This window comes from Ipomoea nil, unplaced genomic scaffold (genome assembly GCF_001879475.1).
Source record: "Ipomoea nil cultivar Tokyo-kokei standard unplaced genomic scaffold, Asagao_1.1 scaffold1043, whole genome shotgun sequence".
Taxonomy (NCBI): Eukaryota; Viridiplantae; Streptophyta; class Magnoliopsida; order Solanales; family Convolvulaceae; genus Ipomoea; species Ipomoea nil.
The window spans coordinates 12611818-12740677 of NW_017617471.1; the positions used below are offsets into that span (position 1 = coordinate 12611818).

At 35.7% G+C, this 128860-nt stretch overlaps 6 protein-coding genes, 2 long non-coding RNA genes and 7 other non-coding genes across 22 annotated transcripts; 8 read left to right on the forward strand and 7 right to left on the reverse strand.

Annotated features, from left to right (window-relative positions):
* Positions 1-7383: 7383 nt before the first annotated feature.
* LOC109181289 (methyl-CpG-binding domain-containing protein 7-like) lies at positions 7384-7972 on the reverse strand. The gene is made up of 2 exons (XM_019331040.1): positions 7739-7972; positions 7384-7623 (listed from the first exon to the last, which is right to left on the reverse strand). The coding sequence occupies exons 1-2, from the start codon at positions 7874-7876 to the stop codon at positions 7384-7386; spliced, it is 378 nt and encodes a 125-aa protein (XP_019186585.1). The 5' UTR covers positions 7877-7972.
* A 4921-nt stretch (positions 7973-12893) lies between these two features.
* LOC109181088 lies at positions 12894-13666 on the forward strand. Its single transcript, XR_002054169.1, has 2 exons — positions 12894-12992; positions 13545-13666. It is a non-coding gene; the product is annotated as an uncharacterized LOC109181088 (long non-coding RNA).
* Positions 13667-25924: 12258 nt separating this feature from the next.
* On the forward strand, positions 25925-28871 carry LOC109181062 (iron-sulfur assembly protein IscA-like 2, mitochondrial). Its single transcript, XM_019330819.1, has 4 exons — positions 25925-26289; positions 27678-27802; positions 28074-28182; positions 28593-28871. The coding sequence occupies exons 1-4, from the start codon at positions 26107-26109 to the stop codon at positions 28656-28658; spliced, it is 483 nt and encodes a 160-aa protein (XP_019186364.1). The 5' UTR covers positions 25925-26106; the 3' UTR covers positions 28659-28871.
* Positions 28872-41032: 12161 nt separating this feature from the next.
* Positions 41033-45964, reverse strand: LOC109180894 (pentatricopeptide repeat-containing protein At1g09820). Of its 8 annotated transcripts, XM_019330603.1 has the most exons (4): positions 43926-45964; positions 43166-43218; positions 41740-42350; positions 41033-41624 (listed from the first exon to the last, which is right to left on the reverse strand). In XM_019330603.1, the coding sequence occupies exon 1, from the start codon at positions 45931-45933 to the stop codon at positions 44086-44088; it is 1848 nt and encodes a 615-aa protein (XP_019186148.1). In that variant the 5' UTR covers positions 45934-45964; the 3' UTR covers positions 41033-41624; positions 41740-42350; positions 43166-43218; positions 43926-44085. The 8 variants fall into 8 exon arrangements, with proteins under 8 accessions (XP_019186148.1, XP_019186147.1, XP_019186146.1 ...); XM_019330602.1 differs by lacking the exon at positions 41740-42350 and having other exon boundaries at positions 43171-43218; XM_019330601.1 differs by having other exon boundaries at positions 41033-41869; positions 43171-43218.
* Positions 45965-49832: 3868 nt separating this feature from the next.
* On the forward strand, positions 49833-49917 carry TRNAY-GUA. Its single transcript is given in 2 exon segments — positions 49833-49869; positions 49882-49917. It is a non-coding gene; the product is annotated as a tRNA-Tyr (tRNA).
* A 53-nt stretch (positions 49918-49970) lies between these two features.
* TRNAD-GUC lies at positions 49971-50042 on the reverse strand. The gene has a single exon. It is a non-coding gene; the product is annotated as a tRNA-Asp (tRNA).
* A 16875-nt stretch (positions 50043-66917) lies between these two features.
* LOC109181056 (zinc finger BED domain-containing protein DAYSLEEPER-like) lies at positions 66918-68660 on the forward strand. Its single transcript, XM_019330813.1, has 2 exons — positions 66918-67236; positions 68437-68660. Exons 1-2 carry the CDS (start codon positions 66934-66936, stop codon positions 68602-68604), a joined length of 471 nt encoding a protein of 156 aa, XP_019186358.1. The 5' UTR covers positions 66918-66933; the 3' UTR covers positions 68605-68660.
* Positions 68661-71025: 2365 nt separating this feature from the next.
* LOC109181057 lies at positions 71026-73019 on the forward strand. Its single transcript, XR_002054158.1, has 2 exons — positions 71026-71446; positions 72810-73019. It is a non-coding gene; the product is annotated as an uncharacterized LOC109181057 (long non-coding RNA).
* Positions 73020-81117: 8098 nt separating this feature from the next.
* TRNAD-GUC lies at positions 81118-81189 on the forward strand. Its single transcript has one exon. It is a non-coding gene; the product is annotated as a tRNA-Asp (tRNA).
* A 52-nt stretch (positions 81190-81241) lies between these two features.
* On the reverse strand, positions 81242-81326 carry TRNAY-GUA. The gene is given in 2 exon segments: positions 81242-81277; positions 81290-81326. It is a non-coding gene; the product is annotated as a tRNA-Tyr (tRNA).
* A 1517-nt stretch (positions 81327-82843) lies between these two features.
* Positions 82844-85785, forward strand: LOC109181338. Its single transcript, XM_019331089.1, has 2 exons — positions 82844-83149; positions 85090-85785. Exons 1-2 carry the CDS (start codon positions 83083-83085, stop codon positions 85677-85679), a joined length of 657 nt encoding a protein of 218 aa, XP_019186634.1. The 5' UTR covers positions 82844-83082; the 3' UTR covers positions 85680-85785.
* A 735-nt stretch (positions 85786-86520) lies between these two features.
* Positions 86521-87285, reverse strand: LOC109181291. Its single transcript, XM_019331042.1, has one exon. The coding sequence runs from the start codon at positions 87283-87285 to the stop codon at positions 86521-86523; it is 765 nt and encodes a 254-aa protein (XP_019186587.1).
* Positions 87286-91181: 3896 nt separating this feature from the next.
* On the reverse strand, positions 91182-91266 carry TRNAY-GUA. Its single transcript is given in 2 exon segments — positions 91182-91217; positions 91230-91266. It is a non-coding gene; the product is annotated as a tRNA-Tyr (tRNA).
* A 4123-nt stretch (positions 91267-95389) lies between these two features.
* Positions 95390-95461, forward strand: TRNAD-GUC. Its single transcript has one exon. It is a non-coding gene; the product is annotated as a tRNA-Asp (tRNA).
* A 49-nt stretch (positions 95462-95510) lies between these two features.
* Positions 95511-95595, reverse strand: TRNAY-GUA. The gene is given in 2 exon segments: positions 95511-95546; positions 95559-95595. It is a non-coding gene; the product is annotated as a tRNA-Tyr (tRNA).
* Positions 95596-128860: the final 33265 nt, after the last annotated feature.

Sequence of the window (128860 nt, forward strand, 5' to 3'; positions counted from 1 at the left end):
ATGTGAGATACCCTCCAATTTCTTAGGTAATTTCACATTCCCTTGTCTTATTACTAATGTTGGATTTTGTATTTTTTAATCAATTTATCCCATTATCGTTGTCTTATTTACATATCTTAATTTTAAACCAAACACAGGAATCTAACATTCCCAGTAATCTAACATTCCCTAAGGTAATCTAACATTCCGTGAACCAAACGTACCCTAAGGATATTAATCATGAGGAAATATTCATATACGTTTTTTTTTTTCATTTGGAGGATTAATTAAAAATAATAATTTTTAGTAGTATTCAATTATTTTAATTATCATCTATCTATTATTAAAAAAAATCACACCCAACAGGAAAAAATTTTCCCGTCCAAGTATAAATGCATTTTGATAGATTTGTAAAATTATTACGGCAAATGAGATTAGCAAAGTATGAATGCATTTATTGCAACAAACAAAGCATGCTTGCAAATTCCAATAAACACATGTTTTGAATTGCAAATTACTTTTACAATCTCCAAGACTAACATTAATTGATTTGAGATGAATTTAAAATTCAATATCCGTATTTACTATTTACACCTGCTTCAACAGTATAAATAAGTCATCATCCACAACCAATACTACAAAATTTGTTCCTGCTACAAAATGGTTTAGATTGGGTTCCTTCAAAGTGGTTTTTTTTTAACAGAGAGCTCCCTTCTTTCAATTATCCAGGGTTTGATTTCACCATGCCCAACAATTCAGCAAGTCGAGATGTGTATAGCGTGATAAATAGTTTGTTCGAAGTAAATTATAAATGCAAAACGTAACGTATTGCTTTTGAACTGTTAACCATGAGAAATGATGACAAAACTAAGGATGAGATATGTACCTAAAAAAAGGAATAAAAATGGATGTTAAAATATAATCGAGCAAGTGGGGGTGTGTATAGCGTGACAGACTATTGCAGTAAGAGCATCCGTAGTATTAGTTTTTCAGTGGTTTTTATCAGTCCATGTAAGAAAGAGAATGAGGAGGAGAGAGAGGGAGCAAAGAAAAAAAAAAAAGAAGCTAAGTGTTCATAAAAAAAATAAAAATTTAAACACAGTACATTTACGTGCCTAGCGGCGCGTGCATTGCACGTGCCAACTAGGCGCGCACCAGGTGCAAATGCACGCGCCTAGCATCAATAATGGGGCTCACAAAAATACAATATTTGCAGGATTTAAAAACTAACTAAAAAAAAAAAAAAAAAAAACACCCCTCCCACACCGGTTGAAAACCTAACCATGGTTTTTTGATCTGCAAAATTCAAATAAAATGCACTGATGTGCTTGCTATAAATTACTAAAGCAAAACGTAACGTACTATTTTTGAACTGTTGATCACAGGCAATGATGATATGCTAGTTTCTTGGTGCGAGAAGAACGCCTTCTTAGTCCTCCCTCTTCCTCCTCCTCTTGCCTTTGCTGAATGTTTTCCTCCGCCGCTTCTGCTTGCGGCGGCTGTTACTGGATTGCCCTAACAGCAGAGCTCTCTTCTGCATCGTTAATGGCCGACACAAATCTTTCTCCATTCTTGCTTTACGGCATCGGAGATCAATGTATCACCAATGGAAGGATTCCAGGCATCCCCTTGAGGATTAGCAATTACCCAATTCACTTTCAATGGAGGAGGGCTAGTCACCAACCACTCTTCTTCTCTAGATGTCAAAATCGCCCCACCGGGACGATTATTGGGTGCAATGACTTCACTGGATTTGCGTCTGCGAGAAACCCTTTCTCCGTTCAGGTGCCTCTCCACTCCTCTCAATTATTTGAACCTTCTTCGAGTCCTTGATTCTAAGTAATACTGCATCGAGATCGATTTCAAACTGTAAAATTGTACTCTCAAAAGTTTTCAGCTTGATAGGTAAGGAGGAGTTGAATAAGGATGGAGAAGAAAAACAAATTGATTTAACCTTGTCGGATTTGGAGCCATCGGACCGAGCGACTTCATCAACACCCCAATCAGCGGGTAGATTGAATGGTGGCGTTTGGAGAGGCAGCCGTGGTGGTAGTCGTGAGCTTGATGGTTTGAGAGAGGAAGAGCTTGATTTCTCCATGCCCAACAATTCAGCAAGCGGGGGTGTGTATAGCTAGCGTGACAGACTGTTGAAGTAATAGCATCCATAGTAGTATTAATTTTTTGGTGATTTTTATCTATCCATGTAGGAAAGAGGGTGAGGAGGAGAGAGGAAGTAAAGAAAAAAAAAAAAAAAATTACGTGCCTAGCGGCGCGTGCATTGCACGTGCCAACTAGGCGCTTTCCAGGTGCATGTTTTATCTCTTCATTTCACTGTCTTCTAGCCATGATGGGACCCACAAAAATATAATATTTGCCAGAGTTAAAAACTAACTACAAAATAAATCCCTCCCACACTCGTTGAATACCCACCCTTGATTTTTTGATCTGCAAAATTCAAATAAAATGCACTGATGTGCATGCTCTAAATTACAAAAGCTTGTCCTTTCAAAGACAAATTGTTTAATGCTTTTATTTGATAAATTCTTTAAAATAGATGTTTGGTAAATAGATATTATTTCCTTTCAAAGACAAATTGTTCGCCTTCCCATATTTCCAAATAAAAATAGCTAGTATTAGTAATGTATTAATGGTGTTCAAAGAATTAGAATGTCCAAATTCAGACAATTAATGCTGTCTATTTTGTATTGGATACAATTATTATCATGCCATATTTTTTTTTGGTTGCCCAAAGGTATCCTTCTAGCCAATAGCCAGAAGACTAATCTCCCATCCCTACGGTCAGCACACTAAGTGGTAGGAGACTGGCCAAATGGTTTGCTCCATTCACATGGGTGGGGATCAAACCCCCAACCTCATGCTTAAGGGACGAGGTGTTGAACCTCCACGCCAACCATGTTGGTTATTATCATGCCATATTGATAATGAATCTATCCAAAATTGTATTAATAAATTACTATTATAAGTTATCAAAAAAAAAAAAATACTATTATAATGTCGTATTCATGATAAATTTATCAAAAATTACATTCAAAGATTTTTGTGTTAAAAACGACGCTAAAACATGTATGCATCACCATGTCAGGCTAGTGTTTTTCATGCAAAAATAAAAATAAAAAGTAATAATAATAATAATAATAATAAACTAAAATTAAACAATCACTCAATTCATGAGCCGAAATGAAACTAAAATTAAAAACAATGATAGATGCACACAACATTTTACTTAAAAAATGTAATATTAAAAACAATGATAGATGTCAAAATCACCCCGCCTGGACGATTATTGGATGCAATGAGTTCACTGGATTTGCGTCTGCGAGAAACCCTTTCTCCGTTCAGGTGCCTCTCCACTTCTCTAAGTGATCTGAACCTTCTTCGAGTCCCTGGTTCTAAGTAATACTGCATTGAGATCGATTTGAAACTGTAAAATTATACTCTCAAAAGTTTTCAGCTTTATAAGTAAGGAGGAGTTGAATAAGGATGGAGAAGAAAAACAAATTGATTTGACCTTGTCAGATTTGGAGCCATCGGACCGGGCGACTTCATCAACACTCCAATCGGCGGGTAGACTGAATGGTGGCATTTGTAGAGGCCGCGGCTGCCGTGAGCTTGATGGTTGGAGAGAAGAAGAGATGGATTTCTCCATGCCCGTAATTCAGTGAGCGGAGAGTGTATAACTTGATAAATAGTTGGATGGAATAAATTATTAAAACAAAATGTAACATATTACTTTTGAACCGTTGACCACGGGCACTAATGACAAAACTAAGAATGAAATAGGTATAGTACCTAAAAAAGGAATAAAAATAGATGTTAAAGCACAATCAAGCTAGCGGGTGTGTACTGTGTGACAGGAAAAAAAAAACAAAAAAAAAAAAAAAAAAAAGCTGATAAGTGTTCAGAAAAAGAAAAAAATTTAAACATAGTACATTTACGTGTCTAGCAGCGCGTGCATTGCATGTGCCAGCTAGGTGAAGTGGCGGAGCCACAACGGGGGCAGCTGCCCCCACTCACCCCTCCGCAATTTCTTAATATATATACATTTATATGTAAAGATGACTACCAGGACTATGTGGTCCAATGGTACCCGGGTTGGACTTCCATTTGGAAGGTTGTGAGTTCGAGCCTCAGTGGAGGTATTATTAGCTCTTTGTGTTTCAGTAGGTTGAGAAAGTATATGAACAGATACTACAATGTCATAGAGCTAGTAGCATTCAAAAAAAAAATTTTAGCAGCTCAAGAACCTTGGTTATGATATATAAAATGGCATGGGTTCGAAACCCACCTCTAGCACTATTCTTTCTTCCCACCTATTAATAAATGTTTCTTTTTTAAATTAAAGTATTTATTAATATAATTTCTTTTCTATTCAAACTATTTTATCTAATTGATTATATTTAATATTTAATATTTATGAATATAATTTCTTTTCTATTCTAAAGATTTTATTTAATTTAATTGATTATGTTTTGTATTTTGCTATAAATATTTTTATAACATTTCAAAGTGTTTTAAAATTTCACCATATCCAAGTATAGTTTTGGCTCTGCCTCTAAGTAGTCTATCATAAATATTTTATTATAATTTATATTATATTTGGACCATATTATAGGGGTTTGATATTTGGCATTAACAATTCTAACATCATTTTAAGTATGCCCCACTGACATAATTTTCTGGATCTGCCACTGGCTAGGTGCGCACGAGGTGCGCGTTTTATCTCTTCATTTCTCAGTCGTCTAGCAACAACAATGAGGCCCACAAAAATACAATATTCGCAGGAGTTAAAAACTAACTACACAAAAAAAAAAAAAAAAAAAAAAAAAAAAAAAAACCTCCCACACCAGTTAAAAACCAACCCTTGCTTTTTTTTTTTTTATTTGTAAAATTCAAATAAAATGCACTGATGTGCATGTTATAAATTACAAAAGAAAAACGAAACGTACTATTTTTTAACTGTTGACCACAGGCAATGGTAACAAAACTAAAGATGAGATAAGTAATTAAAAAAAGAATAAAAATGAATGTTAAAACACAGTCCAGCAAGTGAGTGTGTATAGCGTGACAAACAGTTGCAGTAAATTACTAAAGCAAGACGTAACGTATTGTTTTTGAATTGTTGACTATGGACAATGATGAGAAAACTAAGGATGAGATAGGCATCTAAAACAAGGAATAAAATTGGATGTTGAAACACAATTCAATTGTGTTCAAAGTGTGATCCAATATTTAGTACCTAAAAAGGAATAAAATATAAGTACCAAGGAAAATAGATGTTTGGTAAATAGATATTATTTCCTTTCAACGACAGATTGTTCGCCTTCCCATATTTCCAAATAAAAATAGCTAGTATTAGTAATGTATTAATGGTGTTCAAAGAATTGGAATGTCCAAATTCAGACAATTAATGCTGTCTATTTTGTATTGGATAGAATTATTATCATGCCATATTGATAATGAATATATCTATCCAAAATTGTATTAATAAATTACTATTATAATGTCGTATTCATGATAAATTTTTATCAAAAATTACATTCAATGTTTTTTTTGTGTTAAAAACGACGCTAAAACATGTATGCATCACCATGAAAGACTAGTGTTTTTCATGCAAAAAAAAAAAATAAATAAATAAATAAATAAAAATAAAAAATAAAACTATACATTCACTCAATTCATGAGCCAAAATGAAACTAAAATTAAAAACAATTATAGATGCACACAAAATTTTACTCAAAAAGTGTGATATTAATTTTCATTAAAGTAGGCTAATCCACTAATAACGAAATCACTTGAATATGTAAATGTTATAGACTCTATTACATTGAATTATCATATGACGAATATTAATTAAGAGGTGCCAGCATTTACATTCATTTTCAATTATAACATCTTTTCACCTTTTTAATAAACAGTGAGATATGCCCGCATGAGTAGCTCAACTGGTCATAGAGGTGAAACTTTGGAATAATGACCAGGGATCGAGTCTCACCAGCGGCAGTGTGGGAGCAACCTCTGAAAGTGAGGGGGGTTCCTTGTGCGTAGTGAGCACCGGTCTAGCCTCTATGGTTCATGTTCAGTTGAGTCACCATGATTTACATCCTCCCAAATGCTCTGCCGGGGTGTGGGCCCAGTCACCATGATTTACATCCTCCCAAATGCTCTGCCGGGTTGGGGTTGGGGCTCTTGGTGAGTATGTATTGTGATTCCTGGACCAGCATTCAACCCATGCACCCTAATTCGGCAAATTATTCCTTGAACCTGGACCATTTTGTAAGGTGGACCTGAATTCAAAAATACACAATTTATATATTGAATGTTCACAATTTTATATACTAAATGTTCATAATTTACAATGCATACTGAATATTCACAATTCAAATTGTGAACATTCAATATATAAATTATGAACATTTAATAAGGTAGACTTGGGTCCATATATATCATAACTATTGCCCTAATTCCCTCATCTGTTTCTTAATTTTGGTTGTGGTTCGATCGATTTCAAAACCGAAAACTACCGATTTGGAACTGGAATCGAATCGTGAGCATACCTGCTATCGACTCCTCCTCGACTCATGGTGAATTATACTCTTTCTTCTCTAATTCATGTGCCTCTTAGGAAATCTCCCCGCTCCATCTGCAAACCTTTACAATCATCTTCTCCACACACACTAGTTTCATTATAGCAATAACAAAGTATCATTTTAATTCTATTACAATTTTAATTGACAATATATGTTATTGCATTAGCTCTAGTTTTTAGTTCACACACACTAGTTATTATATTGTTTTGGACTTTAGTTTCATTTTTCATACACACTAGTTTCATTATAGCAATACTAAATTATCATTTTAATTATACTACAATTTCATTTGACAATATACCTATACCTATGTTTTTTTCTTTTGTTTTTTATTTTTTTATTTTCCTTTTGAAAAACCTAGTTTGCAATTTTTAACTTTTGCCACATCATATTCTCTTTCTTTCAATTCATGCCACCAAGTAATCAACTCAAAAACCTTCATTATATTATATTGAAACAACCCATTAAACGTTTTCAAATTAAAAATAAAAATAAACATTGAACAATATGAAATTAAGAAAGATATATAAAATTAAACACTATTCTTGGATCTAGTCATATATAGACAAAATCCTGGTGATGATATGCTAGTTTCTTGGTGCGAGAAGAACGCCTTCTTAGTCCTCCCTCTTCCTCCTCTTGCCTTTGCTGAATAATATTTTCCTCCGCCGCTGCTGCTTGCGGCGGCTGTTGCGGCTGGGTTGCCCTAACGGCGGAGCTCTCTTCTGCATTGTTAATGGTCGACACAAATCTCTTTCTCCATTCTCGCTTTACGGCATCGGAGATCAATGTATCATCAATGGAAGGATATATTCCAGGAATCCCCTCGAGGATTAGCAATTGCCCAATTCACTTTCGATGGAGGAGAGCTCTCCAACCACTCTTCTCTAGGTGTCAAAACCACCCCGCCGGGACGATTATTGGATGCAATGACTTCACTGGATTTGCGTCTGCGAGAAACCGTTTCTCCGTTTAGGTGCCTCTCCACTTCTCTCAGTGATCTGAACCTTCTTCCAGTCCCTGGTTCTAAGTAATACTGAATCAAGATTTCAAACTGTAAAATTGTACTCTCACAAGTTTTCAGCTTTATAGATAAGGAGGAATTGAATAAGCTAAGGATGGAGAAGAAAAACTTAGAAAATTAATTTAACCTTGTCGGATTTGGAGCTATCGGACCTAGCAACTTCATCAACACTCCAATCGGCGGGTAGATTGAATGGTGGCATTTGAAGAGGCCGCGGCAGCCGGGAGCTTGATGGTCTGAGAGAGGAAGAGCTCGATTTCTCCATGCCCAGCAATTCAGCAAGCTCGGGTGTGTGTATAGCGGGATAAATTGTTGGATTGGAGTAAATTATAAATGCAAAAAGTAACGTATTATTTTTGAATTTTTGACGGCGGGCAATGATGACGAGACTAAGGATGAGATAGGTACCTAAAAAAGGGAAAAAATGGATGTTATCAAGCAAGCGGATGTGCATAGCGTGATAGACGTTGTAGTATATTACAAAAACAAAACGTAATGTACTTCTTTTGAATTGTTTACTATGAGCAATGAGAAAACTAAGGATGAGAGTGACATCTAAACAAGGAATAAAAATGAATGTTGAAACACAATTCAGTGTTCCAAGTGTAATTCTAAATAGGAACAAAATATAAGCACCATATAATTGAGAATTTTGTGATTAATTTTGAGGGGATTGTTCACTGTATTTGAGACAAAATACCATGGTGGATGAGAGAGAAATAAGTGAGAGAAGAATTGGGTTGGTTCTATTATTTGGGAGTTTTGTCAATTGGTGGGGCCCATCATATTAAATAAGAATTAAGGCTGCGTGAAAGCCAACTAGCGCCCAACCAGATTGTTATGTTGTGTAACCGTGTGCCAGCTAGCGTCCAACCGGATTGTTATGTTGTGTAACCGTGTGCCAGCTAGCGTCCAACCTGATTGTTAGCTAGCGTCCCCGGATGGTTATGTTGTGTAACCATGTGCCAGCTAGCGTCCAACCTGATTGTTATGTTGTGTAACCGTGCTTGGTGCACACGGGTCTAGTTTTTTTTTTTTTTTTTTTTTTTTTTTTTTTTGAATGCTAGTCTATTACAATGTAGTATCTGTTCATATACTTTCTCAACCTACTGAAACACAAAGAACCAATAACGCCAACCCGGGTACCATTAGACCACAAAGATTCATAATTTAAATACAGTAGATTCATAATTTTTAAATCGTAGATTCATAATTTAAATACAGTAGATTCATAATTTTTATACATTAGATTTATAATTTCTATACTGCAGATTCATAATTTCTGTACTGTAGATTTATAATTTCGATCTAAACTGTATAGTTATCAAATTATGAACATATAGTTATGTGATTTGTGAATACAGAGTTCAACAATTGGGAATATGAACATCTAAAATTATAAACATATAGCTCTATAATTATGAAATATATTTATAAAATGGGATAAAGGTTAAATAGACCCTCAAACTATACTGAAATGTGCAATTAAACCCTTAAACTTTAAAAAGCTCCAATTAACCCCTTGAACTCCAAAAACTTGAGCAAATAACTACCTTTTAGCTATTTTTACCTGTTCTTTACAGGTTATATTATAGTATTATTATTATTTTGTTTTTTTTTTAATTTTTTTAAACTATTAAAAATATTTTAACACCATTAATTTACTATACTAATAAGAGCCCTAGAGAGTTAGGCTTATAATGGATATAAAAAATGGCGGTCAAATTTTTAAATCAAATGAATAGTTCAGATTGATCATATTTTAATTTTTACTTAAGATTTTTAAATTTATCGTTAATTATATGATTTTCTTTCCTTAAATACCCGCACACCGTTAAACATTATAATCTCCGTTAAAATTTGTAAAATTCTCTGTTAATATTCTCCGTTGATATTGCCATCTGGCTGATGGCATTTAATCAGGGCCGGGCCGGATTTTAGGTTTTTGAGGCCCTGTTCTGTTGATATTGCCATCTTGCTGATGGCATTTAATCAGGGCCAGATTTTAGGTTTTTGTGGCCATGTTCTGTTGATATTGCCATCTTGCTGATGGCATTTAATCAGGGCCAGATTTTAGGTTTTTGTGGCCCTGTTCTGGTACATAACTGAGGCCCTCCAAAATCATAATTTGTAAAATAGACATATGCAAGTTTCAAACCTTTGACCTCTAAGTTGAAATACAATAAATATACATTTTTATCATCTCTTCATAAAACCCTTTAAGATTAATTGAAAACTTTTAGTTTTTTTTTTTTTTTTATTTCTAAACTAGCTTGGTTAAAATTAAATATTGGGCATCTAAAATTTGGGGCCCCTCTAAAATTGGGGGCCCTGTACGGTAGCCCAGTTTGCATAGCCTAAAATCCGGCCCTGCATTTAATTTAATTATTGAAATTGTTTAAGATTTCTTGTGTTGTTAGACTTCTAATAATTCCCTAACAATTCAGCAATTCCGGGTGTGTGTATAGCGGGATAAATCGTTGGATTGGAGTAAATTATAAAAGCAAAACATAACGTATTATTTTTGAATTTTTGACCGCGGGCAATGATGACGAAACTAAGTATGAGATAGGTACGTAAAAAAGGAATAAAAATGGATGTTATCGAGCAAGCGGATGTGCATAGCGTGACAGACGATTGTAGTAAATTTAAAAAACAAAACGTAATGTACTTCTTTTGAATTGTTTACTATGGGCAATGGGAAAACTAAGGATGAGAGTGGCATCTAAACAAGGAATAAAAATGGATGTTGAAACACACTTCAATTGTGTTCCAAGTGTGATCCATTATTTAGTACATAAAAAGGAATAAAATATAAGCACCATTTAATTGGGAATTTTGTTATTTTAATTTTTAGAACAATCGTAATAGGGGGATTGTTCACTGTATTTGAGAAACAATACCATGGTGGATGAGAGAGAAATAAGTGAGAGAAGAATTGGGTTGGTTCTATTATTTGGGGGGTTTTGTCAATTGGTGGGCCCATCATATTAAATAAGAATTGCAGCCAAGGCTATGTGAAAGCCAGCTAGCGCCCAACCGGATTGTTATGTTGTGTAATCGTGTGCCAGCTAGCGCCCAACCGGATTGTTATTTATGATGTGTAACCGTGTGCCAGCTTGCGTCCAACCGGATTGGTGGCGTTTGTAGAGGCCGCGGCTGCCGTGAGCTTGATGGTTGGAGAAAAGAAGAGCTTGATTTCTCCATGCCGGTAATTCAGCGAGCAGGGCTGTATAACGTGATAAACAGTTGGATGGAATAAATTATAAAAACAAAATGAAACGTATTGCTTTTGAACCGTTGACCACGGGCACTAAAGACAAAACTAAGAACGAGATAGGTATAGTACCTAAAAAAAGGAATAAAAATAGATGTTAAAACACAATCTAGCTAGCGGGTGTGTACCGCGTGACAGAAAAAAAAAAAAAAAAAAGAAAGCAAAAAAAAAAAAAAAGCTGACAAGTGTTCAGAAAAAGAAAAAAATTTAAACACAGTACATTTACGTGTCTAGCAGTGCATGCATTGCACGTGCCAGCTAGGTGCGCGTTTTATCTCTTCATTTCTCTGTCGTTTAGCATCAACAATGAGGCCCACAAAAATACAATATTTGCAAGAGTTAAAAACTAACTACAAAAAAAAAAAAAAAAAAAAAAAAAAAAAAAAAAAAAAAAAAAACTCCCACACCAGTTAAAAACCAACCCTTGGTTTTTTTATTTGTAAAATTCAAATAAAATCAAAAGCAAAACGAAATGTACTAATTTTGAACTGTTGAGTGTTGACCACATTCATGCAATGGTGACAAAACTAAAGATGAGATAGGTAACTAAAAAAGAAATAAAAATGAATGTTAAAACAGAGTCCAACAAGTGAGTGTGTATTGTGTGACAAACAGTTGCAGTAAATTACTAAAGCAAGACGTAACGTATTGCTTTTGAATTGTTGACTATGGACAATGATGAGAAAACTAAGGATGAGATAGGCATCTAAACAAGGAATAAAATTGGATGCTGAAACACAATTCAATTGTGTTCAAAGTGTGATCCAATATTTAGTACCTAAAAAGGAATAAAATATAAGTACCATTAAGGGAAATAGATGTTTGGTAAATAGATATTATTTCCTTTCAAAGACAAATTGTTCGCCTTCCCATATTTCCAAATAAAAATAGCTAGTATTAATAAGAAATCAGTGTGACTGGATTGAACTCAACGAGCCGCCTGAGTGCATTATAGATCTCTTGAGAACGGACCGGGACTAGCCTCGCTGGGTCTCCCCCACCCCATTACCCCAAAAAAAAAATAAAAATAGCTAGTATTAGTAATGTATTAATGGTGTTCAAAGAATTGGAATGTCCAAATTCAGACAATTAATGCTGTCTATTTTGTATTGGATAGAATTATTATCATGCCAGATAATGAATCTATCCAAAATTGTATTAATAAATTACTATTATAATGTCGTATTCATGATAAATTTTTATCAAAAATTACATTCAATGCTTTTTTGTGTTAAAAACGACGCTAAAACATGTATGCATCACCATGAAAGAGTGAAAGACTAGTGTTTTTCATGCAAAAAAAAAAAATGATAATAAATAAATAAATAAAAATAAAAAATAAAACTATACATTCACTCAATTCATGAGCCAAAATGAAACTAAAATTAAAAACAATGATAGATGCACACAAAATTTTACTCAAAAAGTGTGATATTAATTTTCATTAAAGTAGGCTAATCCACTAATAATAAAATCACTTGAATATGCAAATGTTACTGACTCTATTACATTGGATTATTACATGACGAATATTAATTAAGAGGTGCCTGCATTTACATCCATTTTCAATTATAACATATTTTCACCTTTTTAATAAATAGTGAGATATAGATAGAAATAGAGTTAATACTCAAAATTGTCCTCGACTATAGTGGTTTTTCTCAATTTTGTCCTAAACGACTTTGGTGTCCTAAACTTGTCCCAGACTTTTGTGTTATTACTCAAAATTGTCCTCCGTTATCTAATCCGTCAAATGGGTGTTAAGTATAGGGTCAAATATGTAATTTTAATTTTGGTCTTCTAGGTCTTCTTATTTCACCGCGCCAACAACAGGTAAAATATATTTTGATCAAGAATTTCCAACCTTGCGACTGCTCTGCTCAAGCAATAATTCCCCATAAATTCGCCAAATAAATTCTTCAATCTGTGTTTATCAAATTCGTCAATCTCTATTTATCAATTTCGCCTTTCTGTGTTCATGGGTTTATCAATTTTGCCAGGTAAATTCGCCCAAAGAAAACCCTAAGGAAGCAAAGCAAATTTCTTCCCTACATTGCAATGGATTCAAGACGACGGAAAAGGGGCGAATGCACTCCGAAATATGGTAAGAATTTTGGTTTGTGTGAGTTTATATATGAATATGTATGTACTGCCAAAGCATAAATTAGTATTTAATGAATTTATTGTGAACGTGCTAGTGCTGGGGTTTAAATATGAGCTTGTGCTAATGAGAGTTGGAAGTGGAAAATGGAAATTGAATCTCACAGCAGATTACAGCTAACTTGGGATTAAAGCTTTTAGTTGAGGTGAGTTAGAATCTATGAGGGTATAACTTTTCAAATTGCTTTTTGGATGATATGGTGGATTCTTCTTAAAAGGTTTTCTTTAGCTTAAGAAATATATTTTTAATTATCTATTTTTGATTATCTATTTAAGTTGTGAGAAATGTATTTCAATATCATATTTTGTACTCGCTGGTTAAAAACGAATAAGATTTTGCAATATATTTCAGCATTTTCTTTTGTGTTATTCTCATTGCTTATTAACAAATTTTTGCATAAATGATGGATGTGGTACATGATGGAATTTATCCCTACCTCTGTTGTTCGTGATTACTTCTCTTGAGTTGGAAATTTAGTCTATTCTGAATCAACAGGGCATGTGTTTCAGCCTACCTACACTTGAGGACCTCTTCAATGACAGAAGTGGTAAGCCAGATCCTGTGAAGAACAAAAAGCGAGCAGATTCCAAGAAAGAAAAGAGGGTTGACAAGAAAAAGCTAGCTCCAAATAAAAGGCCAACTTATGTATTTCATGGACTGGTATGATCCTCCTATATGCTCGAGGTCGAAGAAGATAATACCGGGTCTATTAAAGAATATCAATAGAAAGGAGGAAGAAATTAAGAGGCTAAATGCAAGGATTCGAGAAGCTGTCAATGACTCCTAGTGTAATGTGAAATTTGTATTGGTAGTGGTATTAGTGTTGTGTGCTATGATATATATTCAACTTATAATAGGGGTAGGGAGTTTTGGAGAAAAAAAGACTAGTTTTACTCAACTTAGATTGAATTAATGTAAGTTGATTTGCAGCAGGCATATTAATATATATGTGAACTTTAAGTCATTTGCAGACTGTTTGCAGTTTATATAATGTGATTTGCATTTGTAGTTCTAATGTCAGATCATTACTGCAAACCACTATGGTACAATTACAGAACAAAATAACCCTGTAAATTCAGTAGTAAATTAGACACAGAGTAAATTTACTGCAAAACAGCCTGTGTAATCCGTAGAACAGAACAACCTTATATGAAACAAGCTAAAGTAGAGAGATTGCAAACCACTGTGGAGAAATTCATTACTACTAGAACCTGATATGCAAAACACAAATATTCATTACTGTTATAGCATTGAGATGACTAATCTCATTGTTTATCAAAACAATATAAAGAGCCCTATATAATTCTAGCATAACAATATAAGGGTCTCTTATACAAAATACAACTACTTAACTACTTAATCAATTTCTAATGGTTCATCCTGATTTCCATAACTGCAATCACTTCTGCTTCTATCACGGGTTCATTGGCTGGCTTCTATCACTGGCTCATTGGCTGCTTCTACCACTGGTTCAAACACAACTGCTCTCACTGGTTGAGGAATTTTCTTTGTTCTAATCCTCTTCTTTGGATTGAGCTACAAACAGTAATAAACGATAAAGAATGCAGTTTGATTTTACCAACAGTAATAAACAATAAAGAATTAAATACAGTTAGGAATTTTTTGAGAACTTACCAATCTTTCTTTGATGACAGGATCTGTTGGACACCTCCTTGCATTATGGCCTGGCTGCTTACATTTGGTACAATGCAGTTTTATTTTACTCCTTTGCACTGTTGTCAAATTTCTTGGTGCTTTGCTTACTTCTCCTGCGCTTTTTTTCCTTAATTTTCTTGGTCTACCTGCCTTACATGATGTGTACAATGGGGGTAGTAGTGGTTCTATATCTGTAATTGGCCACTCATCTGGCCCAGCCATAGGGTTAATAGAACCTGCATAAGCTTTCAAATAACATTCTGTAGAATACATTGGGCTAACAAAGTTGATGACTTGTAATTTCTTCAACCAAATTGCCCTAATTGCATTCTTGCAAGGAATTCCTGTTAATTCCCATCTTCTGCAACTACATGACCTTTTTCTCAAATCAACTTGCTGACCATCCTCCCACATCCCTCTAACTTCAAACAAATCCTCATCACCTTGAGTACATAAATAACTTGCAGCTGCATTTTCATTAACTGCAATTTTCTCCATAATTCTAGGACATATTGTAGACTTCCATTCATTAGCAGCTTTCTTTCTATTGTTGAAGAACCTAGCCATTAAGTGATTTCTCAAAGCCTCAAGGCATGGTATAAGTGGCAACTTCCTTGCATTCAAAATCATTGCATTAAAGGCCATATCTCACTATCTGAATGTAACTCAAACAAACCACCAATACCATTGCTAAGCAATTTTGTTTGTAGAGGATCATACCCTAACTCCTCTACTTTTTCTCTTAGAGTAATCATCCCCCACTCATCAACCGACATATAGTCCCAATAGTCTGTCCATCCACCTACATATTGTGATTTTGGTCCATGATTAATCCTTCCACCATGTCTCAACATAAGTGTAAAATATTCATTTTCTTCACCTGTTTCAAGACACAGTACATTTAATACAATACAAATATAGACACAATACATAAATATGGAGACATGTGGTCCCAACATTACAACATATATATGCTTTACACTGCTCATTCACACAAATTTGACAGTATATTCCAATAGATGTGGTCCCTACATTGCACTTGAATGAATATAAACACACATGTGTTATTGTCATTTGTAATCCTGTAAATTTGGCATCATTCTCACTGTCAATGCATAACTATGAAAATTTTGAAGTGCACGACTTTACTTTAAACATAATTACGTACATATGCGTTAATTTATGCTTCACTTTCCACAATAAATTCATTGAATAATAATTTATGCTTTGACAGTACATACATATTCATATATAAGCTCATAGAAACCAAAATTCTTACCATATTTCGGAGTGCATTCGCCCCTTTTCCGTTGTCTTGAATCCATTGCAATGTAGGGAAGAAATTTGCTTTGCTTCTTTAGGGTTTTCTTTGGGCGAATTTACCTGGCGAAATTGATAAACCCATGAACACAGAAAGGCGAAATTGATAAACAGAGATTGACGAATTTACTTGGCGAATTTCTGGGGAATTATTGCTTGAGCAGACCGCAGTCGCAAGGTTGGGAATTCTCGGTCAATTTTTTTTAACCTGTTGGCGCGGTGAAATAAGAAGACTAGAAGACCAAAATTGAAATTACATATTTAACCCTATACTTAACACCTATTTGACGGATTAGATAACGGAGGACAATTTTGAGTAATAACACAAAAGTCTGGGACAAATTTAGGACACCAAAGTCGTTTAGGACAAAATTAGGAAAAACCACTATAGTCGAGGACAATTTTGAGTATTAACTCGATAGAAATATGAAAAGAAGAGTAATGGGAGAACAATAAGATTCGGATCCAATTAAGGAAGAGGTAATTACTATGGGCAATGAGAAAACTAAGGATGAGAGTGGCATCTAAACAAGGAATAAAAATGGATGTTGAAACACAATTCAATTGTGTTCCAAGTGTGATTCATTATTTAGTACATAAAAAGGAATAAAATATAAGCACCATTTAATTCAGAATTTTGTGACTAATTTTTAGAACAATTCCAATAGGTGGATTGTTCACTGTATTTGAGAAAAAAATACCATGGTGGATGAGAGAGAAATAAGGGAGAGAAGAATTGGGTTGGTTCTATTAATTGGGGGTTTTGTCAATTGGTGTGGCCCATCATATTAAATAAGAATTGCAGCCAATGCTACGTGAAAGCCAGCCAGCGCCCAACCAGATTGTTATGTTGTGTAACCGTGTGCCAACTAGCGCCCAATTGGTGGGGCCCATCATAATATCTGTATTGTAGATTCATAATTTCTAAACTGTATAGTTATCAAATTATGAACATATACACTACTGAAAATTATGAAATTTCCGACCACCTAAAAGTGATCTTAAATCAAGTCGAAAGCCTTGTTCCGACCACTTTTGGTATCCGGAAAAACCTTTGTTGCTATTTCCGACCACTTTTTAGTATCAATTTGATTTAAGATCACTTTCAAGTGGTCGGAAATTTCATAATTTCCAGTAGTGATATAGTTATGTGATTTGTGAATACAGAGTTCAACAATTAGGAATATAAACATAGAAAATTATAAACATATAGCTCTATAATTATGAAATATATTTATAAAATGGGATAAAGGTCAAATAGACCCTTAAACTATACTGAAATGTGCAATTAAGCCCTTGAACTTAAAAAACTCCAATTAATCCCTTGAATTTCAAAAACTTAAGCAAATAACCACCTTTTAGCTATTTTTACCTGTTCTTTACAGGTTATATTATAGTATTATTATTTTTTTTTAAAATTTTTTTTCTTTTAAACTATTAAAAATATTTTAACTCCATTAATCTAGTATTATATACTAATAAGAGCCGTATAGAGTTAGGCCTATAATGAGTAGAAAAAATGGCGGTCAAATTTTTAAATCAAATGAATGGTTCAGATTAATTAGATTTTAATTTTTACTTAAGATTTTTAAATTTATCGTTAATTATATGATTTTCTTCCCTTAAATACCCACACACCGTTAACTTTTTCCGTTAAACATTATAATCTCTGTTAAAATTTGTATAATTCTCTGTTAATATTCTCCGTTGATATTGTCATCTTGCTGATGACATTTAATTTAATTATTGAAATTGTTTGAGATTTCTTGTGCTGTTAGACTTCTAATAATTCCCTAACAAGAAGTCTCATAATTGTATAATTCTCCGTTGATATTGCCATCTTACTGATGGCATTTAATTTCCTTCATCGGAAACAAAGGGTGACGCCGCTAACCGAGAAGAAGCTTTGTTGCCGGGAAAGCTGGTCACTCTGCTCGCCGTGAAACAGGGGATGCTCGCCGTTGCTGCTTCGCTGACCTGCTACCGTCGACGAGATGGAACCACCGCCATCCACCGTCGTTACTAGTTGTCGAAAAGAGGAGATGGAACCACCGCCATCCGCCATTAACCATGACTGCCATCTGCCATCCGCCATCCACCATGGCCGCCATCGTCGTCGACCAAGAGAGAGAGGACACCTTGCAAGACCATAGACGGCCGGCCTCCACCTCCCAGCAACAGGCGCCTTTATCCAGCTCAAATCCAGCTGATATGTGTAAAATTACCAAAATGTCCATATTATTAACCATGATTTAAGAGAAATTTAACCAGAGGACCAAATCGACTACGTTTTAAAGGTTTGAGGGACCCAATTGAATGAAATTGACAGTGAGGGACCACATTACAGATCGAGTAACAATTGAGAGACCAACAGTGCGATTTTTCCTAAATTTTATAACATTTATTTAAAATTCTTTAGTTGTGTCTAATAGAACTTTTTTTTTTCAAACATATGATCATATGAGGATTATAGCTCTTCCATTTTTCCTCCAAAATAAGTCACATATTATAGATTTTACAGGATATTATTTGAATTTTTATCAAAGGAACCATATATAATACTTTAATTTGTGGATACAATACAAGAAAAATGTACAAAGACGACAGTACAAAGACAATGATTTTTGGTAAAAGTGTTGTCTTTGATGTTAAACATAACAGTTTTGTCTAAAATTGTTGCCTTTCAAGTAACACTTTTATCAAAGACATTGGTTTTTACCGAACTATTGTCTTTAGTGTGTTGTCTATGTGCATCTTGTAAAAAGACAACAATTTTTAAAACTAACCTGTTGTCTTTGTATGTTTTTTTTTTTTTTAATAAAGACATTGATTTTATTTAACGGTTGTTTGTGTGTTGTCTTTTACCTCACTTTGAATACACATCAGTACTTCAAAACCGTTGTCTTTGTGCGTTTTATTGTTTTTAAAGACAACAATTTTATTTATCCATTTTCATTGCCATTTGTGTGTTATCTTTACCGCACTCTAATTTGAATACACAACACTTCAAACACAATGGTTATTCAAAATTATTGTCTGTGTGAGTTTTAGATTTTTAAAGATAATAGTTTTATTTATCTATTGTTGTTTGTGTGCTGTCTTTTACCGCACTTTGAATACACAATACTTCAAATACAATGGTTTTAAAAACCGTTATCTTTGTGTGTTTTATTATTTTTAAAAGCAACTATTTTATTTATCCGTTGTCGTTTATGTGTTGTCTACTTTGAGTACACAATGAGGGAGGCTCCTTTCAAAGTGAGGGAGCTTTTTGTGTGTAGTAAGATTTAAATATGAAAAGAAGAGTAATGAGAGAACAATACGATTCGGATCGATCGGATCCAATTAAAGAACAGGTAATTACATTAGAATCTACATTAAGGTTACATTCTACCATCGTTATACCCTACACCACGGCGCGCGTAGCACTGTGCGCCGCTCGCCTCCCAAAACGACGTCATTTTGGGGTCGTTTTGGGAGGCGCAGTAGGAAGTTGCTGTGATTATGTGTATTTGTTCACACAATTATGTGTATTTGTTCATACAGTTATGTACATTTTTTATACAATTATGTACATTCTTTTTATACAATATAATTATGTACATCCGAATCAGAAAATTTGTGTGTATTATGTTAAGAGTTGATGTATATTATGTTAAAAGTTTATGTTTATTATGTATTATGTTAGATTATGTGTATTATCTTTTAAAAAGAGTATGTATATTTTGTTTTATAATTATGTACATTCATGTATACAATTATGTGTATTCTAGTATAACATTATGTACATTTTTGAACAACGGGTTTTTTTTTAAAGAAAAAATTACTGCCATTCACTGGGGCGAGAAATTTCAAAAAAAAAAAAAAAAAATTAAAACGACGTCATTTTGCATCTGGGCGCACAGTGCAACGCACGTCGTGGTGTAGGATATAAATTGCCTACATTCTATCTACTTGTGATATGATTGCCTTTCTTGGTGAGTATGTGTTGCGATTCCTGGACCAACATTCAACCCATGCACCCTAATTCGGCAAATTATTCCGTGGATTTGATCCACTTTGTAAGGTGGACCTGAATGTAAAAATACACAATTTATATATTGAATGTTCACAATTTACATAATGAATGTTCACAATTTTACTTATTGATTGTTCATAATTTTATATACTAAATGTTCATAATTTATATACTGAATATTCACAATTCAAATTGTGAACATTAAGTATATAAATTATGAGCATTTAATAAGGTGGACCTGGGTCCATAGCATAACTATTGCCCTAATTCACTCATTTGTTTCTTACTTCCAGTTCTGGTTCCGTCGATTTCAAAATCGAAAACTGCGGATTCCAAATTGGAATCGAACCGTGAGGATACCAGCTATAATCGGACTCTGAAGCTTTAATCCAAGCGCTAAAAAATAACTCGGACTCAAGACCGGAAGCCAGCACTATAATTATGGACTGTAAGAATATGATGAGGAGCTTCCATGATTTCGACCTTATACATGTCCTCCGAGAAGGGAATCAATGTGCCGACTTTTTGGCCAACCTGGGTCAACATTCTTCTTGGGGGACCTCAGTTCTGATTCATCCACCGGAAGGGATTCAAGGATTTCTGACTCGTGATGCCAACTCCGTCTCAACAAGAAGAATCTCCTAATCTTTTCTGGAGCCTTTATAGCTCCTCTTTCTCTACCAAAAAAAAAAAAGCTATAAACTCCTCCTCAACTCATGGTGAATTATACCCTTTCTTCTCTAATTCAAGTGCTTCTTAGAAATCTCCCCGCCCCATCTGCAAACCCTTTCAATCATCTTCTTCACACACACTAATTTTATTATAGCAATAACAAAGTATCATTTTAATTCTACTACAATTTCATTTGACAATATATGTTATTGAATGAGCTCTAGTTTTTAGTTTCATTTTCTACACACACTAATTTAATGAAATTGTGTGCTAATATATTACTTTGAAATTTAGTTTCATTTTACATGCACACTAGTTTCGTTATAGCAACACTAAATTAGCATTTTAATTATACTACACTTTTAATTTTATAATATACATACGTTATTGTATGAGCCATGTTTTTTAATTTCATTTTCTTTACCCACTAATTTCCTTATAACAACACCACAATATCATTTTAATTCTACTATAATTTCATTTGACAATGTACCGCTGACCGACTCGAATGGGAAACTCCCGGGTATGCAATAAATTGGGCTTTTTTTTCTTTCTTTTGAAAAACTTAGTTTGCAATTTTTAACTTTGCCACATCATATTCTCTTTCTTTCAATTCATGCCACCAATGGAAGGATTCCAGGCATCTCCTTGAGGATTAGCAATTGGCCAATTCACTTTCGATGGAGGAGGCCTCTCCAACCACTCTTCTCTAGATGTCAAAACGCCCCGCCGGGACGATTATTGGATGCAATGAGTTCACTGGATTTGCATATGTGAGAAACCGTTTCTCCATTCAGGTGCCTCTCCACTTCTCTCAGTGATCTGAACCTTCTTCCAATCCCTGGTTCTAAGAGCAACCACATCAAAAAAAAATTTGGGGTTATTTGCAGAACTCCTATAAAACTAAAGCAACAGATGTGGATGGGTGTTATTTGAAAAAAAATCACCCTGCAAATTATGGGACAATAATGTCAAAAAAATTTAAACAAAAAAAAAAAAAAAAAAAAAAAAAAAAAGAGAGAAAGAAGGCACTGCGTCTCACTGCCCACCCAGCTAGCGCGTGTGATACACGCGCCCGCCTGAGCGATTGAGAGTGGCCGCTAGCACTCTCAATTAATTATTTTTTTTTTGGAAATACAATTAATTTATTCAGTATGCATGTTTCATAATTCCATATGCATGTTTCTCAATTAATTTAAGTAATTAATTTTAATGAGTAAATACCTAAAATGGTCCCTCGACTATAGCTAAATTTATAAATTGATCCTCGACTTTCAATTTTAACCAATTAAGTCCTTAACTTTGCAATTTTAACACGATTTGGTCCTTCGTCTATTTAACCGTTTGTTGACTGTGATTTTTGAGGATATATATGTAATTTCATGGTCCATCGTCGATTTTTTAAGGTTCCGATTGTATTTCCAGACCGCACTGTTACATTTGAATCTACCGCCGAAAGCAATCTGCCAAATCCTGTCGCCTTTCTTCATCCTCCCTTTGGATTCAATGTAGTTGAGTTCATACCAGAGCGAAGAAGGCGACGTGTTTCCAAACAGGTGCAACATCATCCTGGAGGCCTCCACGTGCTCCGACGAGAGCTGCAGATTCTTCTGGAGATCGTCGATGACGGCACAGCTACTGGCGTTGATGCAGAAGTGTTCGAAGGCCTGTTTGGAGTCGTGAATGTAGGGTTTCCATTTGGGATTGAAGATTTTCTGGCCGATTAGGGTGAAGAGGAAGAGGAACTGCTCCGACGGCGGGAAAACGAGCGGGCCGATTGTGGTTATGTTAGATTTGAGGGCTTCGCCGGCGATCACCATTAGGTCTTTTGAGAGGTTTATTCTGAATTTCCCTTGCGGATCTTCCTGCTCGTAAACGCAGCGGTAGGCTTTATCATCGATGCCCTTATGCGTGCGGACCACGTGCATGAGCCGGTACTTGTCCCGACCTGAATCGCGCTTCTTGTTGGACACGAGAATCGCGGCACCGCCCAGTAGACTCAGACACGGTTGTTTGTGGCGTTGGACCTGATGAAGATTGCAAATGGGTTGTAGCGCCGGCAATGATGAATTATGCGAAGGTGTTTGGGCGGTGGATTGTGTCGTGGCAGTAGGTGAAGGCTAGGTGGTAGAGTGTGTCATTTCAGTAGATGTGGGTGGCTGGGCAGTGGCTTGTAGCTGGGCGATAGACTGTGTCACGGCAGCGGATGAGGGCGGGCGGCGATGAAATTACATATATATCCTCAAAGATCACAGTCAATAAACGGTCAAATAGACGGAGGACCAAATCGTGTTAAAATTGCAAAGTTAAGGACTTAATTGGTTAAAGCTGAAAGTCAAGAACCAATTTGTGAATTTAGCTATAGTTGAGGGACCATTTTGGGTATTTTCTCAATTTTAATTATCTTTTATTTTATTTTATTTTATTTTGTTTTGTTTTATAATTAGTTGGAGCAACAACGACAAATCCAGTATGCATGTTTCATAATTCCATATTTCATTGTAAAAGCAAATTGATGTGGGTTAATTCCAGTATGCATGTTTCATAATTCCATAGTTCCATGTTTCATTAAAATTATAAATTTATAAATAAAATAGATAAAGAAATAATTAAAATATAGTGAGTTAAATGGTGGGTCCACAAAAAACTGAGAAATAACTGAAATATTTGGTGTACTCCCATTTTGTACTCCTAACTTGTACTCGCTCTCACATGTTTTTGATGTAGACACTTTTCTGTGGACCCACATGTTGAAAATAACCAATCCTGGTTTGCCATCTCAGGGAGTACAAATGGGGGAGTAGAATTTGGGAGTCCATGTAGTAGAACTCAACTTAAAATTGATGTGAAAAAGAGTTTTTGTGATTGAGTGAAATAGTGGATGATGAAGTGGATGCTGGGGCCAACAAAAAATTAAGAAATAACCCCAACTGATAAGGATGCTCTAAGTAATACTGCATCAAGATTGATTTCAAACTGTAAAATTGTACTCTCAAAAGTTTTTAGCTTTATAGGTAAGGAGGAATTGAATAAGGATGGAGAAGAAAAACAATCATATATACAGAAAAGTAATTTAACCTTGACTGATTTGAAGCCATCGGACCGAGCGACTTCAACAACACCCTAATCGGCGGGTAGATTGAATGGTGGCGGTTGGAGAGGCCACGACAGCCGTGAGCTTGATGGTATGAGAGAGGAAGAGTTTGATTTCTCCATGCCCAACAATTCAGCAAGTCAGGATGTGTATAGTGTGATAAACCGTTGGTTCGAAGTAAATTATAAATGCAAAACGTAACGTATTGCTTTTGAACTGTTGACAACGGGCAACGATGACAAAACTAACGATGAGATAGGTATATCTAAAATGGAAAACAAAGAATGTTAAAACACAATCCATCAAGCCGGTGTATATAGTGTGAAAGACGGTTGCATTAAGAGCATCCATAGTAGTATTAGTTTTATCCGTGGTTTTTATTAGTCCATGTAGGAAAGAGAGTGAGGAGGAGAGAGGAAGCAAAGAAACAAAAAACTGACAAGTACGTGTTCAGAAAAAAATAAAAAATTAAACACAGTACATTTATGCGCCGTGCATTGCATGTGCCAGCTACGTGCGCATCAGGTGCGTGTTTTATCTCTTCATTTCTCCGTCTGCTAGCATCAACAATGGGGCCCACAAAAATACAATATCTGAAGGAGTTCAAAGCAAAAAAAAAAAAAAAAAAAAAAAAAAAACACTCCTCCTACACCTGTTAAAAACTCACCCTTGGTTTCTTGATCTACAAAATTTAAATAAAATGCACTGATGTGCATGCTCTAAATTACAAAAGCAAAACATAACATACTATTTTTGAACTGTTGACCACATGCAATAATGACAAAACTAAAGATGAGATAGGTACCTAAAAAAGGAATAAAAATGGATGTTAAAACACAATCCAACAAGCGTGTGTATAGCATGACAAACAGTTGCAATAAATTATAAAAGCAAGACGTGACGTACTGCTTTTGAATTGTTTACTATGGGCAATGATAAGAAAACTAAGGATGTGATAGGCATCTAAACAAGGAATAAAATTGGATGTTGAAACACAATTCAATTGTGTTCAAAGCGTGATCCAACATTTAGTACCTAAAGGGAATAAAATATAAGTACCATTTAATTGAGAAATTTGTGAATTTTAATGGTAAGTCGGGTCCGAAGTGAGTAGGGAGTAAGGATAGTGGGTAGGCACATAACGATGAAGGCAAATTATTTTGTGAATCATGATCTACACAATATTGTATAGACTATACAAAAGATATATTTTTAATATATTAAAAGTACATTATTCGTGTATTGAATGTACATTATACAAAATAATATATATACTTTCAGTATTCAAATAATGTATTTTATTGGAATACAATGTACATTTTTAATATATTAAAGAGATTTTTGCACTTTTGGTCCACGACTATAGTGTCATTAACAACTTTGATCCACGACTTTCAAAACTTACAGAATTATTGGTTCACGACTATTACTTTCTTAGCGAATTTGGTCCTTCCGGTACATTCTCCGTTCAATTTTAGTTGATTTTTTTATCCTTTTTAATATAGGTAATATTGTCTTTTCCATCTCATTGTGATTGTAGAATTAGTCCATGACCAGTTTTCTTTCTACTCATTATCCTTTCGACACCTCTTGCATTCATTCTTTATTAGTAAAATTCCTCATCATTTCAAGCAAAATTAATACATATTATTTTTTGATTAAAGCCAAATTACTATCTTTTTTTTATATAAAAAAATATATCAACCCAAGTCTAATTATATCACAAAAACTATTTTTTTAAAACACGTTTTACCTCTTCCATCAAAATTTCTCATCATTTCAAGCAAAAATAATAAATATTATTTTTTTTTACTAAAATCAAATCACTATTTTTTAAAAAAATTAAAAATTACTAACTCAAGTCTATTTATATCACAAAAATTATTATTTTTTGTATCAAATCATTTGCAACTTAAATTTCTGACAAAAAACTCAAAATCGCAAATAAATTTCTCCCTATTTTATACAACTTTAAAAAAGTGTCTCATTCTTACCTCTTTCTTCCACACATTTCAGATTTTCATTCATTCTCCCTCAATCGTAAAATTATCACATGGCAAAAACTTTAGGGAAATTTATTTATTTCCATAAGTACAGGGGTTCATCTTCATTTTTCAACAACTTGCGATGTTAAACTGGAAATCTTCCGATTCATACGCTTCTACTGTTGAAAAAGTCGGAGCTCCGTGTTCCGATTAGTTACCATTCATTTGGCGGCGAAACCAACTGCAAAACGCTACTCTTCTTCTCTCTCATTCTGATGAACTAAGACGATGATATACTGTAATCCATAAGCCATGACGACGAAGACGCCGTCAAGGTCGCTGATTCTTCGGGCCGCCCCGTTCTTCGCCTCCCGGATCCGCCAAAACTACAGGATTCTTAGTTCTACAACTTTTTCATCCTCTGCTCTACCGGAGCAGCAGCCGGAATTCACACCCCGGAATGATTCCGTTTTCATGACTGAGAATTGCGTCCGGGTATACTCTCTTTCTGCTAACAGTTGTACGAAATTCGTTACTGCTCCCGTTTGCTTGACAAATTAATGAAATATTTATTCTTTTTAGTTTTGTTATATAATTGTTTATTTCACTGTTTCCTTGCAATTTGATTTTTCGATGAATCGACAGTAAGGTGGGTTGAGATTTTGAACCAAGCCTCTTTATCATTTTTTTTTGAGCAACCCTTTTTTTTTTTTTTCCTGGAGGGCTTTTACTAATACTCTGTAGTTTTGGAGTTGCAATAAGAAAAACGGAAATGGAGTGTTTTCTGATAAATTGAATCCAGCTTTGAGCTCTGATCATAGAAAAAGATTCAATCGCATTAGTTTAATTTTGCATGGCGATAGAGCTATGGCCATGGTTGAAAAAATAGCTAGATGCTCCTTGGGCGGGCGCCTAGGTGGTGATTAATAGGTTCCTAGGCGCTTGTGTATTTTTTATTTTTTAAAATTTGTTTAAAATTTTTTAATTTTTAAGACTTAATACTTTAATATAGTTAATACTAAAATATTAAATATTAACCTAAAAAAGCATCTAGAGTTTGAACAATTTAGGGTTATTTCGCTCAAAACGATGTTGTTTTGAGTGAAATAACTCATTTAAAAAAACGGGGATAATAGCTAATCGACTGACTAGGAGACCTAGTTGGTGCTTAGGCAACTTAGTCAGTGCCTAGAAGACCCTATGTGGTCGGCAGCCTAGGTGGCCAGCCAGCACCTAGCGCATAATCGGTGCCTAGGCGGGATTTTTGCAACACTAGTTGTGGGAGAGTCAATGAAGTTGGTTGAGTTGTTAAGGACGTTTCATTTTGCTCAAAATGGCTTAGGCTCAATTCATGTTGGTAGCAATCTCCTTAGTGGGCTATCTATAGATTCTAGTGTAAGTTCTTGTTGAGGCCAATCATATGCAATGGATAACGCTTGCCTCCCTCACCTAAACATTCATCTAACGAACAGAAAAAGAAAAAAGAAAAAAGGAGCTATAGAAGAGCATTGAGCTGTGAAGGGAAGGATAGGGATAGGGTGATATTTAAAATGCATGGGTAAAACTTTGCTCCTTTAAGCAGAACACTGGTTCGGATCTTTTCATTTTGGGTTGTTTGAGGAAAACTTTGGCATTTTCATGATTACTTCAACAGAAATCAATGAAATAGTTTTAGAATCAAATAGAATTGTGCTAGGCTGTTTATCAAGTGCAGTACTAAACTCTGTTGCTGATATTATTTCATGAGGTTTGTTATATTCTGCTTTAAGAGCATTCTGCTCAATCATAAAAAATTGCATGGTTCACAAATTTTGTCAAAATTCATTGCTTTTGTGTAATAATAATGAAGTTGAATTTTATTAACTTCACATGTATGATAGCAGAGAATGAAGGAGCTGCAAGTCAGTGAACCCAAGGAAAAGATGCTTCGCTTAAGCATTGAAGCTGGTGGCTGCTCTGGGTTTCAGTATGAATTCTCTCTAGATGACAAGGCCAATGTAGATGATAGGTAACCTGGCTCTACACTTCTGAGGTTATACCCGTTTAGCTATTGCCCTCCAATAAATGTGACTGCCCATATTATTTCATGATTTTCTGAGGGGCCGCTTATTTCCCATCTTCTCAATCTCTCCATAATCTTATGGTTTTGGAAGCTCCATTGCTCAATCTTGACATACTTTATGTCCTTTCATTTCATTTAGACTATTGTGTAGTTTCGTTTATTTTTTATTTTTTAATTTTAAATTTAAATCCTTATTTTTTTGTATTTGAATTTGTAGAATTTTTGAGCAGGATGGAGTTAAATTGGTGGTTGATAATATTTCATTTGATTTTGTCAAAGGTGCAACTGTTGATTATGTAGAGGAGCTGATCCGTTCTGCTTTTCAGGTTTGTATTTTTAACTAGCTAAACTAGCTTACACAGCAGACTGCATTGTTGCATAACTGCATATCATGGAATATTGCTGAACAGAGCAGTGTAAATCCTTAAATTTTCCAGCGAGCAGTCATAGGCAAAAATGGTTATTAGCGGGTTAGAGGAGTTGATCTTAATTGCTTATTTGCTTAGTCGACTCTCACTCTTTCATGTTTGTGTGTGTGTGTGTGTGTGTTGCCTCAAATTGGCATATGATCTCTTTAAAACCTGGGAACACATTAAAGGGACCGGTTTTTCTTTTGTTTCGTTCTTTTCTCCATGATTGATGTTGAATGTGGTCTTGTTGTGATTCCCGTTCTGTTTAGCAGTAATTAAGGTCCTTAACTTATGTGCAGTAATTAAGGTCCTTAACTTATGTGCAGGTATCTACAAATCCAAGTGCAGTGGGTGGGTGTAGCTGCAAGAGTTCCTTTATGGTGAAACAGTAATATGTCACAGACAAAGTGCTCGTCAGCATCCGTTTCATAGATTGCCTGTTGTCTATTGGTATAAAAATTCATCGGAGGTTAGTTTGTTGTATACTCGTATACTGTATGAACTGCATTGAGACCACAAACATGGATAAAAAAGAGGCTCGAGAAAAAGAATTCCATTTTTTTTTTCATTTTGATGTTGATTATAAATGATAAAAGTAGGAATTCCTTTTATGAACTTCAAAGTAATGAATTCAAGAGGTAGATTCATTTATCATTATGTAGATCTAGGGAATTTTTGAGTGACACTATCTTGAGGGGTGGAGAAAATAAAATACATGTGAAATGGGTAGAGTCATGATTTTTAACACGAAAATTGTAAGATGAAATGACAAGATATTTTGCAATAAGTCAAAATCTCTGCAAATGTATTGGTATTCCTATGTATACCTTTAGGAAGAAGGTGGAGACTTGTGTTATTTGTTGTAGGAAGAAGGGAGCCTGCAATCATTATAACATGGCCCATGGTTCACCTTGTAAGGTGGGTCACTAACATAAGATACATTTTTAATACATTAAATGTTTTTTTTTAAAGGTACATTATTTTGTATACTACCAAATAATGTATCTTTAATATACAAATAATGTATATTCGATATATTGAAAATGTACCATTTATGGTCTACTATAAATTTTCGGGAGCCTAATGTTGGTTTGGTCTCTTGGAGGGGGTGGAGTTTCCCAATAGTTGTGTATTCTTTAAGGGAGAGGGAGGAGACCTTTGTGCCTTGCATTTTTAGGGTCATGTTCTTGTCAGCTTATCTTTTACTCATTGGTGTGATGGTAATGGTTATGGTGTTTGTGTTAATAGTGGCGGCGGTGGTGGTGGTAGTAAGCAACATCAACGTGGGGGTTGGTAACCTTTTAAGAAGCACGAACATAACGGGTGTATGGTAGAAGGAAAATCTGTGTCGTGTTATAATAACACTACTTTAAAAGTATTATTTGCCCGGTAACAGTGCAGTTAAAACCCTGGCACGCTTTCGACAGGCTACACAGACCTATTACGGATAGCTTGCACTAGCAATCACGTAGGCGAACCTCACTATTGCTCAGACTTTAATAGACAGGCACGAAATTATATATATATATATATATATATATATATATATATATATATATATATATATATATATATATATATATTAATCCTCACACGAGAAAGAAGGTAGAAGCTATAAATGTTGAGTGTTCTAAAAATGATATTGGGAGCTGCTATATATATAGTAAGCAGCCCCCTTCATCCCAACCACACAAACAAACATGAGTGACGCAGGTCACAATCATAGAGCAATTAGTGCTAGCCTCAAAAATTAAACAACAATTTATAGCCACTCATTCTATTTTCTCTTTTCTCTTTGAATTATTCCTAACAATCCCCCCAATCACCCACATATTTAAAGAGAAAAGTAAAAGGATAATGTCTGAGCGGAAGTGAGCGCTGACCTTAATGTCTGTGGTTTAGACCTTGAATTGACACGTAGTGACTTGAATAACTTTCTCCTTAGTAGTGAATTGAATCTTGAACTAGCCAAGGAGAGGTAGTTTTGAACTCATGTGCACACATCAGCACCCATTATGCAGGTTTTTCGAAAGTCAAACTCTTTGACTTGTTATGAATACCCTTAGTATTCAAGTATGTTATGTCTATCTCAATATAGACTTCTACCATGTCAAAGTCTATCTCAACATAGACTTTTAACTCTGACAAGTCTAATAGCATTGTAGATTTTTACGTCTTGTCAAGTCCATCTCAATACAGACTTTTAACTCTATCAGGTCTATCACAGTATCAACCACCATTAAGGCTTATAGAGTAGTTAAAGACATAAATTAGTTGTAAGTCTTTTCTTTCTATCATAGACGACACTGTCTTTGGCAATGCAAACGACAGTTCGTGAATCACAATGTATATGTAGTGAGGGTGTTAGCTAGATACCTCCACAACTCCACGTTTATCAACATATTTCTTAGTCACTCAGCTTATTGGGATACCCAATTATCTTTCATAAGAGGCAGTTAACCCTTTTTTCACTCAAGTCAGGGATCTTGTTAGGTCTACCTCTAAATAGACCACCCCAATTGAGTATAAATCATTAAGAGCACTTTTGTATTCAAGCATTATGCCCTTCCAATGACTAATCCTCATAATTAGCTTCAAGTAAGTTGATTCTCTTGATCAAACTTACATGCATTTTGACGATTACTTCGTTTACTCGTGAATAATCCCTTGAAATTTCTAATGCTTAACATGAAATATTATCTTTTATCATTATTCTCAATACCACGGAGAAATTTTTAGTGAAAATATAAGGAGCTAATCACCCCCACAATGTAACACTTACAAATATTTTTTGTCAAATGTATTTAATCTCTTAACCATACTGATCTTTGATGCCCAACATTATCTCCTTTGTAGATTGAGTTTTGCCGATTTACTTTCTGGAACATTATTGTAGCTTCGCACTTTGCCTGATGCACACTCAATAGTTGAATATATTTCAACATATTTGGTTATCTCAACCCATCATAATTTCCCTTTAAACAGGAATTTTAGGTCTTTCAAGATGACTCAACCAAGAATTTAAATAATAATATTATATACAAATGCTCATTGTTAGTAAGTCATAGATATAATGTTGTCATCATGCTACTTCAAGTTGAACAGTATAATCACAAACTTCACATCATATTTTTATAAGAAATTAATCTCATACAACTAACATTTATTAGGAAATATCTCTCAACAATGAGAATTCAAAGTTGACACCTGCACAATTTTTCCTTCGCTTGAGGAGATAAAAACTCATATAAAGCATTCATATGATGCAATATTACTATTGCAGTACTTCAACAATTTCTATTGCAAGGTTTTGATTATTTAACAACATATGAAAGTCAGACTCATTTTATGTGGAGATCAAGTGGCCCTATAACTAGCCTGCATGATCAACACCCTACTTCTTAAACATTCCCAAGTCGAGTGGTGAAACCGAAGTTTACTTAAAAATCATCTTCCTAGACAGAGTGTTCAAGAATGATGACATTTCTATGTTCTCATTAAATTGCAATTGAAACCTTTGATATATGTTCTTATTTTATTTTAGTAAAAATATTTGAGCAATATCTATGCACAAATCATTTCAATCAATGTCATTAGTATTCAGCATACTAAAGAAATAAGTACTACTATGTAATCAAAATCTATGCAACCCAACTAGTATTTAGTACTAAGAAAATCATACTTCATGCGAGCCCTCAGAGCTAGAGCAATTATAGTTACTCAAAATAACTACTTATTTAAAGAGACTCAATACACATCTTGCTCTGTCAGATTGACTTTTGCTAGTTTTGCTCTTGCGATGGTAGCATTGGTATGCTCGGTGTCCTTGTTTTCCACACACAAAACATCTTTCTGAACTTCTTGACTTTTCCACTCATTTTGTTGTAAACGGTTCTGACAGTGATATCCAAATGATTTTTGTCGAGTCTTGTTTGTTATAGATGTCGAACCAATTGTCATTCATTTGTGACAGGAGGTATCCTCTGGCTGCCGCATTGTCATTTCTAAACTGCATCAGAGTTACACCCGATTCTTTACCCGGAATGTAATCTATTTCAGGGTTACTTTCTCTCGATTTTACACCCGGAGTGTAATCAGGTTCATGGTTAGCTTTTGTAGCACCAAGAGGAGAGACCACTGCTGGAGTACGTTCAGGTGCAACTGAATACAGCACGTAAACCAACTTTAATTGTTCAAAGAAGATACGCATTCTTTGAGCCCACTTTTTGTAATTTTTCCCATCAAGCGCAGTGATCTTTATATCGTGTATGACAAAATGTGCCATAACGTTAAAGGTTTGCTGTTGCTGAAATAACGCTTTTAATTGTTGGGGAATTTAAGCAACGTCAACGTGGGGGCTGGTAACTTTTAAGAAGCACGGACACAACGAGTATATGGTAGAAGGAAATCTGTGCCGTGTTATAATAGCATTACCTTAAAAACGTTATTTGCCCGGTAACGGTGCAGTTAGAACCCGACACGCGTTCGACAGGCTACACAGACGTACAACAGATAGCTTGCACTAGCAATCACGTAGGCGAACCTCACTATTGCTCAGAATTTAATAGGCAAACACAAAATTATATATATATATATATATATATATATATATATATATATATATATATATATATATATATATATAAATCCTCACACGAGAAAGAAGGAAGAAGCTATAAATGTTGAGTGTGTTTTAAAAATGATGTTGGGGCTCATATATATAGGAAGCAGCTCCCCCCATCCCAGCCACACAAACAAATATGAGTGGCGTAGGCCACAATCATAGAGCATTAGTGCTGGCCTAAAAAATTAAACAACAATTTATAACCACTCATTCTATTTTTTCTTTTCTCTTTTCTCTTGTTAGGAATAATTCAAAGAGAAAAGAGAAAATAAAATGAGTGGCTATAAATTGTTGTTTAATTTTTTAGGCCAGCACTAATTGCTCTATGATTGTGGCTTGGGGCCTGCGTCACTCAAGTTTGTTTCTGTGGCTAGGATGGAGGGGGCTGCTTACTATATATAGTAGCTCCTAACATCATTTTTAGAACACATTCAACATTTATAGCTTCTTTCTTCTTTCTCGTGTGAGGATTAATATATATATATATATATATATATATATATATATATATATATATATATATATATATAGGGTTAGGTTCCTTTGAGGTCAGGTCTTCCCGTGCGATCAGTGCGGCATACACCATTAGGTATGCATAAATGCACCACACAGTGTTCGTAAATACACCATTATGTGTGGTGTATTTTTTTGTGTGGTGTATTTTTTGACTTTTCATTCTGGTGTATTTTCAAACACTGTATGGTGCATTTATTCATAACTAATGGTGTATGTCGCACTGACCGCACGGGAAGACCTGACCTCATAGGAACCAAAATCTATATATATATATATATATATATATATATATATATATATATATATATATATATATATATATATATATATATATATATATATATTTAATGTCGTGTCTGCCTATTAAAGTCTGAGCAATAGTGAGGTTCGCCTACGTGATTGCTAGTGCAAGCTATCCGTAGTAGGTCTGTGTAGCTTGTTGAAAGAGTGTCAGGGTTCTAACTGCACCGTTACGGGGCAAATAACGTTTTTAAGGTAGTATTATTATTATAACACAGCACAGATTTCCCTTCTACCATACACCTGTTGTGTCCGTGCTTCTTAAAAGGTCACAAGCCCCCACATTGACGTTGCTTAAATTTCCCAACAGTTAAAAGCGTTATTTCAGCAACAGTCAACCTTTAGCATTATGGCACCTTTTGTCATACACGATCTATCAAAGATCACTGCGTTTGATGGAAAAAATTACAAAAGGTGGGCTCAAAGAATGCATATCTTCTTTGAACAATTAAAATTGGTTTACGTATTGTATTCAGCTGCACCTGAACCTACTCCAGCAGTGTTCTCTACTCTTGGTGCTACAAAAGCTAACCATGAACCTGAGTACACTCTGGGTGAATAATCGAGAGAAAGCAGGCCTTAAATAGATTACATTCCTGGTCAAGAAACGGGTGTAATTCTGATGGAGTTTAGAAATGACAATGCGGCAGCCAGAGGATAACTCCTGTCACAAATGAATGACAATTTGTTCGATCTATGTCAAAAAAGACTCGGCAAAAGTCATTTGGGAATCACTGTCAGAAAAGTACGGTGCTAATATAATTTAAAATCAAAGTGTCAGAACCGTCTACAACAAAATGAGTAAAAAAGTCAAGAAGTTCAAAGGAAGATGTTTTGTGTGCGGAAAGCAAGGACACCTAGCATATCAGTGCTACCATCGCAAGGGCAAAACTAACAAAAGTCAATCTAACAGAGCAAGATGTGTATTGAGTCTCTTTAAATATGTAGTTATTTGAGCAACGATAATTGCTCTAGCTCTAAGGGCTCGCATGAAGTATGATTTTCTTAGTACTAAATGCTAGTTGGGTTGTCTGGATTCTGATTACTTAGTAGTATTTATTTCTTTAGTATGTTGAATACTAATGACATTGATTGAAATGATTTGTGCATAGATATTGCACAAATATTTTTACTAAAATAAAATAAGAGCATATATCAAAGGCTTCAATTGCAATTTAATGAGAACATGAAAATTTCATCATTCTTGAACACTCTGTCTAGGAAGATGCTTTTTAAGTAAACTTCAATTTCACCACTCGACATGAGAGTGCTTAAGAAGTAGGGTGTTGATCATGCATGCTAGTTATAGGGCCACTTGATCTCCACCTAAAATGGGGCTGACTTTCATATGTTATTAAACAATCAAAGCCTTGCAATAGAAATTGTTGAAGTACTGCAATAGTAATATTGATCTGCATCATATGAATGCTTTATATGAGTTTTAATCTCCTCAAGCGAAGGAAAAGTTGTGCAGGTGGCAACTTTGAATTCTCCTTGAAGGAAAAGTTGTGCAGGTGGCAACTTTGAATTCTCCTTGTTGAGAGATATTTCCTAATAAATTTTAATTTGAACATATTCTCTGTGTATGAGATTAATTTCTTGTGAGAATATGATGTGAAGTTTGTGATTATGCTGTTCAACTTGAAGTAGTATGAGGACAACATTATCTATATGGCTTACTAACAATGAGCATTTGTATATAATATCATTATTTAAATTATTGGTTGAGTCATCTTGAAAGACCTATAATTCCTGTGTAACGGGAAATTATGATGGGTTGAGATAACCAAGTTTGTTGAAATATATTCAACTATTAAGTGTGCATCAGGCAAAGTGCGGAGCTACAATAATGCTCCACAAAGTAAAAATCGGCAAAACCCAGTTTACAAAGGAGCTAATGTTGGGAATCAAAGATCAGTCTGGGTAATAGATCAAATACATTCGACAAAAATATTTGCAAGTGGTGCATTGTGGGGGTAATTAACTCGTTATATTTTCACTAAAAGTTTCTTCGTGGTATTGAGAATAATGATAAAAGAGAATGTTTCATGTTAAGCATGAAAATCTCAAAAGGGGTTGTTCTCGAGTAAACGAAGTACTCATCAAAGTGCATGTAAGTTTGATCAAAAGAATCAACTTACTTGAAGGCTAATTATGAGGACTAGTCATTGGAAGGGCTTAAAGTCCAAGTGGTAATGAATTCGTGGTGGATCCCACTTTTGTTGTCAAACGAAGCCATGAAAAGAATCACAAAGTAGTACACTAATTCGTCGATCGCGATCATTCCTATAGTGTGTGTACATGTGAGGTTGAGTTACAACTTTTAATAAATTTATAACCCTATGAGATGGGTGCTCCTATTGAGATGGACTTAACGAATTCACCGCATAATGCTTGAGTACAAAGTGCTCTTAATGATTTATACTCAATTGGAGTGGTCTATTTAGAGGTAGACCTAACAAGATCCCTGACTTGAGTGAAAAAATGGTTAACTGCCTCTTATGAAAGATAATAGAGGTATCCCAATAAGCTGAGTGGCTAAGAAATATGTTGAAAACGTGGAGTTGTGGAGGTGTCTAGCTAACACCCTCACTACATATACATTGTGATTCAGGAACTGTCGTTTGCATTGCCAAAGACAGTGTCGTCTATGATAGAAAAAAAAAATACTTACAACTGATTTATGTATTTAACTACTCTATAATCCTTAATGGTGGTCGATACTGAGATAGACCTGATAGAGTTAAAAGTCTGTATTGAGATGGATTTGACAAGACGTAAAAATCTACAATGCTGTTAGACTTGTCAGAGTTAAAAGTCTATGCTAAGATAGACTTTGACATGGTAGACGTCTATATTGAGATAGACATAACATACTTGAATACTAAGGGTATTCATAACAAGTCAAAGAGTTTGACTTCCGAAAAACCTGCATAATGGGTGTTGATATGTGCACATGAGTTCAAAACTACCTCTCCTTGGCTAGTTCAAGATTCAATTCACTACTAAGAAGAAAGTTATTCAAGTCACTACGTGTCAGTTCAAGGTATAAACCATTGACATTAAGGTCAGCGCTCACTTCCACTCAATCATAATCCTTTTACTTTCCTCTTTAAATATGTGGGGAATTGTTGGGAATAATTCAAAGAGAAAAGAGAAAATAGAATGAGTGGCTATATATTGTTGTTTAATTTTTTAGGCCAGCACTAATTGCTCTATGATTATGGTCTGCGCCACTCATGTTTGTTTGTGTGGCTGGGACGGAAGGGGCTGCTTACTATATATAGTAGCTCCCAACATCATTTTTAGAACACACTCAACATTTATAGCTTCTTCCTTCTTTCTCATGTGAGGATATATATATATATATATATATATATATATATATATATATATATATATATATATATATATATATATATCGTGTCTGTCTATTAAAGTCTGAGCAATAGTGAGGTTCACCTACGTGATTGCTAGTGCAAACTATCCATAGTTGGTCTGTGTTGTCTGTCGAAAGCGTGTCAGGGTTCTAACTGCACCGTTACCGGGCAAATAACGCTTTTAAGGTAGTGTTATTATAACACGGCACAAAATTCCCTTTTACCATACACCCGTTGTGTCCGTGCTTCTTAGGTTACCAGCCCCTACGTTGACGTTGCTTAAATTCCCCAATAGTTGTGTGGTGGTGGTAGTGTCATAGTGGTGGTGATTGTGGTTGTAATAATAGTCAAGAAACTAACTTAAAAAAGAAGAGAAGGATGAGGGATGAAAAATAAAGAATCAGAAAATGTCTTCAGACTAAAAGTTTAGGAAGACATTTTTCGTCAAATTGGATCTTTTTTCCCTTAACCATGATGAATATTTTAATTTGACTTCATTTTTCTTAAGTACCAAACACTTTAAAATTCAAAAACATAATTTTCAGAAGTCATTTTTCAGATTTCTAAATGAACCCTAATTTTGACCATCAAGTCACTTTATTTTTATGCATATTGTCCATTTCACCTACTAGTTAGGAAAAATGAATTAGTCAAAGTACCTACAAGGTCCTTATACTATAGCGTTTTGTTCAATTTAGTCCTTATACCTTATTTTGTTCAGTTTAGTCCCTGTATTTTCAAAAGTAGTGCAATTAAGGACAATAGTTAACGGTGTTAATATTACCATTAACTTAGGTTATGTAGCGCTGACGATATTTACATTCCTACTTATATATTACTTTATAAATATTTAAAATTAATTATTTTTACCACTAATATATTAAATTAGTATGTCCAAAATAAATAATTACAACCATGTTCTTAATGATATTTAGACAATTGTCTTTAATTTCACCACTTTTTAAAAATAAACGACTAAATTTAACAAAATAAAGGTATAAGGACTAAATTGAACAAAATTCTATAGTATAGAGACTTCATAGGCACTTTGACCGTGCACCTGATATCCTCCACTTCCCTACTATGAAGTGGAGGATTTCTTCAATGTATCGCGACATATTAGAGTATATCGCAAGTTTTAATTGAAGTAAGAAGACAATTCACCAGTTTTGAGCCTAAGAAAAGGTAAAAAAAAAAAAAAAAAAAAAAAAAAAAAAAAAAAAAAAAAGAACATTTCGGCGGAATAGAGGTCTGATGTGGTGAAGTTTTGGTGTGTTCTATGTGTTGGTGAAGTTAGTGTGATATTTACAAAGATTTGGGAGGAAAAAATTGAATTGCGTGTCAGACTTGCATTTCGGCGGTCGGAAACTGGCATCTGACATGCGTGCAATGCAAAAGGATTAAAAACAAAGGAAAATGTTCAATGTTAGCTACAAGTTTCAAACCTTTGACCTTCCAATTGAAAAACAATAAACACATGTTTACATACTTAAATACTCCTTTGTATAAATACTCTTCCTATACAAAATATCAAATACAGAAAACGGACTTCAATTTTTTTTCATCTCCTCTCTTTCGCTGCTTTATCTTCTTCCTCACTTCATTGTTCATCCATGTCTCTGCTCTAAGTCCGGAAATCTATTATGGTATCAGGGCAGAGACATGGATGAACAATGCAGTGAGGAAGAAGATAAAGCAGCAGTGGAAGAGAGATGAAGAAAAATTGAAGTATGTTGTATATATTTGATATTCTGTACAGGAAGAGTATTTATACTAATGAGTAACTAAGTCTGTTATGGTATCAGAGCTTCCGTTAAGCAACATTTAATCAATCATTATGGCATGACAAACAACACATCTGCTCTTGGCATCAGGACTTCAGTCCCCGTAACGCAACCACCTCCAATCCCTCCACCACAACAGCCGCGGAATCAACCAGATGAAGTTGGATTTGTGATCAATGTCAAAGGATATAGATATAAGCTCAAAGGGGTGATCTGCTCAACTACTAGAAGTTCTCCTGCAAATATGTTAGCAGTTGTTCTATTTCAATTTGTATACATTCTGTTAAAACAATAAATTTTCTAACAGACTTAAATACTCCTTTGTATAAATACTCTTCCTGTAAAAAGTATCAAATATAGAAAACAAACTTCAGTATTTCTTCACTCTCTTTCGCGGGTGGACGCACATTAAGTATTAAACTGACGCATTTTAAGTACACAACACATGCACATTAAGTACACAAACAAAACACCTTACGAACACAAATTCACGCACCTTAAGACAAACCTCACGCACCTTAATCACAAAACTCACGCACCTTAAAGTTTCAACAACTAATCACATTAAGCACAAAACTCACGCACCTTAAGCATAAGACTCACGCATCTTAAGCACAAGACTCACACACCTTAAGTACAAAGCTCACGCACCTTAAGCACAAAACTCATGCACCTTAAGTTTCAACAACTACTTACATTAAGTACACACCCACGCACCTTAAGCACACAACTCACGCACCTTAAGCACAAGACTCACGCACCTTAAGTACAAAACTCACGCACCTTAAAACCGCACAACCGCACGGGAAACATTCACCCGCACTGGAAAAAGTTTAAATGTGGCGAGACCTTCCCGTGCGGCGATGCGACGGGGTTTCAGAACGAACAGTGTTAACGAAAAACACCAACAGTGTAAGGAAAACACACAACAATGAAATGCAAAAATACACCAAAAAATACACAAAACATCTAAAAAAAATACACCATATAACTCACCACTCATAATGGTGTATTTCCGAACACTGTATGATGCTTTTACTCACACCTAATGGTATGTTTTTGGTGATGCGTACCTAATTTGTGTATGTTTTTGTGGTGCATTTCCTAACGTTGATGGTGTGTATTTGCTCAACTATTGGTGACACCGCACTGCCTCACAGGAAGAGTCCGTCGCACCTGAAATTAACTATATATATATATATATATATATATATATATATATATATATATATATATATATATATATATATATATATATAGTTAATTCCCAAAGTGGTCCTCCGATTATTAAATTTTAAGTCAAAATGGTCCTCCGTTAGTTTTGGTTTAAGTAGGTGTTAAAATGAGGGGTAAAACTGGTCATTCAGAGTTTTCACTATAGTTAGAGGACTACTTTGGGTGCAATTAAAAGTCAAATGACTAATTTGCCATAGTCGAATGACCATTTTGGAAATTTTCTCTTTATAGTTCAAACATGATTTTGTACTCATTTTAATTAAAAAGGTTTGATCTTGTACTTATTTTCATTTTCTAAATAAACAGTAATTTTACTTTAATTGTTAGCTAGAAATTTTTTTAAAAAATAACTTAGAATAATAATTTTGATTATTAGCCTAGTACTTAAAAAAATGATTTTTTTAAATATTGTTATTTAAAAAAATAACAATTTTTTTTTAAAAAAATTCTACCTAAAAATTAAAGTAAAAATATTTTTTTATTTAGAAAATGAAAATAAGTACAAGATCAAACCATTTTAATCAAAATGAGTACAAATGTTTGAACTATAATGAGAAAATTTTCAAAATGATCTTCCGACTATGGCAAATTAGTCATTTAACTTTTAATTGCACCCAAAGTAATTATCTGACTACAGTGAAAATTTTGAATTACCAGTTTTACCCCTCATTTAACACCCACTTAACAACGGAAGACCATTTTAACTTAATATTCAATAGTCGAAGGATCACTTTAAGTGCAATTAAAAGTCAAGGAACTAATTCGAGAAAAGGTCATAGTCGGAGGACCATTTTGAGAATTAACTATATATATATATATATATATATATATATATATATATATATATATATATATATATATATATATATATATATATAACAAATCAAATGAAATCTATTCTATATGTAAGATATTAATACCCCAACTAAGATTGAAATCTTTTAGTGAGATTCAAATCAAAGATTACATTCTAGTCTCAAATTTAACAAGAATATGAGGGCACTGTGCTCTCCCTAAATAGGGAGACCTGTAAAAAGGTTTCCTCTTCCATATAACAAGGTTATGGAATTGGGAGGTATACATATTTTCTTTGATTTACAACTCAAGGAAAGCAAAATGCATAATTCTATTAAAAGCATGCTGACGCCGCCCTTTCCAGATCGGCCATGAAGAAAAACTTCCCATTGCTAGGGGCACGGTCGCATGTAGCATAAAAGAATGCACATTCTGGCTTTGCGTATAAGCTAAATCGGCTCAAAAGAACCATTTCGAGAGCCATTGAGAGGATAGAGTCAGTGGTGGGCACCGAACATCAATGCAACAGCAATGAGTTCATTGGCAGGGAATTTAAGTTCATTGGCCCTGTCTGCTAAGCCATTGAGTCACCGTGATTTACATCCTCTCAAATGCTCTGTCAGGCCGGGGTGTGGGGACTGGGCCCTTGGAGTTGGGGATTCAACCTTTTGGGAGGAGAAGCAATACTCAATTTGTGTCAATTTATCACCATCTACCTGTAAACTGTTATGTCCAGCAGTTAATACAGAAACATCAATGTCTGACATGCAAGTAATAAAGGGCAGTTGAAGCAATTTAACAACTATGGTTCACTAAACTTGTAGTCAAAGATACATACCTAACAGAGAAGAAATTTTTATGTCACCGTTTTCTTCAGCTTCTCGATGTTCAACAAAATTTAATGGAAAATGAGAACTCCTAGCCTATTCTCACATGAAAAGCCACCCTACATCTTGAGTTGTTAGTGACTGTAGAATCTAAAACAGCTATGTCCTCAAGACAAGTCGAGCTATGGTGGATATTCATCACTCAGTACTATGACTGGAGCATCTAAGTTATGTTCTGAAGACAAGTAAGGTTAATGGATAATCTATTACTCCGTTCTAGACTTGTAGACTCTTGGTCTTGGGTTGAGAGGTGGAATGCCTGGACTATTTCTCTAAATTCTACCGACATTTGTCATACTTGACAGGTGCTTGCTTAAGAGTATTAGCTATTATGTTTTGGGTTCCACTGTAGCTGTTTCTAAGATCAAGCAGCAGGCTAATCATCAAACTAACCATTTTTGTTAAGGGCGTTGCCTAGGCGTCCGGTCAGCGGAGATCGGTCGCCTAATGAGCTTGCATCGGTGACCTCGCCTTGAAAAAAACCCCTACTAATACGTAGCTGAGAGCTTGAGACGTTGACTCTCCCCCCCTCCCAGCCTCGCCTTAGTGGTTGTTTACTTTGCTGAGAATGAAAATAACCCAATTATGATCCATTAACGGATCCTAAAAGGAATGCTAAATCTAAAGACGGCAAAGACCCATGCCGGAAATGCTAAATTATTGCATAATTTAGTACTCCGTACTTATTATTGAGATTTGAGAATATGTTTATATGCTAAAATGATAAAACGCTATATATAGATATAGAGTTGAGTTCAAATGAGGACAACTATATTATAGAGGACTATGAGGACAGATGTAGTCGTGTGCCATTAGTCTGCATGTCGTGTGCATGGCCAAATGTAGTCGTGTGTCATAGTTTGTATGTCATGTGCATAGGTTTATTAATTAATAGAGTCTGGGTTCGAAACCCGATGTTTACATGTATGCCTAGTATGCCATTGTGTATTAAATTGTGTGCCTGGTACTAATTTGTCGTGTGCCCATTATTTGTCCGTACAGTCCTCTATATATTACTGTCCTCATGTGAACTCAACCCTATATATATATATATATATATATATATATATATATATATATATATATATATATATATACATCCTCATCGCCTAGTTGTTGCCTAGGCGGCCGCCTAATCGCCTAGGCGACTTGGCGGTCGGTGGCACCTCGCCTTGAAAGTCTGCCTTAACAACAATGAAACTAACTACCACGGACAATAACACAAGGTTCTTTCCTTCTATTAGCATGACATTGGAGAATTTTTTTTTTTTATATACTTTTTAAGTGAACATTGAAGTTAAATTAATTAGTAAAAAAGAAAGAGGTTTTATTTTCTGGGACTTTGTTAAATTGTGCAGGGGTAGGATTTTCCAGTACCTTACCTTTGGGTTTTTGGTGTTCTTCAGGTTACTTGAGGCGAGAGATTCAGTCTGCAGGTTTTAAAAAAATTGATTAGTGTCGGGAATTTTATGCACCTTTGGAATTCAATAAGCAGTTACAAGCAGGCAACTGATTTATTTATATCCCACCATGTAACACTTTCTTGTTGGAAGAGGTGAGTAAAGGTCATCATAGATAGAAAACCAGTGCATGAAGGGCAAAGTGACTTTCTATGTTAACGTTTATCAGAGCTTAGTTTTGGACTAATTTGTTACTAAAACACAAGAACTAGTTCTAGTTGTATTAATGGTGAAACATGAAGGATATCTGTTAACATAACACAAATGCAAATAACAAAGCAACCATTAAGAAAATTTTGCAAACAAGGAACTCAATTAGGAAAGAAGAAACTTATGTTAACAATTCAAACAGTCTCCAACCCCCGCTTATGTTTTTCATTTTAAGTTTTCTAAATACAAAATAACCAAATAAAACCCCCGCCACCAAGACTACCTGCAGAAGAGTTACTCAACTAGGCCCATCTAGTTTTACCAGTCATTATAGATGGCTAGATGCCGTAACATTCTTGGTGCAAAAGAGACGGAATGTATGATGAGAGTCACAACTGGATATCTTGTCTAGTTGACCTACTATATAGAGGGTGGAAAGCAAGGAATTACTAGGGACTCACAAACAGGAAATAAACAGAAACATACATTGCATTACTCAAACAATAACAGCAAATATAAAAGTGCACCTGAGTGGCATCGATTGGGAAACAAGACGCAGAGGGTAGACCATCGTTTTGCTCAACTCTGCTGAAATATCACAGCAGGAAATTCAACACATTGGCCAGAAAAGAATCCAATTGGCTGTGAACTTCATATTCATCAGCTCTAAGAGGCTCCATCAATACTTTACAGATGTACATCTATATCGGGTACAAACCCTTTCTCAATCATCTCTTCATTGATTATGTCATAGGTTGTTCGATTAGGTGCCAACCCTTTCTCTAGCATCTCATTCAAAAGCGCATTTGCTTCTTCCAGCTTACCTTTAGAGCAAAATCCCTTAATTAGTACATTGAACGTTGCAACATTTGGCTGCTTTCCTTCTCTTTCCATTCTTCGCCTAACAGTAGCAGCTGCCCTGGGATTTCCTTCTTGGCAATAACCAGCCATCAATTTATTGTATGTTACATGACTTGGAATCAAGCCCTTCTCAGAGATCTCATCAAGAAAGCGAACGGCTTTTCTTGATTCACCCCTCTTGCACATTGCATCAATCAGTATATTATAGGTTACAAGATCAGCTTCCAATCCTTTCTCCACCATCTCATCCAGCAACTTTCTAGCTGTTTTAACATTCCCCTCCCGATAATAGCCACCTATTAAGCAATTATAGGTGGAAACATTAGGTTGAATCATTTTGCTTAGCATTAAGCCAAGAAGTGATATTGCTTCTTCCATTTTCCCTGCCTTACAATATGCATCAATCAGAGAGTTAAAAGTGAGTACATTTACAACTAATCCCCGCTTTATTATATCATCAAACAACTCCCTAGCCTCCATCAATAGCTTGTTTTTGGAAAATCCATTTATAAGGGCATTATAAGTAACAACATTAGCCTGCAACCCCAACCTCACCATTTCTGCCTGTAAACCAAGAGCCTCACTAACTCTTCCATCCCCACAAAGCCCATTAATCAATGAGTTGTATGTCACGATGTCTGGCCTCGTCCCATGCCCTTGCATCTCACGAAAAATCTTTAAGGCCGCCTTAATGTTATTATCCTTACAGAATCCATCAATAAGAGTGTTATACGTTATCTCACTTGGGTGTATCCCCTTCTCCACCATTTCCTTTAGAACTGCATCCGCTTTGTACATCTTCGCAGCTCCTCCCCTCTTACAATACCCATGTATTAATGTATTATAAGTAACCACATTCGGCATCACTCCCCTAACCTTCATGTCTTCCAAAACATCCTTAGCCTTATTCAACTTCCCTGCCTTACACAACCCATTTACCACCTCATTAAATGTGAACAGATTAAGCCCAATCCTCCTCCTAATCATCTCCTTGTACATAAACTCCATTTCCCCAGTTTTATTCTCCTTTAACAACAAAACCAAAAGCGGATTACACGAATTCACAGACAACCTAAACCCATAATCACCAGCCCGCTTAAACGCGTCCAGAGCAAAATCGAGTTTCAAATTATTAACAAAAGCCAATATCAGCATATCAACAATGATGGAGTTAGCATAGTGGCTATTACTACAAGTCAACAATGCATGAAAAAAGAATGAAATTGACTGGATTTTTCCATCTTTAACAGATGAGTGCAGCAAAGATCGAATCTTGGGATATCCCTTTTCCTGTGCAAGCAAAACTAATAATCTGCAGAAATATTGAGGAGGGTAAGAAACGTGATACGCTGTCTGGGACCATTTGAAAAAGGCGAGAATGGCGTCCGAATTAAACCCGGATTCGAGTAGCTGTTCGAGGAAGTCTGTCGGGTCGGTGGGTTTAATCAAGTTTCTGAGTTTGGACCAGTGCTGCTTTGCTATGAGGTCTGAAACAGTGGATTTGGGAATTTGGTGAGCAAGTAGACAGAGGGGCGGAGTGGGGTTTGTTTCTGAGTTTGAAGGCGAGGGGATAGCGGTGTTGGTGCAAATGAAACGATCGAATTGGGGAAGAACAGAGGAGAACATATGCGTATGAAAGTGGAGACGCCGCAAGCTACTGCACCCAATAGACATGAGGGCTGGGGGGTGGGGGCAAAGAGAAGAGACCTTAAAATTTAAATCCAAAATGGTGAAAGCAATCGCTCAAATCCAAAATTGTTTTGTTATAAGAAGTAAACTAGACTTTATTGTATTGTTTTAAAGTTTAAATGTTAAGTTGGGGCTATTTACCACGGCAAATTATGCTCTGGACCCGTGTCCACATTGAATTGTGGACACGGGCCCAAAACGACGCCGTTTTTTAAAAAAAACGCGTCATTTAGTTAAAAAAAAAAAATTCGCGCGTGTTTTGCCGTTAACGGCGTTAACGGCGTTATTTTTTTTTTTGATTATGAATGTACAGTTATGCCGTTATGAATGTACAGTTATGCCGTTATGAATGTACAGTTATGCAATTATGAAATTATGAACACAGAGCTCTAACATTATGAACTTACAATTATGAACATATATAGTGATAAAATTATGACCATTGAGCTTTAAAATTGTGAATATAGAGCTTCGAAGATTATGAATGTACAGTTATAGAGTTATGAATCTACAGTTATGGAGTTATGAATCTACAGTTATGAGATTATGAATCTACAGTTATGGAATTATGAATGTACAGTTATTGATCGAATTATGAACAAAGAGCTCTAACATTATGAACTTACAATTATGAACATATAGTGATAAAATTATGAACATAGAGCTCTAAAATTGTGAACATAGAGCTTCGAAAATTATGAATGTACAATTATGGAGTTATGAATGTACAGTTATGACGTTATGAATGTACAGTTATAGAGTTATGAATGTACAGTTATAGAGTTATGAATGTACAGTTATGGAGTTATGAATGTATAATTATTAACATATAGTAATAAAATTATGAATATATACTCCTATAACAAAACAGTCTGAAATTGAAAAAAAAAAAAAAAAAAAAAAAAAAGTTAACAGTGCCGTTAGCACTGTTACCCGTGTCCAGCTTGCAAGCTGGACACGGGTCCAGTGCATAACGATTGATTTACCACAATCGTTATACCCTACACCACGGCGCGCGTAGCATTGTGCGCCGCGCGCCTCCCAAAACGCCGTCGTTTTGGGAGGCGCGGTAGAAAGTTGATGTGATTATGTATATTTGTTCACATAATTATATATATTTGTTCATACAATTATGTATATTTGTTCATACAGTTATGTACATTTTTTATATAATTATGTACATTCTTTTTATATAATTATGTACATCCGAATCAGAAAATTTGTGTGTATTATGTTAAGAGTTGATGTGTATTATGTTAAAAGTTTATGTTTATTATGTATTATGTTAGATTATGTGTATTATCTTTTAAAAAGAGTATGTATATTTTGTTATATAATTATGTATATTCATGTATACAATTATGTGTATTCTAGTATAACATTATGTACATTTTTGAACAGGGGTTTTTTTTTAAAGAAAAAATAACTGACATACACTGGGGCGGGAAATTTAAAAATAATAATAATAATAATTAAAACGACGTTGTTTTGCATCTGGGCGCACAGTGTAACGTGCGCCGTGGTGTAGGATATAAATTGCCTATTTACCAAGACTTTGTGGTCTAATAGCATCTGGATTGGACTTTCATATAGGAGATTGCGAGTTCGAGCCTAGTGGAGCTATAACGCCCTTTGTGCTATTTCAATAATTTTATTTCTCTTTTCCTAAAAATTCTAAGGTATATAAAACTTTATGCCTATCTCTTCTAATTTTTTCTTTACATAATAATTTTTCTTTTACTTTTTAGTTTTTAACACTTATAGTCTTACTAGCATTTTGTACGCGCGATGCGCGAAAACCTATGCCCAATATTAAAATATTGTTAAGTAACAAACTTTAAAAAAATTAGTTAAAATTATGTTTCGCAATTCTTTAAAGTGATGATACTTTTAAATTATCATATATTTGAATATAGTGATCAAAACAATATATATATATATATATATATATATATATATATATATATATATATATATATATATATATATATATATATATAAAATTTAATATTCATATAAATATTTAATTAAAATATAATTTATAATTAAATTAATTGTTATATGATAATTTTAATAAAATGATAAATAAAAATAGGAAAAAGATATGATAGATGTAGGTGTATGGTAAGATTGGTGGATATATTAAATATACTAACGGTGTTATAATGGTGTAAGGGTGATTTTGTCCAATACAAATCAAATGTACAACAATTAAAGCAAAATGTATATATTTATTAGCATATAAAAAAGGGACAAAAATCAAGGACATAACTTGTATTGGCACTTATTATGTTTTTAGATTATAAGTTATACTAGCAAATGTAAATATGTAATACTAAAAATGTTTATTACTTATATGAGAAAATATAATACTTTTGAGGAAAAATGTAATATTTTTACATTTTGATGTAAAGGTATTACATTTTTCATCAAAAGTATTACATTTTCCTTTATAAGTGCAACATTACTAATAAGGAAAAAAATGTATAATACTTTTGATGAAAAATTAATACTTTTACATCAAAATATAAAAGTATTACATTTGTCTTTCAAAATATTATGTTTTTCCTTATAAGTAACAAACATTTTATTCCTGATTAAATATTATATTTGCATATTGATCTGGCCTAATTCGACCCATCTCACGGATAAGGATTCGTGAGACGGTCCCACAGAAGTTTGAGTGTGTGACCCTTAAAACACGCAAATTATGCCCTGGAAACGTGTTCACTGTGAATGGTGAACACAAGTCCAAACGACGTCGTTTTTACGCAAATAAAATAAAATAAAATAAAAATCGCGGATGTGGAGTTAACGGCGCGCGTTTGATCAAATTATGAATTTTTTGTTATGAGATTATGAATGTAATATAAATTCATAATCTCATAACAGAAAATTCATAATCGCATAAAAGTAAAAGATGTATTAAATTATGAATTTTCTGTTATGAGATTATGAATGTAATGTAGATTCATAATCTCATAACAAAAAATTCATAATTTCATAACAGAAAATTCATAATATCATAACAGAAAATTCATAATCTCATAACTGAAAATTCATAATCTTATAACAGAAAAGTCATAATCTCATGGTTCCAAAGTGAATGTGTAGGCATGGTTCCAAAGTGAATGTGCAGGCATGGATTCATAATTTATGAATGTTCGTGATTTCGGACGGGAATGTGTAGGCATGGTTCCAAAGTGAATGTGCAGGCATGGATTCATAATTTATGAATGTTCGTGATTTCGGACGGGAATGTGTAGGCATGGTCCCAAAGTGAATGTGCATGCATGAATTCATAATTTATGAATATCAGAAATCATTGTTCACCTCAAATTAAAGTGAAATCGCGAAATGTGAAAATGAAGAAGAAAAGTCATGCAATTAATTAAGAAAAAAAAAAAAAGATAATGGTGTACTAACACCATTGGAACCGTCATTAAGAAAAAAAAAAAAAAAAAGTCATGCATTAAATGGTGAACACGGTTCCATGGCATAACGATTGCTTAAAACACATGAATAGGATTTGATTACCCCTATAATTAAAAACTCACTACCTAATTTAAATCAAGTATCATTCCCCTTATCTTTCATCATTGCATCGCCTTCTCATTTTGTTGCCTCATTACTACATAGAATTAGTGCTTTTAGATTTTTGTTCATATTGTGCTTTAAATATCATCATATTAGAATCAATTAGCTTGATTTGTATTTTTAAAACCTTTATTCATTCTCATTTCAATTCCCATGTTTAAACCAAACACACCCTAAGTATTCAAGAGACCAAATTTAAGAGTAAAGTTTTAATTTTCCTTATGTTGGCACCTTGAAGCCATTGATTCGGCGATAAATAATAACCAGTTCGTTTGCTAACTATAAACCCGACCTTAGCTCAGTTGGTAGAGCGGAGGACTGTAGTGAGTGCTGTAAATCCTTAGGTCGCTGGTTCGAATTCGGCAGGTCGGAATCTTCTTTTGGTATATATATTTTTGTTCATATTAAAACAACAAAACAAAACTCGCCGTTGCCGGGGATCGAACCCGGGTCACCCGCGTGACAGGCGGGAATACTCACCACTATACTACAACGACTTTTGCTTTTTGTTTTAAAAACCAAATACATAACTTATAAATATTTCTGTTCAAATCTCACCAAGTTTAATTAAGGCGATATTTTTTTTTTTTTTTAATTTTTTGAAATAAAAGGAACCTTTCATTAAACCAAATCATAATAACCTCGAGATACATCCCAGAGGAACAGAGTTCTAAGACCCAAGACAGACATAGAAACACTCGCCCTGTACTAACACATGGGCTACCTGATTCGTTAACCTCCGAACATGGCAGACCTTAACATCCCCAATGTCGATAGCAATTGATTTACATTGCTTGATAAAACTACCAACATAAGAATAATCGACATGCGAAGAATTATAACCATTACAGAAATTCATACAATCGGACTCCATGATAATGTGATTATCCCCACGACCTTTGAGCTAAGTAAGAGCGCAACCTCCTCCACCGCTAGCGTTTCAGCAAGGTAAGGATCTAACCCACATTGCAAACGAGAAGCATGAGCCGCTAGAAACCTACCTTCACTCCCACGAAGAACCATACCCGCACCAACACCAAATGCCGAAACTGCCGCATCAACAGAACAAGATAGGGAACCAATAGGAGGCGGAGACCATACGTTAATAACAGATACATCCGCATGCAAAGGAGACGGAACTGAGCTATGTTGGGAATAACACCCAAATAAGTGTGGATTATTTCCATCCACAATAAATTGTGGAGTGAGGTTTAACTCCTACAAATGTGGTCCTCTCCACCATTCCCCTATTTTAGTGGAAATTGAATGGCTAAGAGAGGAGGAGCAGGTAATTCTATAGCTATAAATACCATGCTCCTCCTGAGCTCTAAACGCTCAATACATTCTTCTCTTCTTCTCTTCTGCAATCCTGAGCTTCGGTGTTAACTGGTCGAAAGCAACCGGTAAGACTATTACAGTCTCCGGGCAATATTTGCTTTTAAGGCAGTGTCTTGCGCACGTCACCGATTAATTTAGGATTTCTTCTATACTCAGCCTATATAAACAGTAGCCTAGATCTACGACATATTCTGACCAATTTTTGAACAGTTAAAAGCAAATATTTGTGCTTAAGTTATCATGTCGACCTTCGGATCTAAACCTCCTCTGACCTCGCCAAGCCCGAACCTCTCACCGGTCTGAACTACCGCTGGTAGGCGATTAAGATGATGATCCACTTCAAGTCTGTCGAACTCTGAGCTAAGTATTATTTCTTTAATACATGTGTATGTGTTAATTCTTTTAATGGGTGTTAGAAATATTTTCATGCGTCATCACCACATTATATTTGATCTTTTGGTTCGTTCTATTCAGTGTGCACAACATGAGGATTGACATAACTAAGAGATAATTAACTACATGTTTTTCAGCACACAAAATGATTAATATTCTGTATATATTATGACTTAGTCATTATTAAATCTTGTGCTCTTGAATTTAAAGTGTAAGCAGTTATAGTTACGATGATGATATATCACATAAATATCTTTTATAGCATATTGGTCTTGAAGAATTGAAATAGCAAGATCATTATATTACTTAAACATGCTCTCTCACTCTTAACATCCAAGATATAAATGGTTAATCTTGATGATCAATATCTCATGCATATTGCTATGTCTATGTGTAGGCATGTGTTTCTTGGATTTAGAGTTGTTCGAAAATGTTATATATGATGTTCTTCACAAAATGAGATCAAAAAGTGATTATGCGTTAGATAACTGGGGAACATAAATTTAAGTGATGCATGATTAATTTATTAGTGGGGGTTATTTGTTCCTTCAAATTGAATATGATAATTATATATCCTTGTCACATGGTTTTAAAGATTTGAATCATGTACTAAAATTATTTGTATAAAGATATAATAAGTACATATCAAAGTCTTTGGTTGCAATTTGTTTGTAGCATGGAGTTGAAGAGTCATTATTCATGTATACTCTTTGCATAGCTCAGTCTTGCCAATGAGATTTGCCTCCTCATATTTTAATATGGCACATGCATACTTATATGATAATAGACTATCATATGTAAATGATTGTCTTGAGCATTAGTAGTCATATATTATTGGCATTGACCATGTCCCTTAAAATTATCATAATGACATAATTTAGAAGATGGTTTGCCTATATCTTTGAATTCAATTGATTATTATCTTTTGAGAGCATGTTAAACGTGAAATATATATTGTGACAAGCATTTTAGAAATCACCATTCCATATTTTGTATGGTGAGTGTTTTGAATATTATATAGAAAATTAACAGCGGTGTACACAAAGATAAGTGAATTGTTATTATTCACATGTATGAGCTTTATGAATTTGTTGTGTTAGAAGTGATGATTTAACACTACTGCTAAGTGATTAAATCACCAATATGATATAAAGCCTATAAATTGTGTACTTATGCACATGTCAATTTACAACATTATGTGTTATTATTGTAGATATGTTACAAACATTGCACTATTTGATGAGAAACATATTATATTACAGTCACGTAATCTTAAATATTTAAATTGTGTACTGAGTTTAATTTCAAAGGCTTTACTCACATTTATGGTGGTAGCATGGAAAAGTCATTGTTCTTGAATACTCTGTCTAGGAAGATGGTTTTTAAGAAAACTTCGGTTTCACCACTCGACCTGGGAGTTTTAAGAAGTAAGGTGTTGATCATGCAGGCTAGTTAGAGCGCCACTTGATCTTCACCTGAAATGAGGTTGACTCTCATATGTTGTTAATCAAAGCCTTGCAATAGAAATTGTTGAAGTACTGCAATAGTAATATTGATCTGCATCCTATGAATGCTTTATATGAGTTTTAATTTTCTCAAGGGAATGAAAAATTGTGCAAGTGGCAACTCTGAAGTCTCATTGTTGAGAGATATTTCCGAATAAATATGAGCTCGAATATATTCCTTGTGTATAACATTAATTTCTTATAAGAATATGATGTGAAATTTGTGATTATGTTGTTCAACTTGATGTAGCATGTGGACAACATTATTTCTATGGCTTACTAATAACAATGAGCGTTTGTGTATATATATATATATATATATATATATATATATATATATATATATATATATATATATATATATATATATATATATATATATATATATATATATATATATATATTATTTAAACTCTTGGTTGAGTCATATTGAAATACCTATAATTCCTAATTAAAGGGTAATTGTGATCAATTGAGATAACCAAGTTTGTTGAAATATATTCAACTGTTGAGCTTGTATCAGGCAGAGTGCGAAGCTTCTAGAATGCTCCACAAAGCAAATCGGCAAAACTCAGTCTACAAAGGAGCTAATGTTGGACACCAAAGATCAGTCTGGGCAAGAGATCAAATACATTTGACAACAAATATTTGTAAGTGTTGCATTGTGGGGGTAATAAACTCCTTATATTCTCGTCAAAAGTTTCTCTGTGGTACTGAGAATAATGATGAAAGAGAATGTTTCATGTTAAACATGAAAATATCAAGGGATTATTTACGAGTAAACAAAGTACTCGTCAAAGTGCATGTAAGTTTGGTCAATAGAATCAACTTACTTGAGGGCTAATTATGAGGATTAGTCGCTGACTCATTGGAAGGACTTAAAGTCCAAGTGGTAATGAATTCGTGGTGGATCCCACTTCTGTGGTCAAACGAAGCCATGAAAAGAGTTACAAAATAGTACACTAGTTGGTCATTCCGACAGTGTGTGTACTTGTGAGGTTAAGCTATAGCTCTTAATGAATTCATAACTCTTTGAGAAAGGATGGTTTGTTGAGACAAACCTAATGAATTCACCGCATAATGACATGAGTACAAAGTGCTCTTGGTGACTTATACTCAATTGGGATGGTCTATGTTGAGGTAAATCTAAAGAGATCCCTAACTTGAGTAGAAAAGGGCTAACCGCCTCTTATGAAAGATAATGGGGTTATCCCAAGAAGCTGAGTGGCTAAGAAATATGTTGATAAACGTGGAGTTTTGGGGGTGTCTAGCTAACACCTTCACTACATATACATTGTGATTCACAAACTGTCATTTGCATTGCAAAGAACAATGCCTATGATAGAAAGAAAAGACTTACAACTAATTTATGTACTTAACTACTCTATAAGCCTTTAAAGGTGGTCTATACTGAGATAGACTTGATAGAGTTAAAAGTCTATATTGACATGGACTTGACAAGACATAAAAAACTATAATGCGATTAGACTTGTCAGAGTTAAAAGTCTATGGTGAAATAGACTTAGACATGGTGGAAGTCTATATTAAGATAGACATAACAGACTTGTATAAGCTAGATCAACAATGGAGAATGAATTTATACCTCTTGATCTAGTTGGGCAAAAAGCCGAGTGGCTGAGAGACCACCTTAAAAATTCCTTACATTCAAATTCATCAATTGATTATATTCAGTACATTGTCTATTATCTTTATTGTGCACTGTTTTTTAATTAAATATCAAAGTTATAATACAAAATAATGTTATATATTTATTTACCAAGTATTTTATTAATACCATGAAAAATTTAAAAAATATAATTAATAAAGTCAATCATATTAACTACTTGAGGGATTTGTTAACAAAGAGAGTATTCAAATCACACAACAAATTGAAGTGAGAACTACCTCGCGATGTCCTTGTTTGACAATCAGCAGGGCAAATTATATCATGCACCGTGGTGCATAATCGATTATGCACCGCGCATCAAAACGACGTCGTTTTGTTTAATGAAAAGAAACGGCATTCGTTTCCCGCCGTTCCGCATCCTTCCGCAAAAAGTAACTCTATTATTCAGTTTAATTTTGTATACACTGCAGTTTCAGTTCAACACAACTACAGTTTCATTTTGATATAACTACAGTTTCATTCGATATTTATTGACTCAAATATGTGAAAATTTTATTTAATTTTATTTTATATACACTATAGATTTATTAAAACACAACTACATGATTATTTTGATATAATTACAGCTTCATTGTACAATATACACTCAAATATGTGAAATGTTATTCAGTTTCATTTTATATACACTGCAATTTCATTTCACCACAACTATAGTATCGTTTTGATATAACTGCAGTTTCATTTGATAATATAAAAATAATAGGTGAGGCAGTGTCGATTTAGATATAATGTAATGTCAGTTGGTAATTAACATACAAAAAAATGCGCGCTCCGTTAACACTAACGACGCGCCTTTTGTTTACTTAAAGAAACGACGCCGTTGTGATCGTAGTGCATCGCGGCCCACAATATAACGACCCAATCAGCACTTAGCGGATTATATTAGCGAATTTGACTAGCGAATTATATCAACGGTTGGTAAAAAGATATTTTGAAAAATTAACTGTTTAGATTAACATGTAAAATGACCTAAGGGTATAATAATAATAATAATAATAATAATAATAATAATAATAATAATAATAATAATAATAATAATAATAATAATAATAATAATAATAATTATTATTATTATTATTATTATTATTATTATTATTATTATTATTATTATTATTATTATTATTATTATTATTATTATTATTATTATTATTATTATTATTATTATTATTATTATTACTATTGTTGTTTTTAAAAAATAAAAAAATATATAATTAAACCAATCATATCAACTACTTGGGGATTTATTGACAAAAAGAGTATTCAAATCACACAACAAATTGAAGTGGGAAGCTATCTCGCAATATCCTTGTTTGGCAATCAGCAGTTAGCTCTTTAATATTAGTATATATTTAATATTTTATGCCCTAATTTTTATTTGCTCTCCCTTTTGTCCCGTATTTGGTTTCAACCATACCTATACAATTATTTTATTGACTATTATAATAAATCTTGACTATATTATCTTGCATTTGTAAACTTAGAATTGCCTATTTAAATACGCAAATTTAACATTCAATTATCTATGCATGAACAATTCCAATATAATCTTGCTTTGATATACTTTAAAGTACTTATTTAAAAAAAAAAAAAAAACATTGGGCATTATCTCAATTGCGTAATACGCGTAAAAAAACTAGTATACTAATAAGAGCCCAAGAGAGTTAGGCCTATAATGGGTAGAAAAAAAAAGACGGTCAAATTTGTTAATCAAATGAATAGCTCAGATTGATCAGATTTTAATTTTTCATTGATAGTTCCTAATTTATTCTTAATTATATGATCATCCGTTAACTTTTTCGTTAAATATTATCTTCTCCGTTAATTTCTGTTAGTTCACTGTTAACTTACTCATTGATTTCAATAAGAAAGGTCTTAGGTTCGAACCACATATCAATCAAAGTTGGCATAATTAATACTCTTATTAAATTAAATAATAATTTAGTAGCTACAACAAAAAATAAAAAATATGCATTTCTTTAATTTAGAATTATCTGTCTACCATGCCTTTATTCAAAAAAAAAATTATTCATTATCAATAAATTAAATAAGTGAAATAATTTCATTAGTTATATTGTCTTTATTTTTCTCCAATATAAAAATTCTTTACATTCAAATTTATCAATGGATTATATTCGCGACATTGTCCCTACAATGTCTTTATTCAAAAAAAATTATTCATTATCAATAAATTAATTAAGAGAACTAATTTCATTAGTTATATTGTCTTTATTTTTCTCCAATGTAAAAATTCTTTACATTCAAATTCATCAATTGATTATATTCACTACATTGTCTACTATCTTTTTTGTGCACTATTTTTTAATTAATTAAATATCAAAGTTATAATACAAAATAATGTTATATATTTATTTACCAAGTATTTTATTAATACCATGAAAAAATTTTAAAAATATAATTAAGCCAATCATATTAACTACTTGAGGGATTTGTTGACAAAGAGAGTATTCAAATCACACAACAAATTGAAGTGGGAAACTATCTCGCAATGTCCTTGTTTGACCATCGAATTATATCAATGGTTGGTAAAAAGATATTTAAAAAAAAATTAGCTGTTTAGATTAACATGTAAAATGACCTAAAGGTATCCATATAATAATAATAATAATAATAATAATAATAATAATAATAATAATAATAATAATAATAATTTAATAAAAGAAATAAAATTTTATTAAAAAAAAAAAAACATATGGGGAGCCGAACATTCGGCTCCCCTTAGTTTTGCCACTTTTCCACATCGGTGGGAAAAGTGGCATGGGAGCTCCTATAAAAGGAGCCTTAAGGCTCCAATTTAAAAATAAGTTTGTCCATTCATTGATGGACAAGCAGTGAGCCAGCGAAACTGGCTCTTGTTATTCAAGGACTCGAATTGGCTCTAAAGTTTTAACTTATTCTTCTTCTTGTTTTAAATATATTAATATAGAGGTGTTTTGGGAAAATCATTCTAAAAACGCTAATTGAAAGTATTGTAAATTGCAATGTTTGTATTTTCAGTGGCTTGGAACAAATTGTTACTTCAAACTGTTGAATAACTAAACACTTTCTTTAGTATTTTGATCTTTGGGTTACATCATATTTACCAATCGTCCAATATCTTTGGGTTACATTATAATTAAAATTTTTAAATTTTTACTACTTCATCTAAATTCCTTAGATTAGAAATTTCTTTATCCATACTAATTTATTCAACAATAATGGTTGAACTAAATGAACACTGAGCAAATTAAAACACCTAAAGGACTGGTATCATTGATTCATTCATTGATCTTGTATATATGTGCATTCATTAAATATATTTGAACCCTTTGCAACAAAAATACTTGATTATTATTTTAAAAAAAAATTAGTAACAATTATAATGAATCTCATATATTACATTGTATTCATATACTATGAGTTACATATTTAAATAAACAAATTTGACATTAAATTACTTATGTATGAACTTCTCATATATAATCTTGCATTTATATACTTTCAAATATTTATTTAATTATAAACATTGGCAATTAACTCATTCGCGCAATACGTGTGTAAAACTAGTATATATATATATATATATATATATATATATATTATTTTGTGGTTAAAATCGACTTGTTCATCTTTCCTAACAAAATGTTCAAAGATTAGTTATTGCTCTCCAAATGTAAGTTATGTCCATCGAGAATGAAATTTCAATACATTTATTACACTTGTTTTGAATGTTTTACGGTGTTTGTTAGTGTTTTGAAACCATTGTAGATCAATTGCAAAGGCAATGGAAATTCTAGGACAAGTTTGGAGTCAAAACAGAGTTGGAGTGCTAAAACAGAACATTTGATGCGTCGAGAATCAGGCTCGACGCGTCGAACTAGTCTAGTAGCCGAGCCGTTGAATATCAGAAAACTCGACGCATCGGGAAATCCCAGTAGGTGTTTCGAGTTTCCAGCCGAAGACTTGACGCGTCGAGATGCCCAACCGAGGAGTTCTGAAATACGACGTCAAACTCTACTCGTCGAGATGTCGAGTGGGCTGGGCGAGAAATTTGGAATGTTTTGCGTGGAAGTTTCCTATTTCGGCCCTGATGGAATGTTGGCTAATGGTGTGAGCAGAAGGAAAACGTAAAGAGCATTCTGGATGAGAAGAAAAGAAGTTTAAGGGAAAGAATCAATTCATCTTGTTATAAGCAGAAATGGAAAGCTTAAGTATGAATACATGGATGGCGCCAAAGGCAGTTGTAACCAACTTCTAAGAAGAAAATACTTTTCTCTCCTCAGCTAAGCTTCGCTTTCTTGATCTAATACCCCCCGTAAGCTGGAGCGTATAGATTTTGTATGCCCAGCTTAGAAATATACTGGCAGAATTGTTGGGTGGCAAGTGGCTTGGTGAAGCCATCAACTACTTGATTTGAAGTTGAAACAGGCAGTAGCTTAATCAAACCTTTTTGGAGTTTTTCTCTCACAATATGACAGTCTATATCGATGTGCTTGGTACGCTCGTGGAACACGTGATTCTCAGCAATGGCTATGGCGGAATTGCTATCACAAAACAGCGTAGCTGGCTTATTCATCTCAACATGCAGGTATCTTAGAATATACCCAAGCCATTGTATTTCGCAGGTGGTGGCGGCTAATGCTCTATACTCAGCCTGTGATGATGACCTTGAAACTGTGCTCTGCTTCTTTGATTTCCATGAGATAAGAGCATTGCCACAATAGCCAGTAATGGATTTCCGACTCTCACAACAGGCTACCCAATCCGAATCTGAGAACACTCTTAGATGAAGCTCTGGGGAACAGCAGTCCTTGTCCTAGTGATTGTTTGATGTATCTCAGTATGCGATGTGCAGCTAGCATATGCTTGTCAGTGGGGCAATCCACAAACTGACTTAATTGTTGGATAGAGTAAGCTATATCTGGTGTTGTGGCTGTGATATATAGCATTCTTCCTACTAATCTTCTGTAGCTACTGGGTCAGCCAAGGGTGTGCCATCATCATGCGAAAGCTTCAGACCTTGAGCCATAGGGGAATTTGCAGGCTTACATTCAAGGAATCCTGCCTCATCTAGGATGTCTAAGGCAAATTTTTGTTGGCATAAGTTTAGACCACTATCCACTTTGCGTGTTAAAATTCCCAGAAAATAGCTTATTGGCCCCAGGTCTTTAATCTTGAATGCGTCATCTAGGAATCCTTTAACAGAGTTGATCGCATGAATACTGAGGCTAGCAGCGATTATGTCATCGACATAAACCAATAATGCAATGAAGCTATCAGCTACACCTCTAGTAAACAGAGAAGGTCCGGATTTAGACTGTTGAAAACCGATTTGTATTAGAGCCGAACTCAACTTCTCATTCCACTGACGACTAGCTTGTTTAAGGCCGTATAAAGATCTTAGCAATTTACAAACTTGATTTGGCTTCTCACTTTGGAACCCAGGAGGTAGAACCATGTAAACCTTTTCATTCAAGTCACCATGGAGGAAGGCGTTGTTGACATCCATTTGATAGATGTTGCAATCGTTGGACACAGCTACAACCAATAGTGTTCGAATTGTGGTCAATCTAGCTACCGGAGAGAATGTTTCAAGATAGTCCACACCAAATTGTTGTGTATAGCCTTTCACCACGAGTCTCGCCTTGTGACGTTCTACTGTGCCATCAGATTTCATCTTGACTTTAAAAATCCAGTTACACCCTATTGGTGTTTTGCCTGGGGGGAGATCAGTTAACTTCCAGGTTTGATTTTCTTGGAGAGCCTTGATTGATGGAACTGCAAAGGAAAACATCTTGTGCGCAGGAGTGAAAGTGGCATAAGATATTACCTTTGATAAAGAATGTGGGGAAGTTCTATGGCTTATAGCATTGTCACAGTAGTAATCAAGGAGTTTTGTTGGCGCATTTCGTTGTCTACTTGACCTCCTGGCGTTAACATTGTTTAGATCTGCTCTGGACACTTCACCATGGGTTGTGTGGGGTGAAGACTGGTTGCTGTTGCTACTGGCTTCATCATGATGGTGAATGGTTGATTCAAGAGACTCACCCGTCGGATTTTCAAACACAAGTGGACTTCTTCTCATGTTGTAAGAAGATCCCTCGCTGCAATTATCATTTGTACCATGCATGCGTTCATTGTGCTCATGGTTGAAGTCAGAAAGGCTGAACTCCTCATGACTGGAGATATTTGGTAAGGACGGGTTGAGCATCTGTGAGTTGTCATGAAAAACCTTATTAGCCATAGGAAAGCAGCTTTCATAAAAAATCACATCTCTTGATATAAATGTGGATTTGTCCTGCAAATCATATAACAAATAACCCTTGGTATTTGCTGGTTTTCCAATAAAGACACAACGTCTGCTACGAGGTGCCATTTTGTGACGGGATGTAAGAAGGGTGGTTGCATAGCTTAAACAACCAAACACCCTCATGTTGTCAAGGTTTGGTGCCTTCTTATGTAATCTCTGGTAAGGGCTCATCCACTCAGTAGCCGGAGATGGAAGCCTATTGATGATATATGTAGCATACAGAACGCATAATCCCCAGAATTCAAGGGGAAGGTTGGCTTAGAAACGAAGTGCTCTAGCCACACTCAAGCTGTGTTGATGCTTTTGTTCAACCACCGCGTTTTGCTGGGGTGTGTTAACACACGATGTCTGATGAATTATGCCATTTTCATCAAAGAACTCTGTCATTTTGAACTCCAACTCGTTATCACTACGTATTGTCTTTATCTTTACACCATGCTGAGTCTGAACTTGCCTATGGAAACTCTTTATTACTACTCTTGCTTCAGATTTATTTTTCATAAGATGGATCCAGGTGTATCTCGAATGATCGTCCACGATAGTGAGAAAATACCTCTCACCCCCCAGAGATTTAACCAAAAACGGGCCCCTGATGTCAATGTGAATCAAATCGAAGCATTCATTCGTTGTAGTAACACTCAGAGGAAATGGTGACCTCTTCTGCTTAGCGAAATGACATACATCACACGGCATACACTTGGAATGTGAGGCAGTTATATTCTTTATGAAGTGCATTTTATTAATGGGAAAATGCCCTAATCGTTTGTGCTAAATCCCAACACTGTTACAAACAAGATTTAATCTGTGGTGGTTGAAGCAGCATATACAGGCCCTTATTTTCTCTAGCAAAATCAGTTATCTTCCCTAGCTTCCGAATCAGACACTGGCCAGAATCAAACATCAACGAATGAGATGAATCATGAAGTAATTTACTAACTGACACAATATTAAATTTGAAAAACTCTGGAATATGTAAAGCATTCTGCAACCATATATCATCTGCCAATCTGATATTTCCTTTGTGTTTTACAGTGATTCCTTCTCCATTTGGCAAGTTCACGATTGTTCCTTCAACATCATAATAATCATCAAAGAAGTCACGAGAGCACACTATATGATCAGTGGCTCCCGAGTCCAAGATCCATGTAGATGAAGACAAATTAACAGAGTTTATATGAGAATGTGAGCTATACTTGCCTTCATTATGTGAGTCCGGTTTGTCAAACTTGGAATTAAAGACACACCTGCAGTGACAGGACCCTGGTTATGATTTTGCCCCGTTTGAGTTTGTAGCAGGGATAAGAGTTTCTGCAACTGTTCAGATGTGATCATAGCCTCAGAGCTTGTAGCAGCCGCCATGGCAGGTTGTTTCCCCTTCGACTTGTAGCCCGGTATCCACCCCGGTGGATAACCGTGCTTCTTGTAGCATTTTTCGACAGTGTGTCCAACCATGTCGCAGTAGGTGCATTTGGCATTCCTGTTTCCACCATTTGAGTTCAAGTTTTTCTTGTCGTTGTAATAGTTAACCATGGCAACAGTCTCTTCTATAGAGTTATGACTGTTCTGCACAACATTTGCGTGGTTGAACTCCAGATTCATGTTGTTGATGTTGAGCTGCCTTTCGAATTTTTCTGCCATAACATACACTTTGTGCATCTCAGGTAGAGGATCTAGGACAAGGACGTTTGATTTGAGTGAGTTGTAGTCCTCGTTTAGACCTTGAAGGAAGCGAATTATCTGATCAATTTCGCGATCCTTTCTCACCTCATCCATTAGATCGCATGAACAACGAAGAGTGCATTTGCAGATCGGAAGAGGACGCATCTCGTTCATCTCCTCCCACAACGACCTGCACTTAGTGTAATAATCATTTACTGAGAGATATACTGCAATTAAGTGAGCACATTATACTTCCACCGTTTTCCGCTAGGCGAGATTCGCGTCCTGGTCAAAGACAAACTCGTCGATACTGAAACGAAATGGACTATAGAAATACAGGATCCATGCGACGATGTATGTAATATCGGGCTCGAGCTCATGCTTCACACCAGTGCCCGGCGTTAAATTACCAATCGTAGAGACATTAACTCATTTCTTGTACAAATTAGTTTAATGAAAATGCGGATGGTTTTTATGATAACAATTTTTTTCGACCAACCATTAGTTGTATAAGTTTCAACTATTTTTTAATCGGCACGGACACAGGCGAATTTGATTTTCCACGGGAAAAAAAAAACACTAAATAACGCCAAAGGAAAAGGCGTTATAGTCTCAATGTACTATACCGCCTTTTCCTTTGGTGTCATAAAATTTTTGTCCTTTTTTTTTTTTTTGGGTTTTAAGCTTCTTATATATTCCCACACTCATTTATTTATAACACTTCATCTATTTGTAAGTCGCGTTCAGAAGATAGAAATTTTGCTCCAAATTTCTTACAAATCTTCAAACTTTCTTACCAGTTTACACATTTTTCTTCCATCATGGATATATTTGTAGAATTTTCGAAGGTCTTTTGCGTCAACCGACAACGTTATAATATGAAACGTTATTTCGCACATACAATAAACGGAAGGAAATTATTGTATGCAATTGTAGAGCATACATCACAAGATCAATATATTTGTTTTGCACCTCCATCATGGGTAAAATATATGAAAATGTTAGGACTAAATGTGTCGGATCCAATTGCATTTCAAAATTTTCAAGATGCGGAGTGTTATACATACGACATCCTACAACACGTCCTGCAAACACTTCTCCTTCCATCACGTAAGTCATTTGATATTTTTGCATTTTATATTTAAGTATTATTTTTAATGTCTATTTATAACTATGTTTTTCTTTGTTGTAGCTTGCAATGATAAAAAATATTTGCCGGATATTACTAGATCTACTATTGTATGGTTTTTTATTCCAATTAGATCACGTGTGACAATGGTAATTTTATCAACTTTTACTTCGATATTTTGTTCTTTCATATTTTAATATGATTAGTTTTTTACCTTCACTAATTTTGTTTTTTAGAGAATTCCAAAATGCATGTATCGACATCTAATGCTGCACTTCACAACAACTGCGATTTTGAAACATGGTTCGTCGTTCGCAATGAAAGTTTCTGTTGAAAACATACAATTTACTACATGAATTTCTGAATTCATTAGTGCGAATTCGTTAAGAACTGCATGCATCGTGCTTTTTAGACATACGGGTTTCTTCACTTTTGAAAGATTTTGCTATAACTTCGATGGCATGTTGAAGATGTACCCTTATTTTCACCCTAATGCGAACCACATTTCTTCTCGCCCACATCAACCAGGTAACTTTACAGTTTAATGCATCACCAAAATTTGTGTTACATATTTCCACAACAATTAATTACTCTTTTTTAAACATTAGACCAAATACGTGTGAAGGCAAAGTCTGCTCTGCCCCCAGCATATTCAATTGATGTACAACGATGTCGTTCTTTGTATACTGATTTCTCCATACCCGAAGCGGTGAGAAACAATATACCGTCATAATATGCTAATTCAACTTCCATCCTCTAACCATTATTTACTTATTCATTTTTTTTTCTTACGCTTCTATAGAAAGCTAGATTGTTTGCACTCCTCAGAGATTCCGACGAGTTTGCTGATGCTACGCTGAAAATAGTAGTTGGATCTCGAAAGCTAGAGCTCTACTTTTACAGAACTTTAACTTTTTTCACAGAACAATGAGAGGAAATAACAACGCATTTTAATATAAATACAACGCATGATGATGTTGTTTTATTCCGTACGGAGGACAACATTGTACTACTCATGATTATTGGTCAATGTCATGTTGAAAATATTTATCCTTGGTCGGTTAAATATTTCATTCATGAAAATGTGTGTGGTGAACTTAACTTTTTAAATATATGATAATAATGTATACAACTTTTGTATTTTATCTTATTATAATTCTGTTTCTCCAGCCGTCAAAATGGGCTTAGCCCGCCGGGCTTTCCCGCCCCGCCCGCCAATAGGGCGGGGTGGGCTCGTCGTTTTGAAGCCCGTTTTAAAAAGGGCTTTTTTGCCCGCCCCGCCAGCCCGCCTTTTAAAAAAAAAAAAAAAACATAATCCTAAATTCCTAAATCCTAATAGGCTAAATCTAAATTCCTTATTTCAATTTTCAAGTCAAAGACTCAAAGGCGTTAGGCTTCAAAGCCCTAGCTTATTTATCGGCTTACCGCAATTCCCCAATCGCTTCGCAAGTCCGCACAGGCGCACAGCCAGTCAGCCCTTGTCCGCCGCGAGTCCGCGACCACCGTCCACCGCGATCAACCGGCGACCACCGTCCACCGCGCGCATAGTCCGGCGGCCTCCGCTCCACGCTCCAGCAATTCACGCACAGTCGCACAGTCAGGTAGTTTATTTCCTTTTTTTTTTCTTTTTCTTTTTCTTTCATTTAATTTATTTGATTTTTATAGTATACAAACTAGTAAACAACAATTGTACTATGTTAATCTATTATCTATTATTCTATTATGAATTTATGATTTATGCTGTACATATGAATAATATGAATATATGATTATATGATAAATTGATAATATATATGACCGTCTTATCATAATTACTATTTGCATTTTTCTAATGCAAAAAAGGAAAGCCAAAAGCTATGCAGCAAGTGAGTTCCAATGACTTTAAACAGCAACCTAAATGTCAATATGCTTGGCGTTAATGTTTATTAAGACTCATAAGTCATATCACTATATGAGCAGCAAATCATTGTATACCCACTGATTTTTTTTTTTTTTTATTTTTAAAAACAGTGTACTTTTCAGTTTGTTTGTGATGGATTCAGTGTCTTTGAACCAAACTAATGTGAACCAAACTGCTCATACCATTGCCGATGATGATGTTGATGGAATGCCAGGAATGGATAGTTCTACAAAGAAAGGTAAGTCTAAACAATTTACCTCTGATGTGTGGACTTATTTTACAAAGCTTCCAATTGGTGAAGATGGTATTTCAAGGGCAAAATGCAATGGTTGTTCAAAAGAATTTAAAGCTGGGGGGAAAATAAGTGGGACTTCTTCATTAAAGAGACACAAAGAAACATGTAGGATGTTAAAGTTTCATGATGTTGGGCAAATGTTTGTTAATTATGAAGGCAAACTTGAATCTAGGAAAGTAGATCCAAATGTTGCTAGGGAGTTGTTAGCTTCTGCAGTCATCAAACATGATTTACCATTTGCATTTGTTGAATATGATGGTATTAGAAAATGGCAGAAGTATTTGAATCCCGATGTGCCTTGTATCTCTAGAAACACACTTGTGTCTGACATTACTAAGATCTATTTTCAAGAAAAAGAGAAGCTTAAACAAGTGTTGGCAAATATCAAAAATAGAATTTGTTTAACTTCTGATGTATGGACTGCATGCACTAGTGAGGGATATATTTGCTTAACTGGGCACTTTGTTGATCTGAATTGGAAATTGAATAGCAAGATACTTTGTTTTGCTAAGATGCCCCCACCACACACAAGATGTGAATTATCTGCAAAAATATTTCAATTTTTGAAGGATTGGGGAATTGAAAGAAAGGTGTTCTCTTTGACATTAGATAATGCATCTAGTAATGATAGTATGCAAAACATTCTGAAGGAGCAATTAGCTTTGCATGATAGTTTGTTGTGTGATGGGGAGTTTTTTCACATTCGTTGTTCAGCCCATATATTAAATCTCATTGTACAAGAGGGGTTGAAAGTGGTTAATTCAGCTTTGCATAAAATTAGAGAGTCTGTCAAATATGTGAAAGGTTCTGAGGGTAGGATGAAGAAGTTTGAAGAATGTATAAGTGCAGTTGGTAACATTGATACTAGTATTGGTTTGAGATTGGATGTGGTTACTAGGTGGAACTCCACATATTTAATGTTGGAAAGTGCTATTAAGTACAAAAGGGCATTTGCTTCTCTTCAATTGAATGATAGACAGTATAAATTTTGCCCTTCAAATGAAGAATGGAAAAGAGGTGAGAAAATATGTGAGTTTCTTGAGCCATTTTATGAGGTGACAAATTTGATTTCCGGTTCTTCCTATCCTACATCAAATCTATATTTTATGCAAGTTTGGAAGATTGAAAGTATATTGAAAGAAAACTTGGATAACGAAGATGCCTTGATAAGTGGAATGTGTAAAAAGATGTTTGACAAATTTGATAAATATTGGAGTGAATATAGCCTAGTGCTTGCATTTGGAGCTATTTTTGATCCAAGGATAAAGCTTGTAACATTGGAGCATTTATATGGGGAGGTTCAGAGTGATCCAGCTAAACTTAAAGAAATGATTTCACTTTTGAAGACAAAGTTGAACAAGCTTTTTAGTGGTTATGCGGATATTATTGCTCCACCTCTTTCCCAACCACGAGTTTCTCAAGTCACATCTATGCAAAGTGAAAGTTTAGGTAAAAGTCAAAGAAAAAGAGCATTTGAAGTAAGTATTTTAAGTTCTAAGTTTCTAACACTTCAATTTATATATATATTTTCTGTATTTGCATTTGTGATTGTGATAACATGTTTAATGTTTTAAAATTTAACTAGTAATTGTCCCGTGCGATGCACGGACTATTATTTATTTTACAAATTTACCAATTAAATTTTTGACATCCACTAAATTAGCAAAGAAAGTAATGGTTGTAGAAACAGAAAAACTTGATTCCTTCAGCTCAGAATTAGTTTTATTAAAAATGTAAGTATAACTATACAATATATAGTATTTAATATTTTTAAAAGTTTAATTATGTTGATTTTAAAATTTATTGTTACTTGTATTACTATTTGAATTTGAATTTGAAATAACTAATTTAATTATATAGCTAACGTATTTAAATAAAATTTGTAAATAAATTAATAGACAATATTTGTTGAAAATCTACACCAAAATCTTATTCATTTGAATAAGATTATTTAGGTAAGGACTATGTTTATTTTATATCTAATTTTTTCTTTTTATATATGTGGAGTCAAATTAATTGCAATTGAAGTTTTAATGGATATATACACAAATTATATTAATTATATTAAATATAAAATTTTACCAATAAATTTGAACACAATAACATTCATATTCCTAATCTCATTTGTATGCACACTTGGGCGTGAATATTTTTTTCCCTACTTCATTTTGCTTTGATATATATAGAGATAGAGATATAGTTATAATAAAATATAATTTATAATTTATAAATTTTATAAATACACATAATAACTTCAAAAAAATATATGTATAAATATATCTACCCACACAATTAATGCATTCATACTTGTTATTCTTATTTGTATCAAAATGCATTCACACTTTGGAGAAAAAATTTTGTGGCCATCATTTTGTGTGTATATATATATATATATATATATATATATATATATATATAGATATTGAATCCAATGAGACCCCTATTAAAATGAAATGGTGAGACGACATCTTGACCGTTTATTTGTAGTTTTTAATGGTGTAGATCTGTTTTATTTGTGCACACGTTTTGCTGAAATTAATATGTAATTAGGGGTGTTTTGGTATTTTTCTCATTGCTATTATTACTTGCCATTTAATTCGTCTGCTCATTTTGGTTATTATTTTGGAAGACTCAAATCTCTTGTTATTATTTCTTTTCTTTCTTGCGTGTCTTTTCAGTTTATTTCCTATCAGAACACCTCTCAGCGACGTGAGCATTCTCTCTCCATGACTCTTCAATTCCTGTCCGTTCTGATTCTCCTCTCGGCGAAGCTAGGGTTTCCTACTTTCCGGTTTGCCGGTCTCGTCGTCGTCGGTGTGGTGGTTTCCGCGTCGGCTGGTGGTTAATATGGCTGGTTCTTCTTGAAGGGGTTCTAATCGGCGAAAGGGAGGTGATTCGAATTCTTCTCGAGGTAAATCCTTGTTCTCGTCGGTTTTGTGTGTTTAGGTTTTTTTTTTTTTTTTTTTTTTTTTTTTTTTTTTTTTTTTGTATGTTTATTATTAAGGCTGCGTTTCCGGGGATGGGTTAGTGTTTCCGGTGTGGGGGTTTTTTTGCATGGAGTTTTTGTGGGTTGTTGATGGGAGGGGGTTGTGGCGGTGTTTCGGCCGGAATCTTTTTTTTTTTTTTAATCGCATTTGTTATTTTCGGCGGGGGTGTCCGGCGTGAGGGTTGAGGTGTGTCTTTTCCCGGTCGGGGGGCCGGGGTTGGAATGGGGGCATTAGGCGGTTGGTTTTGGGTGTTGCAGTGGTGGGGTAGGGGGTTGGGCTGTAGAGTGGGTAGGGTTTTGCGTTAAGGTTTTTTTTTTTTTTTTTTTTTTTTTTTTTTTTTTTGGTGTTTTGTACTGGTATTTTTTTTTTCTGGTCATGGGGGGTTTTGGTGTTTTGGTTTTTTTTTTTTTTTTTTTTTTTTAAAATGTACTCTGCCATGTTTAGGGAGGACGAGAGGCCAGTCCATGTGAGTTATCATGTGGGAAATGCGGTTGGCAAGAGATTGATTATGGTGATGCCTTCACCTGGGGATAGATTGTGAAGAACATTGATGGTCAGCCTTCCAGAACACCAGATTTCTATCCTTTCTCAAGATCAAGCTATTGTTGAACTGAATCCAATAATGCTCATCAGTGGGAAAAGATAAGCTAACATACAACTTCATTCGTTTTGCGATTTGTTGTTTGCTTATGGTATTTATATGTTTTACAGGTTTGATTGTATTTTCATAAGAATACAGACTTCAGTTTGTGCGTTGTTCTTGAACGAGTGATTTTGGCGTGACGTTAGTAGTATAATGTATCTGTTTTTGTGTTTGGTTATGAGGTTTTTTTACTTAGCGTGTGCATTTTACTGGTTTTATGGTCTGTGCGTAGCAGCCCATCAGTTTGTGTATTGTACTGTACCGAGTGTTTTTGGTATGTCGATGGTATAATAATGTTTATGTTTTTGAGTTTTATTAGGGATCTTTGTTACTTAGAGTGAGCATGAGTTTTAATCGTATTTCCAGATTCATTTTATCTCAAGGATCCAATGTTTATCTTTTTTTAACTCGCGAAATGCAAAAATATTTATTTGGGGGATGTGTTGTCTCTGGTTTGTGCGTTGTTGACGGTTGACGTGTGCATCTCACTGTGGGATGATGTTTGTGCATGCTATTCTGGTCTGTGCGTGTTCAAAGTAATAGGACCTAGTAGTCTATGCACATCATGCACACGCCGACGTCAACAAACGCACATACCGAAACGAACAAAAACTACATTCAATATCGCACCATCCAAATAATAGTCATACCGTCTAATTCAATCAAATTGAACATACAATTTCATTCCACGCATACCCCTTATAATAATAAGTTTGAATACAAGATGGATGTCGCACCAAACCCAAACCCCCCTAGTGCATGTCATGTGCACGCCGACGTTAAGAAACGCACATACCAAAATGAACAAATACTACGTTCCATAACACACCATCCAAATAATACCCATACCGTCTAATTCATTCTAATTGAACAAACAAGTGTAGTCCACGCACACCCATTACAATTATAATTACAGCTTCACAATGAATGTCAAACCACGTAAAAACCCCCGTATTTCACATCATGCACACGCCGAATTATAAAATGCACATACCACCCGTCCACCAATTACCAACATGTTTGTGCATTCAACTTTTTACTGAAAAACAAAAACAAAAAATCCCTAGTTTTACATGGCAGTGTATGGTAGCCCAACCTATATATATATAGGATCCCTAGTTTTACATGGCAGTGTATGGTAGCCCAACCTATTTACAATTTATATTATGATCCAACCCAAAACATATTCATAACCCAAAATTTATATTAGCCCAACATATGTCTAAACCCAATTTAAAGACATTAAAACCCAACCCGTATATCTGACCCTAACCCTAAGTATAAAATGAGCTAAACGTTTGGCATTTTCATTTTGCAATCCACGTTACAGCTCAGCTCTTCGTCTCTTCTTCTTCCGTTGATAATTAGGGTTCTCATCGTCATTCCATCGATACACGTCATCAGGCCAAGCTAAGCTCTCCTTCTCTCGTTTGTTTCTTCTTCTGTAGCTTTGGGTTTTCATCTCTATCGTATTTCCTCCTACACTTTATCAGATTATATCCACATTTTCTCATTCAATAGTCGGCTATACTGCAGATCTGTGGCCGAATAAATATGAATCGACCAAAATCGGAAAACCCTTGCACAAAATCGCTCCCTGCGAGAAAAGTCGCCAGCGTAAAAACTTGAAGATAAGATTCCAAAAATAAAATTCTTTTGTTTTTAAGTTCCTTATTATAACTTTGATATAACTCTTTAATTTATTGTCCATATTTTAAACTTTTCATTGTTAGCTTGTCATTTACCTTGAGCGGAACTATACGAACTTGAATTTATTTGGACCGTGCATCAACATTTAGCAGAATCTTTGTGTTCCTATTTTCTAAAATACATGCCTTATTTAGGGATTTTTTGATATCTTTTCAAAATCAAGTACTTGACTGGGCATCAACATTTTGCCTCATTTAGGAATGTTTTGATATTTTTCCAGATTACTAAACAAACACCACCAAAATAATACAATGGGAAAACATTAGGTGCTCTCGCAGTCATGTTCTTCCACCAAGGAAGGGAAGCATGTGCAATGAAAAATGAACCCACTTGTCTTCTCTTTATGATGTATGCCAAATACATATAAGCTTCTTAATTTTTTTTTTCTTTTTCTGCATGTCTCTTTTCAATCAGAAATTCTGATTTATGGCCTTTGTCCTAAGAGGAAATTTTGGGGTCTTCAATGATCTGGAGGAAGTTCACAGTAAATTTTTTATGGATTAGAGCCACTTTAAAATGATATAAAAGAGAATAATGATAATTACTTCTTGGTTCTTTTCTTTGTGCTTCAATGTAGATGTGTGGGTCTCACCATGGAACATGTATTTATAGGCACAACTTCTCACAAAAATTCAGTTTCAAAAATGAATCATTATTTTTAGATGCCTGTTTTCGAAAACTAAATATTACATTGGCAAATTAAATAAACCATTTTGCTATAGTGATCTCCATTTTTATACATTTTTCCAGATTCATAAATCAATTTTTTATTTCATATACAAAATTACATTTTTAAAAAAAATTAATTCAAACATATGTTAAGGAGAAATATAGGACTTTTTGGATTAATCTAAAGACATACTTAATTCTGTTTTTTTTTCCCAAAAAATAAATCTTTAAGTTTTCTTGTTTATTTACATAATCCTTCTTTCTAATAATATTTTTCCAGTTTGTTACAGACATAAAAAGAACAAAAGCAAAAAGAAAAAAAAAAAAAACCCAGATCTAAAGACCTAGGAAAGTCCAAAAATGAAATTGAACTTATTCAGTTTACCTACATTCAACGCATCTGTATTATGTTGCAATTATCATGAGTATTATGTTTATGTAGGTTGCTATATCTTAAAATTTTTCTTAAAACCAAGGGTTGCAGAAAATTAATATGTTATATATCTACCTTTTTTTGAAAAAAAAAAAAACTTTTATATAGTATATTTCTATTATTATTGGGTTCTGTATTTTTATATTTTACTTGCCTATATGCTTTAATCGGGGATCTAAGAATTCCACTTCTCAAATTTTCATGCTTTAATTGTCCCAAAAGTAATTCTAAGCTCCAAAGCTTCAATTATAAGCACGATGTTATATTATTACTTTTACATACATGTGTTCTTACTCTTGAACTGCATTTCTGGTATTTTTTAGCTATATGTTTCCATAAGGATTTGAATGTTGTCCAATCAGCTTCTCTCATACTATTTCCTTTTCTTATATTCTGATATATAGCATAATTTTCAATAAAATGCAATCAACATATAAGATGCATGAATATGATGAACATAAAATTTAGGAACTAAGAGACAACAGTGGAAAATAACTATTTAAGATATGAGCACATTACCATGCATTGAGAATGTAAGAATAGGCATGTACTTACTTGGGTTTGAGTTATATTGCTATCATGATCATACTTTGCTATTACTAATTTCAGGTGTCAATGGCAATAAGAACACTTGGAAATTAATGCATTGGGCCAGTGGAATTGCTTTGTATGCCATTGAAATCCTTAAAAAGGGAAATATTAGCTTTTCTGGGCATCTGTATTCATTCTAAGCTTTGCCTCCCCAAGTCTCCCTTTTTTCTGCAAAAGAAATGAGGAACAAAAAATCAGTCCTTCAAATGGAGAACGTGAATACTCCTATATCTGAGTTTCAGTGTTTCACCATAGAACCTCTATTTATAGGCTGTTTCTTTGCCCCACGAAGAGGAAATCTTTTTAAAAATAAAATTTTAAAATTAGGGTCCGTTTGGAAAGCAGGAAAATGACTTCTGGAAAATGTTTTCTGGAAAATGAGTCATTTTCCGGAAAACATTTTCCTTTCCGGTGTTTGGCTACATAACAGAAAATTGTCTTTGTGTGTTTGGTTCATTTTCTAGAAAATGATTAAGAAAATGACAAAATAAAAAAAAAATAAAAATCACAAACATCACTGGAATATCAAAAGAATATAAAAAACATACAATTAGCTAGAATGCAAGTGCAAATTCAAATAATGAAAGCTCAGAAATTTCAGGCTCAAACAAACGAAAAAAAAAAAAAACAAACAAAATTAAATTTATAAGATAAACAGTGAGTGAAAAAGAAAAGAAAGCATATTATCTGTACTCAAACAAACAGACCAGTGGCCTCGTCTCCCTCTCCGGAGACGGTGGTTGACATCAGATTCAGCGGTGAAACAATAGTCCTTGAACCTCCGTCTCCCTCTTTCTTTTTTCTCGATCAGTAGCGATGGTGGTGGCCGGACGCAGTGGTTGAGCAGAGCAGCGGCGGACCTGAGTTTCTTCCTTGGTCTTCTTCAGCAACGACGGGCAGATCGACGGCAGCAGTGGCGGATCTGGGTTTCTTCTTCCGAGGAACGACGGCAGATTGATGGCGGTGACGGGATGAACCTCCAATGGAGAGATTGACGGCGGCGGCGGGATGAACCTCCAACAATGGCGATGGTCTCCGGTGGTGCAGCTTCGCTTTTGACCTTTGGTGTTAACGGAGGTTGAGCTTCATATGATGGAGAACCAACGAATGGAAAATGACTTCCCCCCAAAAAAAGGGGAAGTCATTTTCCGGAAAATAGGAGTGATTTTCCATTGACCACAAGTTATTTTCCATTGACTTCCATTTTCCTTGCCTAGCCAAACACCTAAAACCCGGAAAATGATTTCCAGAAATCATTTTCCGGGTTTCCAAACACACCCTTAAGTTGTCAGGAAATTGTTTCTTATACGCAAAAGCTGATTGGACATCTATTTATGGGCTGTTTCTTTGCACCAGCAAACTTAGGTGCATAGGGAATAGGAATGAAATTTTTAAAATGAAGTTGTCAGGAAAAGGTTTCGTTTACGCAAAATTTGATTGGACAACATTTAAATAAAATATTCTGATCAACAACTAATGTAGAATGACGTCATTAGGGCTTACACATGCAAAAAAAAATTACTAAACGCAAAAATTACGCTGTTGTGGACCCGTAAATCGGCAATAGGCCACTCATGCAAACGCTGTCGTTCCCTCTAGGCGGGAAAACAGATATATTTTTTTTTGCCAAAAATGTTTGGCTTTATTATAATAGAGGATTTCTTAAGTTCTAACTAATGTAGGCAATTAAAAAGTATGATAGTCAAACTGTTAAGACTGTTGGGAAGTCAGAATTGGAAATTTATTTATTTATTTATTTTTTTTGAACCCAAACAATAGATGCATTAATTCAAATCCGAAAGAAGGGAATTACAAATGATAGGAGGAGGGTTCGTGAACCACTCCGGGCAACCAGACAAAGAAACAGACTGCCTTGCTAACAGATGGGCCGTCTGGTTCGCAGATCGCCTAATAAAAGATAAACTACAACGAGCAAAGCAACTCATTAAGTTTTTGATGTCATCTAGAATTAAATGAAAGGAAGAAACTCCAATCTCAGAATTGAGGCTCTGAACAACTTGTAAGGAGTCGGACTCAATGATAATGTTGTCGGCATTAAAAGATTTGAGCCAGGAAAGCGATTCACGGATAGCCACTGCTTCGGCTTCTTTAGATGAAAAGATTCCTCTCCAATGAGCTCCTCTTGCAGCCACGAACTGTCCGTGATCATCCCTTAAAACACAGCCAAAACCCATACAACCACTATCGGCGTTAATAGCTGCATCAACATTTAGCTTCATAAAACCTTGCATAGGCTTAGTCCACCTATCCTTTGGCACAACACCTCTCTGATTATGAGGGCCTTCTGTGGTTGCTGCTAACCATGCAGAATAGTAGGACTGTGATCTGTTTATCAGACTGCTAGCCGGCTCAATGGGGAGATTGTTCCATATGATGTTGTTCCTTAGACTCCAAAGATTCCAACAGACCATAGCTAAGGTACAGAAATTATCCTCAGATAAGATATCTAGTGCATTGCTCACCCACAACTGGAAGCTATCTACAGCAAGATGAAGAGATGGAAACTTGAGATGACTCCAGCAAGACTTGGCGTAGCTACACTCGGCAAAAAGATGGAGAATGGTTTCGCTGCCATTGCTACACAGGTTGCAATTTGCTCCGCAGTTGATATGCCTCTGCATCAATCTGTCTTTGGTGGGAAGACACGAACTACATGCCTGCCATAAGAAAGTCTTGACTTTAGGGGGGATTTTACACTTCCATAGTCTGCTCCAGTGCTTGATATCCTCCTCCCTCAGCTCACCACCAATTGCTTTGTAACAGCTCTTGACCGAGAACTTGCCATTGTCTTCGGGTCCCCAGATGACTTTATCTTGTACTGGTTGGTTGGATAGAGGTATCTTCATAATTAAATCTGCGTCTCTGGTATTGAAGATTTCCCGAATGGAGTTCTCGTCCCAGCCACAAGTAACGGGATCAATGAGGTCTTCCACCTTGGAATTTTCCATGAAAGGGAAGGGAAACGACATAATTTTTGGATTATTGATATCCGGAAGCCAATTGTCTCTCCAAATACGAGTCTGAGCTCCGTTGCCTATCCTCCATCTTGAATGTTTTCGTATGATGTCTTGAGTAGCCATCAAGCTACTCCAAATGAAAGACGGGTTGGCACCTACATTAGCTTCAAGAAAAGAAGAGTTAGGATAATATCTCGCTTTGTAAATTTTTGAGACCAAGGAGCTGGGATCCATGATTAGTTTCCAAGCTTGTTTGCTAAGAAGAGCAAGGTTAAAATCATGTAGATTCCGGAATCCGAGCCCTCCCCATTTCTTTGGAGTACAAAGGGACTTCCAATTCTTCCAATTGATGGCTGTACTGTTGTTGCCACCACCTTTCCACCAATAGGAGTTCATAGTATTCTCCACTGCTTGTATCAAACCTTTGGGCAGAAAGAAAACCCCCATGGCATAAGATGGGAGAGCTTGAAGAACAGATTTCAAGAGGATCTCTCTCCCTGCTTTGGAGATGAATCTGTGGTTCCAACCATGAATACGGCTCACAATGCGTTGCTTGATGAATTTCAGAATTTCAGTCCTATTTCTACCTATGATCATAGGGAGACCAAGGTAGTTACCATTATTCCCACTGCAATGAATGCCCAAAATAGAGCTTAGCTGGTCTCGCACAGAATCTGGTGTGTTCTTACTGAAAGCCAAGGATGATTTGGTCAGATTAATACTTTGACTAGAAGCCCTCTCATAATCAAGAAGAAGTTGTTTCATATTAGATGCTTCCTCCACAGATGCCTTGAAAAAAATAAAACTATCATCGGCAAAAAATAAGTGACTGATGGAAGGTGCATTTCTGGCCACTGTGAACCCATGAAGACTGCCCCTTCTCTCATAATCCCTGATCATAGCACTAAAGCCCTCAGCCACCAAAATAAACAAATAAGGAGAGATAGGGTCTCCTTGCCTTAAGCCTCTATGTGGTATAATGGGTCCAATTTCCTGCCCTTTATTCAACACAAAATAGCTCACAGAGGAGACGCATTCCATGATTAAATTGATCCATCGTGCATCAAAGCCCATTTTAAACATGATATTACGCAGAAGGGGCCATTCTAACCTGTCATAAGCCTTACTAACATCCAATTTGAGGGCATCTAATCCATTTTTCCCCTGGGTTTTACGTTTCATATAATGTTGCATTTCAAAAGCAATCATTATATTGTCGGTAATTAACCTGCCTGGGACAAAACACCTTGGTTCTCAGAAACTAGATCATTCAATAACCCTTTTAGTCTGTTTGCCAAGGCCTTAGCAAGGATTTTGCAAGCAACTGAGCATAAGGCAATTGGCCTAAGGTCGGCCATGGTTTCTGGGGTGGATTTTTTGGGGATTAAAACAATCTGGGTTATGTTTATGTCCTTTGGAAGCTTACCCGACCTCAGAAAATCATTGCAAAAATCAACAAGACTATCACATAAAATATCCCAATAAGATTGAAAAAACCCCGGATTAAAACCGTCATAACCCGGGCTCTTGTCCGGATGCATGCCAAACACTGCTTTTTTGATTTCAGATATAGTAAAACTTCTCAGCAACATATTATTTTGAGAGCTGGTAATACTAGAATTAATACAATTCAAAACGGGATCACTATTGCCAGCATCAGAGGAAAAGATTTTTGTAAAATAATCCCTTACCAGAGAATCCAGACCAGAGCCTTGAGGAACCCAGTTGCCGTGTTGATCGCGAAGTTTGAGAATCTCATTATTCCTCCTTCTCTGATTGACTGCATTATGGAAAAATCTCGTGTTGTTGTCACCTCCCTTGAACCAGTAAAGCTTTGCCCTCTGCTTCTAAAATTGGTTTTGTCTTTCCAGAATGCTTAGAAATTGGGACTGGGCTGTAGCAAATTCTTGGATGCTCCGGGCATCCGTTCTTGGTCTAAGAAAATCCAGGCGCCTCTTAATATTGTCGATTTGGGGTTGCATGTTCATATTTTGGTCCTTGCCCCATTTCCAAATCTCGTGGCTGCATATCTCAAATCTTGAACACAGCTGAAGACCCTGAGAGTTAGACCAACATTGATGAACAATCTCACGGCACCGATCCTCTTTGAGCCAATAGTTTTCAAATTTAAAACTTCTACGCTTCCTTGTTCTAACTGCTGTGACAGGCCAAATCGCGAGAGGAATATGGTCACTATTAGGTGCCTCGAAGGACTCAGCTTTAGCACCTTCAAATTTGTCAATCCAAGCATTATTAACAAGGATTCGGTCGAGCTTTTCCCTAATCCAGCGATTAGAGCCTCTGCCTTTTTCCCAAGTGTATTGGTAACCTTTGAAAGGATAATCTCGAAGACCACTGAATACTATTGCCTCTTTGAAACCTTGCATAAGCCATTGCAGTTGACATGCACCACCAATTTTCTCTTCAGGAGTCAGAATATCATTGAAATCACCCATTAGCATCCAGGGAAGAGAAGATACCATAGAGAGCTGTTTGAGGAGGTTCCAAGAGATCTTCCTTCTATGTCTTTTTGGATTCCCGTAGAATCCAGTGAAACGCCAGGTGGAGGGAGAAGAACATGTCTTAATTTTGGCGTCAATAAAATTGAAGGAACTGTCCATAATATCAACATCCAAAGCTTTATTCCAAAACAATGCTAGGCTTCCACTTAGGCCATCACTATCCACTGTGACCACATTATCAAAATTCAATTTTTTCCTTATGCCTTCTAACTGAACTGAACCAAGTTTCGTTTCCATTAAAAACAAGAGAACCGGCTTTTTAGAGTGGACCATGTCCACCAGAACTTGAACTGTCGTGAGGTTGCCAAGCCCCCGACAGTTCCAAGATATGAAACTCATTGAGTTAGGCTGGCCTGCTCCGCAGGTCCCGCCTCTAACAGGTTTTTTGAGAGATCCGGGTTAACAACAAGAGTGAGCATATTCATATCATGAGCTGGGTCAGAGATTTCCGGCCCTTTTCTCTTCTTCCTTTGATCAGGCTCGGTGGATAGAGCAGCATGATATTGATACCCCACGAGTGGGCCTGTCGTATTGGGCTGGAAGTTTTGTTCGAGGCCCATAAGAGTACTAGATTGGGAGGGGTTAATAACCTTGTTGAAAGCCAGATGTGCCTGCCCAACGAATAGCTGTTGACTTTGTGTACTAGCTCCAACTGTAGAGGACGCGGCATTGAATGCATTATTCTTTTCATGACTGGGCTCTGTCATCTGCGTCTGCATGTTATCAGTCTGAACATTAACCGGAGGGTAAGGACCATGGCCATATTCCTTTTGCCCACTGGGTACCTCGTACCTAGAGTTTCCCGCCTGGTGGTGATCAGGGTTGGAGGAAGCCGTCGACTTGCTTACCGGCTTGGTGCTCCGTTCCGGCCGTTGAGAAAGAAGCCATCTGTTGGCTTGTGAGTTTTGTCTTCTGCTGACAGCTCTGAGTTCGGGGCCATAAGCTCTGGTTGTCACATCTCCATTAGAGTCAAATTCTTTAATGCAGAAACTCTCACTGTGCCCAATCAAACCGCAGAAGAAACAAAAGGTTGGGAGTCTCTCATACTTACACTCCAGAGTTAGAACTTCCCCCACTCCATTCTTTATTTTGATTCTTTGGCGAAGAGGCTTCGAGACATCAATGCGGACTCTTAGTCTTATGAACTCAATCCAGGTACCATCGTAGTTAGCGAGATCCGCCTTTACGTACTCCCCCAGTTGAGAAGCTATGAACTCTGCCATCTTGAGGTTCACCAACCTTTTAGGTATTTTATGAATTTGTATCCAAAACTCGGCTCTAGAGAGATCAACATCAAAGGGAGAGTCGTTCTCCTGGATTTGACGCAGAACGAGGAGGTGTTGATCAAATGACCAGGGCCCTACATCGAGCACTCTGCGAATATCCTTTTCGTGGAAAAACTGGAACATAAAAAGATTTGATGCTATCTCCTTTGCCATCATTCCTTTAACTGGCCGCCAAACTGTTGCAATTGGAAATTTATTTGGAGGAGCCCAAACTTGAATATGCATACTACGATGATTTGAATATCTTGGATTATTGGAAAGAACGTATGCATAGATATCCTGCACTTGCATTGATGGCACGAGATGTTTTGGCTATCCCAATTACTACTGTTGCATCGGAGTCGGCATTCTCTATTGGTGCTCGTGTGCTCACCAAGTATAGGAGTTGTATTTTGCCTGAAAAAGTGCAAGCACTTATTTGCACAAGAAATTGGTTGCATGGCTATGCTATTGGTAATGGTAAGTTATTATATTTGTCTATAAAATAATGAAAATATGAAATATTTGATTATATTTTAAGTAGTTTTATTTTATTATTTTGGTGTATTGTAATTTAATATTTAACTCTCTATTATGTTGAATTTTTAAGTAGATACTGAAGGCAGTTCAAGTTCAACATCAAATTTGTCCTTTGAAGATTCAAATATTGTTAATCTTGTTGATGACAATGATGAAAATGAAGATGAAGATGTAGAAGATATGAATGTTTGAATGATGTAATTGACTTATGATTTATGAATTTATGAACTTATGTAGTTTTTTTTTTTGAATGCTATGAACTTATGTAGTTAAGTATTTATGTTTTGTAATTTTTAACTCTCTATGACTCTATGAGACTATGACTCTATTATGTATTTATGTTGAATTTTTATGTTTTGGGCTATTGGTGATTTGGTGTCTATGAACTAATTTATGTTGTTTTAACTAGTTTACTAGATGTTAGGAATTAGGGAGTAGGGACACATCACAATCACACATTCACACATGCTGTAAAAAATATATATATATATAGGCGGGCTTGGCGGGGGCTCGCGGGGCGGGCTGCCCCTCCATGGGCCCGTATTCTTGGCGGGCTTTTTAGTCCGCCCCGTCAAAAGGCGGGCTTTGACCCGCCCCGTCCCGCCAGCCCGCATTGACAGCTCTATCTGTTTCATTTTTATTCTTTTCTATCCTACATTATAATTACTAATCATTACTTTAATAATTGATTTTATATTTAATTGCACTGATCATTACTAATAATTAGTTAATAATTGCATTAAGGATTAGTTAATTATTATTATTATTCTAATCAGTATTATTGGTGTATATGCGTACGTATTCTCTATTTTTTCCCAGTATTTACTTATATCGCCACTAAATTTACCGCATAGCATAATGTCGCTAAAGAGAAAGACTCTTTGAGCTGCAAAAGAATATACACGTCCTTTAGCCACATTTTTATGAACTATATCGTCTTAAATAAACTTGGTATTTGATGTAAGATTTGAACAGAAATATTTATAAGGTATGTATTTGGTTTTCAAGGGTTAAAGCAAAAGTCGTTGTAGTATAGTGGTGAGTATTCCCGCCTGTCACACGGGTGACCCGGGTTCGATCCCCGGCAACGGCGAGTTTTGTTTTGTTGTTTTAAGTATGAACAAAAATATATACCAAAAGAAGATTCCGACCTGCCGGATTCGAACCAGCGACCTAAGGATTAACAGCACTCACTACAGTCCTCCGCTCTACCAACTGAGCTAAGGTCGGGTTTATAGTTTGCCAACGAACTGGTTATTATTTATCTCCAATCAATGGCTTCAAGGTGCCAACATAAGGAAAATTAAAACTTTACTCTTAAAATTGGTGTCTTGAATACTTAGGGTGTGTTTGGTTTAAACATGCGAATTGAAATGAGAATGAATAAAGGTTTTAAAAATAATGTTGCTAAAGATAAAAGACGATTTTCTTTGTTTGTATCTCAATTTTCAATTTCTCTATTTCGAATCTCATGCAAAAGATCTTTTTTGACGAGTCAGTGATTCTAACAATTGCACTCTTGTGTATGCACTTTTGGGTGAGTCGATTTTGGACAAACTCAACCCATGTTAGATTATATTAGTTTATCTGCCTATGTGCAGATATCAAAGTTGTACAAAACTAAGTAATTCTATCAGTCAAACCTAGAGGTTTGTACTTTGTATAGAACTATAGATAAGGGTGAGCATATTTGAGATTTAACTCAAAATTTAATTGGGTTCGACCCGAATTGCGAAAGTTCGGATCATGTTCAATAAAATGGGGTTAAATTTGAAAGGAATAAGGGTTAAATAAGTCATCAAACTGCACATAATAATGCAATTAGGCTACTGAACCTAAAAAGGTCACAATTACATCCCTAAACTAATCAATTTCATGCAAATTAGTCTAATTTGTAAGTTTTTCGGATTTTTAACAGGTCACCCTAATTTAAAATAATTTTTAAAAATTATTATTTAAAATAATAATAATAAAAGAGATTTTCTCCGCCAGAGACAAAGAAACTCTTCCGGAGACGAAGGGACTCTTCGTCTCCGGCTAGAGATCAAGAAGGTTTCTTCGTCTCTGGCGAAGACGATCTGTTTTTTTTTTTTTTTTTTTTTTTTTTTTTTTTTTTTTTAAATTTAAATAATAATTTTTAAAAAATATTTTAATTTAAATAATAATCAGTTATGGTCTCGGGTAAAGGATGTTTATTTCGAAATCGTCCGAAGATCCAAACGTAATATCCAAACTATAAATTGTCAATGTCAACTTCTAATAAATTGAAAACTAATTGTCTATTAAAGGACATAACATAACAAGTACGTGGCTATTAAAAGTTTTCTGCCTAAAAAATTTCAAATTTAGTCAATCCGAACCTGATTTAAAACAAGTCCGAACTATCCAAACCCGATGCACTATCTCTATATTTCGATTCAGTTTTCAAGCTTGAAAAATCTAAACCCAATTTTTTCTTTTTTTTTTTTTGTTGGCTAATTATGATAGGATCGAACCCGAACCTAACATGTGCCCACCCCTATGCACTATCTCTATATTTCGATTCAGTTTTCAAGCTTGAAAAATCTAAACCCAATTTTTTCTTTTTTTTTTTGTTGGCTAATTATGATAGGATCGAACCCGAACCTAACATGTGCCCACCCCTATGTACCGGACCACCAATGGACAATGGAGGATTTATGAAGTATTTATGAACAAGGAAAGGTTTTGTTATTATTGAAAAGCATAGGGGTTGAAAAGAAAATATTTGAGGAACTACTTAACAACCCAATCTTTCTACGGTCTCCCTCGTTTATTGCTAAATCCTTTGAACTCTCTGGTTGAACGTTGTTGTAACTGAAACAACTACAGATTGTTTCCTTCTGTGTATTTGTTTTGTAAGAAATAAAACGATGATTTTTTTAATTGATTGTTATTCAATCAAATCGATTGCCCTTCACATTTCAATCACAAGCCTTTCAAGATTCGTAGTGAGTAGAAGCTAAGAATGACGAAGAAGAAAAGGGTTCATTTCCTACTCGCCCTTGTGGCCATCTACGGTCTCAGCACCGCCGGTAAACACCTTTGGTTCCATCTTCTCAAATTCTGATTTATACGTATTATTTGATTGGAGAAAAAAAAACAAAAAAACAAAAAAAACTCGAGCTTTTTCTTATTTTCTGTGTGAGAAAATTTCAATTTTGGTCATATGACTATAGGGGCTTTGTTAATTTCAGCACCTGACTTTCAAAAGTGTCAATTTAGTACCTTGAGTATGCAATTTTTATCAATTTTGGTCACTCCGGTTAAATTGTCGGCCAAATTTCGCCGGAAAAACTTAATCCTTCATTTAGTCTATAATTTGAGGGGCAAAATCGCCTTTTGAAGTTTGGTAAAATTGTCTTTTTTCAGGCGAAATTTGGCCGATATTTTGGCTGAAGTGACTAAAATTGACAAAAATTACATACTCAAGGTACTAAATTAACACTTTTAGAAGTCAGGTGCTAAAATTAACAAAGCCCCTATAGTCATATGACTAAAATTGAAATTTTCTCTTTTCTGTGTGATATTGTATTTGTCTGGATAAATGTGACCGAGTAGTTTGTTGGATTTCTTGGCTTTTGATGTCGGAGTACACCGTTGGAGCTTTGGTTTCGGATTATTTTTGTTGATTTGTTTGGATTTTTTGAGGGGAAAAATCCAATCTTTTGCAATTTCATTGATTATAGAAGGTTTAAGCTGTGGATAAAGTTAGAGGACTAGGAATTTGGGGTAAGTTGTGCGTTTGCAGTTGAAATGTTGTAATGATTTTACTTAGATTGGTGATCCAAGGTCACGAGTTCGAATTGTAGCCCCCTTGGTTTGAGCCGGTCAGTTATGGGCAACCTAATCTGGTTTAGTCTTTTACCGGCTAGGATCAAAAGGCGGGGTTTACCCCGTTCACACCCTCGGATAGTGGCTGCGGTTTCCTTCGTTACCCAAAAAAGAATACGTCCTGACACTGTGTCCACTGCCCAAACATAATGAATATACACTCAATCGATCTCCATCTTAGCCACAAACTGTCATAGTGGCACAACCAGGGAGGGTTGGCCTTGTAGCTATCTGGTTGGCCCTCCAAGGTTTAGCATTCCGTGGCCAACTTTCCTTAGAGCATTGAGCATATTAGGCTTCGGTTTCTTTCCAAAATCCTATAGGTACGTGTTGTAAGTGGGACTGGGGTCCTTAGCCTTATGTGCCGTGCTAGTCAGTACCTCGTTCTCTTAGTTGGCCTTCACCCTCCTGGCCACAAATCAGACATTAGTCAGTTCCTAAGTGTCATCCTTGACCTTCACCGACTGTTTAGGTATCCAAACATCCATTGTTAATTTTTCTCCATCTATTGCTGTACGGTTCTATAGCAAACTGTATCTCCCATGTATCAAAATCACGGCAACCACACATAGTATTCCTCTAAACCAGGCCCTGTTACGTTCCTCCTAATTAAGACCATGTGCTGATGTCCATACAGCATGCATAGTAATGACTTTGTTTCCAAAACTTATTGTATTATTATTTTGTTTTTCTGATCTTTTGACTTGTTAAATAATGAGTTTGTTTCCAAAACTTGTATTATTTGTTGGATCTTCTAACTTATTAAAGAAGGATTTTGTTTCTTTTCAATTTTACCTTGAAACACTTGTCTCTCCCTATCATTCTCGAGGGGATCTCTTGCTTGGATTGCGGGTACGTTACTTCTCCTTTGATTCATTCCAGACTAGGGTGTTCTTTACAAAAGTGTTGGATCCTATCGATTCACGCCATAATCACATGCAGTGAGAATAAATACTCTTTTGTTTCGTGGGAGGGGGTGTTAGGGGATGAGAAAGTAGCAGGGATAGATCGGTTTCAAAATATATTGTTTGCTGTTCCTTATAATAATACATATTTATGAGGTCTTCCCTTGATTTTCTTGCATTTATTGGCCTTGTAATTGTTCCTTTCATCTCTTTTGTACCTTATGCCGTTATAACAGCTGAGAAATGTCGAGAGATGGTTGGCAAAGAGGCTGCATCCAAAAGCGGGCAGTTTGGTATCATGGACTGTTTAGATGGTGGCACTGGAACCGTGGCATGCATGGTGAAGGAGGGCGTAAAGAGTTACATTTATAGCATCAAAACCACTCACGCCGAGATAGCAAGCCATCTCGCAAAGGAAGGTGCACTGGCCGAGGCTGTATCTCAAGGGATGACCGCCAAAGATGCAACTAAAGAAGCCCAGAAAGCGGCGGCAAAAGCAACCAAAGTGGCATCGCGCCAAGCCGAGCATATCCTTGGCCCCATTGTCTCTTCGGGATGGGATCTTTTCGAAACGTTTTACTTCAGGGGCTCAATAACGGAAGGGCTCGTAAGAAGCTCGGGTACATTGGTTGGCACGTATTTGGTCGGGTTTCTAGGCGAGAAGAGCTACAGAAGGGTTGGATACTTTGTTGGAAGCATGCTAGGTAGTTGGGTTGGAGGGAAGGTGGGTGTGATGATTTATGATTTGGTGAATGGAGTACAATACATTCTTCAGAAACCTCAACAACAACCTTACCAGAGGCCAGCAGGACATGATGAATTTTAAACTAACTTAGGTGGTCTTAAACTAGCAAGTATAATTTAATTCCTAATTATAATAAGTTGTAAATTTGACTTTTAATTAGTTACAATAGTAACCTGGCAATCATTATTGTGGGGAGTATGGTCCATACAAGTTGTGTGGACCATATTTTGTATACTGTGAAATAATGTATATTCGGTACAAAAATAATGTACGTTCAATACAAAAATAATGTACATTGTATTCAGGAGATGTACATTATTTTTGTACTGAGTGTACATTATATTGAATAATGTACATTCAGTACAAAAATAATGTACATTTAGTATATTAAAAATGTACTTTTTGTTATGGTCCACATAACACTGTGTTGACCAATAATTTGTCGTAACCTAGGGTGTGTGGTTGAGTGAAAGGGACTCTCTTTGGCTTTGGGTATGTAACAACCTTAAATTTCTAGGCCAATTGTCTCACCCAAAAGGTGTGCCTATGTCTCACCCAAAAGATGTATCGACAATTCAGTGAGGGGATTCGTCACCGTATTCGATGGTGAAAACTCTGAGTACACTATAAAAGAAGTAGTTATTTTTGTCCATTGGAAGACCAAATAGCCACTTTTGAACATTGCAATTTTTGTCCTTAATATATCTTAGAAGGACTAAAATAGACACTATTGTCAATAATTAAGGACTAAATTTGCCACTCAAAATAATTAGGGACTAAACTTATACTTATCTTATAATTTAAGGACAAAACGTACAATTTTTTTCTTTTTTCATGTGCCATTGACCGTTGGGGAAATCAAACTTTGATCCCTTAATCATTTTCTATTTTTTTTTTTTCAAACAAAACGGAACGAAGTTCATTACTGAGTGAAAAAACGTGCAATACAAGCTGGTGGGATATCAATCCACACCCCTAAGGCAGCTGTAGAACCGGTTGCCCGAGCTAACTCATGAGCCACACAATTCGCTGATCTCTTGACATGGGTAACTCTAACATTCCCTATGTCCCTAGCAATCGACAGACATTGCTTAACAATCAAACCAACATAAGACAAATCAAAGGTACTAGAATTAAAAGCATTGCAAAAACTTAAACAGTTAGACTCAATTATTATACTCCTGTGATGTTGCTCTTTAAGCCACGTCAACGTTTCTTTGACGCCAATCGCTTCAGCCATATACGGGTCAATGACCCCCTCGATACGTCCGCTTTTCGCCGCCACAAAGTCACCGGCATGGTCCCGCACCACAGCACCAAAACTAGCGACTTCGACGGAAGAAGCCGCATCTACGTTGCATTTAACCGTATGCCGCGGAGGTGGCTTCCACGTAACTGCTTGGCGTGCCGGATGCTCCGTGGTGCGGTATGCCTCCTTCCAGCCAAGTCGCTGCCGATGCATTTGGTCGTGAGCACTCACCACATCCGGAATTTTGTTATTCCAAACAACATCATTCCGCCACAGCCAAATTGTCCAGAAAGCAGCAGCTAGACGTGCCGTTTCCTCCTCAGTCGCACTGCCCAACGAATGGTTTAAAAAACCGATGATGTCTCGCCTTTGTCGAATGTTCACATCGCCCCACACCCCTTCCGCAAAAGCACAGTCACAAAAAAGATGTTCCATCATTTCCGAAACATGACCACACATCGGACAACCCCCACCTATCCACACTCTCTTGGACCACAAATTATCACGAACCGGTAGCACGTTACGAGCGCACCGCCACAAAAAGTTTTTTACTTTCGGTGGAACCGACAATGCCCACAACGCTCTATACTTTAAAAAAAAAATAAAAAAAAATCAATTTGAGTTTTAAGATTGTATATATCTAATCTAACAAGTAACAATAATTTCAACAATGATTCTAATTTTTTTTTTCTTCTGCATCGGAGGGGCCATATTATCTGATCATCATAATCGACACACTTTGAATGTTACAGGCTAAGAGATCCTTTTACTTGTCCGGAGGCTCCTCAATCCACGTCGTTCTCCAATTGCTAACATGACCCGTGTTAACAAGAAAGTCAACACACCAATTCCCCTCCCTCAAGATGTGGGTTACCTGGGTGGTTTTGACCTATATAAGTAGTGCTCTATAGTCTAGAATCCAAGAGTAATGACCCTACTTCAGGATTTATCTCTAAACAAATAAATTATTTTTACTAAAACCTATTTCAACTAGTCGTAAATATTTCATTCCAGTTCCAATATTTGAACTAGATGCCCCCATATCCTAAAATGGCAATAAGAGTAAAAGTTATGCATTGCTAGTATTAAATATGTGCATTCTATGGGGCGGTGGCTGCAGCTTGTAGATGTAGTATTTGTGCAGTGTGGGGATTATGTTCAAAGTTGGCAGATCCCTTGTGTGCACGGGCATTTGAACCTGTATGCTGAACCATTGATTCTTTACGATACCCTACCAAAAGAGTTTGAACCTATGACCACTCATTTAGAATGGTAACCGAGATGCCACCTCTACATGGTAGTTAGCATTCTGATTCAAATTTTTTTCTAAATACATTATTTTTACTAAAACCTATTTCAACTAGTACTAAACATTTCATTCCAATTCTTATATTTGAACTAGATGCCCCTAAATCCTACAAGCACAATAAGCATATATAGTAAAAGAATTTCAAAGTCAAGAGAATTGAAAAATAAAAATCCCAATGAGAGCAGTTAACCATCTCCGTCACATACACTATATATAAAGCAGGTCTGGCTGAAAGAAATGCAGACAAAATATTAAAAAAAAAAAAAATTGACTGAAAAAGAAAGCATCAAGTTGCTTATTGGCCAATAGAGAACATTATAATGGGGGTTCCTAATTCCTATGGTTGAAATTGCTGAATCCCATGAGAGGGATAGAAGAGGAATAGTTCCAAGTTTTTGGATTATATTAGAACATGAAAGCATACAAGGCACTACTGCACAGGAACAATTAATCCATGGAGCCTCATGCATGTACTAAACTACCCCTAAACATGAGTTGTTATACCATGGACCAACGTGGACCCTGATCTTAAACGACGTATAAATTATGTATTTTTTATATTGTAATTGTGAACTTTTAGAATATAAATTGTGTTTTAAAGTCAAAACACCTAACAGATGTATAAAGGAATTTGTGAATACAATACATGATCATCAAATCATTGTGTGACTGCAGTATTTGAAAGGAACTTGTGAATACAAAACAAGGTAATCAATTACATATATGTTAAAATTGTGTGTTCGTAGTATACAAATTGTGAAAAATTAAAAGATATATTGTGAACATTTAATATGTAAACTGTGAACACTGAAATTTGAGTCCACCTTTCAAAGTGGATCCGGGTCCACAGAATAATTTGCGTAAACATATATGGAAGAAGAAATCCACTAGATTACAAAGAGAAAGCAATCAAAAAATGCACTGATTCAATCCTATCTTGTCCCATGCATGAACGGCCCCTAATATATACAAAAATAAAAACTACAAATACAAAATTCTCAGAGTCAATTCCACTAAAATTCCCTTGAATATTGATTATTCTTTTTTCATATTTGCTTCTCACCTTTAAAATCAATTACATTTGAAAAAAAACTTGTGTGAAACCGTCTCATAGATCCTTATTGGATAAATGTAATATTTTTAAGGAAAAATGTAATACTTTTATATTTTGACTTAAGAGTATTATTTTTTCTCAAAAGTATTATATTTTACATTATAAGTAATGAATACTACTTGTCAACGTTACTTACTAGGGAAAATGTAATAAATTTGATGGAAAATATAATACTTTTACATCAAAATGTAAAACTATTGCATTTTTCCTCAAAAGTATTACATTTTCCTTTATAAGTAACAAACACATTATTTCTTATTAATATTACATTTGAGCATATAAGTATGACATTTGTGCATATAAGTACTTTGCATGTTGACCTGGCTCGATCCGACTCATCCCATGAATAAAGATCCATGAGACGATTTTACACAAGTGTGACTCAAAATGTAATACTAATAAAAAAATATATATTAGTTTTGAAGAAAAATTTAATCCTTTAATTATTAAAATTTTTTGAGATTCTCAATCCACTTTAATTAGAAAATCTATTGGCCAGTTATCAAATTTAAGGGTAAAGTCATAATTTTTATGTGTTCACACGTTGAAACCTTTGTTAGTTACTGTACACAATCAAAATGTCTAGGGTATCTTTGGTTCATGGATTTACAAGAGGAATGTGAATCAAAATCAGTGTTTGATTGACAAGTTTTTAAAACACAATTATGAGATTTGATTACACTACAATTAAAAATATAATTCATTAATTAAAAACGAGTACCATTCTATCTTATTGTAATTTGATTTTTAAGTTTAGATTAATACTTTTTAACTTTTGGTTTAATTTTTTTTTTTGTTCATTTTAGTATTTTGAATGTCATTGTATTAAGATCAATTGTCTTAATTTTTTATTTTTTTATTTTTAAAATTTTTATTCTCATTATAGGGTCATATATAACCAAACATTAATATTGGTAATCATGTAAATTCTACCCTACTACCAAATATGCAAAATACTTTCACCAAAACTCACTATCATTACCAAGTATTTGATTCCATTTTGATTCCGATTCTTTTGTGCGACCAAACACATTCTAAATTGAGAGTCAAAAGTTAAAATTCGCATGCGATAAGATGGGGAAATGGAGTTTTCGATATAGTATGTAGTATGATGTACACTCGTAATTTGAAAATTTTAATTGTTTTAAGCAAAATGATAATAGTTAAATAACTTGTGCTTAGATGATCGGTAGTGGGATATTTGACTCTTTGGTGCAACAGAAAAAGTGTATACGCGTCATTTAGCCACATTTTTATGAACTATATCGTATTGATTGAACTTGGTATTTGATGTGAGATTTGAACAGATATAATTATAAGTTATGTACATAGGTTTTAGGGGAGAAAAACAAAAGTCGTTGTAGTATAGTGGTGAGTATTCTTGCTTGTCACCTGGGTTTGATCCTTGGTAACAGCGATATTTGTGTTTTAATAGTATGAATGAAAATATATACAAATAGTGGTGAGTATTCCTGCTTGTCACCCGGGTTTGATCCCCGGCAACAGCGATATTTGTGTTTTAATAGTATGAACGAAAATATATACAAAAACCAAAATTGACTCTTTGGTGCAACAGAAAAAGTGTATACACGTCATTTAGCCACATTTTTATGAACTATATCGTATTGATTGAACTTGGTATTTGATGTGAGATTTGAACAGATATAATAATAAGTTATGTACATAGGTTTTAGGGGAGAAAAGCAAAAGTCGTTGTAGTATAGTGGTGAGTATTCCTGCTTGTCACCCGGGTTTGATCCTCGGCAACAGCGATATTTGTGTTTTAATAGTATGAACGAAAATATATACAAATAGTGGTGAGCATTCCTGCTTGTCACCCGGATTTGATCCCCGGCAACAGCGATATTTGTGTTTTAATAGTATGAACGAAAATATATACAAAAACCAAAATCCAACCTGCCGGATTTGAACCAACGACCTAAGGATTAACAGCACTCACTACAGTCCTCCGCTCTACCAACTGAGCTAAGGTTGGGTTTACACTAAGCACGCGAACTGCTTATTATTTATAGTGAGATCAATGGCTTTAAGGTGCCAACATAAAGAAATTAATACTTTACTCTTAAATTTGGTGTCTTGAATACTTAGGGTGTGTTTGGTTTAAACACGGAAATTGGATTGAGAATGAATAAAGGTTTTTTTTTTTTTTTTTTTTTTTTTTTTTTTAATGAGAAACTTCTGTGGGCGAGATGAGTATTAGGCCGACTAGATGCTAAGCCCAAATATGTCCGTTCACATTGTGGTAAAGTTCCTACCTTGCCCACGAGTAAAGAAAGAAAGAAAGAAAGCGAGTCAAGAAACTCAAGTGAAAGAAGAGAAAAACGAGTCATTGTGACTCAACAAGAAACCTCCACAGAACAAGTGTTCCTTGATACAAAAGAGAGAGTGTGTATATATATCTATCTATATACTTATTCTTAAAGCATCATGATTATCTTGTTGCATGGTTTTCAAGACTTGCATGTTTAGTATAAAAGCTTGAGAAGAAGTATGATATTGCATTATTGTTTATTGATCAACTTGATAGCATGAGTTTGCTTGTTAAAGTTTAAGTATCTCTTATCTATCAGTTTGATTTATGTTTAGAAGTGTCTGTAAAAGCATGAGATTTATGATAAGCAGAGTACTTATGAAAGCATGCCTAATTGTTAATTAGGTTGCAAGCATATAGAACTTATTGTTAAGTATGATGGAGTTATGGTTTAAGTATGTGGAATTATTTGATTTAAGTGTGATTGCCAAATGTTTTCCAAAAGTATATCTATAGTACTTTACATGGTTGAGTGGAGTTATACTTAGCATTCGTGCTAACGGGTTGTTTTCTATTTGCTTGTTTGTTAACCCCTTTCAGGTGGGCTCAGTACTTGAGCGCGATCGAGTTAGATTAGCGTGTAGCCTAGAGATGCTAGATGTTAGTTTAAACTCTGTTTCAGTTGTGTTAGTTTTGACTTTGGAGGTTAGACGCGTTCTTAGATGTTTTGATGGTGTTGGACACCGGGGAGTTATTCCCCAAGTTTGGTTGTAGTTTGTTGAACTTGACTTTAGTTAGGGTGTGTTTGGTTCACACATAGGAATCGGAATCTGAATGTGTATCAAATACTTGGTAATGGTAATGGATTTTGGTGAAAGTATTTAACATGTTTGGTAGTAGGGTGGAATGGGAATAGTTACTAATAGTAGTGCTTGAGAATGAATAAAGGAATGAAACCCTTATTTTATTTGGGTATGAGTTTTTCAATTGATGGGGTATTCAAAACCCATAGTAGTGTTCTAAAAACCTATCAACCAAACAACAACAATCACTTTCATACCCATTCCTATGGGCAAAACCCACCAACCAAACACACCCTTAGAATCTTTTCCTAGCCTGTGCAGTTATCGTGCGTGGTGATTGTGGCGGTGACACCTCTTTTGGGATTTGTTTAAGTTATTAATCGTATCTTTGCCTTGTATAGTTATCGTTTAAGTTAAGTATTCGAGAATTTAGATTAAGAAAAGTGGGGTGTTACATAGATAATCTGCCAAAAGAGTTCGAATGAAAGGACAATCATCATTAGGCAACCAAGGTTCATTCCAGACTGAAATAGATGCACCATCACCTACCCTCCACCTAACACCACTTCTTATCACATTCTGGGACTCAAGGATACTCCTCCAGATGAAAGAAGGATTCCCGCCAAGTTTAGCATAAAAAAGTCATGGTTTGGGTAATATCTGGATTTGTAAACTCTAGCTAGAAGAGACTCAGGGTAATGGATCAATCGACACGCTTGTTTTCCCAATAGAGCAATATTAAACCAACTCATGTATCCTCCTAAAACCCAAGCCTCCCCACTGTTTCGGTCTGCATAAAGCTTCCCAACCCTTCCATCTAATACCCCTACTTCTCTCCCCCTCACAGCCCCACCAATAAACATTCATGATTTTCCAATCTCCTTCCCCAACTCAACCGGGATAAGAAAAACACTCATAGCATAAGATGGGATGGCTTGTATGACATTCTTAAGGAGGACTTCGCGACTAGCTCTAGAAAGGAATTTGGCAGTCCAACTCTTAATTCTACCCACAACCTTATTACGAATGAAACTAAGATTTCTCTTTTGTTTCTACCAATTAGAGAGAACAAACCCAAGTAGTTACCACTCAAATTTCCTTCCCTCATGCCCAAGTAAACACACACACAACTTCCCTTAGCTCCCCGTGAACATTTTTTACTAAAAGAAATAATAGGTTTAACAACATTTAATGGCTACCCAGAGGCTTCAGAGAAAGACTCAATAATAGTTTTTAGGATAGTGCATTCAGTTGGAGAGGCTCTACAAAAGATAAAGTAGTCATCCACAAAGAAAAGATTGGTAATAATGGGTGCACCCCTAGCAACAGAAACACCATGTAGAAGACCCTCCCTAACCTTACTTTGGATAATAGAATGGAAAGTTTTCAGAACAAGAATGAACAAGTAAAGGGATAAAAGATCTCCCTGACGCAAACCCCTCTTAGGAATAGCAACCCCAATTTCCCTCCATTCAAGTAGAAACCTATACTCAACCGAGGAACTTAACTCCCAAATGAACTGCACCACCCAATCTGAAAAGCCCATCTTGTACAGAACAGCCTTTAGGAATTCCCACATGACCTTGTCATAAGCTTTGCTCATATCGAGCTTGACCCTTACAAAACCAGTTTTCCCCTGTGTTTTCATTTTTAAGTAGTAGTTAACCTCATACGCAACCATGACATTATTCGTAATCAACCTACCCGGAATAAAAGCTGTTTGAGACTCGGAGACAAGGGACTGGAGTAAAGGTTTTAGACGGTTGGCAAGGATCTTCGACACAATTTTATACAAGATATTGCAAAGGGCAATGGGACGCAAATCTCCCATACATGATTGATAACCAATAACGCCTCCACTGACCCATAACCATAGAGTCGAAGTTATTACCTCTCTCGACCCAATCTCCACTGTCATCACGAAATCTAGGAATATGATTGTTCCGCCTCCTCCTTCGCACTGTGTTGTGGAAATATGATGAGTTAGTGTCCCCCGCCTGAAGCCATAACTGTTTATCTCGTTGGCGCCAGTAATCATTCTGATGGTGTAGGGCACGAATGTACTTGGCTTAAGCTTCCTTAAATAGAGATATCCCATGTGAATTGCGTCTGCCCTTGTCTTCTCCATATGGGTATTCCAGTACTGTAATCTTCTACTGAAATCCTTAGCAAAAGATTTGCCCCAATTCCAAATCGCTTTGCCACCTCTCTCCACCATGTCAATAAGGTGTTGGCCACTTGATCTGAACCAACTTTCAATCATTATCTCCCTACTCGTTGTATCCCTCAACCACAAATTCTCAAAGCGGAATCTGCCTTTGGGACAAATGGAACACTTAGGGTGAATTTCAAGATAGAGTCGCATATGGTCACTTTTGGAGGCAATGACCGAATTCGCTTTCGCCTGAGGAAATAGATCACACCACGCGTCCGAAGCAAGTATACTCCATAATATATTTTTATTCGAATTATTTTATCTAATTAATTATATTATATATTTTTTTGAATATTTTTTTTATCTCATTTTGACGTATTTTAATTTTTTATCCTAATTAACAATATTTATGACTTGGCCTCTAAGTATTTTTTTTTCAAAATATCTCATTGATTTTTAATCTTACGCCCCCACTTACGAAGATTTCTGGATCTTCCCCTGACTATTGTTACTAAGTATTTGATTCTCATTTCGATTCCGATTCCCTTGTGTGAACCAAACACAGTCTAAATTGAGAGTCAAAAGTTAAAATTCGCATGCGATAAGATGGGAAATGGAGTTTTCGATATAGTGTGTAGTATAATGTTCACTCATAATTTGAGGATTTTAATTGCTTTAAGCAAAATAATGATGGCCAAGTGCCTTGTGATGACACCTCTGTAGTGTGGTATTGACTATTTGAATTGCAGCAGATAGAGAAAGTATATACACGTCCTTTAGCCACATTTTTATGAACTATATCGTATTAATTGAACTTGGCGTTTGATGTGAGATTTGAACAGAAATATTGATAAGTTATGTACACAGGTTTTAGGGGGAAAGAGCGAAAGTCGTTGTAGTATAGTGGTGAGTATTCCCGCCTGTCACGTGGGTGACCCGGGTTCGATCCCCGGCAACGGCGATATTCGTGATTTTATATAGTACGAACGAAAATATATACAAAAACGAAATCCGACCTGCCGGATTCGAACGAGCGACCTAAGGATTACCAGCACTCACTACAGTCCTCCGCTCTACCAACTGAGCTAAGGTCGGGTTTACACTAAGCACTCGAGAATTTGTATCTTGAATACTTCTTAAGGTGTGTTTGGTTTAAACATGCGAATTGGAATGAGAATGAAACTGCAAATCAAGCCAATTGATCCTAATATGATAATATTCAAAGCATAATATGAACAAAAACTCAACAAAAATCTAAAAGCACTAATTCTATGTAGTAATGAGGTGATGAAATGAGGAAAGATACGGGAAATGATACTTGATTTAAATTAGGTAGTGAGTTTTTAATTATAGGGGTAATCAAATCATATAGGGTGTGTTTGGTTCGCACATAGGAATCGGAATCGGAATGGGTATCAAATACTTGGTAATGGTAATGGGTTTCGATGAAAGTATTTAACATGTTTGGTAGTAGGGTGGAATGAGAATAGTTACTTATAGTAGTGCTTGAAAATGAATAAGGGAATGAAACCCTTATTGTATTTGGGTATGGGTTTTTCAATTGATGGGGTATTCGAAACCCATAGTAGTGTTCTAAAAACCTATCAACCAAACAACAACAATCACGTTCATACCTTTTCCTATGGGCAAAACCCACCAACCAAACACACCCATACATGTGTTTTAAGGGTCGCACACTCTTGTGTGAGACTGTCTCACGAATCCGTATTCGTGAGACAGGTCGGGTTGAGTTAGATCAATATGCAAATGTAATACTAAATCAAGAATAAAATGTTTGTTACTTATATGGAAAAATATAATAGTTTTGAGCACAAATGTAATACTTTTATATTATAATGTAAAAGTATTACTCCGTCTTTTTTTCATCAAAAGTATTATATTTCTTTCCTTATAAGTAATGTTGCACTTATAAGGAAAATATAATACTTTTACATCAAAATGTAAAAATATTACATTTCCCATATAAATAATAAACATTTTATTCATGATTTAGTATTACATTTCATAGTATAAGTGTTACATTCCATATCGACCCGACCCGTCTCATGGACAAGGATCAGTGAGACGGTCTCAAACAAGTTTTTGCCGTGTTTTAAAATTTGTCAACCAAACAATGTGTTTAACTTTCATTCACATTCCTTATGTCTACCTTATGAACCCAACACCTTTTTTTTTTTTTTTTTTTTAATGTTACTGGCTTTATTACAATGTAATATCTGTTCATATACTTTATCAACCTACTGAAACACAAAAACCAATAACGTCTCCACTGAGGCTCACAACCTTCTAAATGGAAGTCCAACACAGCTTAATATGACGTACAAATTCTGAATAATTGAGAACTAAATGTCATCAATTTTAAAATTGAGAATCAAATGTAGAAAAACACATTGATTGAGAGACTTTTAATGAAATTAATTATTCAAAATATCATAACTTTTTAACTTATGTGAGTGCCTGGGATCGAATAATATAATCTTCATTCTTCTAAAAAGGCTGAACCCCAACCCTAAGGGCCCGACAGAGTATTTGGGAGGATGTAAATCATGGTGACTCAACTGAACATTAATTATAGAGGCTAGACCGGTGCTCACTGCGCACAAGGAACCCCCCTCACTCCTCACTTTGAGAGGTTACTCCCACACTGCCGCTGATGAGACTCGATCCCTGGTCATTCTTCCAAAATTTCACCTCTATAACCAGTTAAGCTACCCATGCGAGCAAATAATATAATCTTCATGAGATGCAAGTGTGCAACATGCTTGGGAGATCATTTATACGCACTACAAATATTCGTTGACAAGATTTAATGCACTTAACATGAACTTATAAGATTGATTCTTATTAGCTTAGGTATCATTTTGAGAAGTTTTGTACTTCAAATGAAACTATATTTTTTTAAGTTAAACATTCAAAAAAAAAATATTTTTTTTAAGTTAAGACAAAATATATCTATAAAAGAAACAAAAATATATTGATGCATACACACAAATTAAACACTATTAAGTTAAATTGTAATTTATTAATCTATAAAATCAACGTAATTTTTTTTTTTTTTTTTCACATTAGAACCATAACCCATGAATCTGAGGAAAGGTAATTATTGCTCGATAGGTTTAATTCACTAGTTCAGTAGACAATATATGAGGGAAGAGGAAAAATAGTTATTGCTACCACTCATCGCCCTATAGTAGTAGCACATTAAATAACAACAACAACAACAATATTCTCCACCCATGTGATTGAAGCAAACTATTCTGGTCAGTCCCCTACCACTTAGTGTGCTGACCGTTGGGACGGAGGGTTAGTCTCCTGGCTATCTGTTGGAAGGATATCTTTGGGCAAAAAAAAAAAAAAACAAAAAAAAAAAAAAACAACAACAACAACAACAATACAAGAAGGTGATTTGTAATTAATGTTTCTCGCCAAAATTTGAATCAATTTTGAAATTTGGATTTTGAAGACTAACAACTGTGTTCATTTTCCTTTGATTGAGTTTTGATATAAGTTTCTTAATTAAAGGATTTTTAACGAGGTTGCTAGTGCAATACATAAATACACATATATCATGCACTCTTTTTCCTCAACTAGGTTTTTTTCATTGGACGATTTTTCTAGTGTGATTTTTAACGAGACATTAGTATGGTATAGTCATATCGAAGGAGAGTTTTTTAAAATAAATAGATGTAGAGTTGTAGACATTACTAGAGGAATAATATAATGATAATATCTTTTTATCTTTTACAGACTTATAATTTTAATACAACTTTGTATATCTTATATATTGGATTGGAGAATGACTAATAAAGGTTGATGGTATTCTCCATCACTTGTCTTCTCTCCTATTCTCTATATATTCTTATACTAATTGTATCTGGGGTTAATAACGGTATAACAATTCACTCGAGAAACATCTCATTTTACAACCGTTACCATTAAAAACATGAATATTAACATATAGTGGTTGAGGAATTAAATGAATATATAATATGAAATTAAACCTATATTATATAAAATGTTAAATTGTATATTAATAGATTAACTATATGACCATTGACAAAACTCAAATTGATTCGTGATGACAAATATCATATCATCCAAATATATATAGTTGAAAACTAAGTTATGAACGGCAGTTTGAATATCCTACTGGCTATCAATTGACATATACAATCAAATAACATTTGAATATTTTATTTTTGCAATACAACGATGCATCATAACCACAATTATTATAAATGATAAATTCTCTCCTATAAATCTAATTATTAAACCTCAACTACAAATACACTACTAAGGATTATTCACATGACATTGATTTAGTTTATCAACCAACGTAATGCGACGCTGGCCGAGATGGAGGAATTGCGTGAAAGAGGGTTGCCGAATGGGGTTGATTTGCGCCGAACGAAGGAAGTTAGGCAGGATGTTAGGCGAGATGCAAGTTGGAGGCAAGAAGGGAGGGATTACGGTGCGAATGAAAGGCAGGAAGTTGGGGGGGAACGTGGCAGTAGCTTGAGGCGTGGGGGAGGTGTGTTGGCAGGTGGTCTAGGCGGTGTGCATGGGGGTGGCGTGGGTAGTTTAGATGGAGATGGTGTAGGCAGTGTGGGTGGAGGAGGGAATAGAGGAAGCATGGATCGGCATGGGAGGGGGGATGGGGGAATTGCACGGCATCAAGGGGTAGTGGGGGGTGTGGCGGAGTTGACGGATAGATGGGCGGAGATGGCGTTGATGGAGGAGGAAGGGGCGGTGTTTATGCCGGAAGGTGGGGGTGCGGTGGTAGAGGGTGATGGGAATGAGAATTCAATTTCTGATTAGTTGTAACTGAATGCGATTACAATTAGATAAAGGATAGGTTGACGTGAAACTCTCCTTAACAATAGGGAGCTCAGGCCAACACAAACTAAACCACATAAAATAAAGATATATAAAACTATATATTATAACACTCATTAACACACCCCCTCAAGCTCAAGGGCGGTGAGAGACGACATTGAGCTTGTCGCGAAGGAGCGTGAACCTGGGCCCAGCCAGAGGTTTAGTCAAGATATCCGCAAGCTGATCCCTCGTAGACACAAAATTGACGACGAAGTCACCAGAGGCCACCTTATCTCGGACGAAATGGTAATCAATCTCGACGTGCTTCGTTCTCGCATGGAACACCGGGTTAGCACACAGGTAGGTGGCACCAAGGTTGTCACACCACAGAGTGGCTGGCTCGGAAGGTTGGAGACCTAGCTCACGAAGTAGTGACACTACCCAAGTAACTTCTGCTGAAACATCTGCCAGAGCTTTGTACTCTGCCTCGTGGATGACCGTGCTACTGTCCGCTGTTTCCTGGATAGCCAGGATATGAGATTGGAGCCGAGGAATACTGCATAGCCACTGGTGCTCTTCCTGTCAATCGGACAACCTGCCCAGTCGGAGTCTGAAAAGGCATGTATGGCTGTCGACGCGGATGAAGTGATGCGCAAGCCGTAACTGATAGTCCCCTTGATGTAGCGTAAAACACGTTTTGCCATGGCCCAATGATCATCGGTCGGTGAATGCATGAATTGACACAGCCTGTTGACCGCAAAGGACAGGTCCGGGCGCGTGATCATTAAATACTGTAGTGCCCCGACAACCCGCCGATAGTGAGTCGGGTTGTCGTAAGGAGTTGGTGCAGGGACGGCCGAAGTAGTGACTGACGCTGGTGTGGTAAGGGACTTGCAATCAAGCATCCCGGCACGACTTAAGAGGTCCGTCATATACCGTCGCTGAGACAGAATGAATCCCGATGCTGTCGAAATGGTCTCGATTCCCAAAAAGAAACCCGGTTTGCCCAAGTCTCGGATCTTGAAGGTTGATGCTAGACGCTGAAGTAAGGTGCTGATTAACTGAGCATCATTCCCCATCATGATGATGTCATCAACATAGACTAGCAAGAACACCCGAGAAGTGCCTGACGTGTAATGAAATAGAGAGACGTCTGTCTTAGATGCTGCAAACCCTGCAAGGAGAAGAAAGTCGTGTAGTCTCTTGAACCAGGCCCATGGAGCCTGCTTCAGACCATATAACGAGCGCTGCAAGTGGCACACGTGATCCGGGTGCACTGGATCTTCGTAGCCAGGTGGCTGCTTCATATAAACAGTCTCGGCTAAATGCCCATTCAGGAAGGCATTGTGCACGTCTAGCTGGCGCATCGTCCAGCCAGATGAGACAGCAAGGGAGAAAAGCAGCCAAACTGTGGTCGGCTTGACCACCGGGCTATAGGTGTCGAAGAAGTCCTCGCCTGCTACCTGGTTGAAGCCCTTGGCGACCAGGCGAGCTTTATAGCGCTCTACTGCTCCATCAGCTGTGCGTTTGGTGCGGAATACCCACTTGCAGCCAATAATATTCATGTGGGGTTCTGGTGCAACCAACCGCCAAGTGCTGTTGTGAAGTAGCGCATTGAATTCCTGGTCCATGGCACCTCGCCACTGCGGATGTCCTACAGCCTGGGAATAGCAAGTAGGATCAGTCGTTATGTGTAAGGCCTGAAATTGTTCATCCGTGCCCCGAGTCTGATGCCGTAGACGCATCACATGACCACGATCTTGGGGCTCGGTGCGGCGCCGTTTTGCCCTGGCACGGGGTGGTGCCGTGACAGCTTGGGGCGCGGGTACACATGCTAAAGGCACGGGTTCAGCCTCTTGCACCGGAACAATGCTGGTTGTTGGAGCTATCGGGGCAAGTCGTGGGACTATAGGCCCGGATGCCCACGGCAATGAAGTAGGCGGTGTAGACGAGGCGGGTGCTCTTGTTTTAAACGGGAACACCGTCTCGTCAAACCGTACGTAACGGCAGATGTAGACTTTCCCAGTTGTACGATCCATGCACCTATATCCCCGAAAAGACGGTGGGTAGCCAAGAAAGACACAGGGTGCTGAGCGGAACTCCACTTTGTGCCGATTATACGGCCTAAGGTGGGGATAGCACAAACACCCGAAAATTCGAAGAAACGTGTATGGAGGAGACGCTTTGTGTAGGCAAGAGTGAGGGCTATCAAAGTTTAATACGGGGGTGGGAAGATAATTTATCAGGCACGTGGCAGTTTCGAAGGCAAAGTCCCAATATTCAAGCGGTACTGAGCCTTCAGCGAGAAGAGCAAGTCCCGTTTCGACAATGTGCCTATTACGGCGCTCAACTCGCCCGTTTTGTTCATGTGTATACGCACACGACTGCCGATGTTGAATACCCAGAGTTTTAAATATTGTTTGTAGCTTTGTGAATTCACCCCCTAAATCCGATTGGACACACTTGATAGAGCGCGAGAATTGTCGCTCTACCATCACCCGAAACACTTCAAACATTTTATAAACATCAGATTTTACCCGTAACGGATAAAACCAACAGTACCGAGAGTAATCGTCTACAAACAATAAAAAGTAGCGATTACCACTAGATGAGACTACTGGAGCGGGGCCCCATACATCGGTAAAAATTAAATCTAAAACAGCCAAGCTAGATTTATGATTTCTATCTAATTTAAACCGAGACGATTTGCCGAGATGGCAAGCCGCACACGACCCCGCGGAATTTGACTTATTTGCTGAAACTGGACAATCTTTTAGAATATGTTTCTGAACAACCCCATGCGGGTGACCTAGCCTGCGGTGCCAAACGTCTTGTGTGGCCCGGGAACTGACGAACGCGAAATGATTGTTTGACAACGGAAGCTTGTACAGTCCCCCAGAAGTTGGTCCCTTAAGCAGAATGGCCCTGGTGTTGGAATCCTTCACAATAAAGCAATTATTATGAAATTCAAAATAAACACCATTATCTTTTGTAAACTTTTGTACAGAAAGTAATGGGACAGACAGACGCGGGACGTGTAACACATTAGAAAGAGTTAAATTTTTTAGACGCGGACGGGATTGATGCATGACCGACACGGGTGATAGCCAAACCTGCGCCGTTTCCGACCCGTAACACATCGGGGCCACTGTACTCGTCGGATCGGGACATCATGCTTGCGTCCGGCGTGGCATGTGCGGTGGCGCCGGTGTCGGGGTACCAGCCGTCCGTCGATGCAGCCGAGGGAGTCGCCGGAATGTCGCCGGCGGTAGCAACATGCGCTTCTGCCGGCGGTTGGGTTGTGTAACGCTTGTAGCAGTACACCGCCGTGTGGCCTTGGACACGGCATATCTGGCAGCGGGGAACACCGTTCCGGCCACCACGACCGCGGTTGTTTCGGCCGTTGTTGTGGTTGTTTCGGCCACCCCTCCACTGTTGACCCGAGTTGCGTCCACCATCTCCGCCTGAGCCGCGACCACGCCCAACATATAAGGCTGCCGGTGGGTGGCCGGTGCTGTCGTCACCTCCGATCGAGTAGTCGTCGGAGATTATGAATTCCTGCGCCGTTAGAAAATCCGCCAATTGTGGGAGTGAGACTGCCTTGTTTGTGGCGGTAAGAGAAGCAGCCAATACGCGCAGGTCTTGGCGCAATCCACGCAAAACATATAAGTTTTGCTCGGTGGATGAAAGCGGCCGGCCAGCTTGCGCCAACGCCTCGACGAGAAGCTCCGCGCGCCCCAGGTACTCTGTGGTCGTCTGGTTTCCCTGCCTTAAAGTCTGGAACTGCCCCAACAGACTGAGGCAACGAGCTTCGGTTGATGATCCGAGAGACGAGGTGATCGACTGCCACACCGCCGCCGCCGTCTCCCGTCCGACCGCCAAGTGCAGAACCTCGTCGGACATGGATGAGATGAGCATAGACAGGATGGACTGGTCTTGCAAGACCCAGGCCTTATACTCAGGGTTGGGGATGACAGTGCCCGGCGTCGTCGTACCGGAGCCGGATTCGCCGGAGGCAGCAGCGGCGATCGTTGGGGAAGGACACGGCGTCGAGCCGTCCACGTAGCCCAGCAAATCTTGTCCCCGGAGGAAGGGAACCAGCTGGGTCCGCCAGAACAAGAAGTTGCGGCTGTTTAGCTTCATCGAGACATGATGGTGGGCGCCGGCGAGAGAGACGCCGGTCGCCGGAGACGGGGAACCGCCGGCCGTGACGGTCCTCTCCGATGAATGGGACGACATGATGAGCGGAGGGTGGTGGTTTGAGGTGGAGAGAGAAAGAGAAACGGATCTATCCTATCTGATACCAAATGAGAATTCAATTTCTGATTAGTTGTAACTGAATGCGATTACAATTAGATAAAGGATAGGTTGACGTGAAACTCTCCTTAACAATAGGGAGCTCAGGCCAACACAAACTAAACCACATAAAATAAAGATATATAAAACTATATATTATAACACTCATTAACAATGGGGAGGAGGAGGAGGAGACTTGGAGGATTGTCGGGCGGTTTTTGACGCAGAAGATGATCAAGCTAGACTTTATGAGGCAGGTTCTGGCGTCTGTTTGGCAACCGGTACGTGGAGTACAGGTAACGGAGATTCAAAGGGGTTTGTTCTTATTTGTGTTTTTCCATAAGACGGATATGGAATACGTGCTGAATGGGGGACCCTGGGCTTTTGAGAATAATGCTCTTGTGTGTCGGGAGGTGTTGGATGGGGTAAATCCTGTGGATGTGGAGCTGGATATGATTGACATGTGGGTGCAGTTGCATGATATGCCAAAGGGGTACACGTCGCATGCAATCCTGGAGCAGGCATGAAATTTTTTGGGCTCTTTTGTTAAACATGATGACCGGTTTGAGGGGGCGCCATGGCTAACGTTTCACCGTATTCGGGTGTCAATTTCGGTTGATAGGCCGCTTAGAAGGAGGATGAGGTTGATGAAGAGAGATGGGACTACAGCATGGGTAAATTTTAGATATGAACGGCTGCATAAGTTTTGCTACTTTTGTGGCTGTATGGGTCACTTGCATACTTTCTGCATACACGCTAGGGAGGCTGGAATTCCAGTCGAAAGGTACCTGTACGGTCCGGATTTGCGAGCTGGTGGATCCCGGAGCGCTCCTAGAGCGGTTGGGGATAGCTGGCTTGTTCCGGTAGGCGGGAAACCACGACCACTGGGAGTCAAGCCACGTGTAGTGGATGGGGGACAGGGAAGTGGGGCTGTCACACCCACGAGTATGTCTGAGGATGAGGTGGTGGTGGCTACGGCAAAGTGTCGTAGACATGGAACCGAGGGGGGAGAGGGAAGTGGAAACGATGAGGTAACAACCGCAGCTGTTTCAAAAAACTTGTCTATGGCGGGAGCTGGTGTCCAGCCCCGCCCATCATCATGAGTACTCTGAGCTGGAACTGTCGTGACTTGGGCAATCCACGCACAGTTCGACAGATTGTGGGCCTTGCGTCCAGTAAGAAGCCTGATTTTGTGTTTTTGATGGAGACCAAGGTACCACGGATACATGCAGAATGGATCCGGGTTACGCTTGGCTATGAAGGTTTGTTTTATGTTGATAACGATGGTTTGAGTGGAGGAATGGCGCTTTTATGGAAGAAGAATAATACGGTGAGATTTTTAAGCTATTCGCAGAGTCATATTGATGTGGAGGTTAGCTTGTTTAATAAGTTATGGCGCATGACATGCATTTATGGTATCCCCGAGCGTGGTAGGCGGGAGGAGACATGGGATTTACTTGGTACTCTCAAGACTAGATCCTTATTGCCCTGGGTGGTGATAGGGGATTTTAATAATCTACTATATCAGCATGAGAAGAAGGGGGGAAATCCGTATCCTAATAGTCTGTTACGGGGTTTCGGAGATGCTCTGGATGACTGTGGTTTGATGCAAATGCCAATGAGGGGCCATCAGTATACGTGGCAGAAGGGGAAGGGGACGCCGAATTGGATAGAGGAGAGATTGGATAAGGCTTTAATAACGAATGATTGGTGTCTGCTCAATGAGAATGCAATGCTGGAAAATATTCGAACTCGGGCATCGGATCATTCGATCCTATTCCTCAGTATTAATGCGATTTGCATGCCAAGGAGAAGGGGACCGCGGAAGTTCAGATTTGAAATGGCTTGGCTATTGGATGAGGGGTGCAAAGGAGTAGTCGAAACGGCCTGGCAAGAGGGGAGAACGGAGGGATTGCTGCACTGCCAGCAGTTGTGTGGAGAAAAGTTGATGCGGTGGGGTGGAGATCAGTTCCATAAATTTGGAAAGCGAATTAACCACCTACAGCGGAGGCAAGACGCCATAAGGAATAGACGAGATTTGGTAGCTCTCGCTGAGTACCAACAGATTGAGAATACCATGAAACGAGTAGAGGCCCAGGAGGATGTGTTGTGGAGGCAGCGGGCCAAGCAACACTGGCTACGCGGGGCTGATGCGAATACAAAATTTTATCACAGGTATGCTTCTGCACGCCGGAAAAAGAATTTTATTTCTACTATTAAATGTGATGCTGGTAACTGGGTGGAGGGGGATGATATGCACGTTGTTATACAGAATTACTTTGAAAATATTTTTGCCTCAAATGAACTGAGTTGTAATGATCCACTTTTTGGAGTCCTAACCCCACGAGTAACGTTGGAGCAGAATGTGATGCTAGACCACCCTTTTGAAACTAATGAGGTTAAAGAGGCTCTTTTTTCAATGTATCCGGATAAGGCACCGGGGCCGGATGGGTTGAACCCGGGTTTCTACCAGCAGTTTTGGGGGATAGTGGGAGGAGATGTATCTGGTTTTGTAATTAATGCCTTGAATTCCTGTGTATTCCCTGAAGGATTGAATGATACTAACATTGTCTTGATACCGAAGAAGGAGATGCCTGAGACAGTAGCAGATTTAAGGCCGATCGCACTGAGTAATGTCATTTACAGAATTATGGCCAAAATGATAGCAAATAGGATGAAAACATTGATGGGAGGATTGATCTCAGAATCCCAGAGTGCTTTTATCCCGGGAAGGCTAATCACGGATAATATCCTGGTGGCAGCGGAGGTGGGGCATTATCTGAATAGAAAGCAATGTGGTATAGTGGGATGGAGTGCATTAAAGCTAGATATGTCAAAGGCATATGATAGAATGGAGTGGAACTTTCTGGAAAGGATGCTGACTGTTATGGGTTTTAGTGAGAAGTGGGTAAAGCTCATTATGATGTGTGTAACGACTATTAATTATACTGTAATGATTAATGGTATAGAAGGGGGGCACGTAAAACCAACCAGGGGACTCCGGCAGGGAGACCCGCTCTCTCCGTATTTATTTATTATTTGTGCAGAGGCTCTCTCGATGATATTACAGTATGAACAGTTGGCAGGGTCAATACATGGGTGCAGAGTAGCAAGGGGGGCACCGCCTGTATCACACCTATTTTTTGCGGATGATAGTCTCCTATTTTTTAAAGCAAATACCCAGGAGGCAGGAGTTATAAGGCAGTGCCTTGCAAGGTATGAGAAATTGTCAGGCCAGGTAGTGAATTATAATAAATCAAATATATGTTTTAGCAGAAATACCCAGGAGGCTGACAGGGCACAGGTGGCGAATTGTCTGGGGGTGGTACAAGCACCAAATTTTGGGAAATATCTGGGCCTACCATCTTTTGTAGGGAGAAACAAGAGAGCTGTTTTTTCGTATGTGGAGGAAAAAATCAGGCAGCGAATTGGTTCGTGGAGTAAAAAGCTACTCTCTCAGGCTGGTAAGGAAGTATTATTGAAAAGTGTAGCACAATCTATGCCTACCTTTTCGATGAGTGTTTTTTTGTTACCTGAGACAGTTTGTCAGTCAATTGAGCGAACTATGAATAAATATTGGTGGGGCAGTGGAAGAGAAAGGGGAATACATTGGAAGGCATGGGACAGGTTGTGCATACCAAAAAAGTATGGCGGTATGGGTTTTAAAGAGCTGAGGGCTTTTAATATAGCAATGCTAGGTAAACAGGCATGGCGATTTTTAACAGACCCAGAAACACTTGTAGCCAAAATCTACAAGGCAAGGTATTATCCCACAACCAGTTTTACAGATGCAACTATTGGTAATTGCCCGAGTTATTGTTGGAGAAGTATAACGGCGGCCCATGCAATGGTAGTCTCAGGGGTGCGAAGGAGGATTGGGAATGGACAGACAACCCTAATATGGGGACACCCGTGGTTACGAGACAATCCTAGCCCATTGATTCAAACAGAAATGCCGCAACAGTTGAGAGAGGCGCGAGTTGCAGGACTAATTGATTTACAGACTCATACCTGGGATCCGCACATTCTGTCTGATTTATTTATTCCTGAAGATGTGGAACGAATAAATATGATCCCTGTTAGTCCTGAGTATGAGGACTCATGGTATTGGATGAGTGACCCAAAGGGGACATATACAGTAAAGAATGCCTATAGGCATATTGTGGGAGATTATGAGAATAATCCAGCGAATTTTGATAAGTGGATCGCAATGTGGAAATTAAAAGTACCCCCGAAATGGAAAACTTTTTTGTGGAGAGCCATATGTGATATTTTGCCAACAACCCTTAACTTGATATTTAAAAGGGTGGAGGTGGACCCAACTTGCCCTATGTGTGGTTTAGATCATGAAGATGTGTTACATGCTTTAGTGCTTTGTGAATATTCTAGACTTGTTTGGAATATAACACAATTACCTATTATTAATATTGTTGCACACTCGTTTACAACATGGCTAAAAGGGGTTATGACAGTCTTGACGGAGGAGCAGATCCGGTTAATGGTAGCAATATTATATTATATTTGGAGAACCCGGAATTCAGCTGTCTGGAAGGGATCAATGATGCGGCCTGCCCGGTTGGTCAGAGCAGCCACCGTAGCACTGCAGGCGTATGGCACTGCTCATGTTGGCCGAACCAACCCGACACCGGCGACGGACCACGTGAATGGTTCAGGAGGGGGTGGTCTACGATGTTATGTGGACGCGGGTTTCCGGCACGACACGGGCGAGGCTACTTACGGCATGGTAATTATAGCGCCAGATGGCTCGTTTGTGGCAGCGAGGAATGGCAAGTTACCAATTTGTTTTTCACCACTTATGGCGGAGGCTCAAGCATACAAGGAGGCTTTGTCCTGGCTACTTGAACGGGACACCACATCAGTAAGTTTACTCACGGATTGCATGGAATTGGCAGCGATATTCAGGCACCATCATACGCCGATCCATTCGTACGTTGGGGTCACAGTTGACCAGTGCAGGACGTTTATGTCGTTATTTAATCGTATTACTTTGGATTATATTTCTAGGCAGGTTAATTTACATGCGCATACTTTAGCTACGTTAGCATTTACTCAGGATCAAACTATGTACGGGGATGCTATCCCACCTGACACTATTTCGGCTTTGATTCATTAATACAATCGCAAGATTGACCTTCAAAAAAATTACACAGCAAAATAGATAAATATATAAATAAATAAGGCAGCGTTTGATTCGTGAAATATTCTAGAATGAAATAACATTTTTCATATAATAGATCTATATATTCTGACATTTACTTAATTTATTTTTAAAACTACCACGAAATAGAATTCTGGTCATATTAACTATTCCCTTTACAATAGGTATAGCCCGTCCCAAGGTCCTTATGGTATTAATTAATCTTACATCACCAAGAATAGCTAAATTTATTTAATACCAAAGATACCCTTATGCATGTATTTATTTGTTTGTTTATTTATTTAATTTTTAAATAGTATTATACATATGTTATTTATTATTTCAAATATTGGTATCTTTGTCATTTGATTATATATTTCTCATTCAACCAAACAATGAAATATATAATATATGTATTCAATTCCTTATGGGAATCATATTCTTATTGGTTCATTTTCATTCTTTGAACCAAAGTATCAAATTTGATACTATTTATGTTAACATCACATAAATCTCACCACAATTATATATATATATATATATATATATATATATATATATATATATATATTAAAATTCTACATTGAATGTTAGAGGATATTCTTTTAATTTTTCTTTTTCTATTTTTTCTTTCATTATTCAAAAGTAGGGGAGCATGTGATGATTTATATGTACGATTACTAAAAAATTTGAATCTAATAATGAAATATCAAAAGTAGGCAAACAAACATTATAATTAGAATCAAATAAGATCGTTGGGCACAAAAATGTCCAATCAAACACCACCTAAATTTTCAAAACCCTAACTTTTTAAGCTTTATTTTGTAAATTATGTAACATTCTTTCTAAACCATCACTAAATTATGCTATCTAAATTGCAAAACTCATAATATAAGGGAGAAGAATATTTCAAATTTACAAAAATAACCTTAAAAAGTTAGAATTTTAAACATAACAGTCAAAGCTAACATTCCCTCACTTCAAAGAAGATTAATTTTGTCATAACATTGATAACTTTGAGACAAAATGAAATGTGATGGAAATTATAATTAATGGATTAAATTGACTATTTGACTATAATTAGAGGAGAAGATCGAATTGCCATTTTAGTTTTCTGGTATAAGTTGAATCAACGACCACCCCAAGTAAAGAGGTTATAAAACATCCCCTTCTAGTTTAACTCAATGGTTCAGTAAACAATATTTGGAAGAAGAGATCAATGTTTAAATTTCGACGGCAACAGTGTGGGGATTATGTCAAAAGTGGGCAGATCCCTTGTGCAAACCAGCATTTGGTCCGGTCTACTGAGCCATTGAGTCACTGTGATTTACATCCTCCCAAATGTTTTGTCGGACTAAGGTTTGGAGGGCTCTTGGGGTTGAAAATTCAACCTTTTGGGAGAAAGTTATAAAACATCCACGTACCATTAGAATATAATTCAACAAAAAGAAATGAATATAAATAGTGAAATTGAGGCCACTAGTTTAATTTGGAGACAATGAAATTACGTAGCTCCCAAATGTTTAGTTGACAAGAAAACCAATGGAAAAATTACCCAAATTGCAATAATGTGCTCATCCGATCAATGTCGAGTAGTCACACTTTGTTCTACTTTTAGAGAAAAAAGTTGGACAAGTTGGGCCAAAAAAGGTGAATTAGAACAATATAATCCATAAAAAAGATGAGGGGATATGTTTTCAACTTGTTGGCCAGACACTCAAAAGTAGCATAACAATATAGTATATTATCCTATTGATCCTTTCAATTATCTTGGTGTGTTCTTGATTCAGTAAAGCCATCAATACAATGATGTTATACATTATAATTCAAGACAAGGTAATAGTTGCACTTACTAAAGTCAATTATACATTATAATTCAACTGTTATTCATCAATAGATGAACACACTACAAAAGAAACATTATATTAACATTGCATTTATCTCCTTTAAAAAAAAAAAAAAACACTCCATTTATCTTATTTTACCTATCATATTTATTATTTATTATTTATTAATCAAATCAATTCTTTTTCTATGTCGTTTATTTTCTTGAAAAAAATTGCACCTTTGGTTTTATCATATTCACACTCCATTTTTTTGTTTTTGTTTTTGTTTTTTGTTTTTTGTTTTTGTTTTTGTTTTTGTTTTTTTTTTTTTTTTTTTTTTTTTTTTTTGTATTATAAGTACTATTAATAGGAGCGTTGTAGTCTAGGTTTTTTAGGATAAAACAAGCTACGGACTACGGTTTAACGTTTGAGCACTCAAACGAAGAAACCCGACGAACTAGAACACGACTTTGTGTAAAATCACCTACTCAACCAAAGGCTTATATAAGAGAAGGGGGATAAATATCATTTATTGTGACATTAAAACTGATAATAAAATCAATTTATGTAACCTTCATAATAGACAAACATTAATATGAAAATTAATTCTAAAATTTAAAATTTGAATTAATTCAAAACTAATTATGTTTGAATCAAATTTAATACGTTCCAGAACGGTATGAGTTAACCAAATAGTAAAACCCACCTCGAGGAGTTAACTCTTTGAACCCATCCGAGAAGTAGACTCTCGCCATTAACTATTCGGTCACAAGGTCGAGCAGTCACTACTCAGTTATTTTTGAAAAGGAAGTATCGAGTACTCTTATTAGAGAGAACCTTTATGTTATATAATTCAACCCTTTTTTAAAAGTCTCTTGTATATATAGTGGTGCAAATCCCCTTCTTTTTTCAATGTGGGACAAATGCTACTTATAAGCCTTTCTGCCTTCATTTTCCAACTCAAACTAGCTTACTTTGAGAATCAATTTCTCATTCACCCATTATTCGTTTTGAGCGTACAATATATCGATCTCTTCGTTTTACTACGAAGAACTCGAATCCACTTTGACCCGAACCAAATTGAAAGTGGACCCCCTTGTACCACAAAATAGCCACTTACAATATCATTTTTGCTATATTTTTCAATCATCCCCCACACGAATGAAAAATTGATTTCCGTCCAGGGCTGTTTTAAAAAATGGAACGACTGTATTCAACGGTCGATCCCTGCATATGATAGGTAGGTGTTACCCTTTGAACCTTCCCTTGTGAAGATATATTTACTCTACTGGATGTTCGGTAGAACGTGATGTCTTTGAACTGACTGCCATTTGTGTAGACGATGATATATCCCACACAGGAACCTTCCAACCATGTTCTGCTCTCATGACTATGCCCGTTTTGGTCATGGGCCACCCTTACTGGTTCTGCAAGAGATTCTAAAGAATTTAGCTAAATCAATTCTCCTTTGAAGCGACCCCACTTCTCTCTAACATAGGTGATTATTTTCTTAGTATCCCGCATACTCACACATGTCAACCGACATTCGAATCATTAAAGCATCAACGTGCTATCCTCGTGCAGGAGTCATTGTTCTAACGAAGAATGGTTAGCGAGTCTGGGACCCCACAGTGACACGCTTTGTTCCATAATTTAGTTGTCCTATTGAAACTAGGTGCTAACTAGGTTGGGTATCAACTATAGAACTTTATTCCATTTGAATCATTAAAGCATCAACATGCTATCCTCGTGCAGGAGTCACTGTTCTAACGAAGAATTGTTAGCGAGTCTGCTTCGTTCCATAATTTAGTTGTCCTATTGAAACTAGGTACTAACTAGGTTGGGTATCCACTATAGAACTTTATTCCAAGGGAGGGAAATGATATAAACTTTGTAGTGACTTTTTTTTTTTTTTGAACACTATTGACCCTGTTGGCCTGTTACATGTAGTATATGTTCATATATACTTTCTCAACCTACTGAAGCCCAGTTAATACCGCCTCCACTAAGGCTCGAACCCATGGCCTCCCATTTGGGAGAGTCACTCCATGTTGCTTGATCATAAAGTCTTTGACTATTACCTAATGATCGAACATCTAATAGTAACTTAATGAATATACAATTTTGTCCTCCCAAATGCTCTGTCGAGTCGGAATGTGGGGGCCCTTAGGGTTGGGGCCGAGTTTAGCCTTTTGGAAGAATGAATATACAATTTTGACTTAATTTAATTATATTGTTAGTTAAATAATTTGTTTAAAAAATAATATTAATATTGGTATCATTTAAAACATCTCAATTAAAATATTTTAATGATATATTTTTGTAGATTAATTTTATTCTTACACAAAAGAAAAAGAGAAAAATAAAGTGAAGTAAAAAGATAATTTAGAGATGGAATTATTAATTTATTAAAATTAAAATTTTAAATAATTTTAAAAATTTCCCAACCATTCATTTCGCAACCGGTTAGAATGGGTTTACAAATTATTATTATAAGTACTACAGATGTGTCATGCGATATATATGTCTTAATTAGTTTATTTTTAAATTCTTAATTAATTGACTGTTTGTGAATGGAATCAACCCCAAAAATAGTTAATTATGTAAGATACTGTCAAATGATACAATGTTAATTAAAAATTTTAGTTCATATAATAATAATATTAACAAATATTTTGTAGGGATTAAAATACTCTATAGAAGGTTATTCGTAATATAGTGTAGTTCAACCAATGACGTTTGGATTAGAGTTCATATACCCTCAAAGCAATATTTAAATTTAGGATCATCTGCAATATATATAATTCTGCATGTAGTCACCACTCACTAGTAATGCCGCTTGGGTTAGTTTGGCAAATTTTACAGTATACCATGTTCCATGTAGCTGTGTGATCCATAAAGTAAGTATTATTAATTATATTCTAATTACACTTCAGTTTCATTTGACAATATAATATTATTTTGTTTTTCAGTTTCATTTTTTCACACATTGGTTTTATTATAATAATACCAAAATATAATTTTAATTTCACTATAGTTTCATTTGACAATATACGTTATTGCTTGATCGAGCTCTATTTTGCAGTTTCATTTTTCACATGCACAAGTTTAATTATAGTAATATTAAAGTGTTATTTTAATTACACTCTACGTTCATTTGACAATATATGTTATTGTATGATTGAATTTTAGTTTCATTTTCCACACACACTAATTTCATTATAACAACACTAAAGTATCATTTTAATTATATTACAGTTTCATTTGACAATAATATACGTTGTTGAATGAGCTCTGTTTTTTAGTTTCATTTTCTACACACTAGTTTCATTATAACAACATTAAAGTATCATTTTAATTCTACTACAGTTTCATTTGACGACCATAGTGGCATAGTTCTCTATGTGGACTATAGTCCACTGTATAACAATTGGGGTTAGTTTAGTTGATCGAAATGCTAGACCATTTCAACTAATATACATATACATATACATATACATATACATATACATATATATATATATATATATATATATATATATATATATATATATATATATATATCCAGTGGTCATTTGTTACAATCGCTTTCTGTTTGTTTAATTTGCTTGTTTTGTTTTGTTTTGTTTTGTTTTGTTTTTATTTTTTTTGTTTTTTTTTTTGTTTTTTTTTTTAGGTTTAGAATGAAATGTTTCACATAAGAATATTAAAATAAAATAGGGTTTAGAGAGCCAATGAACTTTTGACTTAATAGTTTGGAGAGAAGTCTCTTTGACTCCTAGTATATATCAGTTTCTTTTTGTTGTAATGAGTTAGATTTTGGCCCTTTTTAGCGATTAGTGACACTGAATAAGGCAAGTTATACTTTCCACATTGATGAATAATGTTTATTTTTAATATATTAAAAGTTTTTTATTTTTGTATTGTAGATATTATTTGGTAGGTAGTACTTAGTATATAAATAGTGTATCTTTAACATACAAATAATGAACCTCCAAAAAATGAACATTTAATGTATTAAAAATAAACTTTTAATATATTAAAAATGTATCTTATGTCAATGTTTCATTTACAAGGTAGATTGTGGTCTATGGCATAATGATTGCAGTAAATAATAAATCATGCTAGTTGAGTGATAACAAATTAAATTAGTTGTTTTGAATAACGAGTAATATTAATTGTTTGTATAAGGAAATTTTACTTTTAGTTTCTCACTATTGCGGTATTGCTATATTTAGTTTTTTTTTTTTTTTTTTTTTTTTTTTGTTTTAAATGAATTTGTTATATTACATTTTTTTTTTTACGTACTTTCATTTGTTTGTCACAACTAGTCTTCGATCTATTTAAAATTTTGTCATTTCATTGTTTATTACACAAGACTAACATGTAATTTTATCATTCATTTAAGTTCGGATTAGTGCTTTTAGCTTTTTGTTTTAATTTTTTTGTAATATTGGTTCTTTGGATGTCATTATATTAGGATTAATTGTCTTGATTTTTTTTTTTGTAGTTATAAAACTTTTATTCCCATTATAGGGTCATACATAACCAAACATCAATATAGTAATCATTCCAATTTCACCATACTACCAAACATGCAAAATACTTTCATCAAATTAAAACTCATTTCCCAAGGACCTTGTAGTCTAATGGAATCATGTTACTCTCCTATGTGGGAGGTGATAGGTTCAAACCTTAGTGGAGGCATTTGATGTAATAGGGTATCCATGTTCCTATAAATATATATAAATTAAAACTCATTTCTATTACTAAGTATTTGATTCCCATTCTCATTTGTAAACCAAACACACCCTTAGTCTATCATTTACTTGATTCCCATTCTTAACGTGTAAGCTTATGAACCAAACACACCTTAAATGTAGCAATGCTACAACAATCAAACATTAAAGGTGGTGAGATGTTCTTGTTTAATTTGTAGAAATGTCTTGATAAAAATATGTATATATCATAATTACATTAATGTTTTTATAATTCGAAAATTGTAATCCCCATTATTTTTTTTTTTTTTTATAGTGCCTTTCATATAAGTGATTAGGACATATGTGGCATTGACAAACTTATGTCCTTACCATTATTGGACACACCATATAAAATGTATGTCATGTAACACCGGTCAATCGGTTATGCACCTCTAAATAGAAATTGTAAATATGATCACAGTAGAGACGACTAGCTACCAAAGTCGTATTAAAAATGGAGGCTCAAAATCAAAAGAACCTAACTTTAAATTTTCAATGATTCATAAGCATCCAATTGAAAGTCAGCACTAGCATAAAGCCTAAAGAGAATGATTATCTCTCATCTGCACCGTTGAAATTGAACAAGCAAAAGGCAAACGAATAAGAATGCAAAGCTCCTTCCATAGAGCCCATCACATCAGGAGAATAGAAGTTGATTTTATTATATTATTATGAGTTAATTTCATTTTTGGTCTTACACTTATAAGTATCAATTCACTTTTAATCTTTTTTAAAAACATCTCTTTTTAGTTTTAGTATTATCGTGATATGACTATTTTTTGTCTTCGGTCAACAAAACCATTTAAACGATGTTAAATACAAGGACATTTTTGGTCTACTCAGAGGTTTTGCTGGATTTTTATTAATTAGACTTATGCACTAGACTTAAGGTTTGTCATAAAGTAGACTTGTGATTTTTTTAATTGTAATTTTTTCGATTTGTAGTAAATGTGTGTATTTGTAACAATTTTTGCTCTATTTTATTTATGCTATCAATGAATGTATATATGATCAGTGTATATGATTTTTTGAAGATATAGAACTTTTGTATTGTTTTATTACCAATTCAAAAAGAAAAAAGAACAATTTTGAGTGGTTAATAATTTCATTTTAATGCCATATAAACGTATTTGTTGATGTTTGACAAAAATGGTCATGCTATAATAATGCTAGGACTAATGATGATTTGGAAAAAAAGAAGAAGATTAAAAGTAGAAACACATATAAATCTAGGACTAAAAAGGAAAAAGAATTAACACTTAGAATTGAATAGATCGGAATGCCCTTGTGTTTAACATCATTTAAACACTTTTGTTGACTGAGAACAAAAAATGGTCATGTCACAGTAATACTAGTATCAACGTGGGATTTTTATTTTTTTTTTTAAAGGACTACAAGTGGACTAACACCTATAAATGTAGGACAAAAGAATAGAATTAACTCTTATTAATAGTTTTTAAGTGACGGGAGAAATCGCTGTAACTATCCAATGGTGTGTACTGCATAAATTGTACTTCTATGTACTACATGGGAGAGGTTATTAAACTGCACTAGGAAGATCCTATACGATAGGTTTGACTGAGAGGGTGTGGCAAGAATCAAACTCATGGCTTTCGAGAATCATGCTTTACTCACTTAGTCACCTATTTTAGGGCTATTTTTTAAAGGATGATTATTGCAATTGCAATGATACAATTACTAGTAGATGGGTTAAGGAAGTACTCAAAAAGATTATGTCCAAAGTGGGCAGATCTCTTATGTGCACCAGCATTTGACCATATCTGTTGAACCATTGAGTTATTATGATTTACATCATCCCACATTCTCTGTTGGACCGAAGTGTAGGGATCCTTACTCCTTAGAGTTGAGATTCAAATTTTTGAGATAAGGTAGTACCAAGTTTTATTTATTTATTTTTTTTAAAGTCAAACCGTTACATTACATATTTATATGGACTATTTTGTATTCTATTTGACGTGATTTTACATAATTAATTTGTAGTGAGATTAGTTAATTCATCATAAACAACTTAAAAATATAAAACATTTATTGTGCATGCATATATATCACTTGTCACATCATTGAATATAATTGGATAAAATATTTGATAAAAACATTGACCTAAATATCATTTTCCTATAATTTGATAGCTCTCTTGAGATGAGATGCATGCGAAGAACAAGAAAAATTCTATTATGAAATTGTCATACATAAACATGCATTAATTTATATTCGTTAAACTAAATAGTTTATACGCACACAATTTGAAGTTCGTTTAAGAAGCTAATTAGTCTATGTAAGAGCCACTGACCTCCGGAGAGAATTTTCGAGTTAAAGAGTATCTTATGTGTGAATTGTGATATGGAAAAGTCTTAAGAATTAAAGGTACCAAAGTGCATCTAAAAAAGGTAAAAAGAAATTAAACGAGTTAAAGAGTATCTTATGTGTGATATGGAAAAGTCTTAAGAATTAAAGGTACCAAAGTGCATCTAAAAAAGGTAAAAAGAAATTAAAAGAGCAAATTCTAATTTTAGTGTTGGACTATTATCACACTGTCACATTTAGTCTTATTTTTAAATTTTGTCGTATTACATTCTTGACTTTCATTTTCTTGTCACAATTAGTATTTCATTCAAATTTTTATCATTTTACAATTTAATAAAGAGGGTTAACACATGATTTTATCATTTAATTAAAAAAGTTTATGTACGGGGTTAGGCCAGGCTCACCTCGAGCCGAACACAGCGTAGGGGGTAGAAGGGGTCCTCGCCCCCACCCCCCTTCCCCCGAGTCGAGGTCTGAGTGGTGAAACGGGGTTCCCGAGAAGGTCCCCCGACCCGTTGACGAATCTAAAGGTGAAAGCACTTATCGTACTCCGATAGCAGGAACACGTAGTAAGTGTGCGGGCTCCTCTCAAACGAGAGCTGGTCCTCCCGACGGCTGGGCGAAGATGATAGATGCCAAAATCGCGTAATTGTTCCAGTGAAAGAACATGGTGATCTCCCTGAGACACCCAAGATAACAATAAACCCTTCGTTCACTCAAAGGATCATGAGGGAGCCCTTGCCTTCCAACTTCAAGCTCCCAAGTATCAAGTGATTTGATGATTCGGATGACCCACAGGAACATATCATGGCTTATCAGGCACTATGATGCTAGTGGGATCCTTAGAGGTCGTGATGTGCAGTGCTTCTTTATCCACATTGGCAAGGCAGGCTTAGAGATGATGGTTCACGAATCTGAGGTTAACACCATCGATTCTTTTCACGACTTGGCGGTGAAATGTATTACCCATTTCGGGAGGAGAAAGAAAGGTCGAAAACACTTTAAACATCTCACCACCATGAAGCAAGGCGTGGTGGAATCACTAACAGAGTTTTAAGTCGGCTAGCAAGCGGAGGAAGCGGACGTAGAGGACATAGACGATAAATCAGCCATCGTTATGTTCATAGGTGCCTTAAGGGCCGGGGAGCTCTATAAAAGTTTGAGACATAAGACTCCGAACACGTACGACGCCCTTTTGGCAAAAGCGGACAAATACGCAGAGGCAGATGAAGCAAACCGACTTAAGGGGAACCGGGAAGAAGTCCCCTAAAGAAAACCCCGGACTGAAGAGCCAGATCATATAAGAGAAAGGGGACAAACCCACAAGTAGAAAAGAACCCTATGGAGAGAGGAAAAGCTGTGGTAGAGGTCGATACCTAGAATCCAATAGGAATGCATAGGGCAACCCCTCCTTGGGCCCCTCGCGCCCCAGTTAAGGCATCGCCCACGATTCCCCTCACTCCTCTCAAATCGCGACCCAGTGAAATACTTGCGTATGCCAAGGAATGTCAAATGGTCAAGGCCCCGATCAGCATGATAAGGACATCGTGACATCCAAATGAGAGAACTATTGTCGCTTTCACTGTTGATATGGGCATAGCACGGATGAGTGTCAAGCTTGTAGGAAGGAAATAGAGACCCTCATTCAATCATGTCAGTTAGGAAATTTCGTCGACTGGAACATAATGCACCTGGGGAATGTATAGAAAAGGGGAGCAACTGAACACCCCGATCACCCAACCCCCCCCCCCCCCCTCCCAGAAAGACTCGCAAAGAATACCAGAGACAGATGTAAACGCCCAGTAATAAATGTAATTTTTGGAGGATGGCCCTCCGTAGAGGACGAAAAGGAGACTGTGAGGTCTGTGGATGAGACACTTGTCTCAAAAAGGAAACAACAAGAAATAATTAGTATATTATATAGTGACCTCTTGAGCATAGGAGTTTCATCTGGGGACACTATGGTTATCTCGATGGGAATAAATGGGACACAGGTGAAATGCGTTCTAGTAGATACAGGAAACAACGTAAATGTTATGTATCATGACGTATTCATGAAGTTGGGGTTCACCCAGGGTTAACTCCGACCAATCAAAACTCTGCTCACCGGATTCACCAAGGATACCATCGAAACTGAAGGGTCGATACGGCTCCCGTCGAGCTGGGTACTCCCCCGAATATCTGAGAAGCAGAAACGGATTTCGTGGTGGTAAGAATGGCGTGTGCTCATAACATAATCCTAGGAAGGTCACTATTAGTCGGCATTAGAGGGATCTTGTCAATGGAACATCTATGTTTTAAATTTCATTCACCCAGGGGCTGGGGTAATACATAGAGACCAGTGGTCGGCCCGCGAATGATAACGGAAAGCATGCCAGAAAATGCGGAAATAACAATTGCCCATACACATTGTGGAAAAGGAGGAGGAAGAAGAACAATTAAGGAGGGGACCGGAACCGGCCGTAAGATTGGAGAAAATAATGTTGGATCCATCTCGCCCGGACCGATGGGTAAAGATAGAGGTGGGGCTTGCAAAGGATTTGCGCAAGAAAATTATTCAGGGGGGATGCCAGTGGACCCCAACAGGGAAGGTCATTCCATTAGCCGTCTTTGGAACGCACATCATCTAAACCATTCATTTCAATAACTAAAGCCGGGAGCAGACTAGATGAGCTTTAAGAAAAAAAAAAAAAAAAAAAAAAAAGAACAACCTCATTAGGTACCATATAAAATTTGTACACACACATGCGTTTAATATAAGTAAGGGATTATTCTGCTTCTTTGTTCAGAATTCCTTTACTGCTAACCCCGCGTGGTGACAGGTGATAAGTGCCAAAGACACCACCTTTTATGGGTCGGGGTTGTATTGTGCTTAATTGAAGCTAATTGTGAATGATTTATGGTACAAATGCTATTAATTGTGCTAATGTGTTGCAAATGCCCTATAAGTATGTACACTTTAGTGTTTTGAAGGTTTTGAGCTTAAAAAAGGACATTCTGACGAAAGTTCGGTAATTGAAGCATAGCTTGAGCTAGGAGTGTCCAAATGAGGCGATTCAAGTGGCATTGGAACAGAAACTTCAAGGACTACAACTTTCATGAAGACCAAAATGGCAAATTCGGACTCGTTCCTATCCACGAAGGCCCCCAAGCGCGTGGATTAGTTCGTGGATCGGAAACAGAAAGTTCCACGGATCCAATCCACGAAAATAGAACTTAGTGGATGATACACTGGGCAAAAATTTCAGGATTTAAGCAAAGGCTTGTGGCGGGATTATCTATCTTCTTTTCATTCCAATTTTCCACTTGGTAATTTTGGAGAGCTTTCTCTCTCTAGATTAGGTTATATTTAGATTCAATAAGCTAGCTCTTGATCTTCACTGTCCAAGTGAGAGATTGATCTAGTGTAGTAACTATCTCTTCTCCATATTTTAATTTCATGAATTGATCTTTTCATTTCATCTAATAAAGTTGCTAGAATTGAATCTCTACAATTGTTAGTTCAATTCATGACGTGTAGCTAGATATTCTAGGAATTAGATTGGATTGATTTGTGATTATGCATTCATGCTTTGTATTGAATAGTTGATGAGATATGATGTATTGTTTGACCTAGAATGCTTAGGTTGTTGATGAGTGTATATTGATTCTCTCTTCATAGAGGGCCCCTATAGGAGAGGAGTATGGGAGTGTGGAAGTGACAAGAGATTGTGCTTCCATTAGTCCTACTCATTGCAATCCCCGGCCTTCAATTCGAGAGGGCAAGGCCCGGGAAGAGAAGGTAGACCACCATGCGTTTGATAAAATGTCACAACAGCCTTTGGATGCGAGAGTCTAAGTCCTACGTGACTTAGTGTTGGTGCCATAGTTCTCCCTTAGGTTAGTCGTGCATTGCACCATTTCTTGTCTACTTTAGGCCATTGAATGCATAGGAACAAGTCTTTCCATCCAATTTCCTGTTTTACATATTGTTATTTTTTTTGTATTTACATTCCCATTCTCTACCATAGCACATATGTTGCCACCTACCACTCTTGCACCTAGTTAGCTCTTGTAAATATATTACTACTATTGTCTTGCACTTTTCTTACTCCGATTTTCCATCCTTGAGAACGACATCCCCGGGAATCTTCATTCTCAACCTTCTTTCCATCCCACGTATATTACATCTCGTCACCAAGACGTAATCGTTGACCCGAATTGCGCACCCTCACCTAGGCTTGCAGGGCATTGTACGCAACCCATCATGCATCTTTAAAAAATAAAATTAGTGTGAGGTGCTAACATGAGGCAGCAGACAACTCAAAAACTTATACGTATTTCCATGCTAATGGGATGCGATCCCTAAACCTAGCAAATACCTACATCTACCTGGATCTTAAAAAAAAAAAACTTAAAATACGCAACCCAGCGTGCATCTGAAAAAAAAAAAATTGTGTTGTGCTAGCATGAGGCAGGAAGCAGGCGGCAGCCCACACACTTATATGTATTTCCAGGCTAAGGGGATGCGATCCGTAAACCTAGAAAAAACTTATCTCCACCTGGGCATGCAGAGTATAGTACCAGTGGCGGACCCAAAAAAATGGTTGAGTGGGGGCAAAGTTCAAATAATAAAAAATGTCTATAAGTTTATAACAAAATGTTAGGCATCAAGCAATCGTTATACCCTACACCACGGCGCACATAGCATTGTGCACCGCGCGCCTCCCAAAACGACGTCGTTTTGGGAGGCGCGGTAGGAAGTTGCTGGGATTATGTGTATTTGTTCACACAGTTATGTGTATTTGTTCATACAGTTATGTGTATTGGTTCATACAGTTATGTACATTTTTTTATACAATTATGTACATTCTTTTTATACAATTATGTAGATCCGAATCAAAAAATTTGTGTGTATTATGTTAATAGTTGATGTGTATTATGTTAAAAGTTTATGTTTATTATGTATTATGTTAGATTATATGTATTATCTTTTAAAAAGAGTATGTATATTTTGTTATATAATTATGTACATTCATGTATACAATTATGTGTATTCTAGTATAACATTATGTACATTCTTGAACAGCGGGTTTTTTTTTTTAAAGAAAAAACTACTGCCATTCACTGGGGCGGGAAATTTCAAAAAAAAAATAAATTAAAACGACGTCGTTTTGCATCTAGGCGCATAGTGCAACGCGCGCCGTGGTGTAGGATATAAATTGCCGGCATCAAGACCTTTTGTGAAACATTAAAACAAAATGGATAACTTTAAAAAAAAAAAAAAAAAACACTTAAGAAGTTAGCCATAAATATTGTTAGATATGAACGAAAAGTAAAACACATCAAAATTTTATAAAAATACTTATAACAAAATATGAAACATAATTTATTTGATAAACTAATTATAATAGAAAACACATTATAAATTACACATCTTATTATTAATATAAAAGTATATATATGTGTGTGAAAACTGTGTTCAAGCCAAATGGATTACACAGGGATGACATTGATAATTAACATATTATAGAGGGGCATTTTTTACAATTTTCCCTACTAATTATTACTGGTTCTAATATTTATTGAGTTAATACCCAAAATCGTAATCGACTATAGTGGTTTTTCTCAATTTCGTCCTAAACGACTTTGGTGACCTAATATCGTCCCAGACTTTTGTGTTTCGCTCAATTTAGTCCTCCATTTGTTATTCCGTCAAATTGGTGTTAAATTAAGGGACAATTCAGTAATGTCAATATTGATCTCTCTTTACTTTCAACTTGTGAAGTGCGAAATTCCTCTTTCTTGTACGAATTACACTCAGAATTACTTCCGGACCTGCAAATCAAATTTTATATTCGCAGTTTTAGGAGTAATTCTGAGAGTAATTCGTAAAAAAAAAAAAAGGATTTCACAGTTCACATGTCTATGAGTAAAGAGATACGAATATTAAAATTACTGAATTGTCTATTTATTTAACACCAAATGGACAGAATAACAAATGAAGGACTAAATTGAGCAAAAACACAAAAGTCTAGGACTAAATTGAGCGAAACACAAAAGTCTGGGACGATATTAGGTCACCAAAGTTGTTTAGGACGAAATTGAGAAAGACCACTATAATCGAGGACGATTTTGGGTATTAACTCAATATTTATTACTCAAATATTCTAAAACGAATGCAATTAATTATATAATTCCTTTTTAATTTATTAATTCCTTAATTAGCATAATATTAAAAGATAAAAACAGTCGAATAAAAATAAAATGACAGAAAATGGCGTAATAAAAGTAATATCTGTATGCTAATCTAAAGTCAGGACCATTATTAGTTTAATTACAATTAATTCCTGGAAAAATGACATTTTTCCTCCTAAATTATAGGTTTATAGTTTTTTTCTTCCTAAATTATTCATGTATCTATATTTGTTCCCTCAACTATTTTAAAAGTGATAATTTTTCCACTTGAGTGTTAAATGGACAGTTTTACTCTTAAAATAATTATTTAATTTATTTTTCTTCTTCAATAAATTATTACTTATATGTAGTGATGACTACGGTTCAATTTGAACCAAATCGGACACTATAGGCTATAGCAACCGAACTGAAATAGTACGTAGGGATAATGATTCTTGTTATAATTCAGAACCAGAAAAGAACAAAATAAAATAAAATGATTGTTGATTTTAAACTATTTTAAAAATAGAAAATAGAATTTACAAAAATAAATAAATAAATTTTGAACCAGCAATTCAAACAAAAATTGGAATCAGAATAAATGCAAACTGGAACCGAACAGATTTGTAAACACCATTAGTAAATGATAAATATGTTCGGTTCCGATTCGCATTTACTCTGGTTCTAGTTTAAAAAAATTATTTATTTATTTATTTTCGTAAATTCTATTTTCTATTTTAAAATAGTCTAAAATCAACAATTATTTTAATTTTCTCGTTCTGAATCGTAAAAAAGAATCATTTCTATTGTTTCAGTTCAGTTGCATGCTATAGTGTCCGGTTCGGTTCAAATTGAATCATGGTCATCCTTACATACAAGTAATAATTTGTTAGAGATAACCTCTCAAAGTGAGAGGGGTTCCTTGTGCGCAGTGAGCAAAGCTCTAGCCTTTGTGGTTCATGTTCAATTGAGTTACCATAATTTACATCCTCCCAAATGCTTTGTCGGGTCGGGGTGTGAGGGGCCCTTAGGGTTGGGGTTCAGCCTTTTCGAAAAATAATTTGTTAGAGATGAAAAATAAATGAAACAAGTATTTTAAGGGTAAATATGTTCATCTAACATCAAAGGGGGAAAAGCACGACTTTTAAAATAATAGAGGGGGAAAATGTGGATGCATGAATAACTCAAGTGGAAAAAAATATAATATTATAAGCCTATAATTCAAGGAGAAAATGTGTCATTTTCTCATTAATTCCTTAATTCCTTATTGAGCTAATACCATCCGAGGTCCTCCGAGTATAGTGGTTTTGTCACGTTTAGTCCTAAACTTTTAAATTGACCATTTGTGGTCCTTCGACTTTCAAATTTAACCATTCGTGGTCCAAGTGAACCACCCATGGTCCTTCAACTATTAAATTTTAACCACCCATGGTCCTTTCAAGAGGATCACGACTGGTTAAATTTGGAAACTTGAAGGACCATGAGTGGTTAACTTGGACCACGAATGGTTAAATTTGAAAGTCGAAGGACCACAAATGGTCCATTTGAAAGTTTAGGACTACACATGGCAAAACCTCTATACTCGGAGGACCTCAGATGGTATTAACTCATTCCTTATTCCTTATTTCCTTAATTAGAATAATAATAATTAATAAAAGGAGTAAAATATAATTATTATTATAATAATTATAATTATTACTATCTTAGCAAGTCAACGCCATATGCAAATGGAGAGTATGAGGATGGTTGTAAAGGTAACTCATCGGAAAAGAAATTAAAAATGAGGAATTAAGATCGTAATCATAGTTACGTTTCGATTGTATTTAATTAATTACTTCAAGTTTTTAATTACTAATTCTAAATGACATTTTTGTCGAAATGTTTGATATTACTAAAATAACTCTAAGGGGGGTGTATTCAATCATGACTTTCATAGAGTTTTAAAGACTTTTATAAACTTTAAAAGTTTGGAGGTATTCAATTCAAACTTTTAGAGAGTCTTTAAAAGTCAGGCGGTATTCAATCAAGATTTTTAAAGAGTCTTTAAAAGTCGTGTGGTATTCGATTAAGACTTTTAGAGAGTCTTTAAAAGTCATGTGGTATTCAAAAAGTTATGAACTTTTGTAGACTTTTTAATTTTAGAACTTTTGTAGACTTTCGTAGACTTTTCCTTCTCAAATATAAATAGTTGAAATCCAACCATCAACCCCAAGATTTCAAATTTTTCTTTCTAACAACTTTAAATGTTTTCTCTCTCTATTTAAACTCTATTTTTTCTTCCTATTTTAACTTTATAAACCTATCTAATTTTAATAAAATTATTTTTTTCTTCATTATCCTATATTTTCCTCATACCTAAACTCTACATATTTTTCTCTCTCCTAAACTTTACAATCTTCCTCTAAAAATTTGAAATAATATTAATTTTACTTCATTATTGCTTGTTTATATTGATTTTTTTATATGAATTTTTTTATCCCTAACTTTCTCTAATTCTCCTTAAATACATGAACAAAGCAAAATTTTCATCATCAAATTTTATTCATAATATTCATATAAATACTTACATATTTTGATTATTATTCTTTTTATGTATATATTTGAAATATATATTTTTCATTTATTTTTAACAACAGGTTACTACGAATAGCGAACTACTGTTCGCAATAACAATTTGGAGTTATAAACAGTAGCACCTTGTTGTTGTTCGCAGTCTCAAATTGCTATTGCAAATAATAGTTCTTTGCGTGATGCCTATCAATATATCAAGTATAATTATATATATATATATATATATATATATATATATATATATATATATATATTATTATTATTATTAATATTAGATTTTTATTTTTTTATTTTATGCAACTTGTAATTATATTTTTAAATATTTTATTTGATCAATTCTTTTATTATAAATTTTATTGTTCAATACTATGGATAAAAATTAAAAATAATAATGCTAAGAATGTTGATATGGGTGAAGAACTATATAATAAGAAGAATTTTATGATATATTATAAATATTTTGTAAGAAAAAATTATAAATGATAAGAATCAAATTCATTAAAAGTTTGTAAGGATGTATTCAATTTAGAATTTCAATGACTTTGGTAGACTTTTTAAAATAAGAAGTTGATAAAAGTCTATGAATGTTTTTTATATAGACTTTTATAGAGTCTTATAAAGTTTTAAAAAGTTTTGAACGACTCTATGAAAGTCAATCAAAGTTTATTAAAATCTATCATTTTAAAAGTCTTTAAAACTCTACAAAAGTCATGATTGAATACATCCCCCTAAGATTAGACGGAAAAACACACACACATGCGCACACACACACATATAGGAAAAAGTTAAAATGCTGCGATGTCCTTAGGTGCGGCGGTGCGACGGAATTTCAGAATACACCAACAATGTTAATAACATGCACCAACAGTGTAAGAGAAACACACCACAATGAAATGCAAAATAACACCAAAAAATACACAACATACCCAAAAAATACACCATATAACTCACCACCACCAATGATGTATTTTCGGACACTGTATGGTGTTTTTACTCACACCTAATGGTGCGTTTTTTGTGATGCGTACCTAATTTATGTGTGTTTTTGTGGTGCATTTTTCTAACGTTGATGGTGTATATTTGTTGAACTATTGGTGACGCCGCACCTAAGGACATCACCGCACTTGAACCTTACTCTCTCTCTCTCTCTCTCTCTCTCTCTCTCTCTCTCTCTATATATATATATATATATATATATATATATATATATATATATATATATATATATATATATATATATATATATATACACATATGTACATATAACATATGTATACACATATGTACATATCTATACACATATGTACATATGTATACACACACACACACACACACACACACATATGTGTGTGTGTGTGTGTGTGTGTGTGTATACATATGTACATATGTGTATAGATATGTACATATGTGTATACATATGTTATATGTACATATGTGTATATATATATATATATATATATATATATATATATATATATATATAGGGTTGCATTCACATGCAAACACCTTTAAAATACAAACATGTGGGCATATATCGTGCACACACCTAAATGTGAGTGTGCACACATCCATGGACGACAATGCACACATCCAATATAGTATGCATGTGTGAATCCACAATATTTGGGTCGGCGTGCACACGTCCATTAACGACAGTGCACTCAGACGGGCAGCTCACAAAATCATGAAAACTAATCACAACCTTCAATATCCAAAATCCAACGATCTAGAAATGTCCACATATTTGTATTTTAAGCCTTATTTTTACATGAATGTAATTATATATATATATAGGGAAGGGATCAGGTACGGGTGGACTCACATTAAGCATTACACTGGCGCAGTTTAAGTACACAACAGACGCACATTAAACACACAAATAAAATACATTTAGAACACAAACTCACGCACCTTAAGCACAAAACTCACGCATCTTAAGCACAACCCTCACGTGCCTTAAGCAAACTCACGCATCTTAAGTACAAAAGCACACGCACCTTAAGTTTTATCAACAACTCACATTAAGTACACACTCACGCACATTAAGTACAAAACTCACGTACCTTAAGCACAAGACTCACGCACTTTAAGCACAAAACTTACGCACATTAAGTACAAAACTCATGCACTTTAAAGTTTCAACAACAACTCACATTAAGTACACACTCACGCACATTAAGCACAAAACTCACGCACCTTAGGCACAAGACTCACGCACCTTAAGTACAAAACTCACGCACATTAACCATTACACACTCATGCACATTAAGCACAAACCTCAAGCACCTTAAGCACAAGACTCACGCACATTAAGTTCAAAACTCACGCACATTAATCACCCGCACAACCGCACGGGAAGCATTCATATATATATATATATATATATATATATGTGTGTGTGTGTGTGTGTGTGTGTGTGTGTGTGTATT

Excerpts from the sequence above, each read along its gene's own strand:
- LOC109181289 (XM_019331040.1), bottom strand. The coding sequence starts at position 7,876 with ATGGAGAAATCGAGCTCTTCCTCTCTCAGACCATCAAGCTCCCGGCTG. Across the intron at positions 7,624-7,738 it reads ATAGCTCCAAATCCGACAAG|TATTACTTAGAACCAGGGAC; the intron begins GTTAAATTAATT and ends ATCTTGATTCAG.
- LOC109181062 (XM_019330819.1), top strand. The coding sequence starts at position 26,107 with ATGACGACGAAGACGCCGTCAAGGTCGCTGATTCTTCGGGCCGCCCCG. Across the intron at positions 27,803-28,073 it reads AAGGCCAATGTAGATGATAG|AATTTTTGAGCAGGATGGAG; the intron begins GTAACCTGGCTC and ends TTGAATTTGTAG. Across the intron at positions 28,183-28,592 it reads TGATCCGTTCTGCTTTTCAG|GTATCTACAAATCCAAGTGC; the intron begins GTTTGTATTTTT and ends ACTTATGTGCAG.
- LOC109180894 (XM_019330606.1), bottom strand. The coding sequence starts at position 45,933 with ATGTCTATTGGGTGCAGTAGCTTGCGGCGTCTCCACTTTCATACGCAT.
- LOC109181056 (XM_019330813.1), top strand. The coding sequence starts at position 66,934 with ATGTGTAAAAAGATGTTTGACAAATTTGATAAATATTGGAGTGAATAT. Across the intron at positions 67,237-68,436 it reads AAAGAAAAAGAGCATTTGAA|TTTATTTCCTATCAGAACAC; the intron begins GTAAGTATTTTA and ends GTGTCTTTTCAG.
- LOC109181338 (XM_019331089.1), top strand. The coding sequence starts at position 83,083 with ATGACGAAGAAGAAAAGGGTTCATTTCCTACTCGCCCTTGTGGCCATC. Across the intron at positions 83,150-85,089 it reads CTACGGTCTCAGCACCGCCG|CTGAGAAATGTCGAGAGATG; the intron begins GTAAACACCTTT and ends CCGTTATAACAG.
- LOC109181291 (XM_019331042.1), bottom strand. The coding sequence starts at position 87,285 with ATGATGGAACATCTTTTTTGTGACTGTGCTTTTGCGGAAGGGGTGTGG.